The sequence below is a fragment of the Chrysemys picta genome, chromosome 3 (genome assembly GCF_011386835.1).
Source record: "Chrysemys picta bellii isolate R12L10 chromosome 3, ASM1138683v2, whole genome shotgun sequence".
Lineage (NCBI taxonomy): Eukaryota > Metazoa > Chordata > Testudines > Emydidae > Chrysemys > Chrysemys picta.
In genome coordinates, this window is record NC_088793.1 from 198531905 (window position 1) to 198676083 (window position 144179).

Sequence of the window (144179 nt, forward strand, 5' to 3'; positions counted from 1 at the left end):
ATTGAGCGATCGCTGCTGCTTTAATTCTGGAAGCCAAGTACTGGCAAGTGGTCTGCACTCTGGGAATAAAGCCCTGGCTGGGATGATTTAGCTGGGAATTGGTCCTGCTTTGAGCAGGGGGTTGGACTAGATGACCTCCTGAGGTCCCTTCCAACCCTGATATTCTATGATTCTATGAATAATGAGGCCAAGCACTTAGCAAGATTCAAAACAGGATTGGACATTTATATCCAGACTTGTAATAATGAATGTTAACATAAACTTTTGGGATGGATATTAAAGGCCACGTTTCAGGGTTTAAGCCCATTTTTAATTAGGAAGGATTAAGAAGAGAATTAGTATTGGGGGGTGGATTAACCCACATCAGCCTCATGAAAGGTTCTTGTACATTCTTCTGGTACTGGCCAATGTTGGAGACAGGATGCTGGTCTAGATGGTCTAATCCAGTCTGGCAGTTCCTGGGTTCCTAGTAATGTGCCCCTCATGTTCAGAAAGAGGCGGTCCAAAGTCTGCATGCACTTGAATACCCTACACGACACTCAATAAAGAGTCTTCTGAGCAAAGAATTCAACCAGGTTCGAATCGAGACATTTTTAAACCCCCTTTTAATGAGAGACTGTTCCTGATTTGATTACTTCCCCCTAATTTTTAATTAGGAGCAGCAATACAAGAGTGCCAAAGAGTTATGAGGTATGACTCTTCCACATGGCCACGAGGCATGGGGCCTACAGGTGCACAAATAGCCTTCAGACGTCTTGTGGAGGTGGGGGTACGATTGCTGGAGGCACTGAAAGTTGTGATTTATAAAGTAGGAAATTATACAGTACACTCTTGAAATGTAGTTTTAAGTGGTTGATACAGCTTTAGTTTGGCTGAACACGTACAGTAGATAGATTTAGTGTCTGGCTGATCTGTCTGGTCCTGAGTGTTCATCAGTCAATCTAACAAACAAGCTGAAACTCAATATTGTGGTCAGCAATTTCATATTCAGCCAAAAGTATAGGGTCTGCAGAGCACTCCGTTAAATCCAGAGACCACAGTGAATCTGTTTCATGCTTGAATAGCCCAACTGATGCGCCCCAGCTAGGAAAGGAAAAAGCTGCAGACCTGAGAAGTGAGTTGACATCTTGGATTTACTTTTCCCTTCATCACTTTTTAATGTCACCTTAAGTAACAACTGCTGAAACCCATTAACAAAATCATTTTATGGCGCCAAAAAACTCAATAGCTCATAAAATTGTGTTATGAAGCACATTAGATTCTGCATAAATCAAATGTGATTTAATGGCTCTGGTGTTTTCTATGTGCCTGGTGCTTTCCAGTCTGGAACACCCCATCGCTTTAATGTTGTTAAGACACAACTCATTAGGGTGAGGCGAGATAAAAAAAAAATGTAGCAATCGAGTCCAGATCCTCAGCTGGTGTAAATTGCTGTAGCTCTATTGTCTTTCTAGGAAAACACAGAAGGCCAGAGCCTTTCCGCTGGTGAAAATAAGGATAGCTCCATTGACTTGGAAGATTTAGCACCAGTAGTGACTTAATGGAGTCACGCCAGTTTACACCAGCCGAGGATCTGGCCTTCAGAGTTCACACAGACATGACAAATTACAGAAATAGGGGATCCTAGGTACAACGGTTTCCGAAAATGCCCTGGAGTTTCAGATGAAGAACTCTGCACAGGGCAAGCAGGTTTTGGAAATTTCTCCCCTCTCCCAAAAGGATCAATGAACTTAACGCCCCTTTTGCTGTTAATCCGTGCTGAGTTTCAAACAAGAATGTGGACGGACAAGACCTGAAAGGGTAATTTGCCATAAAAGAGGCAATGGACACGAAAGTAGATCCTGCTAATGAAAAACTTAAAATTCGATCACAATGATTTTAAATGAGAATGATCTCAGTCTAATCACATAATACTGTCTTTTGTGCTCTGGGTCACACAGTCACGCAGATGCAATATTCAGGAAGCACATTTCATTAGACTAAATAAAGCTTCAATCATGTGTAAAATTTCCAGCTTGAATAGGCAGCCATCATATCTGTCATCAGTCTCCATGTATTTAATGGGTGTAATTTCTTCCTCATATTTCTATGTGTTTATTGTTTCATTTTCATTATAGGAATTTGGGCACCTGATTAAGAGAGGCTTTTATGTTGTTGTTGTTGAGTCTGGGTGGAAGTAAATAATGCTTTATATTGTCGAAGAATAGAGCAGTCAGATTAAGAGTAAGGCAAACAAACAGACAAAAACAACAACAACAACAACCCTAGGAATGGGATGGTATTACACATGCATGTATGGCTTACTGTGAATTCCCTGTGCTTAAATAAGTTAAAAATAAATTGAGCAGTATTGTTCAAACATCTTTGTCCCCTTTCACTGCATACTTCGCTTCCACAGCGGAAAACGGGTGCCCTGTTTTTTGAAATATTCAATGTAAGCAGTTACAATACCTAAGAATATGACTAGTCCTCCCCCATTCTTCCACCCCAGCCCCCATTTTGAGTAGGTTGTCTCTCTGACCAGGAAAGTAGTACAATAAAAGCTCCTACCTTCCACATTTTCCAAAGCTTCATGAATGAGATGAACCAGCGACTTCAGGGAGATTTGAAAATTCATCAGAAAGACATTGTAGCATGCAGTGTATCCTACTGGCATGAAATCTTTGCCCTCTGGCTTAATTCTAAAACTCTAGAGATTTTCTTCTAACCCCCTAATCTATGGTTCTGAAGACGCTGGTAATCCTGCTTGTCACAAAATAGATATCTGTGTCTTTAAATATAATTCTGTCCTACTTCTACTTTCAGAACTTCTGCACAGTTAACAAGACTTAATGGTCTTTTCTGGCTAGGATATTTTCTTCTGTACTGTTAATTTTAAACTCTCTCTTTTTGTCTCTCTTCTCTCCCCCCCCCAAAAAAAACCCTTCTAAAGTTCTAAGCTTCATCCAGATATGGAACGGGAACATTCTTGAAATCTTGAAAAGTTTTTCAGGATGGTAAAATTGCTTCCTGATCGGTTCAATCCAGATTTAGGCACCCAAATAAATCTGACCTGATGTTCAGAAGTGCTGCCGTTGGCCTCAATGAAAACTCAGTGCTTTTGAAAATCTGGACACCTAACTTTAATCTAATCTCAGCTACAGTCTTCTCCAGCATTTAGTGGCTTTACAAGTCTTAGGCCAGTGGTTCTCAAACAGGGGTACATGTAGGTCTTCTAGGGGTAAATCAACTCATCTAGATAATTGCCTAGTTGTACAACAGGCTACATAAAATGCACTAGCGAAGATAGTACAAACTAAAATGTCATACAGGCAATGACTTGTTTATACTGCTCTATAGACTATACACTGAAATGTAAGTACAATATTTATATTCAAATTGATTTATTTTATAATTATATGGCTAAAAGGAGAAAGTCAGCAATTTTTCAGTAATAGTGTGCTGTGACACATGTATTTTTATGTCTGATTTTGTACGCAACTCATTTTTAAGTGAGGTGAAATGTGGTGGTACACGAGACAAATCAGACTCCTGAAAGGGGGACAGTAGTCTGGAAAGGTTGATAATCACTGTCTAAGGGCAGGTCTTCACTACAGGGAGGGGTCGATTTAAGATACACAAATTCAGCTACGCGAATAGCGTAGCTGAATTCGATGTATCACAGCCGACTTACCCCGCTGTAGGGACGGCGGCAAAATCGACCTCTGCGGCTTCCCGTCGACGGCGCTTACTCCCACCTCCGCTGGTGGAGTAAGAGCGTCGATTCAGGAATCGATTGTCGCGTCCCGACGAGACGCGATAAATCGATCCCCGAGAGGTCGATTTCTACCCGCCGATTCAGGAGGGTAGTGTAGACCTAGCCTTAGTCAGTCTCTGTTATAGTGCTACACACTAAAAATCCTGGACTCAATAGAGATACTGGATTTATGGTTCATTACAACAATCTGTAACCCACTAACCCTCCTTTGTCCTGCAACTGCAGAGGTGTTAACTGCCCACTTCACCTTGAATAGTCTCTTGCAACACATGTTAACTCCTTATGCTTAACAATCTGTTCCGCTTTGTATTTAGCTGTGACACTCTGAGTACCTTTCCCAGACCTGAAGAAGAGCTCTGTGTAAGCTCAAAAGCTTATCTCTTTCACCAACAAAGATATTACCTCACCCACCTTGTTTCTCATTGTTTTGAATAGGCAGCCTTTTGTCATCTCACCTACCTAACATATGGATTTTTTGCATATGTTCAGTTCAAGGAATTAGTGCTTTGCATGTAGATTTCATGTTGCATGCACAGTTCTAGCTGTCTCAATTAACTGTTCAATATGAATCTTTATAAGAAGTATTATATTGTAATTATGCTGAGATCTCCTGCTCACATAACTCGTATTCCCCTTTTTTACACTGCTGTAGTGCCCCTGGGAATCTGGCGCCATATCTTTTCAGGGGGTGAATTCTCACAGAGGTGTATTGACCACCTTTCCTTTCTTTGTGGCTAGGGGGGAGTGGTCGTGAATCTTTTTTTTTCTGTTGTAACTTGGGGTTTTGGTATGGAAAAGGTTAAGACCCCCTGTCTTAGAGCAATCGAGTATGAAATGGACTCATTTAAAATAAAATCTAGTGAGAAAGATTCACAGAATGAATGATCCATTTGCATCTCATAATGTTTACATTTGGAGAAAAATTGCAGAACTTCTGAAGTGTAAGGAATGTCCTACTCCTTCATCTCCATTATAGGATCATTCTTTTAAACTCACATTTGGAAGCATAGGGGGGAAATGATCTGGACATTCAAGCTCCAGGTCAATTCTGGCCAAGTCACATGTGTGTAGAACTCCTTGCATGGGAGAGCCCTAAGTCAACTTTTCTTTAGCTCCAATCTCAGCCCATATGAATTAGAGCTAGTACATTTCCCCGATTCCTCAACTATATTTAGGAACACAGACCTATCAGCAGGATTTCACCCAAAGAGACATGCTTCCTAATTCTCCTGCAATGGCAAATTACTGTTTTTATTTATATTATTTGCATGCCAGTAACATCTGTAAGCCTCAACCACAGTTGGACCTCTGCTCTGCTAGGTACCGTCCAAACACATAGTAAAATCTTACAATGTAAAAAGACAAGACAGAGAAGAGAAATTTTCCTCTCTTACTCCATCTGTCCAAAGTCAGACAGCTGGGACTAGAACATAGATCTACTAACTCCTAGCCTAGGGCCTGATCCATTGGCCTGCCCCCTCTCCCAACTCAATTGTAGCCTCACAGTGTGCCTGGCTGTATCCTTGAAGTCAATGAGAGCTTTAGCGTTACTCCAGTGGACACAAAATCAAGACCACTCACTTCCATGGACACTTTTCCCAAAATTTTCTAGCTGGACAGTGAATTTCGGCTCCCTGTGGCACGGAAATTAATGTGTTATCAGCTGAGTGGATCCTTACAGTTACAGTAAGGAGGTGCGCTGGTCCAGTCCTGTCAACTACCAAGTTCATCAGCCTTTGATATTGGCAACAGAAGAGCTAGAACATCTCACTGGGTATGAATAGAAAGAGTTAATGCAAGTGGAAAGTTGCTTCCAGTTAATAGCAATGGACAAATTGCAGAGAAGCTCACACCAATCTCTAACAATAAAAACAGTATCTTGTAAAGAGGCTTTTAAGGGCATATAGTTTTCACATTTTCCTTCAAGAAATGGAACACAATGCCAGTAATCCCAGCATTTTGGGATAAAGCTTTCAATAGCTTTACTGGTGCCCTGACAATAAGGAAGACAACGGCTGAAAATTATATCCCCAAAAATAATTCAGCCCATCCCTGTCCCCCATTCATTAATGTAATGGTGTGTCCATGTTTCTGACTGGCCCATTATACGATGAAAATACACAGGTGAGAGGTGCACTGTAGCATTAGAATCTAATGTCATTGCTGGGACAGATATTGGAACCCCATGCAGTATCTTTAAGGACCATTGTAATAAATTTATGAGTGGTTTATGTATGACTGTGTTCTATTCCATGGGGGAGCGTTACCACAACTCTTCCAGGAACTAAAAGCAGTGGCACCGGCGACTGTCGGAAGAAAGGGCAATGGGCTAGATGGACCATTGGTCTGACCCAGTATGGCCATTCTTATGTTCTTATGACTCCTGGGAATTGTAAACAACTCTAGAGAGGTACCACCCTGGAGTGCTTGCATATACTGGTTCACGCTCGGTTTTCCAGAGAGTCAAAGAAAGAAAGAGCTTTTGTGTTTGAACTGACATAGGGCCTTCTTTCTTATCCAGCAAATGGACAGCACCTTCTGTCCAAGGGATCCAACCCTTGTAGAAAGGTTTGAAAGACATTGGCCTAGTAGGACCCCCATAAGACTGATAGGTGACTCCTGGTATGTTTAGTGTGTGTTTAAATCCATTTATTGAGGGATTTCTTAAAATGTTTTCTCTGTATTGCTTTTCCTTTAAGAATAAATGTGCTTGCTCAGAAAAATAACTTGTAACTGCTGGCAACAGACTAGTCAAAGCCCTTAGTGAGACTTCAAATCACAGGCACTGTGCTTTAGGCAGACTGACTTGTTGGGCATATCCCAGTGCAAGGCCCAGGGCTGTGCAGCCTTTAAACCCCTGGTCAGAAGGGAGTGGGACAAGGGTCCCTACCCAGAGACAAGTGACGGCAGGAAACCTGAGACCTGACTGGGCACTCCTGGAGTGGAGCATGGAGGGGGAATACAGGTGGAATTACTCTGAAACTGTGATAATTGCTTTATAATCTCTGATGTCCGTTCTAAACATAAAGACCGAGATTTTCACAAATGGGTGCCTGAGAGTTAGACTACTACGTCCTGATCTAGCAGAGCACGTAAGTATGTGCTTAACTTTCAGCCTATGAATAGTTCCACTGGTGCCATTTAATGAATCCTAAAGCCATATTTAGGTACCTACGTAAGCCTCATGTTCTTTCAGAAAGGGCTGGGTACCCTCAACTCCCACTGGAGCCAATGGGAACTAAAAGTGCCCAGCAATTTTGAAAATCAGGTTACATTTACACAGGAGCCCAGCTTCGGGCATCCTTCCCAACTTGGCTTTAAGCTCCAGCATCAAAATGTTAATCTGTAAGAGTCTCAACCAACACCCACTGAAGACAGTTGAAGGACAGTCATTGACTTCCATAGGCACTGATCAGGTCTTAAAAATGTCTCTCATTTGCAAGAGGCATGGTGAGGTAGCTCACTGTGAGACCCAGGGAATGAAAGCAACGTTTGGTAGAGTCACATTAGACTAGAAACCAGCTGCATGGCTGCTTTGCACCAGTCACTTTTTTTCAACTTGAATTTGTTGAAGTGTGTTGGAGTCCAACAAGGTTATCAACATCCAATCCTCCCTTGAGTCCAATGTTTAGATGTCCTCACATGGTCAGAGAGACAGAAGAACATTCCGGCATGACAGTAGCCGTCACAGGTCTGCCAGACTGCCACTGTGATCATCGTAAGCACTATAATGCGTAAGTATTTGCTCTGGCTGTAAGCTCCGTCTCTCACTATGTGTTTGTACAGTGCCTGGCACAACAACGTCCTGATCTTGCTTGAGGTCTCTAGGTGCTACAATAAAAAAATAAAAATAATGCCTAAAATACAGTTTTGCTTTAAGGGGCAATCTAAAATTCCATATTTTGGCTATAATCTTGCAATGTTCACCTCTTTGCTTTTGTTTACATTTCTTGACGTGGTGAGATTATATGCATTTGCAATTATTCAGGCACCACATTGTTTATATGGTTGACAAAAGTAGCATGGAGTTGCTTGATTTGGATGGGTTAGAAGTAATTAGAAAACTGCAGATTTGTCTTGTTCCTATTGTTTGGTTTTTTTGTTGTGTTTTATATGTTTTGTTTATATGGCGTGGGTTGGCGGAAGCTAGTTTATGAAATATATCTAGGGTGGGCCCGTCTCTGAAATGAAAAATTCCCGCTGGTCTGACTTCAAGGCTAATGAAAAATAATTTATTGTTTCTTCTGTTTATCCTTCTAACCAGACTGCAAGCCCCATGGGCACAGTTAGTCCAACAGATTTAAGCCTGCGTATCCAATGTCCTACACAACTCCAATTCGGAGTCATCTTCCTGACAAGCAAATATAGTTTTGTTAAGTGGGCTTGTATTGCTTTAAATTCTTCACCTGCTCTTGGTCATGTTCCTATGGAGAGCACACAGTTGTGGTGAGGGACTTTATGCGATACAAACTTTGCCAGCTAATTCAAATGAAAGATGGTCCCAAACTTCCCTGAGCTATTGGAAAATTCAGATCCAGATCCTACCTTCATTACCCGTCCCTGCCTTTATCCTGGGGAAAATCAAAATCCCAGATACGAACAACCCACATTCAAGGAAAGTTCAGACATTGATCCAAACTTGGCAGACCGATTCCAACTCCAATAGTCTATATTGAGTTCCTAGGTTGAGAAAAATGAAAATACACCGCATATAAACAGAAAGAGAGCAGAATAAGGTATTAGACTAGATCTATGTATCCAGGCTTCAGTAATTTTGCCTAATGAATGGTGGCCCAATTAAAGAACATATTTCCACTGACACTGCTGAATTCTGGAGCTCCACCTCATTCATTCCATGTATGGGCATTGAAGCACAAAACATATAGTCTGTTGGGGAAATAAGAGCCACAGTTACGAGCAGCCTCCATCATGGGCCTGATTTTCAGCCATGCAAAGCACCCTATTAACAACAGAAGGTCAAGTACACCGCTTTTATGGCCAGCAGGGAGGCAATGTGACCTCGTCAACAGCGGACTGGTCCACAACTCAGGAACCTAGGTTCTAGTACCAGCTCTGCTGCTGGGGGACCTTAGGCAAGACACATCTCTCTGTGCCTCAGTTTCTCCACCTGTAAAATGGGAGTAATGACACTGACCTCCCTTCAAAAACCCTTTGAGTGCTACTGATTAGAAGAGCTACATATCATGTGTATTCAAAGCGTATGTACACAACCATATTTCCCCATGCCTGTTATCTGTGGAACTCAGCCAAGTGCATATTTAATTCGGGGTATGTATGAGAGGTCTCTGAGGGTGCATGCAAACTTTAAATTTACTTTTTTATAATTTGAAACATAATCAGAATAATAACGAGGTCATAGAGTGGTTATCAAAATAAATGAATTTGCAGAATAAAGAAAGCATCCTTCTCATGTCACCCTTCCTTACACCACGTAGTACCTTACTCCACAATTGCCTCGCTGATTTCACTGCAACGTCTGATGGACTAAAATAATACTCAGTGGGCTTGATGCAAAGTTCACTGAAATCACTGGCAGTCGTTCCGTTGACTTGAATAGGCTTTGGATCAGACCTGTGTAAATGAGGGTGGCAAAACGGCCCAGGGAAAATGAATTTCCTTTTACAACTAAGGAAAAATCTCCCCTCTGTATCCAATCCATCTGGTAATGTTGAAGTCTATCATCCTTTAATAGGCTAACTGAAATGCTGTTCCTAACCGTATTGCTATCTAGTCTGATTTTCATATTCCTTAAATCAACATAGGAATTGAGTGAAACACTAGAGGTTCAAGAACAACAAATGAATCAACTCTGTTCTCATTTAAAGAGTTTGGGTGAAATCCTGGCCCCATAGAAGTCAATGGGAGTTTTGCCATTGACTTCAATGAAGCTAGCGTTTCAGCCCTTGAGGAGAAATTTACAATCCCACTTTGAAAGCATGACATATAATGAAAACTGGCACTGGGTCATGATGGGAGCTGTACAACAAAAACATAAATAACCAAGTGAACAAAGTACACAAGGGATTGCAAAGGAGATTAGGAGCATTGTTTTGCCCGTGCGGCTTTCTTAGGGGTATGAGAACAAGCGCAGTAGTGAATTACAAATGGCGTTTGCATGCAGAAACTTCGAGGGAACTGGAAAAGAGAATCTAAAAGAAAATGTACTGAAAGAAAAATATGGCTCAGGCTAGGGAGAAAGTAACTGGGACCAATAATAATTTGGATTCCGCTTATTTTCTGTGGTAGATGCTCTGAAATCCATGCTGGATGGAGCAGACAGAGAGGCCATGGAAGTCAGAATTATTTTATGTGAAAGGAAGTGGAGAACAATGGGTTTAGAGAAGTAGTGACAACCAAAGGACTGGCAGTCTTCAGGCTGAAGGAATGTGTGGCTTTTATTGATGTGATTTTTCTAGACAGCTTAAATATTGTGTGCAATATCTGGGCAACTCAGAAGTGCCCTGATGATAGACCTGGATGAATTATTTGCTGTGGATAAATTACCAAATGCTCTGAGCACTTTCTTTCATTTGGGAATTTCCCCAAACTGATTCTGATCTCTGCTATTGTATTCACTACAGTCCTAGTCCAGTAAAGTGTTCTTAACTTTAACAGCCGGAGAAGTCCTATTAACTTTAGTGGGGCTACTTATGCTTAAATTTGAGAATGTGCTTACCTGCTTTGCTGGGCCAGGGTCTATTTACCCATGTTCACCAAAGAGCTTAGACAAACCAGTGTCAGCTGCAGCATGGTTCAATGGATAAGAGTCAAGGCTGGGAGCCAGAAGACTTGGGTTTCCATTCCCAGTTCAGCTTGGACATCTGTTTCCTTCCCACCTTTTGTCTGTTTTGATTATGAGCTCTTTGAGGGAAGGACTATCTCTCACTGTGTGTTTGTACAGCGCCTATCACCCTGGGGCCCTGATCTAGGTCAGGGCCAGCCCACAACATTTTGGCCCCTGAGGCAGGGAGCTCAAATGATGCCCCCATACCCCCTCGCTTGGGCCGAAACTTTGAAAGGTCTCAATTCTGCCTTCTTTCTGTTCTACTTCTCTCATGGTACTGCTCTGTTACCTACCCCAATAAATGAGAACTAACAACTTAAAATGCCTTGTTCAAAAATGTTAAGTAACACTTAACTTTCAAACGCCTGAATAGCAAATGTAACTTTTCTTGTCTGCATAGTAAACACTGGCATTTGTATCTGTTTGAATAATCAAAGTGGTGCTTTCCGTGCCTTCTTGGTTGCAAAGATTTGAACTGCTTCCTGCTGAAGGTCCACAGTCTGGGACAGCTCATGCTCTCTTGAGATGGTTGCAAGGCTGACCAGCCTCTCCTGTGTCATTGTGGAGCGTAGATGTGTTTTTATTAACTTCAGCTTGGAGAAGCTGCGTTCTCCACTGGCAACTGTTACAGGAAGTGTTAGAAGTATGCGCAGAGCAACAAAAGCATTTGGAAAGAGGGTGGTCATCTTATTTGTGCACATATATTCCAGAACAGCCTTTGGAGTTGATCCTGCTGAAATGTATCTTGAAAGGGCTTTCAGTTCATCACCTAAATCACTCGCATCAATATTGCATATGTCATCATGTGTCAACACTGTCTCTAGTGCCCTGCATTGCTGGTGTAGGTCTTCTTCAGGTATAGTGAGGAGTTTTGGAATATCATACAACATCCCAAATATACTGCTGTGTTCCTTGAGCTGCATGAAATGTTCTTCAACTGACTGTATTGCACAATCTAGCACCTAGTAAAAGAATTCAACTTTGAATTGTTGTTTAAGGTCTCTTATGAGATTATCCCGTGCCTCGTAATCAAAATGTCTTCTTCTTCGGTGACTCTTGTATTCATGAATGGGTGGGAAAATAGCTTTAGTGTGAAGTTCCTCTGCCAACTTCTGTGCACTCTTCAGAACGTTTTGAAATCCCTCATCTGACCAGTAAGACTGTAGATATGACTTTGCCTTGTCCAGTTGTTCCATTGCTCCAGATATATCAAGGTCAAGCCCTTGGAGTCTATTGCTTACAACATTTATTTCAAACAGTATGTCATGCCACAACACTAAGCCACACAGAAATTTGAAGTTAGGTATGTTTCTGGTGATTCCATTTCCCTCTGCCACTGTTCTCCCACGAACAGTTCCCGTCATAGCATTATCCTCCATAATGGCAACTATGGCATCATCTACCTTCCCAATTTGGTGTTTGATAGGCTTTATCACCTCCACTCGACTTTCCTAACGTGTGGCACTCAGTGGTTTCAGTGTCAGAGAGGATGTTCCCAGATGTTGCTTCAAAATTTACCATCGATGAGTTGATACAGAGAAAAATACATAGATGCTTTGAATTACATTAAAAAATTCAGCAGCATCACTAGAAGCTGATGTTGCATCACTGACCACCAAGTTCAATGAATGAGAACTGCATGGGACAAAAATAGCTTGAGGGTTTAACTCTTGGATCCGTGTCTGCACTCCTCTGTTCTTTCCTCTCATGTTGGCACCATTATCGTAGCCCTGACCTCTCGTATCAGCAATCGCAATTCTCGTATCTTCCAGCTTTTTAAGAAGCACATTTGTCATACCAGCTCCTGTAGTATCATCAATGTCAATAAATTCTAGAAAATGCTCTCTGACAGTCACCATTGCAGGGACATTTTCACTAGGTTTTGTTGTTGTTACAAAATGCACCATTAAAGTTTGTTCTCTATGGCTGATGTCAGGTGTGCAGCACAGAATAACAGTAATACCTTGCTGACTTCAGATCTGCCACAATCTTCTGTTTGACTTTTGTTGTCCGTAACTGTATAATCTCATTTTGAATTGTTTTTCCAAGGTAGTGGTGTGTGTACGTTCCTTGGGTGGTGACTCTTCTTAGATGCTCCTGGAATACAGCATCAAACTCAGCCATCAACTCCACAATTTTAAGGAAGTTTCCATTGTTTGGCATATACAGCTGATCTGAAGTGCCGCGCAGTTCTAGGTTTTGGGTAGCAAGCATTCTCACAATGGCAATGAGCCTTTTCAGATCATTTTGCCAGTAAAGAGACTCTGATGCAATCTTCTCTGGATGCTGCTCATCTATGGTGGCCTTTAACCTTAGTCTCATCTCAAGCTCTTTCCACCTATGGAATGCTCTCTGGTGATTTGCTGCCTTCTCGTGGCATGCCAGATTTCTAGCCAGATTTTTCCAGTCCTTTGTTCCTGTAGAACCCAATGTGGCTGGAACATTAGACTGGAAGAGTTTGCAACAAAAACAGTATGCAGCATTCTGGGTTTTTGAGTACATAAGCCATGGCCTCTCCACTTTGTCACCATTGCGGATTTCATGCCAGTAATGTGTGGATGGAAACTTCTACTTTCATTGTCTTTGGGGAACATGAAGTTTTTCACTTGCTGTGCCCCATGCAGTACAAGGAAGTTCCTCAGGCTACTGCTCAAGTTGGTCCGAAGTCCTGGATCATCTAGACTTAAGGAACTAAACTCAGCAGCAGCTGTTTCTTGTGCCTCCAGCACACTCTTCTCTGATCTACACTTTTCTTCAGGAATGTGCGTGGTTACATCCATTTGAGATGGAGATATGGATGCTGCAGTAGCTGCCAGGTCACCTGCACTCTGACGAACGGGAAGATCAGGCATCTCCTCACCAGTCACATCCTCACTGGGGCCGTGAACATTTGTGTCTATGTATCTCAGGAGAGCTCCTACCTGCTTAGATAGAAAAGCTTCCTTTGCTTTCTTTCTTTTTCTCAATGCTGTCCCAGAGGGACGTTTTCTTCTTTCACTCATGACTGCTGTTCTGTGCCAGCTATAGTGGCTCTCAACACTCAATTGAAGGGGACAAATAAGCAGGCTGGTAGCAGGGCCTGTGTGAGGGAAGATATCAGCATCTTAAGGGCCTAACTGGCTCCTACTACTTCAGTTGACTGCCTGTTCTCCTCAAGTGGGTTCAGGGAAGCAGCAGGAAACAGGAAGCTCCCTGGGAAGCTGGTGTGAATCAGTCCAGGCTCCTGGGGGTGCTCGAGAGGTACATAAGAGGCTCCTCCTCCTCTCTCTTCCTACAGCTCCTGCTGCTTTCTGTTATTCCCTCTCACCTTTTCTCCTGCCTGCCTGTTATGTCTCTTGTGCCCTTCTTCCTCCAGCACAGCACTCCACCATCTCTGTGCATCTAGAGCAGAGAGAATACATATACACCAGCAGCAGACACAATTTTCTACACTCTGGGTCCTAGTGACGCCCCCACATTGTCTGGCATCTGAGGCGGCCGCCTCAGTTAGCCTCATGGTAAGGCCAGCCCTGATCTTGGTTGCAACCTGGGGACAGTACCATTGTACAAATAATAATTAATAAATGGAGCTGTGCATTATTCTTTATTCGAGGGCCGTGACGTGTCATTTATGTCACATGGTATCATCTCAGCCTTCTTCCTGGATGATTGGTACTTTTAAATCAGGAGAATAAAGAGTAACAAGTGGTGAACAGTGAGTAAGGAACAGAGAACGGGGGCTAGTGACTGCTCTCTGTTGGAGCACGCAGACCTTTGTGCAAATATGGTAATTTGTATGAAGAATAACCATTCCTCCAATAGTTGTCTGAACAAAGCCCTTGGTACAAATTGTTACAACAGTGACCTAAAATGGGTACCGGCATGGTCAAACCAAACAACTGCTGAGAATGTCAGTGCTGTGTTTGGAATAAGGCCCAGCTCTTCAAAGGTATTTAGGTGCCACTGACATTTTCAGAACTGCCACTCAGCTGTCACTTAACCCTATAGTGTCTAAGTCCACTAAACACCTACGTTTCTTCTGGTCGGCATGTGCTGATGCTGCCCCACAGCTAACAAGCCACTTATGTGCTGATGCTGCCCCACAGCTAACAAGCTGCTGGGAACCCTGGCTCAAGCCAAAGCCTGGAAGCCCCGAAATAGGTTTTCCTATTTCCAAGCTAGGGAGGGGAGCGCCCATCTTACCAGCAGGGCCCAATTCTGTAGGTGTGCTCAGAGCATCCCTGAGACCTGATCCCTATCAGACCCCACAGCAGAAGGGCCGGAGGCAGGCCACCAGTAGGTGTTGGAGCAGCACAGCACCACACAAAGACAGCTGGGAGCACAGGGGCAACGTAGGAGAAGCATGAGAGAGACACCTAGTGTGAGCAGGAGACAGAGACCATTTTGGCTGCTAGGACATGGGGGACCTAAGTGTCTCAGATGCACACTCCTCTCCTTTCTCATCCCTCCCCTCGACATTTCCTACTAGCTAGTTCCCTACTCAGCATGCTGGCTTCTGTGAATCCCTTTCTTAGGTACCTAACTCCCCATGCACGGTATAGGGAGCCTGGGGGCCTAGCTCTGGGCTGAGGATTTCCCTAGGCACCTGGGAGAGCAGCCTACAATGCTCAGTGGTGTCACACCAAAGCCCCTCTGGGGATCTCATGCTAAATGACCATCTGGACTGATGAGAAAAGAGAGAATCGAGGAGGCAGGTGGCCCATCACCCTCTGTTTGCCCCAGAGCTGACATGGTAGGGGGAACAGCTCCCCACAGGTAGGTAATGCCATCCCACCTTCCTGCTTAGAGCAAACCCATTCACTCAGAAAAAGGAAATACAAATGAGGGAGGCTGAAGCTTTGCTTGACATTCCTATGAGTGGAGACGTTTTACTGTGGGAATCTGTGGGTGTGTAATTGACTGAGGTTTGAACTCAGGAACTGTGCATGTAATCTTGACATCCCAAACAAGTAATGTGCAGCAGGAGCCAACACACACCACAGACCACCGAATATCTGAAACCTCTTCATTGGAGCAATCGCCCACAACAGCTACTCTCCATCTGCGTTCCACTAACCATTGCAGATCTGTCTGGCTCACATACAGTCTACGGTCTATGGCCTATTCGGATCCCTTCTGTGCTGCCTGTAATTTTGGATGTATGATTAGCAATATTTTGTTGACCATTATTATTATTATTATTTTTTGGTCAGGAAATGCTAGCCCCACTGAGTCTCCCGTTGAAAATGAATGGGAAATTTGTAAATTCCCACAAACTTTCCCATGTTCTCCTGTTACTGGTCAGTGGACAGTGCTCTACAGTTCCAAGAAGGCTGTGCTGCTGAAGACAGCAATCAGCATGGCAAATCATACTGTGCTGGTCCCAGAGGTGAAGGCTGGTTTGGCCAGAAATGCCCACGTTACCTACAGTTGGGGAAACACCCCTTTATTTTTGGAGCATGCTGATATTGCAGAGTAATGTTGACATATTTAAAAAAAAACGCACACACAGAAATGTATAAGCAACGAGTAAGTGTGTGTTAAGCACGATTACCTCCTGCAGCTATTCTGCCTTTTGATGTAGTCTAGATGTCATAGATTTTAAAGCCAGAAAAGACCATTAGATTGTCTAGTCTAATAATAATAAACCAGGCCATACAATTTCATCCAGTTACTCCTGTACTGAGCCCAATAACTTGTGTATAATCAGTACTACATTGGGTCGGTACTTGCCTACAGGTTTTCCAGGGAACACCCTGCTATGGTTGGTAGGAGTCGCTTGGTGGTTCAGTAGGCACTCTTCGCCCAACAGGCCGTTCTAGGGTGCTGTACAACTGTGGCTGCCCACTTTTGGTTGAGACCTACCAGTGTTGTCCTGATGACTCCGGTCATTAAAGAGCCCTTGGCGTTGGTTTTCTTTGGTTAGCCCGAGTCTGTGCTGGCCGCATTCCATCTTAAGTGATGACACCCACCTCCCTAAATGTCGCCCCACCTGCTTCAAATGGATTCTGTCTTCATTCCTGGTCTAAATCTGTTGTGCGGCCATGCGTTAGGTTGTTACAAATGACTGCATTTCAGTGGGGATTAAGGGATCCCTATCTATATATTCCTAGTTTTAGATAGGGTCATGCTGTGATCAGCCATTGCACATGTGGACCCTTCCCACCTCTATCTTTTGCCCTTACATGGGCCAGTCCTTGCCTTCACCCTGACACATGCATCGAACAGGGCTAGCACTACTAGTCATATGGAGGAACTGGAACTATGTATATACCCCCTGGCCAGGAGTTTCCAAAGTGAGTAGTGTTTCTGGATACTTCATTTTTGGGGTGCACAGCCAGAGACACCAGAAAGGGACCCGACTTTCAAAGAGTGAGTGCTCAGAGCTCTGAAAATCAGCTCATCGGGTCCTTTTGAAAAGGTGTCTCAAACTGGGCACCCTAAACTGGGAATCAATGGTCACATTTGAAAATCTTGGTCATAAATCCAGGCTTCATCAATGTTGCTTTCCACCATAATTCCATGGGCTTGTAGATTTTAAGGCCAGAAGGGTCAGTATTATTGACTAATCTGGCCTCAAGCATAACACAGGCCATAGAATTTCACCTGGCGATTTCTGCATCATGTCTGTAACTTCTGGGTCAGCTAGACCATTGCTTTTACAGAGACAGCCAGTCTTGGTTTGAAGGAGAAACATCCACCACATCCTGGAAAGTGGATCTCATTAAGGGTGATTATCAAATATCTCACCGTAACAACTGAGCTAAGGGCAAATGGCAGCTGGACCAAGTGATCGTGGCTGGGATGTTCGAGGGGTCTGTGTGAGTTAGGCACCCCAATCCCATTGAAATTGAACGGCTGTTGGGCGCTAACTCCCTTTGACCCCTTTGGAAACCCCTGCTCATAAGGGTCCAAGAACGGGATGACCCCGGATGCTCTCACAGGCTAGTCTGCAGTTTAGCAGCCACCAGCATTGGAAGCAAATCAGGGGTTTTATTAGACACCAGCCAAAAAATAAACCCCAAAGACTTAGTTGCCGCTGCCAAAAACTACATTCTGAAGTCAGGAATGTTGATCGCACGGCTCCCTGGCTTCCCCTCGCCATTAACGGGCATTGTTTTATCCCGTAATCACCCAGGAGAAAGATGGTAACAAAGGGGCGCTGTAAGTGAATGAACATGCCCATGGTCTTCTTTTGGGAGGTGGGGCGGGGGGTTGCCAACATGTTGCTGTATTTAAAAATCAACGTGTTTAAAAGAAACAAAGCAGAACACAGAGTTCTTTGTTGAAACACATAACTTTACAGACAGTGAAATGATCAAAAAACTTCCTGCTCGGAAGTTTCTCATTCAGTTTGTATGAAGGCATATAAATGCTCATTGGGTACTTCAGGAAAAGGAGCAGAGTAAACAATGTGAAAACAAAAGGTCTTGCCTCTCTTTTTGTGATGCACGTTTATTATTTATTCTTATTATGAACGTGCCCGGAGGCACCAGCGGAGCGTAGAGTCACACTGTGTTAAGCACTGTACACGCTCATCTGAAGACAGCATTTCTGCCATAAGGAGCTTGCAGTCTAAATAGACAAGCCAAAGAGAAGCTGATCCACATTATACAACTGGAGAATGGCAGCACAAAGAGACTAAGTGGCTTCCCCAAGCTCACACCAGGGAAGTCAATGGCAGAGTGAGGGTCTGGACCCAGTTCTCCTGAGTCCCAGTCCAATGCTTTAACAACAAGAGCATCCTTCCTCTCTAAACACCCTGCCTGATATGTTCAAAGCAGCTACCGTAAGGCTCATTTGCAAAAGTGACTTAGGTGCCTGAGTCTTATTGAAAATAAATGGAACTTAGGCTGCTAAGGGCTAAAGCCAATATTGAAATACTCAATGGGAATTAGATATCTTGGCACTTTTGAAACTCCCACTATGATCTTTAGGCAGCTGAATCTTTAGACGTCTAAATACCTTTAAAAATCTGTCCTAACTTTAGGCACCCACCTTTGAAAATGTTGGCCATAGTACTTTAACAGCTAAGATATCTGTATATACACTTGTACAATAAATTAATCTCAGGAACCCAGCTTGGAAGACACTGGCTTATTGTCTTCTTTATATGCCATTCATGTGTACTCAGTCTCTATATTTAATGCATAAACTGTCCTTTTAGTTGTTAAAATCTATGCTGTTGAGTTTAATTCCCTTTCCTCCCCAAAACAGTGCTCTTATATCCCACTAGCATCTCAAAATACTTCATCCCACTCGCATCTTGACATACTATTCCAAAATGTTCAATCCAAACAATCCATGGAAAAGCTCTTTCTCTTCTTGATTAGAAATAATAAAGAATTAGTGACGTTGAAATGGGAAGAATATGAGAATAAATAACTAAACCAGATGCTTTCAATAAAGGGATAGGATTGATATGAGTTCTTATCTTCATTCTTTCAACACTGGCAAAGGTAATTTGCTATTATAAAAATAACGTAGCAGGTTATGGAGAGAGTTTGAAATAGGGCCGATAAATGAGAATAAATACATACGACTCAAGGGCCTAATCCAAAGCGCACTGACATCAGGGGCTTAGGTTCAGCCCTAATATAAAATCCCATAATTAGTCCCATAAGTCTGATATAGCAATTAACAGAGAAATTTTGGGAAGCACAAAGGGCATTAGGGACTCAACCCCCATTGAAATTCAATGGGATGTAAGCACCTAAATTCTCTTTATGTTTTTGACTCTCTCTCCCTCTATGTTACACAGGGTTTATGAAGAAAATCAGTATTAATATGATTTATTTATTCTTTATATCCAGTCAGTTTCTAGAGGCCAGGGCATCATTGTGCTAGGAGCTGTACAAACATATAACAAAGAGACAGTCCTTGCCCTGAAGAACTTGCCACCTAACTGTCATAAAAAAAACAAACAAAAAAACAGACAGAGGAGAAGCACAAGGAAACGGGAAGATGATATTGGCCAGCATGAAAGAGAGTGGTTACAGGAAACCAGCTTCCTAGCCATTGTCTAGCCTTCTGTAGGCATCCTGGCAATAGGTTCAGTAGAATCCATAGAATTTCTATGGCTCAGCCAGATTGTGAAACTTCCACCCCATTGCACCTGATACAAGCAAAGGATAGTTTGCCAAAAGCAAATCAGTCTATAAAACCTTTTAGTCTTTTTAACCTTTAAGCAAACTGGGCTTGTTTTCCCATTAGAACAATGACATTATTGTTTAGACTGAAGTACAGTACATGGCCAGCCATGTTAGGAAGTGAATGAATTGTTTTGTTGTCAACAGTTATTCCCCCCCCCCCACCTACTATATCTAGGAATTTCTTTCCATGTGTTGAACTTTAAAGAAAATATGCCACTTTGGAGATAGCCAATGACATCTTTCTAAATTAACCAGCTGCAGTGGTGTAGAACATAGCTCCCATTTAGACACTTCAAATGGCCAGTTTTTGAGACTTCACAGCAACCAGCAACTCTCACTGTGACGTTATTAAACGTACGAGCTGAGCAGTCTTGACTCTCCAGCCACTTATGTAGGTGCCTAAATGGTTTCTACATTCTTCTGAAATTCTGGCCAGGCTGTGGGGGTGCTTCACTTGTGATGATTGCATGAGAAAAAGAAGGGGAAGGTGACAGAACAAGTTCACTAAAACCAAAGCTTCTTGTTGATTGTGTTGCCACATTAAAATGATGCTACGCTCCATTACCCACCAAAACTAAATGATGAAGAAGCATGTCCATCATCAAAAATTGTGCCCACCCTGCAGGTCTGTCTTGTTTGCTACAAGCCTCATCTCAAATGTCTCATAGCTTATTCTAAAATGTCTAATACGGTTACGACAAAGACAAAGATAAAAGATAGATCATGTGTAGAGATAAAATCAAAGTATCCACCGGTATTCAATGATGCAGGGTAGATGCAAATCTGAATTGAGGAATAAAACGTAGAGAAGATGGCAGGAATGGGTTCTGTAAAGTCCCAATGAGCTCTTCCATGGAAAACACCAGAAGTCCTTCAAAAATTCAAGTTCTGTAAACAATTGCCCATGTTCATTCAGATCAGAAACTTCGGAGTCACTCAGAAGGCAAAGGTACTCACTAGACTTTCAGTTGAACCCTATGGACAAGTTGACATACAAAGAGCTCAATCTGAAAAAGCATTTTTCCGGGTTGTATCCATTTCTAATTGAAAGGCCAGACCCAGGCTGTATGAGTTTAAACAGGGCAGACAAAATGGGCCAACCTATTAATTAGACCCAGAGCAACAATGCTGATTGCAGTCCACATTGATCCATTTTAGCCCAATAAATAGCAGATACAAGCAACCCGAGAGATTCAGTGCACATAGACTTTATTATGTGCCATGTATGGTTTAATGCAGAAGTTTTAAAACATCAGAGTTTAAACACTGAAGCAGAGGAGCAGACCTACTAAACCGCTTATGAAGAGCAGTCCTCTTTCACTGCTTCCTGGGAAATGACCAAAAGTTCTCCTCTAATTCCTGTTCAGTGAGATATGCTTATGTACACAAGAACATTGAGCCAGGAAGGTACCTGTGCAGTCACTCTGGGGACAAATCTACTGGTCTAGCCATCCGTGCTTCCACCTCTCAGGGTTTTAATTAGACCTGGGCAGGAAACAGTTTTCCCATGCTGTGAAACTTTTTGAGGTTTCAAAAATTCTCCCGTCCAACATCAGGCTGAAACCAAGACCTTTTGAAGGTCCCCCGCCCCCCTTCTCCCCCCCCAAAAAACCCAGAGTGACAGAGAAACCAGCACTATGGCCCAGTGCTCAAGACAGTCACCTGGTATGCGAGAGACCCAGGCTTAAATCCCTGCTCCAATGAATATTTAATTATTGGAAAAACTGGAACCCCTTCAACAGAAGAGACTGTGCTGCAGAGACTGACTCTATGGCCCGGTGGTTAGGCCACTCACCTGGGATGTGGAAGAATGGCAGAGCAGGGACTTAAACCTTTCTTCCACATCCCACATGAATGCTCTGGCTGCCTGCCTAGTGGCTATTCCAGGTCTCTCTTGTTTTGACCATCCTGGACCTGAGAACCTTACCCAACTAAAGTTTTGTCAAAAAGGGTACATTCCGACAGAAAAAAAAAATCAGTTTAGACAAATCAACATTTTCTAATGAAATAACATTTAATCAAGAATTGCCCAACAAGCACTGGTTTCAATGAATGTTTAATCAGAGAGCTAGTAACGTTGCCCCCAGCTTTGAGATCTTAACTTGCAGAATTCAAAGGTTGCCTGAATCCAGTGAGACCTACTCTAGAAGTACAGAAAGTCTTCAGAATATTAACTGGGCTGAATACCTCTGTAAACTGGAGACAAGAAAGAGAAACAACCTAATGAGAAAAGCAAGAGCATCAACAAACAAGCAATCGCAAATGAAGATAAACCACAAAAGTATTCCTCATCTTCCCTCTCAGCCCTGTCAAGAATTGCGTGTTAAAGTGCTTTTCACTATAGATTTGTTGGTTTAAGTTGAAAGAAAGAAAGAAAGAAAGAAAGAAAGAAAGAAAGAAAGAAAGAAAGAAAGAAAGAAAGAAAGAAAGAAAGCTCTTCTGTATAATGCAATAGCTTCTGTGTAGTGAGTGTAAACTGGTGTTGCTTCATTGAAGTCAGTGGAGTCACAGTGATGCACAGATCTGAGGATGTGGTTCCATATGGGTAAGCATTTGGCATATTGCTGACATCACATGTCCATACAGACTAGTCTCTTGTATGTAAACACTGTTTTGCTCTCTAATAATCATATTTTTTACAAATGCTTTATAGTTCTGAGATCCTTGTCATGCAAAACAAATACTGGGCTTCCTGTGTTTACTTCCTGTGTTTGACTTGTAGATGTTTGTGTTTGTGGCAGGTTTTATTTAACCAAATTCCGCTTGGCCAAGGTTCCTCTCTTCTGGGAGGGCCTCCTCAAACGACAGCACCAGCAAAGAGTCACAGCATCCCTCGGGACGTTCACCACACCACTTTCAGTAGTTCTCGGCGTTGCATAAGGGCTCCACTGGGCCTTTAGAGAGAGAAAAGAACCGGTACTTTAGCTGCACCACAACTGGAACAAGCCTGGGAGGCACTGGGACTCAGAGACGCCCTTCGGAGTCATGGTTCCTCCCCTGCTTCCTTCTTGCGCCATGAGCGGCTGGTCTGGCGTGTGCTAGACCACAGTGATTCAGCTACCCTGGTCAGTCAAGAAGAGCAAGAAGCCAAAGCTTCACCCATGCCCTGGCCCTTCTCACCTGCCTGCCCTGGGGAGGGAGTAAAGCACGTATGTAGGGCCACTTATCTCCTACCTGGTCTGGGTACCCCTAGGGAGGTATAAAGAGGGATTCTTTCTCTAACTTCTTCCCCTGCCTGTGTGTGTTGTCCAAAATATAGTCTAGTCCTAAGATATTTGGCGGGGGGAAGGGAAACTACACTAAAAAGATACAGCCTCGTATTGTCTAGAACATGCATATTAAAATGTAGCAAGACTGTACGCCATGCAATGCTTTCATCACCAATTACTGTGCTGAAGTAGACAGAGGGTATGTCTACACAGCAAAAGCTGTTCTTCTAGCCTACCCAACCTAGCTTGAATGCCGCTAGCACTGGTAACAACAGCAGTGAAGACAATGCAGCATGAGCAATTCAAGCCCATCATGGACCTTGGATGCCTACTCAGCTCACTAGCCTGCTCTGAAACCCCCGCTGCGTTGTCTTCATTATTTTTGTTACCTGCACTAGCTGGACTCAAGCTAACGCATGTTGACTTGCCTGTGCAGCCCAGCTTTTGCTGTGAACTGCAGACATACCCTTTGAGACAACAAACAGCTCAGCAACACAATGGAATGGAAGGCTGACACCATCAACTTGAAAATCTGTCTCGGGTATTTTTACCTACTGTTGTCTCAAGGAGCACAAGAAGGAGATTTCTGTAACTGAAAGAGGTTAGGGAGAAAAATCAATGTCATTCCTAAATCAGCTCTGAGGGGGTGCTGTTGAACATCTGTGCACCCCCTCAGGACACACAACTGCCAAGTCTCGGCAGTAAGCATGCTTGGAATATTGCCATCTCAACATTTTTTTTCCAACATTGTGGACATTTTTCATTTTGGTCTAAATTTTGTGGCAACTGAAAACTGAACCATTTTGTTTGGCCAAAACTATTAACCAAATCCAACCCAAGTTTGGGAATAGTTTAGCTCAATTGGAAAATGCATTTTTCAGCAAACAAAATATTGGCTGGGGGAAAAAATTGATCAGCTTGTTTGTGAGCATGTGTGAAATCTTCATGGCTCCAAAATGCAAGGGAGAAGCAAACACACTCTCCGGCTTTCGTACTCTGTTAATTACAAATTGAGCATTTAACAGATGTATCATCACGCAGCGTTTTTAATCATGAAACATCAAGAATGGGGGAACCATCCTGCAATGTGATGAATGCATCCTGCCGGAAGCTGACCCTCCTCATCTCACTTATTTAAGCTCAGTCATATTTGTTATTCAAACGGCAGTATTTGTGGGGAAAAAAATATTATGATTTTTTCCTCTTTAGCTGTGTGCCAGATTTAACACATACTTCTAGAACAGACGGCTAACAGAGCCACATAAAATATTTGGGTGGAATTTATACCCATTAAAATACACTTCTGCAGTTGTCCAATAAAATGTAAGTACAACAACAACAAATTCACCTGATTTATGAAACCTTTACATCTCAATTTTGGACCAAAACCAAATATAATTAATAACTATAAAAACAGAGGGATGGAAACCACCATTACTTTGCCAAACTGTAGTTTGTTGACAATGGTTTTGATTTAATAAGAACTTGTGGCATATTGGGAAGAGTGGGGGTTTTTAGATCATAGCCAGGGATGGGTGAAATAGGTAATAATAACCAACATGAGGCTTTACCCAGAACTCAAACCAGCACAAACGCAAAGCTATTTTGATTGGAAATGGGGAAAGGAAGTAGTGTTTAGCTTCAGACGTGAATTAGGTTTAGGCAGTGGTTTGGGGTGTAGTATCAGTATCAAGGCCGAATCAGGGCTCGGGTACTGGTTCAGATTGTATGTGGTTTTGAAATCTCGCAACCTGTTCTCATGAGATTTTGGCTCCTCATGGCAGAATTCTTGTATTACAGATACTTGTGACAGGCCACTAGTTGACTGGCACCATTAAGGTCCATGTACCTACTGAGATAGAGTCTTGAAATTTGCTTCGCTCAGTCACTATTTGCCATGGAGTATAGAGAGAATCGCAGATTCAAAATCGGACCTTTCCATCAGATATCACCCCAAATTGTTCTTTTTATGGGATTTCATGCATTATGGCCCCAGTTCAGCAAAGCACTTTTAGCAGATTCTTTAGTCCATCTTTATATAGCAAAGCACTTAGGGCCAGACTTGTATCATTTAAATGGGTGTTAGGCATCTACATACCTTTTAAATCTGGCCCTTGTACTTCAGCGTGTATGCTTAACGTTAAGCTTCTTTTTAAGTACGGTTGAAGTTATTGGGAGTTATTATGTTGAGTGCCTGCTAAAGTGTTCTGCTCAGTCGTGGCCTACCTGCCTTAAGTATGCGTACTAGAGGCAAACTTTTACAAAACTGATATTAATTACTTCTTGGAGCCAGTCACGTTGGGCACAAGGCCTCCAATTTAGGCAAATGAATGCCATCAGAGCCGCGTTCTATTGATCAGATCTTAATCACGAACATTGCCATAACGAATGTCTGGATATAGCATATTCAACACAGCGAACTGACCTGTGGTCATGAACGGAGCTAGAAAATCAGGTTTCATACTCCACAAAGAAAATCATTTTACAGACTGGATCAGTCCCAAGATCCAACTAGTCCAGAATCTCTGACAACAGCCAGCACCAGCAGCTTCAGAAGGTACAAGAAACCCTACAGATATGAGATCACCTGCCTCCTGTAAAAACTCATCCTTAAACTGAATGGCTGGAGATTGGCTTAAATTCCGGAGCGCAAGGGTTTAACTCTTTACCCAAACTCTTCATTTGTCACTGTTTTCCTCTTCCCTGACCTCAGCTGCAGGTCTGTTTTAATAGTGCAGATTGGTATCAGTGGGAATTTTGCATTTAAAATGAGTGGGAAAATGTACAACAGAGCTCAGCAGCATGGGTGAATGAAGAGAATTTTGCTACATATTAGGAGATGCAGGACCAAATTCTGCCTTCAGAATGTGCTGCCTTCTGCCAATGTGCTACTCCCATTGGCTTCTACTATCATTATGTTCTCTCATGACCGGGCCCAGGTTATTCCAGGGATCTTTATTGCTGAGTGAGAATTACAAAGTTGTACCATCTTTGGGTCATTGAATCAAAATTAATCTATGAAAAAATGTGTCTAATGTACATTTCCCCCTGCCCTTGATGAAAAGATCCCCATTTGCAATGAATCCACTCCTTTCTCTTGTGTGTGCGCACAAACAATGCCTCTCCATATAAGGCGTGGCTAAATACAAACTGGTTTAAGTGGGAAGGGAAAAAGGCAGTTGAATTTTAATAGGCAAAACGCACAGATTATCAGACAAAATGAAAGACATTTTATAAAAGTGTCCCAAACCAAGACCATGTAAGGTATGTATCAACCCGTTCTAAAAAATGAGTCCCACTGGACTCATTCCAGCCTAAAACAATGAGTCATCGCCTAAGGAATCTTGTCCTCACATGAAAAGTATAAATCATCGTCCGTTCGGAAAAATGCCACAGATCGTTCAAACATATTTCTTTAAAATCTGCTAAAAACCAATACAACTTTGTGTGCAGTTAGCCCCGGATTCTAGACCGTTTGAAGTGAACGGGAGCTCTGCCCTGGAGTTTGAATGGTTTTCTCTCTCTTTCTCTTTTACAAGCTGAAGAGGAGGAAATGCTTGAGAGACAGAGTGGTCAGTTGTGGTGGAAAGAGTAAGAACATCAGATCTTTCTCACTAGAGTCCACTACTGGTCTTTAAGCTCATTGCACCAGACCTATATAGCACACACTCATCTCTATCATAGATGCTCAAGCCACACCAGCCAGTAATGGTTAGCAATATTCACACAGTAACACTATTTAAAAAAATAATTAAACCTATTCTAGAAATTCAGGCCTTGGGGCTGCAAACTGGTTTGCAATCCGGGGGCAAAGCACGTCTCTAAACTCTTTCTACAAAGTGAAGGATTTACCAGCATGAGTAATTGCAGTAGCAGATTGCCGGATGAGGCCCTTATGGTGTGCCCCCAAACTACAGGTTTCTCTTTTCAGTAACATGCTTCTCACCAACAGTTAGTTTAGAGAGGGCAGTTGAAGATATTAAAATAAAAAAGTGAATCTTCAAGTGCATTACGCAGTTGATACACTGTGAATTTTCAAACTGCTGTACTGCCTTTTATTCTTATTTCTTGTTTGTTTTTCAAAAACACGTAGTGACCTCAACCCAGATCAAGGCCGCATTGTGCTCAGTGCTGTGGGTATTCATAGTAAGAGACCGTCTCTGCTCTACAAAGATAAGACAGGCAAAGGCTAGGAGAAAGGAAGTATTATTCTACTCATGTTACAGATGGCATAGAGGGATTAAGTGATCTTCCCAAGGTCACCCAAGACATCTGTGGCAGAGGCAGGTATTGACTCCAGTGCCTTACCACAAATCTCTCTTTTCTCCACTGAGCAAAATCAGTCTCTCTTCCTTTTAAATTCCTGAACCCAAGAGGTCAAATATTGGGGGGAATTATCCACAAATACATTATTCACCAATTAGCAGGAACATAAATCTGAATAATTAATTTGACTGTCCTAGAGCTGTTCTGATAGTAGATATTTGCTAACAATTATTCAGTGAAAAATGGGAGACATCTGCAATTAATAATGTGCACAATGAATTATCCTACCAGCTCGGTTTCTCTGCACTGCTTGGTAACAGCTGTTCTTCCTTCTGCTGGGAAAATGCATTGGGCCTCTCTGAATGTCCACAGCTGAATGCTCCCTACATTTTGATATGCAACTTCCTTGATACAGAAAGGAGAGAATAGGCCAGTGTCTGGTTTGCCAATCAGCTGCTGGCCGCAGGAATTTAAATCTCGCCTGCCCTGGTGATGCTTGTGGGAGGGCAGCCATGGTTCTTCAGCCTGCCATCTCCCAGGGATAAAAACCTCCTCTGGCACAGCTGCCTTTGTGCAATGTGGGCCCTTCGGGCCCTCAGGGTGAGTCAAGCTGAGGCACTGGGTCTAGGACTTGTTTTCCAAGCAGTTGCTCTTAGCATGTGTTCATCACCTCTTGGAAGTCAAGGTAGCATCCTACGATCAAAGTGAAAACCAGAAGGGTACCCTAGGCTTGAAAATGGAGAGCCATGACACATTGCATTCCTAAAGCAAGCATCTTTAGACTTTCTTTCCTAGCCACCCGCGCCTAGAGGGGCCTCTGAACTGAATTGGGGCTATTCCAGTTGGGAAAATCCTGAGTGCTGCAATCCAGCCTTGAAGACTACAACTCCTATGAGTGAGATTTCTGCTTCCAGGGGAGGCAGAGAGAGCATGTGGTGGGCTCTCTCTTGTGTGTGAGGAACTGAGGTCCTGGTCAGGGAAGTGGAGATTGATTTGTGGAGCTCTGTCCAACCAGGGAGCTGTGGCTAAGCTACTGATGAGAGTCTGCTGGGGCTTTGACCAAGCAGGGGACCTCAGAGGCTGTTGGTGGCTTCACTGGAGCCAGGGCAGAGATGGCTGCTATGCCCAGGACTGACTGTGCTGGACCTGCAGTGCAGGCAGTGCGCGTAACCACCACCCTTGTTTGTTAGGGCCAGTGCTTGCCAGGGATGGGAGCTAGCAAAGAGATAGTAAGGGGGTGCCTCAGTCTGAGAAGAGATGAAGTGGTCTTTTTGTCTAACCAGGATCCAGGGTTACTGACCTCTGGTTATAACAACTCCCGTGTCCAGAGGGGTTGTGTCGATGGAATGAGCCTCGTTAGAATTGCTCTGCCCCTTGCTGCACCGTGTTACTGGACCAACAGCATGCTCTGCCCAGCATCAAGATCTTCAAGCGTGCCCACGCAAGCGTCTAGAACTCAGAAATTCAGAGGCGTGCACACTCAAGGGTGGGCTAAATAGCACCAGTATCAATGTCAATTGGTTACCTTTCATTTACTGCTGGAAGCGGCATCTATTCACTGATTTATCGAAGTGCCCCCTGCTGATTTAAAGCGGTTATGACATTTTAATTAATCTCAATCTGCTATATCACATTGCTCTAAATTGTTAAGTAAAGGTGTGTTAACACTAATCTAAGAGCACGTTGGGTGTACACTGTTTATAACTGGCACGTTTGAGTTAGAGCCATTGCACAGATTAGCTCAGGTGTATTCCTGGAGGATCCCAAGGCAGGCCAGCGAGGGTGTACAGGGCCCAGCCAGGTAGGGGCACCACCAACATTAAAAAGACTGCAGCAGAAGGGTGGATAGAGACTTCCTACCTATCCAGTGTCACCATTGGGATACTCAGGATCTCTTTTACTCTCGACAACATCAGGTTGAGTCAAACAGGTGAGTGTTGCCTGCTCCCGAGTAACCCAAGGAGGAAAGGGGGAAAAGGGGTTACACTTTTCTTATTGATTTTTCCCCTGAAAGATTTTAAAAAAAAACCCAAAAACACAACTGCATCTCAAATTGTATCCTGACAAGTGTTATCATATTTGCAAAGACTTTCCCACTTTCTCCTGCACCTCATACAGGTATTGTACATGAGCCATACCCAAAGCAGGTCTTTACTGCTACACAGGCCTCTAAAATATGACGAAGAGAGAAACCGGTTAATAAAAAGAAAAGAAACTTGAAAGCCAGATCTAGAATTTCACCCATAAATAATATTCCTTGGGGCAGGGCTACACTTAAAATGCTGCATCGGCGCCACTACAGCGCTTTAATGAAGATGCTCTAAGCCAGGGCTCTCAACCTTCATTGCACCACGGCCCCCTTCTGACAACAAAAATTACTACCCGACCCCACGAGGGGGGACTGCAACCTGAGCCCAGCCGAGCTGCAGCCAAAGCCTGAGCCCCCCCGCTCCAGGCAGGGGGGCCAAAGCTGAAGCCAAAAGGCTTCAGCCCCAGGCAGGGGGCCTGTAACCTGTGCCCCGCCGCCCAAGACTGAAGCCCTCGAGTATAGCCCCGGGTGGTGGGGCTTGGGATTTGGCCCCGGCAAATCTAAGCCAACCCTGGCAACCCCATTAAAATGGTGTCACAACCCACTTTGAGCTCCTGACCCACAGTTTGAGAACTGTTGCTCTAAGCCAACAGGAGAGAGTTCTCCCGTCGGCATAGTTAATCCAGTTCCCCGAGAGGTGGTAGGTATGTCTGTAGGAGAAGCTCTCCCACCAACATAGCGCTGTCTATGTGGGCGGGGGTCAGGTTGGTATAACTGCATAGCCCAGGGGTGTGGATTTTTCCCACTCCTGAACAGCATAGTTATACTGCTATAGGCCTGTAGTGTAGATCTGGCCTTAGTCACTGTTCTGGCCTGTTATTACTCAGTGCTTGGAAATGCAGAAGTCAAGGAACCAAAGAGGTGCTCCTCTCCCTTTCTATAGAAAGCAGTGGCAACTTCTGGTCCAGCGCCCCCTTTCTGAAATTTTGGTCCATAATGTTAAATGTACGTCCCACAAAATCACAAGGCAGCAGAGGAATCTTTTTCCTGTGAATACGTACAAACAAAAGACAAAAAAATAGCATGTTATCATGCAAAGATAGATGGAGAGAAGGTGGGTGAGATCGTATCTTTTATTGGACCAACTTCACTTGGTGGGAGAGACAGAAACAAGCTTTCCAGCTACAGAGAGTTCTTCAGGTCTGGGAAAAGTAATCAAAGGCCTTGACTACACTTGCAAGTTACAGCGCAATAAAGCAGCTGTAGGCACCCTAGCTCACTCCCCATAGAGCGCTTTGGCAAGGCACATAGAGCGCTCTGACTCCGTGGCTACAGAGCTGCTGGTACTCCACCTTGGCGATTTTTACCACAGTTCCTTAAATGGCTCTCTCAAGGATCAAACTCACAACGCTGGGTTTAGCAGGCCAATGCTCAAACCACTGAGCTATCCCTTCCTCCTTAAACCAGTATCCCTCCCCCCCTTAAACCAGTATCCCTCATGATTCCATGATTTGCAGTGTCTAGCAAAGTTAGCTAGCTAGACGTGCTGGAGCAAATACAGAATAAAACAGTATTTCTACCTCATTGCTTCCTTTCTAACTGCTCCAAACCAAGTACTTATTCTACAGCATAGCAGTGATATTATATAAATCATAGAAATTAGAGAAGGAAGAGACTTACTGATTAGCTCATCAAATATACCACTCCTCTCCAAGAACTTTCAGAGCTCCCCACAGTATATCCTAGAGTTCTTTCTTCCGCTGAGTTTTAAATAACTCGAGACACGGGGCTCCCACCACTTGCCCTGGGAGAATGTGCCACAGTCTAATAACTCTCACCATTCAGAACATTTCCTGATGTGCAGCCTAAGCATGCCGTGTTGCTCAATTTCTTCCCATGAATCCTAGTTATGCCCCTTTATATCATGCTCAGTATTTCCTCCCCTCTGTGGTATTTACACCCTTCTATTACTTGTAGACAGCTCTGCTTACCCACCACTTAGCAGGCATGTGGCCTTATTAGCATTTACATTATGGTTGTTCCTTGGCAATAATCTGTAGACACTATAAAGTTTAGTCAGACCGGCAAAAAGAGGAATTGTTCAGCCTTGGTGGAGTAACCGCATTGTAGACTTCAGTTAACAATGTAAATAGCACCAAAAGCATGATTACGTTCTGTAAAACAAGCAGTTTTACTTTCCACCCATTCAAAAAAAAAAAAAAAAACCTTTCTTCTTGCATTATAATCATATTCATGGCTCCATGGAGTATTTATTGTTGTGAAAACCACCATGACCTATTTATATACTACCTCCAAAGTAAAATACAGCCACAGAAAAAGTCAGAACCCAATTGCTTTTCAATTTAACCAAGGGATATCCCAATACAGATTTGTTAAATGCAGCAAAATCCCTAAGGGCTATTGCAACACAATTAGTCATCTGGGACACCTTCCAACATTTTCCTGAAGCATCTGTACTGTAGCTGTTTCTGTCGGAACTAACATGCTGTGTGCTATCATTTCGGTTTTGTAATGTTGCTTGTAGTAAATATGGGGTTACATGTCTCACTAAGCAAATTTAAAACTTAGCATCATGTATGCACAATGAAATACTGGGAAATACACTGGCACTGAAAGAAATCAAGGGCTAGATATCAGCTAATGCAGTGACTCTCGACCTTTCCAGATTACTGTACCCCTTTCAGGAGTCTGATTTGATTGTGTACTCCCAAGTTCCACCTCACTTAAAAGCTACTTGCTTACAAAAGCAGACATAAAGATACAAGAGACAAAGCACACTATTACTGAAAAATTGCTGACTGTCTCCTTTTTACCATATAATTATAAAATAAATCAGTTGGAATACAAATACTGTACTTACATTTCAGTGTATACTATATAGGGCAGTGTATGAAATTTTAGCTTGTACTTACCTCACTAGTGTTTTTTTATGTAGCCAGTTTTAAAACGTGGCAAATATCTAGATGCGTTGATGTACCCCCTGGCAGACCTCTGAGTACCCCCAGGGGTACACGTACCCCTGTCTGAGAACCACTGAGCCAACGTAATTCCGAAGGACTCCACTGAAATCATTGGCGCAAAGCCAATTTACACCAGCTGCAGATCTGGCCGCAAATCTTTTATTGCAAGAACAAAGTAATGGACATCACCAGCCTGCCCCTACTTGCAATACCGCCGCGATCATTCATGGCTGATGCACACCAGGATCAATAACTCAAAGTTTCATGCAAGGTACGTGAATGAAATAGGTCAGAAGCACTCCCAGTTTACAGCACTCTTGCCTTCTCTATGCATCGTTCAGACATGACCCTGGCAGTTTTGCTGCCGTGGTTTTGGATCTCGTCAGGGACTTTAGGGGAGACCTCCCAGGAAATCTCAAGGCACCATAAGAAGGTATCAGTAAGGAAGATGGTTCACAGAACAGCTAGCACTCCTCTCTGTAAGAAAGTATTGAACCAATGCCCCGGCATAGCGGGAGGGGTAAAACACTCACAACAAACCCCACTGATAATTAGCCGTGTTGGGAAAGGAAAGGGTGCATTAGTGACACATTCACAAAGCCAGAGTGCAGAGACCCCCTGCTCCTCCAGGTGACCACCCTCTCCAACTCTGGCCCCAGCTGATACTCTAGTCCTCGGGGAAGGCAGTATACTGCCAACGTCCATCAACGGTGTCACTTTCTCTAAAGCCTGGTGACTCACCCTGTCTTCTTCTGGGCACTTGTTTCCCACTGTAGTTTTAGTTGAACGTCTTGGTAACCCGCCTTTAAAGAACAGCTGCAGAGTGGTGGTGGTGAGGCATTTCTGCTGCTGTTCAGCCAAAAGGAAGTAGCATTTCAGGGATGGGGGAGTCATTTACAGTCTATGAAGCACATTGGAACCATTCTGGGTGCTATACCCAGGCCAGACTGTTTAGTGTTATCAGAACTCCCAGGATAGGAACAGCACCATCTCTGAGGCGCAGGCTGTGAGTGGCCTCTGTATAGGTGCATAAGGGCAAAGACAAGCCAATGCTCTCAATTTGCACCTGGGGGAAAGTGGCTAGCTTCAGCTGCCGCCCTTGTGCTCACCCAAGCACAAGGGCTATTCAAGGCTAGCCCGCAAGTCCATCCTTCCCAAGCAGGGACAGGGAGGAAGTAGGGTTTTGCCCTGCTGGCCAGCTGCCGAACTGGATACATGTGACACCTTCCTAATGGCTGGCATAGCCGCTGCTCTTCCTTGGGGCACTATGCCTGCCCGCTACAGCCTTCAGATGGTTGTGCCCTGCAGGCATGCCATTGTCCTAGGTAAGCAAATGTCCACTTAGCAGAGTGTATTCTACCTGTGTGTTTTCGGAATGAAGACTGGCCGGAAATGCCAGCACTGGAGTTAATGCAGACTGTGTCACCACTTGACACCAAAGCGATGAACCAAATTCTTCTTTGATTTCATTAGTCAGTGACAGTAAGGGCCAAATTTCTTAAAGGGGCCTCAACCTAGGCAGTTATTTTGCATCCTCAATCAACAGTGGGCATATAAGAGAGGGCAAAGTTGGCAGGCTTTAGCAATCTGTCTGATTAATGGGATGCCCATTGGTAAGAGGCCCAGATGCAATCATTTGCACCCGCAATTAACTGCAGGCACAAAACCACGACTCCAAGATTAGAGGCTGTTTTACAATATTTGGCCCGGCGCATGCTGTGTAAATGTACTCGCACAAAATTGGCAGCGGACTTAAGGATCAAAATGGCTGCGCCACCAGGGAATGCTGTCAAACTGCCAGCTGTTATTTTTAGAGTGAAGAAAGAGATTTTTCACAAGCATCCACCACTTATACCCAGGATAAAATGTCCCATATCCACCATCACATGAAGCTTTTGGTGGGAAAAAAATGTGACATTTCAACTTCTGGGCATAAACCTCAACTTTGTTTGACGGTTGTTAATATTTTCACACAGCTCAAGTCTCCAACTAACTTTATGCCTGATTCAGGGAAAATGCGTGTCCCAGCTGATATGGGGCTTTGATAACGGTTCTGACATTCATTAGACTTTTTGCTGCATAAACAGGGGGCCAAATTCTGCCCTCAGTTACATCCTAGCAAATACATTGACTTAAGATTTTCATTGACTTTAATGAGGTTGCATGGATGTGACTCAGAGCAGAATGTGCCACTGTGATTGCAATGTGTATCCAAGGAGTGTACAATCAAAAAACCCAGTTAAAAAGTGTGTTTGTGTGTGCCTTTTTCTAGTATATAACATGCAAACATTCACTTAAGCTTGGTCTTGTGATTAGGGCATTGGAGTGTCACTTAGGATATTTGGGTTCCATTTCTAGCTGTGCCACAGATTCCTTGTGTGACCTTGGGCAAGTCACTTAGGATCTGACCCAATGACCACTGAAATATTCCCATTGATTTCAATGGGCACTGTGCCTCAGTTTTCCATCCTTAAAATGGTAATAATATTTCCCTACCTTACAGATGTGCTGTGATCCATTAATATCTATGAGGTGCTCAAATACTACAGTAATGGGGTCCATATAAGTACCTGGATAGACAAATTGACAAAGAAATTAATAGACAGCTCTTACCTTAAAGCTATTAGGTATCAGCAGTAACTTCTCTGAAGTTACTGGGCCAAAATCTATCCTAAGGTGGACAGGGATGACTCACACTGACATAAAGAGGAGAGGCACATGTTTAGGTCTCATCTGACATCAGATCTTGGGTTCTGCACAAACTAAACTTTTCACATCTTCCCTCTCCTGTTCTTATTCTTTAAACTCACTTTTTTTCCTAACAAGAAACATTAGCAAAACATGGGAAGGAGGCGTCTGGGATAGAAAAGACAACTGGTGGGTGAGACACTGTGTTTTGGGAACAAAACCAAATCGAGATTTTGTCCGAATAGCCTCCTGATCCTTCCTTCTTGAATAGATTCCAGGGGCAACCTGGAGCCAAGTCCCTCTAGGGGCAGTCAGAAGAGGTTTTTCATTGTTCCGTACTAGAGCTGGTCAGAAAACAGAAGTTCCATCCTGTGGGAAATTCCGCTATTGTTTTTGTTCCAAATCAGAACAAAGTCAAAACCTGAAATTTCTCGTTGAATGGAAATTCTGAAAAAGATGTATGTGGAAGCATCAACTTGTTTCGTTTGGATAATTTTGAAACATTATAATATAATATCAAATATTATACAGATAATAGCAAGTATACTATATAAATACAACATACTATTAAAAATTATAGTATAACATAATATAAAAGTTGAAACAAAATGAGAGCATCAAAATGAAACACAAACGTTGAAACAATCATTTTCCCACCAAATATTTTGTCAAAGTGGACACATTCCCATGAAACATTTCGATGAAACTCTATTTTCCAACAGAAAACAGTTTCATCATATTTTTGATCACTTCTATTCATTATCAATTCACTTCACACATTATCTTTGCATCATTGCTTTGCATCTTTGCACCATGCTCCAGTGGGTCTTCTGTGACTGTGTGTCGGGGGACATGACGTGCAGTTAGTGAGCCTAACATGCACGAGATGGGTGATCCAAAACTCATGCATGTGCTATGTATATTTTACTAATTTGAATCTAATGCTAGCAGAGACTTAGAGTGGTTGAACCATATTGCTCTTAGATAACACTCAAAGCATTCTGGGATAGATCCTCAGCTGGTGGAAATCAGAATAACTATTTAGTCACCATCTGAGGACCTGTCCCTCTAGCTTTAAAAATGTATTAAACCTTGTTCCTTACATGCTAGATTTGTTTGCTTTCCAGTAGGGAAATTATCTTATCACTTTACTGATACTGTAGGCAAACAGTATTGTGTGAGTTTTGTTTTGTTATTTTGATGGGAAATATGTCCCACACCTATATTTAAACCCCACGCCTTATTCCAGCTAAGCTAAGCTATCGACAACGAGTTCTCTATGCAAGAAGCTTGCATAATCCCAAGTGTGGTCAAACCTACCTGCACAACTATAAAGCTATCAAAGTTGAGCAAGAACTAACTGGAGCTTTAGAAACTTAAACCCTTTCATAGACATTTGACTAATCTGATGATGTACTCATGGTGTTATGAGCACCAGAGCCGTGAACTTGCCTATACAAGCAGTAACCTTTTGCCTCTCAACAGGGCTTATCGAAAGAGAGTAACATCATCAGCTTTGCACAAGAGGGTTTCACGCAGCTGATAATCAGCTGCAATGGTATGTCCTGTGGGTGCCTGTAAGAAGAGACAGAGAGAGAGATGTGCAGACACAAAGGACCAGGTTGTTTTGTCTGAAGTAGGGAGAAGAAAAGGGACATTCGGAGCAAAATCCCTTTAAAAGCAGCCTGGCATGAACACAGCAGAACGAGAGAGCAGCAGGCTCCCTCATGGATGAGCGCTGAGCACCAGCCAAGCACAGCCATGGAAAAACAATTCTGGTGAATGGAAACTGAGGCACAGAAAAGGCGAAATTACCTGTGCCATGTTCCCCGATGCACAATCAATGGATGGACAAGAGCATGCAATTGAATGCTCCTCACCTGAGGTGCAAAGTGCTCCTTTAGACGTGTGCAGCAGGCTGAACTGCAAAGAGGATGTGTGTGACAGACAAGCAACATGGGCCTGATCCAAAGCCCTTTGACGTCAACAGAACGACTCCCAGTGAGTTCAATGGATTTTGTAAATATAAGCATTTCATATTGTGCTGACACAGGACAATGCCAACAACGTTGGCTGTCAGCCTGTCTGGGAATCAATGACTGTATTAGCAACTAGTATTGCTACCTGGCTTGCTTTCATGCATGTCCTTGCTGCTAGAGGAAGTTTGTTTTATGGTAGTCGTTCCCCCTGCACCTGTTTGACCTTCCCTCCCGGGGTCCTCTGTCACCTGTGATGATAGGTGATTGTCGCTGATTTCTCACATTGTGAAAAATGAATTTGATATTGTTGTTTGCAGCACTATGTAAATACTCCTTTTCGTGCCCTATGCAATGATTTTCAGCTTCCCTGTATTTGAAACACTACTTATCTGACAACAATGCTTATGAAGCAAGGATTATGCCTTGAAAACCATGAGTATGTCAAGACCTACATTGGTTTACTATTATTCTTACTTCCAGGGGTCTCAGCCAACGATTTCATTTGTGGCTCATACTTTACCAGCATGTTAGCAAATCGGCAGCTTATCACCCTTTGATCCCTGATGCATTTTGCCCACTGCTAGGCTGCAAAGAGTTTCCATTGTGGGCAGGTCATCCAACTGGTCTCCCCGCTTTGCCAGTGTTGAAATACTAGTTTGCCAGCCAAAAGGACATCACAGGCTCTTACATGCCGATCACAGATTTGGCCATGTTACTAGATGACAGCGTGTATTACTGCAAGAGCAGTAAGAAACATGTTTTTATGGCAGAGGCTGTATGTATTACTCATGCCCACAGCTGCCTCTCTATGGGGAAAGGTGCAATTTTCCTTGGGACAGGAAGATCGAAATTGCGATCCCTTATTTTGGTTCAATTTCCACATAAACATTCTCAGTGCAGGTTTTCCTGCCCCCGCTGGGCCCGAGAATTTAAATGAGCAATGTCTGCAGCCAGGAATCAAAGCTTCAGATTTCCAAAACAATAGAGTCAGGCATTTTAGGCTTAAGGTCAAAATTCTGCCATTAGTCATGTGCATGCAACTCCCAGAGTCTCTGGCCTATCCCATTCTCCGGCAGCGCAAAGGTTTGGAGTCCAGTACTAACTCTTTACTGGGAGTCCCCAGTGAGCAGACAACTGGCATAGCCGGCTGCTACACCACTGTTCTGGCAACTGCTTGTGCGGGGGATGTATCGGGTGTGGGGTGGGAATAATGCTGGGGATGAGAAGTAGGCGTGGCCAGAATGCATTAAGCTGTGGCTATGCGTAGTAGGTGGTCAGTCTCTTGGGGATTGCTGCCAGCTGGTGTTACCTAAAGCTAATCTAACCTGCACCAGAATTGGGGCAGAAAATAGGAAGCTCTCAATGGACCATCCCTCCTCCCCTCTGCTGCTCTCAGTGGAAGCCAAACACAGACAAGAATCCGGCTCAGTAACAGTAATGTGCCAATGGCAGAATTTGTCCTTAGATCCTGCAGTACTTCTGTAGGGCTAGAGGCAAGGACCAACATGTTACTCTACTAACGCCTCATAAAGGAAGAACAGAATGTTGACTTATAAAACAGGCCAACCGAGGTAAGGAGGAATCAAGCGGTTCATTTGCAAGATATTTATGGATGAAACCCAGTTTAGTTTTGGTTTTTACTGTGGGAAAATTCCTGTCGTAATGACAACTTCCATTTTTTACAAATCCCTTGTGTTTAACAAATTACAGATTATCTATACAGGGATCACTTCCCCCACCACGGAAATGGGGCCATCCCTGGAGTAAGACAAGATGTCTATGTTGCAGCACTACAAGGAAAGGAAGCAAAGAGCCTCCTTATCAAATGGACAAGCACAAGGGCTCATATCCTCAGCGGTGTTTAGGTACCTAACTTCCATTGAAATCAGGTAGCTGGGCCCCAACTACTATTGATTTCAGTGGGATTTAGCCTGCCTAAGCCCTTTTGAAAATCAAACTAGGTTCCTATCTGCAACTTCAGCTGCCTAAATACCTTTGAAACTCTGCCCCAAGTTGCATTTCACAATAAACAGACAGAATGTAATCAGCACACACACTGGAAATTGGCCAGGACTGTGGTGCTCAGACCTCTACTCTTGGGACTGGTGTCACTGGATCATTATTTTCCAAGCGGGATCAGTCCCTTTATCTTGCATCTTAACAGAAGGACAGAACTTCTACCGGCAACGTGTCCCCAGTACCATGCTGAGGTAGTGGTACTTTATCATTGCAGAAGGAACAGTGACATTTGTTAAGTTACTATCCTTTCCTGCCGTAACTTGTAGACCTCTCAGGCAAGCACTGTCCACTGTCCACCAGAGCTTTAACTTTTGAGAGCTGCAGGCTTCACACAGGTGACAAGAATTCTCAGCATGCACTGAATATATATTTTTTAATGGCCATTGCACTATCAAAGTTTAAGGTGTTGGTTTGGAATTTCAAAGACTGATGTGGCTTAGGAGCAGTGAATGTGAGAGCCTGGCTGTCCCCACCCCGCCATGCCACAGCAGAGATCCGCAGAGTTGCTCAAGCTAGAGCTCCATAGATGTAAACGAGAAGGGTCTGCTGGAAGGATGTTATTTGCCTGAGGAATCTGATTCTCTCCTTGGTTCAAAATCTGATGACCTTCAGGCCATGTTGGAAGGCATTTGAAAGCCGGTTGGGAGTGGGGAAGAGAAGGGCAGCGAACTGTTGGAGGAGTAACAGGATTTGAGTTTGCAAATTGTCTGGCTTATTCATGGTGGGTTAGATTAAATTGTGCCAGTATTGTTAACCTCAAATGTTCAAAAATCTTAATATTGTTTTTAAACCTCATGATCTTTAACCCAATCTATTTTTTTTAATTTCCTTCTGTTTTATGAGCCTTTTAGGTTTCAAGTTTCAAGCTTTCCTTGGCAGCCAGGATCGCTAGAAACTTATTTCTTCTTTAATGAAGGCTGGGATTCTCATGTAATCACATGACTCCAGGAGCTGGGGCTTTAAGAACAACATTAAATATTGCAAGACTCACCATAAAACTATGAAAGTTTACAACACTGTTGTACTGCAGCACTTAGGTTTTTATTTGGGAGGTATTTCTAAGATATCTCAAGGGTGCCTAAAGTGTATGGCTAAGTACCCTTTTTTAACATTTCTACAAATTTAAACAAATAAACCAGATAAGCATCAAATGATTGGAGCAAATTCCTTCCTAGCCTACACCCTGTGCAATTCTCTTGCATACAAGAATCACGGAGCACGTAATGAGCATTAATAGGACAGCATTAATTCTGCAAGTTGGCTGCGGTCTTAGGCTGCCTGAGTGACGTCAAGTGTAGGTGAGAATAGGGAATCAAATCTGTAACCTACTCAGGTTTGTACATTTCAATTGAAATGGCTCTGAAATAAGTTGTGATAAGAGATTATATCCCACCATACCTCACCCCCTGCAACAAAAGCAGAGTCAAGTGTTTCAATTTCCAAGAGAAACAGAGAACAGCCCCCATCCACCATCTCCACAGTGGAAAGAGAACCTCGGGCCCAGTCTTTCCTAGACAAGTCAATTGTTACATCAGCGTCCAGACAGGCCATTGACAGGGATGGAGGAATTCCTGAGACATGTCTCCCGGCATACATTAATGGAGCCTGCTGAGAAGGGAAAGAATCCAGCCAAATCAAACTGAAACTAAAGTCTTCCAACAGCCTCTAGTAAGTTCAGGAAGCCCAGTGCACTATTATCACGCATTCCATCACAGGAGAAGACAACCAGGGTTGGAAAATATATGAACTGTCTTGACATTCCAGAGTTTTCTTTATGGGAGAGGGACCTGTGTTGGAGAAAAGGCTGCAGACATCTGGCTGTCTGGGAAAAGGGTGGCTCAGCAAGAGGAAAAGACACAACAATTCTGGCTTTAGTGGGGTTCACTGGTTGTGTCAATGTTAACTCACATAACAGAAAGCACAGCCGTGATTCCATAGTCTTGTCTATGCACTCTCTTTCCCTAGGCAAACTGATTCATTTATATATTTGATACATTGATTCCACAGTCAGTTGGCTTCCATGTGCATTTCAAGTTCTTAAAGTGCTGTATTACACAAGTGATTCTAAAAATGACATAATGGAGTTGATTGCATCGTGCTGGTCCCAGGATATTAGAGAGACAAGGTGGGTGAGGCCATATCATTTATTGGACCAACTTCCAATGAAAGTTGGTCTAATAAAAGATATGACTTCACCTACCTTGTCTCTCTAATATCCTGGGACCAACGCAACTACAAGTCTGCAAACAGCAACGGAAGATAGCAAATTTTGTTGTATAAAACGGAAACTCCACAACATGAAGAGAAAGGAAGCAAAAGTAAACAGCGACATCTATTTCTTGAGCAAATACAAGAAACATGACATCATCCCCAGACAACTCACCATCCATAACCCTATGACCACTACATACAACTCCAAATATGCTAAATAGCTCTGCAGAAGGGCTTCAGAAAAACTGAGGAACCATCTCCTGCACCTCACATACTCCAGAAGGGGGCATCTGATACAAGAAATAATCACACTGGAAAGAAAAAAGAAGTTGGACCAATAAAAGATATTACCTCACTCACCTTGTCCCTGTAATGGAACTGAAAAATTCAAAAGTGTTTGGGGTCGGGTGAACCAAATCTATCAAAACCAACAGAATACATTTATTGAGACAATATAAGGGATCTGAATAACCATCCCATAAATGCTTCTATTTCAGAAACCCTGCGATAAACCGACTTTACCCTGCACTTACTCCACCTATACCTGTAACCATGTTTCCATAGTAAGTGAAGGAGGAAAAATCAGGAGACCAGGAAAGGCCTCAAAGGCAAGAGAATGAGATACTGCAAATATGAGGCACAAGGTAAATTTTTATTGCCACTTGTTTGGGAAAACCTGCATCACAGACTCTGCCTCTTGTGAACAATCTGCTCATCCTTAACACAGGATAATAAAAACTTTACCGCACCCTACACCAGTACATATCCCATATACGTGCATCCTCTTTCCCCCTACAATTCATGTTCTCGAATTTAGTGGTAACATAGCTCCATGCATCCCAGATTTAATTTATTACATATGGAATTTCTTCTGCAACCGTCTGAATACCACTTTTACTAAATCTTTACACATAATTTAGCTGGCATGAGTTTGTTAGTAATGTGGGCACATGAGATTAAAGTGACTTCTGCAGATTGGATTTTTCTACAGAGAAATCGAGCTCATTTGTAGTATTACTAATGACAAGGTGTGATTGCTACCAACAAGACCAACACGCTGGGGATTGCACTATGAACCTCCAGAGATAAAAGGATGAATCACTACAATTTGAGCTGCAGCCGAGCTCTGTAGCAGAGGACTGGTAGATGAAGTGGGTTACTATTGGGCCATAAGGGACACAACATATTTTAGAGACGTCTCTTCCCCACTGAGCTAAGGATGAGATTCTCAAACCTGCCTAATAATAATACTTGGCTCTTACATAGCACTTTTCATCAGTAGATCTCAAAGCTCTAAGCAAAGGAAGTCAGTATCATTTTCCCACTTTGGAGATGGGGAAACTGAGGCCCAGAGAGCTGTAAGTGATTTGCTCGGGGTCACTGTAGAGGTTCAGACTCACCCAGCGGTGCCTCCTACTGGTTGCTTCAGGGAATCAGCTCGTCCAGTGTTCGGAGCGCCCTCTGCAGGCCGGTGATCTGCCTCTCCTCTGGCCCCGTGCCCTTCCCAGGACCCGGTGCCCCTATTACTGGGATGCTGCCCCCTGGCAGTACCCCACAGATCTGGGTCTCCCCTCCCTGGGGAACCCCCACCCACTATCCCCACCTCGCCTCAGTACCAGGCCACTGCCAGTCACTATCAAGCCCGCGCTCCCTGGGGCAGACTGCAGTATCAGCCACTCATCGCTGGCAAGGGGGGTTTGGACCTGCTGTCTTGGCCTACCCAGGGCTGTCCCTTTGCAACCCCAGTACCTAGCTGGCCTTACTCTAAGCCTGCAGCCTGGGGTTTTTCCCAGGACAGAGCTCCCCAGCTCCTTTAGCCTTCCTCCAGCCCTGCTTCCCTCAGGTACCTCTCAGCTCCAGGCAGACAGGCCCTTCTCTCTATAAAACAGAGAGAGAACTGTCTGGGCGTCTGGCTGCCCTGGCCTTTATAGGACCATCTGAGCCTGACTTCCCACTCAGCCAGGGAGCTGCTTGCCCCAGCCACAGCCCACTCATGGGCTGTTTTTAGCTCCTGCAGGCACGAGCAGGGTAACTACCCCGCTACAGTCACCTAGCAGGCTGGTGGCAGATCCAGGAATAAAACCCAGGTCTTTGACATTCCAAACCGGTGAGCTACCCAGCAGGCCACACTGTTAGAGGATTTCGATGTTGGATTCCCATCCATTTCATCTGGGCATCCAAATCTCTTAATCAGCTTTGAAAATCTAATGCTTGCAGTCTGAAACACTAGTATTGGGAACACTATAGAGATGGGGCATGAGGGTGAAAACAGAGTTATATGTTACTTGGTCAGCAATGGAAAGCTTGATGAAAGAAGAGGGTTTTAAAGAAAGATTGAAGACAGAGAGAGGGAGAGGTTTGACATGCAGGCAGAAGGAGACAGCCCTTTCCAAAACCAGTACAATCTGAGGAGGGTCTGGGTGGCTCAGAACTATATTTATGAGACCCCCCTTAACCTTTCACAGCAGTGTCAGCGGTTCACATCTCAGGATCCAAGCTAAATACCTTTAACTCACTGGTTGTTATGGCAGTAATTCCACTGTAGTAAGTGTCTATAGGATTTGGCACCGTGTAGCTGATACAAAGCCAAAGAGAGTCTTTCTATTGACCTCAGTGTGCTTTGTATCAGGCCCTAAGTCAGTAATCGTTGAAGTCAATGGAATGACCGATGGCCTGTATAAAATGATTTTGTGGTCTCAGTGCTGTGCCTAACGAAACAGGGTCCACATGACACAGCACAGTTGTGTGATTCATCAGCCTTTTGGGCAGTCTTAAGAGAGAAGCCAAACACTGAATGGATTTGGAAACTGACAGTGTTGTTATAACGATGACAAAAGTGGTCCTTGCAGGTGTGGGAAGGCACATGAGTGAGGCCTAGGGTGACCAGACAGCAAGTGTGAAAAATCAGGACAGGGGGTGGGGGATAATACGAGCCTATATAAGAAAAAGCCTCAAATATCAGGACTGTCCCTACAAAATCGGGACATCTGGTCACCCTAGTGAGGCCATTCAGGAAGCTTGCACTGCCAGAGCTCGGGACGTACCTGTTCTGTGGACAGAGATGAACCTTCCCTCTGTAGTGTTGTCTGCCTAGCACTCGCCTGCCCTGTGCACTTCCTCTGGGACAGCCACATTTACCGATTGCAAGCCGAACTTGAACTCCAAGGGGCTAAGTATCAGAGGGGTAGCTGTGTTAGTCTGGATCTGTAAAAAGCAACAGAGAGTCCTGTGGCACCTTTAAGACTAAGAGATGTATTGGAGCATAAGCTTTCATGGGTGAATGCCATTACATGCATCCGACGAAGTGGGCATTTACCCACGAAACCTTATGCTCCAATACATCTGTTAGTCTTAAAGGTGCCACAGGACTCTCTGTTCCAAGGGGCTAGTCACTGATAAATCAAAGAAACAACGCACACTCAGATCAGCTCAATTAAACCAGGTTACAACAGGAGCTGGATTCGAGTGTATTTCAAAGTTTCATCAAATATTTAGTCTAGTCCCATCTCTCCAAAAAAAAATGTAAACCCTGATTCTCATTTACATTAAGGCCCACCTTACACCACTCTGACAATTATATACACCACTCTGACAATTATATTAACATCCACTTTAAGGCCCCTTTACTCTGTTAGTGTGGTGTAAAATGGCCTCTGTGTAGATGAGAATTAGGGTGAAATCTTGGCCATATGGAAGTCAATGGGAGTTTTCCCATAAACTGCTATTGGGGCCCAGAATTCACCCCAGGTCCTTAATACTAAGGGTATGTCTACACGACCCGCCGGATTGGTGGGCAGCGATCGATCCAGCGGGGATTGATTTATCATGTCTAGTCTAGACACGATAAATCGACCCCCGAGCGCTCTCCCGTCGACTCCTGTACTCCAGCGCCGCAAGAGGCGCAGGCAACGTCGACGGGGGAGCGGCAGCAGTCGACTCACCGCGGTGAAGACACCACGGTAAGTCGATCCAAGTACTTCGACTTCAGCTACATTAGTCACGTAGCTGAAGTTGTGTAACTTAGATCGATCCCCCTCCATCCCCCAGTGTAGACCAGGGCTTAGTTATCAATAAAGGTAAAGGATCTGATCTCATATCTGCTAAGTCCCTTTTTCACAGTTCTGGCAATGTACATGGTCCCCGAAGCGGGCACACATTACATATACTCTCACTTTAAAGCCCCTTTATACTGGCAGCACAATATAATAAGGCCTTATAGTGTGAATGGGAATCAAGCTCAAAAGTATTTGAATTACATGAAGTGATTTTTTTTGGAGGCACTTTTACACTATAAATGTAATTTCCATCCAGTTTAAGGCTCCTTACACTACCACAGTGGCGTAAAAGTGCTGTAGTGTAAATGAATCAAGCACCCATGTTTCTTACACTAATATATTGCCTATCTGCTTAAGAAAATAGTCCCTGTTCTAAGACTGGCAGTCCTCTTGCATTGCTTCAAAGGCTTATTCATCAAAGTTTCTCTGCTTACTTTTATTTGAAAATGAAAAAAAAACATGCGGTAAATATGCATGATCTATGTTTTTAATCTGTCTGAAGATCTAGAATCTGTGGGAAAATACGAGTTGAGTCAACACGAGACCAACAGGTAAGTTGTTTCAAATGTGAGTGTCTCGCTCTTTATTGCGTAGTTAGTGAAAAATGTAACATCAATGCCTGGTGGAAAGCAACAGATCTGTGGAACATTACAGCCTTGTAACACACATCTGAAGAGCTGGGATTGTAGTATAAAAGAAAGGCACATGCAAACTTCACTGGCAAAGCATGCATTTTAAATAAAGCTTCAGTACTAGAACACAGACAGTCTCCGTTCTCATTCTGAGTAATGTCTGCCTTCTATTCAGCAGAACAGCCCACGATGAAAGTAACAAAGACATGCCAGATGAAAAACATCACACGCAAAATCCTTGTATGCTGGAGAAAATCCTGTAATTGCTTACTGGAGCTATTTGCCTCTGAAAATATGTGGGGAAGGGGAAACTTCTTTAAAAAAAAAAAAGACAACCCCAAACAACAAACTTTATGTCTGGATGAGTCTCTTTCAAAGTTTTATTCTGATCAAAATCTGATTTCTGTGGTTTTGGCCGTGGAGCCTGAATAGGGCTTCCCCAGTTCAGCTTCTGTAGAGCTTAATCCAATTTCACACACCCAAAGTTGCTTGGCAGTGGTCCTGCTAAACTCAGACTAGGGGCCTTGCCAACATCCCCTGAGTAGGCGTAAAACTTGTCCACATGTCCTGGATGGAAGATGGCCCACGTGTTGATATCAGACTGATTCCAGCTCTCCATGCTCACACAGACTGGGGATGTTGGTTTGTAGAACTAGTTAAACAGCACACAGAGAGAGATGCAAATATATTGGTGAATGAGTTTGTGGAATTTACTCTGTTGTATTTGTGGGTCAAATCATTTCTGAGTTGTGAGTCTTTACAGGACTGATCCAAAGCCCACATAAGTCAACAGAGAGACTCCAATTGACTTCAATTCAGTTTAGATCAGGCCCCTAACTGAGCACCTTTTATTTATGACAATAGGTCTCAAGTGTTTCACAAACTGTAACACAAATAATTAATCGTCCTAAACTTCTTACTGAACTTAGAGGTGCATTCACTGTTCTTTACTCAATAGTCATCATTCATTTTTCTCCTTCATTCAGTAGTCATTGGTCATTTTCCATTTGCCCAATCAGAGAGGACTAACAATACCTGGTGACTTAGGGGACCAAGGGTACGTCTTCACTTACCGGAGGGTCTGGCGGTAAGTAATCGCTGTTCTGGGATCGATTTATCGCGTCTGGTTAAGACGCGATAAATCGATCCCGGATCGATCCCGGAAGTGCTCGCCGTCGACGCCGGTACTCCAGCTCGCCGAGAGGAGTACGCGGCATCGACAGGGGAGCCTTCCTGCCGCGTCTGGACCCGCGGTAAGTTCGGACTAAGGTACTTCGAATTCAGCTACGTTATTAACGTAGCTGAATTTGCGTACCTTAGTCCGAAGTGGGGGCTTAGTGGGGGCCAGGCCCAAGTCAACACTGCAAGTGGTCAAAGTGAAGGGCGTGCAAATAACCCATTCACTAAAATCTAGTCACAAACTATTCAGTGAATACTTAGGCATAACAAATATATTTGTAGAGATCAGGATTAGTTTATGAATGATTCACAAACAGAAGGAAAAAAAGGGAGGCAAAGCAACATGATTATTTATTTGCAACAAATAGTCTGACCAGTTCTATTAGCTAATAACAACAGCTCTGCAACCTTGCGTAGACAAAAACAGACAACACAGCCATAACCTCAAGAAGAGCTCTGTGTAAACTCAAAAGCTTCTCTCTCTCACCAACAGAAATTGGTCCAATAAAAAAAGATATTCCCTCACCTACCTGGTCTCTCTAATATCCAGGGACCGACATGGCTACAACAATACTGCATACCACACAGCCAGGAGACACACATTTTTAACAGTGAGGGTAATTAACTACTGGAACAGTTTACTTAGGGGGATTCTCCATCACCTGAGGTCTCCACATGAAGACTAGATGTCTTTCTAAAAGATCTGATGTAGCTCAACCAGAAGTTACAGGCTTGAGGCAGGAATCACTTGGTGAAATGCTATGGCCTATATTATCCAGAAGGTCAGACTATATGACCATAATGGTCCCTTCTGGCCTTAAAAATCTGTGATCAAAATGAACAATCAGCTATTTATTTCGCTTGATTGATGGTAAACCTCAATCCCAGACTCTAAGCACATATATAATGCAAAATTTAAAAAATACCTGTGGTACCTTGCTCTGCCATGCCTGTACTCAGTCCTGGTACCACATGTATCCTTAACTTGGTTATATCTCTTAAACCTTAGGAGACTGGATTGCACAGATTATCCTGGCTTTCAACCACACAGGTTCCATTGTGGAAACTACATGGGAAAATCCATAAAAACTAATGAAGATTGGGGAAATAACGGCATGTTAGTTAGAGTGATGGCAAATGGTAGCGCTCAGTGCCTATTTTGAATTGGTAGCCTTTGGGACCTCTCGGGCTACTTCTCTGGCCTTGAAGGCCCAAAGTGCACAAAATACCCTGAAACCTCAGAGGGCACAAGATCTGGTGCTTTCTTGACAACAATTGTGTTTTCAGACTCTATCAGATAGCTCTGTGGAAGGCTCCAACATGCCAGGTAGAGATCCTGCCAGCCGATGGTGAAGCCGTTTTGAGGATGGGCAAAAGTTTGTTTGGCCTTAATTTGACCAAACCACTTTAATCATCCCAAGGACTGACACATTTATTCGTGCACAACACAACACTCTAAGAGCTATTTTGTGAGTGAAAATAGCCGGAGGCCTATGATGCATCAATTGTGGTCACTGGGGGCATGACCGCAGCCAAGAACTTGCATAGATTCATTATTATTATTGTTTTTAATGTATATTGTGGTAGAACCTTAATGCACCATCTGAGATCAGGGACCTGTTGTACAAGGCACAGTACAGACACATGGTTCTTGCCCAGAAGCACTTGCAAACAAAGGTGGGAGGGGGGAAAGAGGCAGGAAAAAGTCACACAATAGGCCAGTGGCACAGGCAGGAATACCACCCAGAGTCCTGCATTCTCAGCCAGTGTCCTACCCATCAGACTACTTTGCCTCTCTATACACAATTGTCCATGCTGGACTTACCTACCTATACCTTTGTTGAGCCCTAAATCCAGCTCTAAAATGAATTCACTTTCAAGGATTAATGCTTAATAGCCAAAAGATGCAGAGGAGGACACGGTTCAGACAGACACATTCCTCTGGGCAGGATTCATTAAAGGATTATATCCTTTATATTTATTATATCCTAGTAAAGAGAAAATGATAGAAGTTGATAAAGTACAGGTCGGAAATGAAGAGAAAAAGCCAAATGAAAAAGAGCCCCATACAATTACATGACATGAAGGCAGACAACTAAATAGTGACAAATGTTAGAAGTGCTTGTATACAAATGCTAGAAGTCTAAATAATAATATGGGTGAACTTGAGTGCCTGGTATTAAATGAAGATACGGATCATCACAGAAACTTGGTGGAACGATGATAATCAATGGGACTTGGTAATGCCAGGGTACAAAATATACAGGAATGGCAGAGTAGGTCATGCTGGTGGGGGAGTGGCACTATACGTGAAAGAAAACATACAGCCAAATATAGCAAAAATCTTAAATGAATAGAACTGTACCATAGAATCTTGATGGATAGAAATTCCATGCTTGAGTATGGAATATACTACTGACCTCCTGACAAGGATGGGGATGGTGATTGTGAAATGCTCAGGGATATTATAGGCTACAAAAACAGAAAACTCAATAATAATGGGGGATTTTAATTATTGTCTGAGAATGTCACCTCAGGACGGGATACAGAGATTAACTAAGCTATTCCTGGAACCCATAAAGGAAGAGACAATTCTTGATTTAGTCCTAAGTGACTCACAGGATCTGGTCCAAGAGATGAATACAGCCGAACTGCTCCGTAATAGTGACCATAATGTAATTACATTTAACATTCTTGTAGGGAGAAAAATACCAAAGAAACCCACCAGAGTAGCATTTAACTTCAAAAAGGGGAACTACACAAAAATGTGGAAGCTAGTTAAATGGAAATTAAAAGAAACAGTCACCAAAGTGAAATGCCTGCGAGCTGCATAGAAACTTTTAAAAAATACCACAATAGAGGCTCAAACTATATGCATACCCCAAATTAAAAAAAAACAGTAAGAGGACCAAAAAAAATGCCACTATGGCTGAAAAACAGAGTGAAAGAGGTAGTTGGAGGCAAAAAGACATCTTTGAAAAATTGGATACCAGCTCCTACTGAGGAAAATAGAAAGGAGCATAAACCGTGGGATGTTGTGAAGGCCAAAAGTACAACTGGGTTCAAAAAAGAATTAGGTAAGTTCATAGAGGATAGGTCCTTCAATGGCTATTAGCCAAGATGGTCAGGGACGCAACACATTGCGCTGGGTGTCCCTATATCTCTGACTGCCAAAAACTGGGACTGGATGACGGGGATGGCTCGCTGAATAATTGCCCTATTCTGCCTCGTCTGGCACAGACCACTGTTGGAAGACAGGATAGTGGGCTACAAGGACTATTGGTCTCACCCAGTATGACCATTCTTATGTGATATGAAGTGGGTCTTGTGTTTACTAGGTGAGGTAAAGTAATGGGGGGGGGGGAAGAACAACTATATAAGGAAGTCTTCCTGTTAAATCTTTGTGAGAAATCTCCATAGAACAAGATCAATATTGTACATTTATTACCAATCGAGCCTTCAACTATTATTAATTATTATTATTTGTACTACAATAGCATTTAGGGGCCCCAATTATGGTCAGTGTCCCACTGTGCTAGGGGGCTGTACAGACACCAACAAAGAGATGTTTGCTGCCTCAGAACACTTGATATGAAAGGCAGCATAATATGAGGGATAATATTCTCATTTTAATACCTGAAGATTAAACTGCATTTAGCTGCAAATCAAGGACGCCTTCATGAGTGGATGAATTGTATGCTACAGATTATTTGTTCAACTCTATTATTTATAAGGTACCATCCTCCCTTCTCTAAGGCTATTGAGATGGGGGTGAGCTGAGGTGAACATATTTATGGGAAGGCTTTTGTTTATGTTGTGAGTTTTAATTTATCAGGCAGGCACGCAGAGCACAAGCCAGGTGTCTATGTCTATAGCTTTAGAAATGTTTTGAAGAGAGAAACTGCACACAGTGCTTTTAACGGGTAAAAATATAGCAGATAAAATCTCTGCCCTGAAGAGTTGACAGTCTAAAAAGGAGTAGATTATGCAACGATTTGAAGATAAAAATTGCCATACAGAGAGTACTAAACACTATTTTTCAAATATAAGCCATTTTGGGCAGGGACTATCTCTTAGTGGGTGTTTGTACTGTGCCAATTACAATGGGGACCTGATATTTGATTGGCATCTTTAGGCACTATTGCAATAAATAAAATAAAATACTCATCATTATAATAGATCAAATTATTGTCAGCATTTGAAACTTCCATAGCAAAATAAAAAAAACCAGGCCAAACTCCCCGGTTTCAAATCTCATTACGAATCTGATGGCAACGCTAAGTTTGCTTGAGATCTGCAAACCCATTTTTGGACCTTGGCCACATTTTAAGCAAACCAGGAGTGAGTTTTGAACACTAATTTATGGTTTCAGGTAGAAACCAGGCAACATTTTTTGTTTTTTCCTTGACTTTTGGGGTTCAATCAAAACAGAAGGTACAACAAAGGGCGTGCACCCCTTTGCATATCAGAACTATAGGGAGCTTACCATGAACCCCTAACTAAGCAAAACTGCTGAGATTAATATAACTATAGGTGTATACTCCTTCTAATGCACCTCACCCAAAGCCTGCTGAAAACAGTGGAAATACACCTATTGATTTCTGTGGGCTTTGAATTAGGCCCAGTGTGAACAGGGACCTGAAGCACCACCTCAGTTGATTTAATGCTGCCTTTTTGGACACGTGAATTAGCAAATTAACAACCATTTTATCACTGGCAGTGTCGCAAGCACTGTAAACACAAACAGATGTTGCGACGTGTCTCTGGAATTTGGCTGGAGGCAGAGCAAACTGAACATTTTCAGTTTTCATACAGTTAAGTTTCTATGCAGTTAAAGCGAACCAAATGATTTCTTCCACGGTGTTTTTATTCCATGCCACTACGCTGATGTTTACTATGTTACACATGCCATCAAGCCTGAGCAGATTGAACAATTAAGGAGAGAGGGAGCAAGGACCAGATTCACTTTTAACTCTCCCGCTTCTGCAAGCTGAGGTTGTTGTTTTTTTAAGATTTGCCCACCCATAAAACAAGACATATGATTTTTTGTTATACTTGGAGCCTGACTGTCAAAAATGCAGTCAATATGTTATGTGGTATTGGGCTGCTTCTACTGTGTATGATAGTCTTATGCGAAGTCATTTTAAAATGCACTTTGATATACTATACACATCAGCTAACGCACATATGTATTTTTGCACTGCAAGCTTTGGAATGAAAAGGACAAGCAGCAGTGTGGGAAAAAAACCGGCAAAACGTGTGTGTGGGGGGGTAGATCTCTATAATTCCCATAGCTCAATCGAGCATATTGTTAGGTTAATGCATAGGCCAGTGCCTCTCAGGACCCAATCACTGGTTGACAGAATTAGATTCTGATTCATGCTCTGTAACTCACTCTAGTGCCAGGCAAGGATGAGAACATTCCCTGGGAACATTTTCGCCGGTCCCCTCCTTATCAGCTCCAAACCAGCTGCCAGACCTTAAGGTTGTTTGATAGAGAATTTAATTCTCAAGATCGTACATTAATTTCTAAATTCTTTCTTATCCCTGTGCTGTGATTTAACACTGCATTTAATGCAGCCTGGCACAGGATAGCTTTTCCCATCCACACCCGTCCTTCCTGTCTGCAAACTTCCTTCCTATTGATTTACCCAGACATCTTTGTGCTGCATTAACCCTCTGCATTTCTTTGTCACCGTACTAACAGATGGGGGACCTGATTCTGGCCTAATTTACACCAGTTTAATCCAACCTTAGGGATCTATTAAATGGGTCTGTCTGTACACACAGTGTACTGTACTTATTTTTCCTTTACACACAAAATCATATAGTGTTTATCTCCAGGTTACAGCTAACCATTAAAATTCTGCTTTACAATAACATTTCTCCACCCCACAGGATGATGTAAGCCTTAACTCATTAATGTAAAATGATTTGAGATTGCTGGATGGAAGATGCTATTAATGAACAAAATGTTACCCTTTCATATAACCCTCTGCTTTTTTATTATTTTTTAAGCTGTTCCTGATGATGGTATAGATCACAGAAGAATAAATGTACTAAATCAATCAGCTGATGACTGCAAATGCTGGTAAGAAGGATTTGAGACTATGTTGCAGTGGAAAATAGAAATGTCACAGCTTAATGTGGCCAGAGCTCCTGGTTTGCTTAGGCTCCCTCCAGTTTCCACAATTGTTTCCGGGGTAGATGTAGAGGATATACACCCTGTAAAATGAACTGCACACACACGGGAGTGAGCCTGAATCTTCTGCTTCCACATTTTTTTGGTCTGTCTGCTAGAATGTAAGTCTTTGTAGGGGATTTCCCCCAATCCAGAAAGCTAGATAAACCTTAGGGTTTGTTCCTTCCCTGCTCCTAAGCATGACCCGTGATGGGCAATCAGAAAGATGAACTGAGATTAGACAGCCAGAGCAGTTTTATAATTTAATGCCATATAGTTTATGAAACCCAGATAATTAGCTTTGCCATGAACAATTTAAATGAAAGTCAAACCTGTATGCATGGCGGTTCCTGTAAGCAGAGAGTTATAGGAACACACATGTGTTTGTACAGTGCTTTGCACAATGGGGGAATGATCCAGGAATAGGGCACTATGGTTATACAAATAAACAAAAACATAGGAACCAGAGCCGACCAGTGTTCTACCTAGTGTAATAGCCAGCATCAGAGAATGGCCCGTACAGATGCTTTAGAGGAAGGTGCAAGAAACCCCAAACTGGACAATCATTAAATAAGCGGCTCGGATGGGTTTTTTTTCTTCCTAACCTGCCTAACCAGTAAATATTTGGCTGATGCCCTGAAGCGTATAGCTTTATATACCTCTGGATGTGTTTTATCCTGTCTTCCATAATCATGGATATTCTCATTATCTGTATAAATGTCTAATCCTTTTTTGAGTCCTCCTAAGCTCTTGGCATCAGTTGCATATCTTGTGGCAATGAGTTCCACATGCTAATTATTGTTGTCATTGTGTTGCCATTCAATTCCTTTAGGTGTCTCCTTGTTCTTGTACCGTGGAATAATGTAAATAAGTTGCTCCTGGTTTTCTCTGTCTGTACCATGAATTACTTGTTGTGAAAGGCAGTAAAGGATCAGAAAATAGATGGCATATCAGAGAGGGAAGAGGGGAAATTATGGTCAAAGGCACTGAAACAAACCCATATTCTTATGGGGTTTCATCCTTTGCTCACTGAAGTCAATGGTAAACCTCCCATTGACTTTAACGGTTCAGAATCAGAGCAATGAAGAGTATCATGAAAACTTCAATATCCAGGCTGAGCAGATAAGACTTCAGTTTTTTGACGTTTCAACTGCAAACCCCCAAAAGCTCACCCTGCATGGAAATCAGATCACCTACTCCGGAAGGCCAAAGAGCTGAGATAAACCTGATGTTGGGATGGTTAAGCCATCCCTTCCTATTCATCATTGTCCAGCATCCGGTTAACCATAGCACACGCCAGTCATCCGCACGCCAGTCATCCACAGAGGTAGCTCCAATAGATAGCGGATGGTGATATCACCGGTCCCTCCCTCCAGCTTCCGCCAAGAAACAGAAGCTTTATTTTATGGCTTTGCCAGCTGAGGCTCCTTTGGGAGACATGCTGTAGCAGTGAATCTCCTGGTCAGCCTGTTCACACCTCTCTCCATTTTGTGGGCTGCTCTTGCTAGCTCCTGGCCCCTGACAGAGTGTGCTGCTGCACCTCCGTGCAAGTAGGGTGACCAGATGTCCCGATTTTTTAGGGACAGTCCCAATTTTTGGGTCTTTTTCTTATATAGGCTCCTATTACCCTCCACCCCCTGTCCTGATTTTTCACCCTTGCTGTCTGGTCACCCTCCATGCAAGCCACTGGGGGTGCTATGCCTGGGCGCTGCAGGTTTGCACCAGTGCAATCTAAAGGGATAAAGTGGCCCAGGGAAAAAAAAGGTATTTTCTTACTTTAACTAAGAAACCCAAAGATGTGATTTAATCACAAGGTTTGAGCTGAAGCAAAGCCAGTTGCACTTAAGAGGAATGGCCTATGTTTGTGTCTTGCAATATTTCCCTTTTTCCCTATATAAGTGCAGTGCACATAACTACATTCTGAAGTAACGAAGGATTTATGATGTTCCATCCACACAAACTGTTTTGGAGCTAGTCAGCGCCAACTAAATACGCTTAGTAAAATCTGTGCCCGGGCTCAGAACTTGCAGGAGAAGCCGTTCCTTCTCGCCACCACTCCCAGCTATTTTTTTTTTTCCTCCTTCAGCAGGACAGCGGAAGTTCAGCATGCATTTTTGCCATACATTCTGTTTGCCCCATTTGAAATGTACAGGGAAGCAATAAAACAGAAGCTGACCAGCCCCCAAACTCTTCCTTACACAGTAATACATCAAAATAGGACGATGGCTTAATAATGAAATGTTGTTTGGGGATGTGGGGGGCTGTATTTAATTCATCCTTTTTAACAACTTCAAACTGATTACCATGGGCTTGTGTCTTATTTCCACTAAGGCCACCTTCCACTGCTCTGGCAATGTACTAGGGGCCATAAGGGGAGGTACATTACAATTGCATTCACTTTGGGCCTGTCGGGACTACAATCACTGGCTGGGATTGCAGCTTGAGTAGACATAACCAAGCTAGCTTTAATGTAGCTAACTTGCCCCAGAACCGTGAAGCCCTGCCAGTAATTACCCAGGATTCTGGGCAGCTTTGAATAGCCCGCTCTGTAGCTTGCACTGCCACTGCTTGACGGCTAGCTAAATTTAAGCTAACTGGGTACATCAGAGAGAGACAATCAGACCCTCAGATTTGAGCCTGCTTATTTCAAGTATGAACAGGACCTGAATACAATAGTGTGTTTCTCAGACCACACAGCTCCTCTGTATGAACCCATGGAACTGGCTTCTCCCTTTTGAATACACGATAGGACAAGCTCTCTTTCCCACACTAGGAGAGTTTCCCTGTTATCTGCCTCTGCTGCTGTTTCTTCCATTGAGGGCATGGGGCTCTGGGCTTAGCGGCATATTTCACAGTGATATACACCAGCTAGGGATGATGGTGTCTGAACGAGACTGGAGGCTGGAGCAGAAACGACACAGCTGAGGTTGTGAGAATGGCCACACATCGAGCCAACGATATGTGAGACAGAGAGTGCAAACAGAGGGTGGGAGTGAGTTTGCCATCCCGCCCCCAAGCAGGGCCTTGCTGTCCATAGTTATCAGAAAGTTTCTTGTAGTATTCCTCTAGCACTCGAGTCTTTCATGCAGTTCTTCAAGGCCTCATAAGGTATGTCTCCACAGGGATAAAAAAACCACAGCTGGCCTGGGTCAGCTGACTCAAGCTCATGGGGCTTGGGCTCCCAGGCTGAAAAAATCGCTGTGTAGATCTTTGAGCTCTGGGACCCTTTGAGGGTGGAAGGTCCCAGAACTCAGGCTCCAGCCTGAGTCCAAATGTCTACACAGCAATTCTTAGCCTCACAGCCCGAGCCCCGTGAACCCAAGTCAGCTGACCCAGGCCAGCCGGGCCAGCTGTCACAGGTCTTTTACCCCAGGATAGACATATACATATTCGCAGGCAGCAATATCCCCTTACCCAGTTGGCTTGTGTCCCCATACACCTGCAATTTGGAGACAACACTGGGCCACAGCTCGAGACATATGGCTAGATTTCTAGCTCAGCTACACCATATGAATGCAGAACAAGTCTGCTGCAGGTCACACCAGCGTAGCCCAAATCAGATCTGGCCCAAGAACACTAACTGACTAAAGAACTGTTTTTTTGTCAGACTCATTCTCTGCTATGCCCTGCCCTACACCTCTGCATCATCAGCACAAATTGGCATTACCCCTCCCACACTTTAGATACTAAGAACTTTCCCTCCCCTCCAATTGTCTAGGGGCTTTTAACCATAAAGCTATGGTACTTGGACCTCAGTAACGGTAGTGCAGAACAGCCACAGGTCTGATATATTTGTCCAGTGCAAATCACAGAAACACGCCATGTCTGTGGGGCTGAGGGGCGTGCGGATACATATCCCTTAATCCTTTACTAGTTCCCAGGACGTGGTGCTGCAAAAATGCTAAGCGTTTATCTTTCCACAAATAGATGCTACAGGGATATTTGTTTAAACCCTTGAGGTTGATAACCAGCCCTAGCACTTCCCAGACCCACAGCTGCTTGGGAACTGTCAAATATTGGAAACAGTCCTTGAACCATCTCACAAAGATTCTGTGTGTGGCTATGCCGAGAAGGGGAGTATAGAATCTCCAGGGCAGAATTGTCTGCTGATCCTTCCCAGAGAGTGGATGCATGATCCAAGGGATCATGCCCAAATTGTTTGGGGAAATCCATGTTTCGTGGATTTTGCCTCTTGCAAAATTTGAAAAAGCTGCCTGCAGTCAAGGGGAGATGTAAGTAGGTGGCAAAAGGCCACTCTGCTAAAAAAGGCCAATGCCGAGTGGTCTTAGGGGAAGGTCATTCTATTCCCCATGAGAGAACATGGGGTGCTGTCCATATAAAAGGTTGACTTCACCTTTAAGCCATTTCTCTCTAAGAAGTACTTATGTTGATTGGAAAACTCTGACATTTGAAATTATTTTGAGAAGTTTAGAATTCTTCCCAGAGGCAACTGGAGACAGAGGGGATTTTCGTGATGAGAGTGTCCCATAGGTAGCTTTTGCCATAAACAAATATGGCAGCTCGCCATGCTGGCAAAGCCACGGAATACTTGGCCATTTTTGTGCTGTCAAATGTCATGACTCAGAAATTCATGAGAAAATGCCTTGCAGTTCCCAGGAAGCGTAGAAGGAGGAACACCTCTATTAATACAAAAAAATTCAGGTCCACACATCTGCTCTTGGGCACATTGCCGCTGTCTGGGCCCAAAAGAAAAATGAGCTTATTAGGGAAAACAAGGAGGCATCACAGTGTTTAAAACGGGGAGGGGGAAACACTTTTTTTTTAAACACGTGTAATGCTGCAAAGTACGCTTTGCCTGTGGGACTCTCCCACAAATGATCACAGTGGCAAAGAGTGTAATCAGATTCAAAAGACATACAGAGTAGAGAGGGAGATCCTCAACTGCAGCTGAGCAATATTTGGCTGGAGGAAAGGTGCCAAAGTGCCCTTTCTGCTCCCTGATCCTGGGGCCTCTCATTGCAGACCAAGCCGGTGGCTCAGGTTAACTTCTAACTATTGCCTGCTGCCTATGGCACTAAGATGCTGCTTTGGCATCACTGGCATAGGGGTGCTACTCCTCCATCCAGTGATTTCCCCCAGGCAGCAAAGATTCAGGAGAGGCTGGATTCATCAGCTATAGGGCTGATTTGCATTAGAAGGGTTGGGCAAATGGCCAGCATCTGCAGTTGTATTATCGTAGATAAATATGTTGCAAGGTCCGTGTCGATCTTCATGCTTCAGGGCATAAACTGATCACCAGAGCAAACCAGGAAGTCATCCCTCTCCCACCCCCACAGAAAGCAGTGCTGGCCTGATGCATTATGTGTCTATATATGGAGATATCCCATCTCCTAGAACTGGAAGGGACCCTGAAAGGTCATTGAGTCCAGCCCCCTGCCTTCACTAGCAGGACCAAGTACTGATTTTGCCCTAGGTGGCCCCCTCAAGGATTGAACTCTCAACCCTGGGTTTAGTAGGCCAATGCTCAAACCACTGAGCTATCCCTCCCAGGGAAGGTAGAGTTATGCTGGAGGGGAGGGAATGAGGTCCACTCTCATCTGGAGCATGCAGTACATGTCCCCGACAGAGTCATGCTAGACTAGACTAAGCTTTACCAACACAGCAACTTCTCGAGTAGAGAAAACCCAGCAATCTTTCCTGGCTTCTAGAAGGTGGACACAAAGACCTCAGTTTGACGATTTACTGTAACCTGGATGGGTTCAGAGAGGATGTACAAAAGTTAGTTTTCTAAATGTGCCCAGAAATGCACTTCTTTGTGGGGAGAAATATATTTTCCATTTGCTTGGAAATTCACTATTTTGTCTCCTTTGCAACTGAATTTCTTAGAAATCTCCTAGTAATAAGAATATTAGCCTTCTGGGATGGATTAGTATTCATTCATTATGAACAGTTGAGACAAAGATATTTACCTTTTAATTGTCTTTTTCATTCTATTGAAATCAATTGCAAATTAAAGGTTTGTTTTTCAGGAAGGACTTTTAAATTGGATACGCCCAGATTACCTGATGTCCAGTCCAGCAGCAGAAAGGCTTGTCCTACCTGTGCATATTCAGAAAACAGTCTGTTCAATAAGTGAAAGAATTTATCATACGGAGCCCCAGAAACACACAACCGAAATATTGGACTGCGAATGATTTTTTGTCTAGCATAGCACAGAACTGCTAGCAGGACGAGTCTCAGCCAGGCATTGGGTCTCTTTAAATGAGATGTAAAACTGAGGTCCTGATTACTGTCTGGATCTGGTAAGAAACCCCCCTGAAATCAATAGCAAAACTCCTATTTACTTCAATAAGGCCAGTATTTTACACCTAGTCTTTATTTCCTGTGTCCAGTCACATGATCTGAGTGACACTGACACGGGTCACTACTGCTGTCACATCAGAGGGGCTAATGCCTATTGACTCCAGTGTCTACTGTTACACTGATTACTCATGGTCATTCAAAATCTTGTGGCACTTTTGGCAGGAGTAGGGAATCAGGCTATGTGCCCTGATCAAATTCCAAGCCAGATTTTTAAACTCTTTTTACCTAAATTCCCCTTGCAGTTTCCCTCTAGATTAACTATACAATTATATGCAACTCAGCTAAGCTAATATTTATTAAGAGAAGATTCAAGAGCTGAGTATTGTCTGATTAGGTCCCTTTCCCTTCTAAGATACCGTGTAGTGCTGTTGGAACAAAATGACTGCCTCCTTACACCACAGAAGTGCTGCATTGCAGATGGTGGCTGAAACAATATTTACACACACAGAACTGTTATATTAATTTCGAAGGGATAGGGGCCGAAAAAGGCAAAGATGTTAATATGCCTCTGTAACTGTCCAACATTAAACAAGGTATACAGGACCTCAGCCTGCTTAGTACCAGGGCAAACGCATTATTGAACATCTCTTTTAACCTTTGATTAAAGATAAAAGGGGATTGGGTACGTGGTGATAGCATTTGAAATGTAAAGTATGAAGACTCTCATTTTTCAACAACCCTTGTTCCCTTTAGCTGAAGAGAGTCTTTAAAAGTTAAAAATGCCTTGTTCGACAGTCTCCCAGGTGACAGTAACTTTTTTTTTTTTATGGGGGGGAAGTTAATTAAGAAGGGCTGGAGCTGTTGTTAACGTTCAGTCCCATTTCCTAGAAGACAAAACAAGACAGGCACACACAAATTGCATCAAGGGAGGTTTAAAAGGTTGGACATTAGGAAAAACTTCCTAAAAGTCAGGGTGGTTATGCAGTGGAATAAATTGCCTAGGGAGGTTGTGGAATCTCCATCATTGGAGATTTTTAAGAGCAGGTTAGACAAACACCTGTCAGGGATGGTCTAGATAATACTTAATGCTGCTGTGAGTGCAGGGGCCTGAACTAGACGCTCTCTCAAGGTCCCTTCCAGTCCCATGATTCTAAGAGGAGAAAGAAAAGAACAGCAAAGATAGAAACTGTAGCTCTATCTGATGTCCCCTCTCACTTGCAGTCTCATGGCTGGAGAAACACAAGCACAGCACTGGGTCTTATCAGCCATTGCAAGGTGTGGCAAACTTGCACCTGCATCATGCTATTTAGGAGGAATGACAAAGTCTCACATCCCAGATGGTGTTTGAGGTTTAGCCAAAGCCGGAGGAGGTGGCGATGTCATTTGAGTCCCTGCCTTTGGCCCAGTCTGGTCAAGATCTCTCTTGGGATTCAGACAATGAAGGCCCAGCAAGGTTATAGTGGAACCTGGGGACCCAGGAGACAGTGGGGAAAGCAGCCATGATGCTCCTTTCCTGTTCTCCCGTCAGTGGCTGCTGGCAGCCAGCTACTTCTTCTTGATTTTTTTTCCTTAAAAAGTCTTTTCTTGTAAGGACCCCAAAAGGGAGATGGGCAGACTAACCCATCCTCTCATTATTTTGTCCACCAATTAGGCTACACCAACACTAGAAGCGCGACAGCGATGAAACCGCAGCGTTGCAGCTGTGCTGTTGTAGCACTGCTGCTGAAGACGATCTAAGCCAATGGGAGAGCTCTCCCATCAGCTTCCTCACTCCACCTCCCATGAGAGGGGGTAACTATGGCGATGGGAGAAGCTTTCCCACCGACACAGCGCTGCCTACACCAGTGACTATAACATACATCACTCGGGGCTGTGGATTATTCACACCTGGAGTGATGAAAGCTCTACAGAAGTAAGTTCTAGTGTAGACAAGGTCTCTGGCCTAATTTCCCGCAAACCAATTTTGGTTCATTGATTTCCAGTTCCGCACTTCTCTTGATTACAGGCACAGTGCTTGAGTTATATCAGTAGCTTTTGGGTTTGTATTAATTCAGTCTGTCTCCCCGTTGCACCTTTTCCCCATGAACATTTATTAGTAGGTGAGTAAAGGAGTACACTCACATCAAGTGCGCCTCCTTGTGGCTGGGTCCGGGAATTAGCTTTTGCCCCATTTGGCATCCCCTTCCATCAGTTGCTCATGCTGCAGCCCCTCTCTCTCTCTCTCCATGACTTGGGGTGCTCTCTCTTTGTGACTTGGCCCTCCGGCCAGGTCCCTGTGTAGTCCCCCCTTGTGGGGTAACAAAGTCCCACAGGATAAGCTGTCCGTATGCCATCTCAGGCAGTCTTCTCTTCCAATTACAGGTCCTGTGCCCCTTTGCCAGTGGCTGGTAGTAGGGGAACCTGGGCCCACCTGCTACGTTGGGTTCCAACTCAGGGACCTTATGACGAACAGTTCAGGTCTGCTCAGTCTCAATCCCTGTGGCTGTTTCCCTGGACTCCTTCCTATCCACCTGTCTATCTCCTGGCCTATCCCCGCATTTACCACCAGAGCTTCCTCTGCTCCCCATGGCTACTTCACCCCTGTGAGCCTCTTGCCAGATGCCTTAGTCCAGGGCAGGATCCCAAAGCTTACCTACCTCCTGAATTTCCTTCCTGATGCTGGCCAACTCCCGTTCCCCCTGGCAAGTGACTTCAGACCTCATCCCTACAGCCCCTTCCGACTCTCACTTCCCGGATTTATACTCCTAGCCCAGCTGGGCTCACCAGCAATTAGTGCATAGCAATCCCTGGCTCCCCTTCTGGCCCTCATTAACCTGCTCAGGACTTGTGTGGGATGGACACCCCATCACACAGCGGTTGTGCCATTTTATGATCTTTCACTCACTTCTCACAATTAGGGTAAATTTGTAGGCCCACTTATGACAACAGAGCTTCCTCTGCCACATTTATGGGAACAATGTGGCCCCTGAACTCTAGCGCAAAGATCATCATTCACAATTTGAAACTACCGTAAAATGTATTACTGAGAACTGCCCTTCATGCTATATCTCTCACCGAAAAGGCATTGTCCGCTGACATTCTCAGTACAACACAGACAGTTCTGTGGACTTGATCTCTGAGCAGCCTATACAAATTACTACAATGAATGGCTCTAAAATATGAACTTGGCAATGATGTCTGTCTCATTCACCTTTGTGATTGTGTCGGTGGCTCAGGAAGCTGTTGCTGCTCTGTGAATTCCTGATTCATGAAGCCTCCGGAAAGCAGCTGACAAAACGTTCCAGGTTCAAATCTTCAGGGGACTCTTGGCCAATGAAGACCAATGGTTTATTCTTTGTTACATTTATCTAAGGTAGCATCAGATCTCTCTGTATTCGTAAACTCTGGGCCTGATTCCCCATTACCTTTTGCCTTGCGTAGTCACTTACACCTGGGCAAAGTGGACCGATCAGAATTCTTCTCTCCCATTGACACTGATGTTTTACATGGACTTTGCACAACTCTATGGCCCAGATCCTCAAATATATCTAGGCACCTAACTCCTATTGAAATCAGTGGGAGTTAGGTGCCTAAAGACCTTAAGGTGCAAGACGGTGGAGAATCAGATCAAATTATTTGTCCAAAAAACCATTTTGAATTGAAAAAATTTGTGCTCCCGAAAGGTGCCAGCCTATCTGATATCCTGGAAAGGTGGGTGGAGCCAACATAGAAATCAGAAACAATGGCAGATTGAGCACCCTGAAGACTGAAGTCCTTTGTTTAACCACAGAAGAGGTAAAGCACAGACAGCAGCCGTGCAAGTTCCCAGAATGAATGCACATCTTGTCCTGCAAATACGCTGAGTCCTGATTTGAGGCGTATTCAATCCCTGACTCAGGAAAACATCCCCGTTCAGGACAGCACTTAAGCACCTTCTTAAGTTAATGGGACTTAAGCAGCTGCTTAAAAGAGGCCTGAGGCCTCCTCCTCTGAGACTGGCACCAAGGACGCTAGCTGTGGTGAAGATTTTGTCTATTGGATCCCAAGTCATTTCACACAGTAGGACACCAAAGAGCTGCCGCACGGTTGTTACTTTTAATGGCTACCTACCTGGGCTCAGTTTGAGATGATGACCTACTTTAAAGGTGGAAAACTCTCTGAGGACCTGATCCATAGCCCAGTGAAGTCAATGTGAGTCTTTTCAGTGACTTTAATGGGCTCTGCATCCGGCTCTTTCTTGTTACTAATCTCCTGAGTCAACCAACCCTGTCACTGTTTTAAGTACGTTAGATGGACCATTAGTTAATCGATTTAGTAGAGACTAAAGAGTTGTCACAATGGTGTCAAACAGGTATGCTGAAGCTCTAAGCTTTCTAATTTTGAAATCTCTCTCCTAGTTCTTACATTGGTGCTCAGTTTAAGTTGAGATGCATCATGTCAAGAGAACTATTAGCAAGGAGACATTACTAAAAGCTAGTTTGAAAAGTTCCAGATTATAAAAATGAAATCATGCCAGGTGTAATTTCTTGTGATAAAAATTGGCTTGCTTCTTGTCTTTCCTCTGTAGAGACCTATTTAGGTTTAGAGGATTATGCGCCAATGTAGCTGGAAACTAGATTGGAGGTCTTTCTCATATATTGTAGAGTAACCACAAGCTACTGGGCTCCATGCCTGAGGAATTACTAGGTGAAATTCTGTGGCATTCAGGAAGTCAGACTACATGATCATAATGGTCCCTGTTGCCCATGAGATCTCTCATAGTGTATTGGCTTTCTTACTGTGGGTGATTCTGCAGCATAAGAAGCAATTTAATTGTCACTGCCCCGTTGTCGTGGTATTATTTATGCTCTTGCCAGTAGACTATAAGCAGATCCAACGTGTCGAGAAATGTGAAGCTGCTTTATCTGGTCTGACCCCAGCAACACATAAGGAGCAAAGTGAAATCAATAGTGTCAAGAACCTATCTACTTTATAGGAGAAATTAACAGGAACTGTAGCAAAAAGACCAATTTTAAATAATTTCAAAAGGATTTACAGGACATTTGATACCATCCAGAAACAACCAATATATTGTTTATAGGTATAATGCTTCCAACATGAGGTATAGGCCTTTTTAAAAATAGTAGGATAGCAGAAGGAATGTGACTTTTGTGGCCATTCATGCAATAAGGAAATCATACTGGACAACATATCCTATCAGGGCTTTCTGCCTCAACAAAGCACACTAGAGATTTTATAAAATGGTTTCACTGCTCTGAAAATAGAAAGCGCTCTTTAGTATCACTTACTATGTCTGTCAAGTATTATTTCAAGTATTTGGTCTGTACTACAAATATAGAGAAACTACTTATCACACTGACCTGTTTTCTTGTGCATCTCTGTCTGTTTGGTGCACTCAGCTGTTGTGTCTTGCCTTATACTGAGATGAAAAGCTCTTCAGGCCCGGGACCATCTCTGTTCTGTGTTTGTACCGGGCCTAGCACAATGGGGTCCAAATCCAAGACTGGGACTCCTAGGCTCTGCCATAGTAATTAGTATGGTCCCAACAAGGCATATTTGAACATACCCGTGTTTTGATCAGATCTGGACTTTGGGACTCAGGTCCATCTGTATTTAGAGAGTGTCTCTGGCGTGAGGGACGGTGCTTCTGCTCCTTCATGCTTCTGCAGACCTCCACTCCCCTATGCAATCCAGAAAGGAATCATTCTTGTAGAGCTCCTAAGCCCGACTGGAATTGATATCTGCTCTGCTGTGGCTTAGGGCCCCAGGTGGTAAAGATTTCCTTCTGCTTCTGCTACCTCCCATCAGCTTCTCCCAAGAGAAGGCTTGGACCCTGCTAACCCTGTTTTCCCCTCGGCTGGCCAGGTTAGAAGAAGTGCGGCCACCATGAAGAACTCCCCAGCCCCGTTAGCAATGCTGCATAATTCAGGGCATCACTGCTGGGCAAAGCAGAAGGCCTTGCTAAATCAGTTAGATCATGTGACCTTGCACAAATATAAGTCGCTTCAATAGTGGAGGAGTTAAGGACTTGCACCTACTGAAATCAATGGGTGTTTTGCCTTTGACTGCAGTATGAACTGGACTGAGCTGAAAGGGCCTGATTCAAAGCTCACTGAAGTCAATGGAAAGGTCAAAGTGAACATCTTCGTCCAAGTTCTCCAGACTCGCCACTCCCCCGCCCCCCAATATTTGCATATTCCCAATGGTGCCTCCCAACACGTATTTCCTGTTATGATGCTTGATACAATTCATACCTTTAGGGAAGTAAATGGGAGATGTGCCTCTGTCTGGATACAGGAGTTCATTATTTGTCCTATTCAGAATAACATAGTATAGAAGCACACCAGGCAGTAAGGTAAACGATTAATCGATTTCACTCTACTGAATGCAACAATTGCATGTTTTTCCCTGGAGCACACAAAATATGTGTAAAATGCCTCTTTTATTATCTACAGAGACCTCAGATTAGCCTGGGTAAGGGCTCTGCTTTAGCCAAGTATAAAAAGAGATGGTCAAAGCATTCATGTTCCGAGATTTTTGGGAAATGGAGGCACCATTGGGAATATGCAAATAGAACAGTCCAAATGATTTCAGCACGAGTGCCAAAAGAATCTGGACCCAAATCCCAACCATATAAGTATTCAAGTTCGTGTGGTAGATTTCCATCCAAGAAATAGGATCAAATATTTTCTATTATTTTTTTGGCTGGCTTTAGCGAGAGAGAGGAGCTCTGGAAAAGTCAAGCTAGTGCTTTTTACTTTTGAGATAAGAAAAAATAACCATAACAAGCATGCAGCAAAAACAGTTTAAGGCCCTGGTTAGACTCCTTCATATAATAAAACATTATTTTAAGGCTTAAGATGAACTTACCATAAGGTAAGGTAATTGCTCACACTATTAGTCAATAAAGAAAACACAAAATGTGTTATTCTTGCTAAAAATCCTGCTGATACCACACAGAAACCTTTGAGAAACATCCTATTTACAGCTAGCTCCGCTAGTATGTCATCATCGTTATATTCTTCTACCTACCTCTGGAGATATTAGCATGAAACTGGTGTAACAGACTGGCAATATTTGCCTGAAACATCCCGCCCTTTCAGCAAGAACTGCTACTGGTAAGAAAAGGTGAGGTGGGTCCTGCTGGCTCATCCTAGCACAATGGGTCCTGATCCATAACTGAGATATAATGAAGTGGCTCCACTAGGGAGAGAGAGGATTTAGGATGGGGGCTGAGTAGTCCTGAGGGAGGAGCTGAAAAGCCCTAGGAGCCTCTAAACCAGGAAGGAGGTTTGAACTGATCTTTTTGCTCTGTGCTTGCCAATAAAGTCAAATCCCAGGAAGGGGGTGAGTTTGGACTTTATAGACTGCGTGTTCTATGTCTGCAGAACAGGTTGGAAAAGTGCCATCCAGTTTACACGTGCACCTTTTGTTTTTAAAAGTATATTTACCCTGCACCTTATTCACAACGTAAAGTCATAATCTTCTGCTTGAGAGACAATAATTAGTTGCTGTGAAGCTTATTATTATGGCCCCAAACTGCAGATGATGATTATAAAAGAAATATCTTCTGCTGCTAACACAGAACATTTCATCACAAAGAATCACAATACTTCTAGATTCGTATCCTGCCGCTGAAGTTCATGGGAGTTCTGGCTGAGGTGCAGAATTTGGCACATATGACAGCACCAGTGACACGGAGCTAGCACTGCCATATAGAATCAGAAAAGACAACCCATATGTGCACAGCAAGCTACCGAATGTCAAAAGAAGGGGAACAACTGATGATCCAAGAAGAAACCCCTAGGAGAGAGAGAAAAAATATTCTTGCTCTTCTTTCTGGAAGGAAAGAAGTTAGGAAGAAAGGAGACATAGCAGCAGAAATTGTTTCTAAACAGAATAATTTTCTGTGTTCTGTGGTATGTTGGCTGTCCCTTACTGCTCACATCTGGAATACATGAAAGGAAAGGCTGCCTGAGCTAAAATGTGCAGAGGTGTTTGGAAATGTTCACTCATCCCAAATTGGCTTAGTGAGAAGGAGATTCCAACCTTTGAGGAGCTGAACCCAGTTGTCTTGGTGTGAAAGAGTGAAATGACTTTCTGATTCTTTATGGAGCTGGTTTCAAATGTACCTCAGACCTCCACTAATTTGTGAATAGAAAAATATAGTATCAATTCCCACATAATTTCCTAATAAGGAACATAATAAAGGAAATAAGTGATGAATTTGGCAAGCAGGAGTTGCTGCATCCTCCCATCCCGACATCAAACAGCCCTACCACATTGCATCAAGCTAAAGAAACAGGAAAGGACAGATCACACAGCTTGAGTTCTTTGGCTCCAATGAGTCAGGAGCTCTGCCTCTTCGGAGGATGGAAATCCTCTGCTCTTCCTGTGGGGCAGGAAGTACTCGTAAACATCTCAGAAATATTCTGCTGTAAAACATGGTCAACAAGGATACATCATATGCACACTATCAGGCCATGTAGGGGCAAGAAACAAGGCAACCTTGAATTCAACCTGGAGGAGGAGATGACAAGGGAACTGAGTCACAGCTAAAAAACAAAATTTAAAAATTACTTTGGGAAGGGACGTGAACTGAGATCATTAAGTGGGGTCATTTCTGAGGAAGGAAGGACACCTACTACCCATGGCAATAATATTTCGCACTTGTATAACTATAGCATCTGCCCTTGAAGGATCTGAAAGCACGGTATGCAGAGTCCCATTCTGATGTGCTAAAGAGGTATCGCTATCTCAGTTTTCCAGAGGCACAGAAAAATTGTGCGCTCAAGGTTTCACACACACAAAAAAAGTCCTTGGCAGAGCCAAGAATGAAGCCATCCCTGGTGCTTTAGCCTTGAGACCATCCTTCTCTTGTTCGGAGTACAAAGATGATCCAGAAGAACACGATCTGAGACTGTGGCTATCCAGCAGTTGGCCAAAGGTATTCCAAACAGTTCTGGAAGCAATGGAGCTGAGTGTCGGAAGCTGGTGCTGCAATGCCCTGCATGCTCAGACAGCCTGTAGCACCTAGTACAACAATGCTTCAGCATGTAAAGAAACATATCATGCATAGGCTTGCCACAAGCCCTTATGGAACAGTGCACTGTTGCGCTGCCCCAGGAAGCAGATAGTGACTCAAAGGAACAGTAACTGCCTCCGGGTTCTCCCATTGCTCCAGGGAGGGACGTGGCCTCTGCCAGGGTTCTACCTGGTGCAGAGTACATCCCCCAGGCTTTGACTCCTTTTTGTCAAACTGTCTGAAATGGGCTATCTTGATTATCCCTACAAAAGTTTTTTTCTCTTAATTAATTAGCCTCTTAGAGTTGGTAGGACAACTCCCACCTTTTCATGTTCTCTGTATGTGTTTGTATATATCTCCTTACTATATGTTCCATTCTATGCATCTGATGAAGTGGGCTGTAGCCCACAAAAGCTTATGTCAAATACATTTGTTAGTCTCTAAGGTGCCACAAGTATTCCAGTTCTTTTTGTGGATACAGACTAACACGGCTGCTGCTCTGAAGCCTATAGGATGGCACTTTGGCAAAATACTGGAGATGGGCCCAAACCAAAACCATCCCAAACACTGGGGAGATTTGAAATCAAACACTGGAGCTAGATAATAATTCTACAAATCTTCTCTCTGGATTCATGGTTCAATCCATTATAAAAACACCGCAGACTTTGAGAATTTAAAAAATCCCAATCTCAAGGCACTCCTCCCTCCAATATACACACACTAAGAGAGTTGCTAATTATTTTTCTATGTTTCACACTACCGGATACGGTAGTTTTTATGAAGCTATAGTTTTTTCCCGCTGAGCAAGGGGGAGAGGAAAGCATAAATGTTGATGCCTTCAGACGTAAGGGGGTGTTCCCGTTATCAAACTGGGTTCAGAGAGATGAGGAAACAGTGTTATTATTATCCTAATAAATTACATACCTAGACACTTGTGTGGAAATATACTGGTCTCTGGACATTGTATCAAGAAAAGAGCGCATGGGTAGAAACCCACTATACAATCATTTAAAATACACGGCACCATGATTTGTGTGTGCCACTAAACAACCATCTGAAGTCTGCAGATACCATTTGAGCCACGGATTCACTGCAGTACTGACAAGCCTAGCATTCAAGTCACAGGGGTCATAAAATGCCTAGAAAGAGAGAATATTCTTTAAAGACATGAGGCCATTTGACACTGCTTTGGCAGAGCAAATTAGTGCTGGAGTGATTTAAAAGGGCCTTTAGTGTAACTCAGGGCATGTCTTCACTACAGAGTTATCCCACGTGATTGGCACCCAGGTCTGAGCACCTGGTTTTGCCCCTAGCTCACGTGTGAGCAGCCACACTACAAAGCCCTATCCGAATGACTGTGTGCTCTCTGGTGCAGCGTTCCCCCAAATGTCTGTAGGACTACTGGGGGGACATCCCATGATTCTTTGTGCTGCAGTAAGCTAAGACATTCTATGATTCTTTCCCAGTGAATTGTGGGAGAACTTGCCTGGGCACCCAGGGGGGAATTGTGGGAGGCACTAGAGGGCTATCAGCACTTGTGTGGTTTAGCCGGCGTCCTCACTGCAAAGTTGGCAGGTTATCAGTCCGAGTGAAAGCAGAACCTGGGCTCTAACCCACACCCGCAGCTGTGTCAGCTAGCCTGGATTAAAAGCACCGCCACACTCGGGTGGGAAAGTTTTGTGTGTGAACTGGAGGGTGGTTTCGGGAAATTCCTGGCTAAAAGCCAAGGTTAACTCTGCAATGAAGATATACCCTGAGAATCGAGGCCATCTATAACCACTATCAAAATTCCCAGGTCCCATGTTTTACTCAGTGTGTGGATGGGATGATGAACTACAGCCTTTCGCAAAGAAAACTAAGCTTACATTTAATCAGAGACACATGACGTGTTAACGGATGACTTCAGACTTATTGAAACCATTGCTAACAAGAAATTATGGGCGTAGAAAGTAATATCATCCAAAGGGTTTAGAACTATTTGTGATGATTAAGCATCAAAGTCCCTAAGTAATGTAGCATGTACTGAATATTCAGATCTTTGGATAAGTAGCTTGATAGACACTTCAGAAAAGTCCGAACTGCAGGGGAACTCAGTTGAGCTGAGCAGACAGGCAATCAGCTTGGAGACCATGCCACTGTGGATTTGTTGCCATGCGAAAAATGAAAGGATAACTCTATTCTGATAATCCTCTGCACAAGAAGAAACTGAAATAAATACCTCAAAAGCCAGAGGGGTGATTAAAAGAAGGAGATTTTTTTTTCATGTTATATGCATTCGAGACAGCAATTTGCACCAGATGACTTATAAAATGTAGGGGGAGGGGATCCCTTCCACTACATACACACATAAAATACAGTAGTGAGAGCAAAAACACAAGCTTTCAAAATCATGTATATTCTAAACACATCTTTAGCTGACTGTACAGAAAAGAATTGTACACAAGAAAAAAGAAATGTTTCTGTGTATGTTCCTGTATGGACCACAACAACCGAGCCAGTTCTTCCATTAAATCATCTAATCTAGCTAGGCACCCATCCCTGCTAATTCCTGGGTTGCGCTACCCTACTCACAAGGCCGAATATCCAAAGTTAAAACACAAGTCTGTGGCGAGTTGCAGGCACAGGGCTCAGTTTTCATATGTCCTATGTGCCCGCACAGGGGCATAAAGAGAGTAAGATCTCCCTTATTCATCCACATGAACTACCTGGAGCTTGGGTCTCTGTATGCCATGGTAAAACGGTGCACTCTCCTTTCTCCCACCATATCAGGTTGGTATGGAGGGGTGGGGTGAAGCGTGGAGGCTTGGTTCCACCCGACAAACACCTTCAAGCACAGCTAAGTGGGCAAGGGAATGTCAGACTGTGCTGCTGCTGTAGGCCACCAGCAAAACACCACCACCCTGGTGCGGCCAGATGCCTCTCAGAGGCACAACGCCTTCTCTGCACTCCTGCTCGGGTGGTGCAGCTAGATATGAGACAAAGCCACAGTCTAGCCCCAAGAGGTTTAAAATGAAGTGACCCCCTTACAAACTGTCTGAGTCAAAAGCACAAGAGAGAAGCCCATTTGCTCCTGGTCCACATGGGAAGTCACAGTCTCTAACCAGGAGCTGCAAACGGGTGGGAGGACCTAGATTTGCCGTCAAAGGGCTATTTTCCGAATCCAATAGTTCACGCCGAGAGCTTTTAGCGCTGTTATTATTCCTGGTGCATTCATGCCAAGGCACCAAAGGGAAAGCACCAGACTTTGTTCCACACCTTTGTGAATGGGATCTTTTATTAAGCCTGATCTGAAAAATGCGTGTTGTGATACAAGAGCCGCTGCTCCTTGCACCTCTATGAGGAAAAGGGGTAAAAGATCAAAAGGGAGGTAGAAGGAGTTGCCTCCCTGCCAAGGCATGTTGGCAGCCCTTTAAGTTGGCATCTATAGACACCATGTAACTACTCTTTAATTACTGGGGATTTTATCCAGCCCCAAACTGCCTACACAGCTGCTGCTCTGTAAGCCTCCAGGACTACCAGTGCTTTAGATTGCAATTAGGGCTAGCTGAAAATGTTCCAGCTACACTTTTTTTGATGGAAAATTGGGTTTTTGACAAAACAAACAAATTTGCAGCATTTTTCCTCCAAAACAAGTTTGATTTTTCATTGGAAAATGGAGACATGTTTCAGTTTGGGGCTGATTTTTTTGTTTTTGTTTATTAGCTTTGTTGAAAGGTGTTTTCAGCCAAATGTTTGGGATTTTGGCACTTTTCCCCTGGAAATTTTTGGGTTGCTGAAAGTTCTTCTGATTTTGTTTTGTTATTGCCAGTGAAAATGACTGACTTTCTCCTCTCCCCCCTCCCCCGTTTTTGTTGATTTGGGCAGGAAAAGCCTGAGAATGGTTCTTCATGTCCATAGCTACGTGCTGGCTTCCTGCGCCTCCACCTTGCTTGTTGGAGCGGATGGCTGTGCAGGTTCTCTCTACACCCACTGTACACCCAGTGTCTTTTAAACAGGCTGTGCACTGACGAGGACTGGGGGTGAAGGGATCAAGAGAAAAAGACTCTGCCCTTCTCCAATAGCCCCTGTGCAGCAGCTGCTGTGCCACTCCCCTGACTTTACAAAGGATATGAAATGGTTGGGTGGATCCACATAATCAGGGATCCATCCACCTCAACGCTTCCCCACCTGGGCCCCCTAAGGGTGCAGGGTCCCCTGTGCACCTAGCAGTTCTTCAGTGGCTAGGACTTGCAGTCCCTCTAGAGAGGCTTCCAAAATACTGTTATTTGTGCAGTGGGGCTGCAGTGGTTCTGCTGCCTATTGGGTTTTCAAATAGGGAATGATGGCAGCACTCAAACTGAGGAGCCAAATCTCACAGGGCAGCAAATTGTGCCACCTTTACTCACAGTGAGTAGTACCGTAGGCTGGGCCATATTGTGTAGCTCTCACGTATCCTGATAAGCCTTTACTCATACAGGCAATCGCATTGAAGCCAGTGGGACTGCTCCAGTCCATGGCTGCTCACCAATGGGAGTAAGAGGTTTCACAATCTGCAACCAGTGAGATTGCTTGCACACTAATGTGCAACTAACAGTGGTGGAATCTGTCCCTATAGTCTCTAGCATTAACTATGCCTCTCAGAATTGACAATGAATCCAGGAGGCTTAATAAAATGCATGCGTCACTTGCTGCTGGAGCGATATAGTGAAAGGAAAATTAACATTAGAATCACATGTGAGTCACTGGTGATTGAAATGAACTCGTTGTTAAAAAGGTTATGGATGGGTCATTTGTATAGCATCACGGGCAAAGCATGACTCCTGGGCATTTGACGTTCTAAATCCCCTTGCAGTGGCCTAAGAGGCTGGATCTCTCTCTCAACCTTATTCCTATGTGGAGTCCAATGTGATGTTCCTACATATTCCTTTGTTCCAATGGGATACAGTCATCTTGTCTCTCTGGCTGTACTCCTCCTTCTAGTCGAAAGCCACCGAACTAAAATGAATGGCTCAGACCCAAACTCAACAAGCTACTTAAGCACATGTCTAACTTTAAGCACGTGAGTAGTCCCATTAAATGCATGGAACTATTTGCATGCTTAAATGGACACGTGCATTGCTGAATGGAGGTATGCATGCTTTTATGGCATATGAGCACATACATACACTCACCCATTACTTAATTACCCCTTTGGTTTAATTTTTCAATCTGCCCACCCAGTTTTCCATTGAAAACAACTCCTAGGCAGCCATGTTGTAGCGCTCTGCATTCCCCATTCATTTTTGCTCAGTGAAAAGCTTGCATACAGATTTACATCATTTTTCAAATTAATATGAACATTCAATCCTACACATGACTGCCTACCCATCTGCATGTGTATTGCCCGTTTTCTGCAGGACATATAACATTGAAGATTTATCCCTAATTGTTGCATATGATCTCAAAGTAAGATACATCAGGTATTAGGCAGCTATGGCTAGTTTCCTGAGTCCATTGCTGTAGTTTTGCCCTACAGCTGGTGCGACTGGCCACTGGAGTTTCCCCCGTATATGAATCCTATAACACCCATGCCAACAACACAGTAGTTGTGGCTGAGTGAAAAGGGGTGTGACTAGGTGTGGCAGGGCGACAACTCACTAGCACGGTGCCTCCTGCTGGTCTTCCTTAGCTCTTCCAGCCCAGAGCCCCCTCTGCAGGCCAGTGTCTCACCTGCCGCTGGACCCGTGCCCCTCCCAGACCCCAGTGCCCTTTGCCCAGGGGTTCTGTCCACCACCGTACCCCCTCACTCTGGGTGTCCCCTCCCAGGGGAACTCCCAACCCCCTATCCCCACCTTGCCTCAGTGGCTACTGCCAGTCATCAGCTAGCCCCCGCTCCCTGGGGCGGACTGCAGTCTGTAAACCACTCATCATCGGCAAGGGGTGTTGGACCTGCTGCCTCTGCCTATCTCTGGGCTGCCCCTCTGCAGCCCCAGTACATTTTTTGGGCCTTTAACTAGGCCTACAGCGTGGTGCTTTGCTAGGCTGGAGCTCTCAGCTCCCTCTGCCCTTCCCCAGTGCTGCTCAACCCTAGGTACCCTTGTCAGCTTCCCAAGCAGCCAGGTCCTTCCCTCTCAGGTACTAGAGAGAGAATGTTCTTCCCAGTCTCTGGCCCTAAGCCCTCTTATAAAGCCAGCTGCAGTCTGATTGGGGTATGGCCTCACCTGTGGCTGCTTCCCCAATCAGCCTTTCTTTTCCCACCTGCAGCCCTCTCAAGGGCTGTTTTAACCCCTCTGGGCAGGAGTGGGGTGACCACCCCGCAACACTAGGACAGCCTTGCGTCTCAGAAGTCTTTGGGGAATGTTGGCAGTGAGAGTGCTTTAGAACAGCCTTTAGGCTGCTGTAATCTGTACCATCCTGGCTCTGAGGCAGCTGAAAATCAAAGTGCTGATCAAAGAGCCATGTGGTCTCCTCAAAAACTGCTCAGGAGCAGAACCCTAGATACTGAACTTGCTCAGAAAATGGAAGAAACATTAATTTAATTTATGGAGATATCTTATCTCCTAGAACTGGAAGGGACCTTGAAAGGTCATCAAGTCCAGCCCCCTGCCTTCACTAGCAGGACCAAGTACTGATTTTGACCCAGATCCCTAAGTGGCCCCCTCAAGAATTGAACTCACAACTCTGGGTTTAGCAGGCCAATGCTCAAACCACTGAGCTATAAGTAACATTCTCTTTGTAATCAGTTTCCCAGATAAAGTCTTGGGCTGTGGTTAGACCAAAAAGCATGACTGAATTGTTTTTCTGGTTGAAAGTGAAAATAAAAGAAATATACCTTAAGATAGGAACATGACTGATGTGATTTGAAACAGGAGAGATAAGGAGAGTCTACAAATACTTAGTTCACCTCTTCAGTAGTTTATGAAAACAAATTTAAGAATATAAAATATTACCATTTGTGGACATGAAACAAAGTCAGTAAATTACATGTATGCCCACTTAAAGGCCCCTTTCCATTCCCAAGTAGGGCAAAGGGGTCTTAGTGTGAATGAGATCAAAGAGATAAGAACATAAGAATGACCATTTTGTGTCAGACCAATGGTCCATCCAGTCCAGTATCCTGTCTTCCAACAATAGCCAGTGCCAGATGCTTCAGAGGCAATGAACCGAATAGGGCAATTTTGAGTGATCCATCCCCTGTCATCGAGTCCCACCTTCTGGCAGTTAGAGGATTAGGGATACCCAATACATGGGGTTGCATCCCTGTCCATCTGAGACAATGGCCATCAATGGCCATATCCTCCACGAATTTAACTATTTATTTTTTTAGCTCAATTATATTTTTGGCCTCCACAATACCCCCTGGCAATGAGTTCCACAGTTTGACTATGCATTCTGCGAAGTACTTCCTTTTTCATTGTTTTATACTTGCTGCCTATTGATTTCATTGGGTATCACCTAGCTCTTGTGTTATATGAAGGATAAATAACACTTCCCTCTTCACTTTCTCCACACCAACCATGATTTAATAGATGGCTATCATATCCCCCCCATTAATTCTCCTTTTCAAAGCTGAACAGTCCCAGTCTTTTTAATCTCTCCTTATATGGCAGCTTTTCCATACTCCCTAATCATTTTTGTTGCCCTTCTGTGTACCTTTTCCAGCTTTAATCTATCTTTTTTGAGAAGGCCCGCAGTGTCATTACTTTCTTACCATGTACCTTAACAAAATACAGGAAAATGGGCCAATCTTTATGACTTGGGCTTTGTTTTCAAAATAAGCTCTGAGACAGGGGAAAAAAGGAAGACTAATTTTTAGGGTGCTAAGACTCTCTCTCTCCCTCTCTCTCTCTCTGCATGTGCTTTGTTCAAATTGGAGAGAAAAGCCCTAGTTTAAAAGTATTCTACAATTTTGCAGGAGTGTATTAACAACATACTTTTCTAGGAACTACTGTAATCCGTCCAAATTTCATACGTTAAGAAGGCAAAATGTCTAAGAAGTCCAAAGATTGGGCAGAAATCTCACATTTAATTTACACACTGCACTCTGTTTGGTAAATAGGGGCTATTGTTTAGAACAAAATGCAGTCAGCATTCATTATATTTTGACTATACATTCTTCATATGGAATACAGGAAGTGGTTCAGACTAAAATATTCCCTTATGTTATTTGACCTGTAAAAACTTGGCTACTGGCCAGATTCTGTAGTCCTTAAACAGACAACACTCCCATTGACTGTGGGCTGGACCCAAAGGTTGAATGGCCTATTCCATTATACTGCCTAATATTGTGCAGGGCTGAGTATCCACTGAATGGGCACTGAGTGTGCTCAGTGCAGTGGATGCAGCAATGTTGCATTGATGACATTTTGATTTGTATTGTACCTTTGCATAGCTGCCTGGAGGGACAGCTGAACCAGGAGGCTTTCTGTCTTCAGAAAGGAGGAGGGATAGCTCAGTGGTTTGAGCATTGGTCTACTACCCCCAGAGTTGTGAGTTCAATCCTTGAGGGGGCCACTTTAGTGATCTGGGGCAAAATCAGTACTTGGTCCTCCTAGTAAAGGCAGGGGGCTGGACTCCATGACCTTTTAAGGTCCCTTCCAGTTCTAGGAAATAGGATATCTCCATTAATTTATCCTCAAAGGTACTGAGGTGCTCATTTAAATCAATGGAATTTGGCAGCCTTAATACCTTTGAGGATCTGGGCCCCAGTGCCTTACAGGATTGGGTCTTTAAATGTTAGCTAGCCAAGGGTGAAATTGTGGCCCCACTGAAGTCAATGAAAGTTTTGCCCACAACATCTATGCAGCCCTGGGATTTCATCCCAAAATACTTGGCAATTGAGGGAAACTGGCTCAACCCTTCACAAACAGCATTATTATGTAGTCATATTTTGGCTGATCTCAGCCCCCTATCTACCCCCCTTGTACATTCTGTTTGCACTCAGAATAGGAATAAAGGTGCAAAGGAATTTTGGCTTGGTTTGCATGGACACATGTGCACGCATGCTGCACCCCATGGGCACACTCTGACATGCCCCTCCATGTCTCCTCTCTTGGAGCAACTGCAGTCTGCAGGACTTTGCATAAGCCAGAATAATTGCAGGGGGGAGTTTTGTGTGTTCTTTAGGGCATGTGCTTACAACTGACCTGACTATGAAACCCTTATGTTGATGGATAGTTCCACCAGACAACCTGTATGAATAAATCTTCACCAACATGAGTGAGGGTTCTGTGAGCTGGCCTGCATGGGCATGCTGTGTATCCTATGGAGAGGAATTAAATGTAGCGTCTGCATGAATGTACTCCATGGGTTGGACTTGAGGAGCAGAAGTCCCATGCTAAGTCAAGTTCCACTGTGCTCCTACATCATGTAGGTGCTTTCGAAAATCCCACCCTATGGGGTCAAAAAATAAACAAACAGATCAAATGGACATTTAGTTCAGGTGCAGCACAGACATTTTTAGTTCAATATGTACAGCCGATATTAATATTTAACATTTATCACTTACCCATTACTCACTCCCAGATAGGAAATGCTAAGTATGGCATAGGTGAAATGATTACCTAGCACTAGCTCACTAATTACATTTCCACATACTTTCAAATATATTTAGTTTGTCATTTATTTGACTTGATACTCTTTCAAGGCAGGTTAATCTATTAAGCTTTCTGCACCATTCTTCTATATGCAGCCAGGTAAGGGATTTCCAGTTCTTGTAGGATTCTTTCCTTGGCAACCAATGTTGTGCATACTATGAATTTCTTTGTGTCTTATCCAATTCAGGGCTTGCCTTATGCTGTACTATGAGTTGAAACACATTCCTTTACTGGGAAAATGGAATTCCCTTCTTTGGTGTTGACAGAGAGTTTGGCAAGATGTAGGCTGGGGTTTTTCCATTTCTTTATATTCAGTTCTCAATGATCCTGCTGAATGCTGTAAAGAATTTATTGGATATTTTATAGAGTGCATTTAATATCTAATAGTCTTTTTGGAAGTGTGGTCATTTTTGTTAAGTTTATCTTGCCCCACAGGTTTAGCTATAACTGCTTCCATCTGCCAAAATCTATGTGGAGTTTGTTAATTATTGAGTCCTTATTTAGGCCTTGCTCTTTCTTTAGGTTTTATTGTTAATCATTAGACTCAGGTAAAATAAACTTGTTTGAAATGATCAGCAATGGTTCCCAGAACTCACAGCATGGTTCTCGATGTCCTACATTGCTGTCACCTTTTCTAAAAAACTTCAGCAACCAGATAGGGAATCATTGTAAGTAGCGCTGGTCAAAAATTTTCCATCAAAATTGTTTTTCTTTAGAAAATTGGTTTTCAACCTGCATGATGATATATTTATGGAAAGTTTCTGCTTTCCGTGGAAAATGTAGAGTTTTCGTCCAAAACTTTTAAGCCAAAACCAGAAAAGTTTTCGTTTTTCAATGAAAAATCAAAATGTATTTGAAACAAACCAAAAAAACCCCCAAAAAACAACGAACATTTCTTCCAGTGCTAGTTATAAGGAAGATTTTATGTTTCTCCTGGCCATACAATTTGTGACCTAACCCCCTTTTCATAACGAATCATCGTTTTATAACCTATTGAGCACACATCTTCCTTTTTTTTTTTTTAAATGTGACTCTATGTAGATCTACTGTAATGCAGCAGAGGGGAGTAACCTGGGCTTTTAATGGTTTTTAATTACTGGTTCATTATTATGAAACAGTTTTTTAATAACTGTGATAGCAAAATAAGGGATAAATAATGGATCCCAGGTTACCTTTTTCCCCCTTACAAACTTGTGACTTCTGTGTTTTTTTCCTGTGACACATCCATGGAAATAGCTAGTCTTAGATCCCAATCCTGATTTGCTGTCAGGTGCTTATGAGTGGACCCCATTGCATAGGTGCTGGAACTAGGGGTGCAGGGGGTACTGCTGCACCCCCTGGCTTGAAGTGGTTTGTATCATATACAGGATTTACAGTTTGGTTCAATGGCTCTCAGTATCCCCACTATACAAATTGTTCCAGCACCCCGGCCCCATTCTGCCCCTCACTGAAATAAAGAATCCACCCATGCAGATCTAATTGCGGGATTGTAGCCTTTGATATAAATTATACGGCATAAAGCACTGGCAGTCTCATTTCCTACAGTACATTCAAGTGTCTCTTAGACCTAAAGGATGACTAGATGAAATCTACTGCCATTAACTTCAGTCAGGCTAGGAATTCATCCAGTATTGTATCTTTAGAGGCCACCAATTAATATGTCTGAGGAAAAAAAACTTTCTTTTTTAAGATTAAATGTTTAAAACATTAAAAAAGTGGAAGATCATATGTGACCACATTAATAAAACCAACTAATTACATATCAACAAATGTGTTGCAATAAAAAGTGGGGTAATTTGAAATCATTGTCCTTATTTCTTAGGTCATAGGTGAGACAATTGTCCACAGGGGCTGGGAAAACAAATTTGTAACAAGTATCAGAGGGGTAGCCGTGTTAGTCTGAATCTGTAAAAAGCAACAGAGGGTCCTGTGGCACCTTTGAGACTAACAGAAGTATTGGGAGCATAAGCTTTTGTGAGTAAGAACCTCACTTCTTCAGATGCAAGTCATCTTACCCACGAAAGCTTATGCTCCCAATACTTCCGTTAGTCTCAAAGGTGCCACAGGACCCTCTGTTGCTTTTTACAAATTTGTAACAAGAACACTACAAAGGAAAAAAAAAGAAATTATAGTGGACAGAAATATTTGAAAATTATCAATAATAGGATCTTCCTTCTCTGCTCATAGTAACTGGAAAGAGGCCATCTGAATATTTAGAAACCTCTCAGTATCACAATGTAACAGCATCATCACTGAAATATTTATTGATTTCCACTATAAAATGCATAGAGCATGTCGGGATTAACATAGATACTGTGCACCATTGCTTATAAACTCTTCTTTAACCAACTTGTGTTATGGGCCAGCTTTTTTAACACACATAGGACCGACAAATTGGGAACAGAGTCTCAAAAGCACTAGGCTCTATGGTTGGTGGAAGTTGTTAAATTTCAAATTAACAATGAATTTTTTTCACTGACAATTCAAATTCCAAATTTTCAGCAATTTTTTTTTTTCACTTTTTCCAGCATTTGTATTGTTGGCCAAAAAATTGGGATTTTTGAGTTTCATCACATTTTTTACCAGTTATTCAACCAGCTTGAGAATAATGGGAACTCTTGGATGATGAGCACTTTTGAAAATCTGGCTTTTGCCAAGTCAAGAAATGCCATCTTCACTTTCTTTTAGTTTGGCTTCCATCTGATATTAATGTGAATGCAAAATATTAAAGGAAGCACTAGACCAAACACTGTATCAAAGGGCATTTCACTAGCATGGAGTCATGAGAAATCTTCTGTGTGCAAATGGTTTCAAGGACAAATGACGGAAAAAGCACACTATCAGAACCAGAGTGTAGGAACCGAGTGGGAACATGAACATAGATCCGATTTCAAGAGGTGTGAAGAATGTAATGAATGGTGAACGTTAACATGGAATAAATGACAAATGTCTACATTCAGCCCTCAGGCTAACAGATAACCAATGTTACTGCCTGAGAATGAGAAGATATGTGCTAAAATCCAGTCAAGAGGCGCACTCCTCTGCAGGCGTGCCAGCAACTCACGAGGCACTACTGCTGCAATCTTACAGACATCTACCAATCCCTAATTACTGCACCTACCAAATATTCTGCAGCACCGTGAGGCTCCAGTCGTCATTGTGGAACATTGAACTCAGCACTCAACTCTTCTCTTCGTATCCCTCACTGGTGCAACCCAGACAACTCCTATCTCCAGTCTTCCCTGGCATTTGCTCCCTCAGCACTTGCTGTCCCAGGGATTAGTCATGAAGGCAGGGCCCTGCATGCATTACTACATGCAGCCAACTGCCAAGACAGCTTATGTCACAATTTCATCTCAAAGCCACATTAAAAACACCAGTTGCAGTCAAGACGACCCTTTTCTGAAGTACTTGAGCCTCTCACGCAGTACACCCGACACCACCTGTCTAAGACACAGTGGCAACAAGTGGTGTGGGACTATGTTTTGGATTGATGGCGCATGTCTTAGCAGATAGACAGCTCAGATCTGTATCCCCTAGTCACCTCAGATCAAGTGTTGCATGCCCCTCAGATCAATTATATGAATACAAAGATCCTTCTTCATTACAACAGGACACATTGTGGTCAAGAACAGTGTGTCATCTGGTTATGAACTGCCCTCTTTATCATCTTGAGAATGGACTGATGCGCTTGATGTCTCTGAAAGATGCTGCCATGATTGAGTGACTACATCACTTACCCAACATCTAATTCATTGTTTGTGCCATCAGAAGCCATACACCAGAAAAATGGCATAACAGAAGCACAAAAGGTATCTCAAATGAGTCTGCTTCTATTTTATTATATTTAATAATGGCCGAGTTAATGAATTACAAGTTTACAAAGTGTTCCGTAGTCTGAGATCTTACACGCTAAGGCGCAGCCTGAAGAAAGCTTTCACTCCCAAGGTATAAACTCAGTTTTTCTTCTCTCATCTGGCTTATATATTATACAGAAATTGAATAAAGGCTTGTTTAAACTGTGCACAGCTATTTGGGCTGTACCCTTATCAGGTAAAGTGTAGGTGTTATCCTATAGTCACATAGGAAAATGATTGTAAAATACACCCTGACCTGAATCCTTCTCAAATGTCATCTTTGGACTACATCTCTCATATGGTGTAAAGGCAAGACACCAGACTGCGTGTGTGTACATACCCCAAGATCTTCAGAGGAGATCAAAATAGGAAATAGGGTCTCAAAATACTTCTAAAGACGTTTATTTCTGCTCTTTTTTTAAAATTTTATTTAGTATATTCAATTAAAGTTTTCAGCTGATATCTTGAAAAGGACTGAAAGGAGTAAGGTGATTTTCAATGGGAATTTAAATGGAAGTTGTGTGCCTAACTCCACTAGGTATCTTTGAAAATCCCTCCCTTTTTGCTAAGTGGTCTTTTACAGCCGGTTTTCCGTCTTCATTCACTATATCACAGCTGTGGGAGGCGGATAAAAGGGATGTGGCAGGGGGGGCTGAATAATTTATCATAAATAATTTTTGAGTGGGGAAGGAGCACCCTTCAGGCTTACCCTCAGGCCTACCCTGAAGACACAACCAAGGGAGCACCCAAGGGGGAAGGCAAACCCTGCTTGAGTGGGGCTGATTACCCCAGACCCACCATCGCCAGAGGGGGGGGGAACGCTAAGGCTGGCGAGAGAAAAGAGGTGCCTGGCTATACCACCTAAAGGGATTTGGACCCAAAATTCTCCAGTTCCCCGGACAGCTTTGAAAATCATAACCTACAGTTTTCATTTTCCAGCTGGAGTGGGTTCCAGGGGCTGATTCCACTTTCAAGCAGGAAAGGTGAGCTGAGCTGTTCATTCTGATCGGCCCAGCCTGCTCCTTGTTGTCAGGAGGGTTATCAGAAGTCAGTTTGTCTGCAGACATACTTCCTTCTGCAAGAGGGTGAAAAAAGTAGGCCCTGCTCCTGCTATGAGATCCATTTGAGCAGACTTCATGTGCTTGCAGAATCCTTTTGATGTCAATGGGGCTCCATACTCATTCAGGGCTCCACGAACATGGAGTCCATTATAGAATTAGTTTAAATTATTTTATTTGGAAGCCAAACAGCCATGTATCCTGATAACAGGGACAAATCATACCTGATGCATATTTTCAGTATATTAATATTGTTTTTCTTCTCTACACACCATAGTTTTCCATGGAACTGGGTGCGTTCCTCCCTGGAGGTTTGTTCCAAGTCATGACAGCTTTGTCAAGTCTGTTTTCCCACTGGGTTTACAATCGGGATTCAGTGCTCCAGGGACAGCTGCGCACAATGAGTTCCTTCAAAGGTTCTCTGTAAGGCTTGTTGTCACTGACTCACCAGCTATTGGCCTGATCTTGCTCCCGTTGATTTTCATGGGAACAGGATTGGGCCCCGAATGAGGTAGTGTCTCTGACTTCTGAGTCAGACGTTGCCACTAAAACTCATGTTAATAAAATGCATATTCTTGCACACGATCCCCAAGACTTTTCAATAGCAGCAATAATAGATATAGATATAAAATAAAGCTCAAGCAAACTTTTTATTTGTCTAATGTTGGGAAGAATCCATGAGAATTCTGCAGGGACTTTCTTCTCTTCTTCCCTATGATTATTTTTATTTTAAAATATAATTGAAAGGAAAAACAGAAGCTGACATCAGCTACCAGCTGGGGAAAAGTCAAGGAGAAAATGACAAAAGACTGAGAAACAGAAAGACATTCTAGTGGAACAGGCGCTGTTCTGGGACTCCGGAGCTTGGGTCAATTCCTGGCTCAAACACAGACTTCATGTGTGACTTGGGCAAGACACAACGTGTACTATATGCCTCTGCGGCCCTTTACTACCTGGTGTGAGGGTAAAACTCAATTAGTGAGGCACGCAGGGAGACACTACAGTGATGAAGCGTGAATAAATAGCTAGATATGCAATGAACATGATGAAGGGAAGGTTTACTTCGAAACAAGCGTACAAGTGAGTTACTCCTGTAGAAACGAAAGAAAATGCAGAGAACTCTGCCTGGGAATCAGGGCTCATCTGCACTATATTTTAAGGGTCTCCTATATGGAAGAGTGCCCTTCAGTTACTGGGAAATTCCACTTTCTTTTATTCTGAAGGGACGTATTAAATACAAACCTGACCTATTTTCAGTGGCTTAAGAAAAATGGGTCATGCGGGACTGTGTGAACGTACCAGCAGGATTGGATTTTTCCCACTCTCTGAGTTTGAGACACCTGACATTTTCTCTTTTAAAAAAAAAAGGAGAGAGGGAAATGAAAACAAACTGGCTACCTCTAATCACTAGTGACTTATTTAAAAAGCTGAAATGACAGGCTATAGCCAATCTGTTTGAACTGCCAAACCTTATCAGCAGGGTGTGATTACAGACTAGACCACCTTATAGGGCCTTCTCCCCACCCATTGTGCATTCACTGCAACTGACAGTCAATTCTGTGATTTCAAGGAAACTTTTGCTTCCCTTATGTTGATTGGAGTTGAATCCCTATCCTAGAGTTTGACAGGACCAGTCATTAGTGCATTATATAACTCAAGTCTGGATATGATTTTTGATAGAACACAGCTTCCCTCTTGGATGGGGACTGCTGAAAAACTGGTATACAAGCTGCCCTAAAGGCAAGGGAAATCCCGGTATGTGACCCAGAATTTTCTGTTTTTAGTTTACAGAAATTCTTCCTTTGTTTCAAAAATGAGACTGTAAGAAAGCAGGGCCCCCAAGAGCACATTTTACACAACTTCCTTCAGCTCAGAGCAAGTTCCCATAAAATATTTTTGAATGAATAAACCATCTTGCTCCCTACATTAAAATTCCTCCACCTATGGTAAATGGGGCTGTGCTTTTCAGGCTAAGCAGAGTGACAATTAACCAAGGGCACAGAGGGCCTAATAAACCATTATAAAAACATATATACCTGGAGGATTTGGAGAAGGCAACTTTTTTTTTCCTGTAGGCATCTGAACAGAAAACTTTTAAAGAGCCGCAAAATATTTTAAAAAGAAAATGAAAGCAAAATTTTTTTAAAATGCAGAGCGTACACAATCCTCAAGATCTGGAACCTTAAATGCCATCCTATTCGACATGGCTCTGATTCTGATCTTACACTGCTCCAATTCCATGAACTTCAATGGAGTTACTCCTGGGTAAGTGACATTAGAATCAGGCCCTAGATATAGGCAATGTGGAACTGTACTGCTAATAAATTGATCTATGTATTAGTTTAATGCACTGATCATTTGATCCTGCACTCCATATTCTGGCAAAAACTCCCATTGATATCATGGGGTGTTTTGCCTGAAGAAGGAGCACAGGATGGAGCCCTTTAATAGTGGCCTCGTTTTGGCTAATTGCATTGACCATCAGGAGCTCTCCAAGATTCCAGTCAATAGAAGCTGGCATGGCAAACAGAGGCCTGGCTCAAACTCTCCTGAAGAAACAGCCATGGGAGTGGGAGGAGGGGAGTAAATCTCCCTGAGGACCTCTTCGCAGGGCCCAACCCCCAAGTCATTCTGGGGGCAGAGGTTACCCCTCCCACAAGATGGAATGAGAGCTGGTTCCATCCCTACATGTGAACCATAAGACTCTCTATTCCAGGTGCTATCTACCGTTTCCCCACACAAGTCAGACTCTGCAGGGAACCCTATGGCACCTAACCTTGTGGCACCTTAATAAGAGCCAGATTTGTATAATGCTCAACAACCCAGCAGCTCCTTTTGAGATACTTACGGCCAGATACAGTTCCACATCCAACCTACTGAGCTTGTTTGAAACGCCGGTCCCTTATTTTGGTTCCTTGACAACTTGGCCCTTAGTCTCTATATAAGAATCACGCTGCCTGCCGCAGGCATATTTCTGAAAGAGAAGTCTTTCCCACTGTGCCGCGACCAGCAGTAAGAAAGCGAACATACTGCTACCCACTCACAGACTAGTTTGTTCTCTAAGAATAACTTCACATTTCTTTTCCAAGACGGCTGCACTGTAAGGTCAAGGTTGTGTTATTCGAATCCCATGTATTATTAGGAAGCCATAACTTTAAAATTCCAGGCATAAAAGGTAGGATATGGAGGGGGGGGGGATACAAATACCATGGCTCAAAAATTCCCAGGCATAAATCGCACAATTGAAGTCTCTTAAATCTGTGAGTCAGGCCACACTTTACGCTTACAGCTGTTGTTCTGTGTGGGGAAATCACCTGGCCTGTGATGGAACAGCACCCTAGTTCTTTGGTCCTGCCTAAAATATATTATCCATGGAGCATGGCTTTTCCTCCCATAAGAATACTCAGATGGAGAGATCTGCATTCCATGCACCTATCTCGCCTGGATTAACAAAGAAAACACTTAACGGTTAAGCAGTGAAAAACTATGCTCATAATGATGAAAAGGAAACTCTTCCATTGAATGTGCTAATTAAATGGATCATGCTAATCTTCCCTGTTTGTTAAAAAATAAACCACAATGAGAATAAAATTATATTTGAATAATCCAAAACAGCAAGGGGAAACGACAACATATCCTATGACTTTATGTGTTTTCTTCCCCGCTTTTTTTTTTTTTTTTTTTGGGTCCATAATGAACAGCTGTTGATTGTTTAAAATAGCACCTCCTTTTTAAATCTTTTTCATGTCAAAAGGAAGCCATCTTATCCGTCCAGTTTTCTAACATTAGAGAGGAGTAAACATTCATTTCCTAGCTATAGCCTTTATAAATTTCAGAGCTATGAACCTTGGCATCTGATGACCAGATTGACCTTACATGTTTTTTTTTCCCTCCCCGCCCCCCCGCTTTAAATACCATAGTAGTCTGGAATTCACCTTTTCTGTAAGTTCATTTTACGAACCCTTCCTTGTTTTCATTCTCCCATGTCTGACTAAGCCAGAGCTGCTGATGTAAAGGGTGGAGATGGCAGTTATTTTATGATTACCTTATCAGTGGGCTGATACCAATGTCTCAAAAGAAACTTTTTAATGGCAGGGAGATTTTTGCAACTTTCTCATGTTACCAGCATTTCACATTAGCTGTTACTCTAACATGGCCCAAGTATCTGCCAACGTTTTTTATTTTTACCCCCTTAAAGCTACATCATAGTCCTCGGAGAATGGTTTATGATTGCCAGTCCTCAAGCTGCTTTATCTGTGGCAGCATGATACATTGCCACTGTTTCACCAGTCTGGGCTATAGGAAAAATCACTCTTTCAAAATCACTCTGTAATCTTTTTTATTTTTATTTCTTTAACCGAGGTTTTCAAACCTGTCAACTTTGAAACCCAAATGGTCCACTTGGTCTCAAGCCAAGCCCCTTTCTAGATAAAGCAGAACAGGGAGACCTCTGTCAAAGTGGAAGCATGCTAAAAAGAATTTAGCAACCGCACTTTGTGATAATGGAGGCTTGATGCGTACTCACTGATTCAGCCTCCTGAACGAGACCATTTTCACCTATTCAAAAACTCAGCCTTGATCTTTTTCAGGATTTAATTACAAAGACAAAATGCAATATGAAGAGTATTGGTCAGATTCTATGCCTAATGACATCAGTTTCAATACAAGGTCACTCTATTGAAATGAATCTATTTACCCCAGATTTACACTGGTGCTAGTGAGAAGAAAAGGAAGTCCCCAAACCACTCAGACAAATGCAATGCACAGACAAAAACCAGGTACTTAACTTAGTATGGGCCCAATACTGTAAAACCCTTACTTCCACAAGTACTCCTTCCCCTGTGAGTGCTTCCATTGACTTCAAGGGGACCATTCATACTAGCATTAGTTATCATGGTCCCAAGCCAGATAATCTCACCTACACTGAATAGCTGCTTACTCAACGAGTGGTCCATCAACATCAATGGGATCACTTGGAGCATATGAGGATACTTGGGCTACATGCATCCAGCCCCAGGTGAATACTTTTTGCAGAATCAGACCCCGCGAATGCCATTTCCAGACTCTTTGAGCCTGAATCTCAGTTACACCTAGGCCCTTTATACCACTCTGGATGGTGGATGCAAATTGCAAATCCTTTTGCATTGCCAGCGCCCCCTGGCATTGCCAGAGCTATGTAAAGTGACCTGTACAAGAGAATCAGACCTGCAGAGTCACAGTCTGCCTCCTGGTGTACTCCTGGCCTGGGCAAGGCAATGTGTTGGCCCAGCCTCAGAGTTTGGGACTCAGGGCAAAATTACAAATTAGCTGCCAGATAATTTGCCTCCCTATTGTTCTCATGAATCAAAGCTGTCTGAAGATCATAGTACTGAGTGGCCAAGACCACACAAACTCTTGGAAAATGTAGAGATATAGACTCTTATAGTTCATCCTTTACGATAGGGCTGTGCAATTTTAACCATTTTTGCCATTTGATTTCATGCAATAACACACATCCTAAATATCATTTCATGCAACATTTCCAATGAAATGCCTAGGTTGTCATCATACGTTTTTGATGCAAAGCTGTTTTTCTTGATAAACAGACCTCTTTCCTTTTCTTTTACCCAAAGAGGGTCAATTTTCACTTGACACTTCCTAACCTGAAAAGTCCATGTAGTCAAGCAAAAAAAATGTTCATGGCAATGGTCCTATCTTCTAGCTGGTAATGGAATTAACTTGCATGACCATTCGTTTTCCCTATCATTAAAAAACAAAATGCTGTCTTTTGTTCAACATACACAAAATAAGTCTTCTCACTCCTCGAATGTATCAATTTTATTTTAAATCTCTAGACACTCAGAGGGGTCCTGCCCAAAAGAGGACGGAGGATGAGACTACCTACAGTATTTTCTGTCCCATATTTTTTATTTTGAAATCTTAACTAAACTGGGTGCTGGGAAAATAGCCTACCACAAGCATCTTTAATTTGCCCAGCCAACCCCTTAGTCAGCAAATCACTCTAGGTTTCACTGACCTTGGCAATATTATGCGGGTCATATTTTCCCATGGATGAGCTGTTCTTGAACAATTTCTCCAGTGTGTTAGGCACAAATTGGCTTTTCTTCGTCATCAGGCATGCGTGTCTTCTTTCCTCTTTTTTTCTTTTAAACAAACATATTTATTGTGGTCATCACCAGGGAAATCCCATTCTCCATGAATGTTTGAGTTTCCCATATGCCCCTCTCAGTGTGATGTATATCAGGGAAATTATTAACTTTCTGTATTGAGGTCTATTTTTCTTGGAGGAATCCCCTCCTCCCCTTTCAAGAGTCCAATGAAACAGGGGAACTGGTGAAGTTTATTTCTCTCTTCAAACAGAAGTCCAGTATCTTGGGGGTAGGTGGGTTGGAGGAGGGTTACTGATTCTAATATCAGCATGATATCCAGGGTGAAATACATCCCTTATTTCTTCTCCCCAAAAGTGTGCCCAGGTAGCAGCAGAAAAGTCAGACAGCAGTTTTGGCTGGGCACGAGAAGTTGCAGGATCACAAAGATCAGAATGCCTAGAGGATGAAATCCTGGCCTTACCAACGTCATTGGCAAAGGGAAAACTCCCACTGATTTCAGTGGAGCTGGGATTTCACCCAGAAATAAGTCCTGAAGTGGGTCTAAATATTATAATAATTCTCTGCATTTCTTTGGGGGCCTTCCAGAGAACTTCACAAACATTAGTTCATTGCTCTTCTCTTTGGTGGTAAAGCAGGGTAATATTAGGCCCATTTTTTTAGAAAGCTACAAAAAGGAGTAAGCGATTTGTCCGGGGTCATACAGTGAATTACTGCCAAATCTGGGAGGAGTTGTAGCTCTCAGTCATGTGCATTAAAACATCCTTCTCTTGTGTAATGATGAGAAAGACAATCCATGTGGCGATAGCAGAAATCTGTCTTTGTAGACTTAATGGATCAAATCGTCCCCAGCGGTCAAAGTTTGGGCACTATCTTCAGAGTACTTTTGGCATTATGCTATCCAAGTATCTAACCTTGGAATGTGGCCATATTTTCAAAACGGGAGTCCCGGTGACCACCTACAATTGTATGCCTTCATTTCCATGCATATATTCCAGCAGTGTAGGTGCGTATCAAGTGCTTGCATGCTAATACTGCTAGTTAGATATGCAAATGACCATTTATTGTGCAAATATCTCAATTGCACTTGCAAATTTAGTGGGGCAATTGCCTGCACATTTTTGCTCAGAGTCCACGGACTCTTCTTTCAGAACATTTGGCTCAGTGGGTTAGATCCTTTATGGATCATTGAAATCAACAGAGCTAACCCAATTTACACCAATGTTCCTAAAAGAAGGAAGAGTAATAAAAAAATAAAATAAAATAAAAAAGCCCTGAGAGGAACAGTCTGAAGGAGAGCTTCCGTCTTTCAAGCAGATAATGCGGATTACTGGATGCGTGGCACTATGGAGCACTAAACTAAAAAATATCCTTATTATGGGTATGAGAATTCATTCTTGCAAGGGAAAGATCATTACATCATCTAGTGTGCTCTCCTGAATATCACAGGCCATTACATTTCACCCAGCTACCCCTGTACTGAACCCAGTAACATGTATTTGACTAAAGCATAACTGGTAATTTTGCTCTGCTCAGGTTTAGAGATTTCAAATCATTTTTAAAATCATCCCTCCCCTCTCCAGTAGGTTTCCTCAGCAGCAGTTTCATTAGCAAGCACAAACGATTACGTTCCTAAATCCTGCCTGGCTGCACATTTTAACACTAGGTATGAGAAGGAAGCAAACATGAAATTCCCATTGACTAAAAAAAGAAAAGCATGTATGAACACCAATGAGTAAGAGACTTGCTGACTCACTCTGGAAGGTCAGCGTGGAATGAATTATCCTTGCTCCTTCCCAGCAGTCAGAAATACTTCCTTTGCTGCAGTGTTTTTCACTATTTCAGATACCTAGGAAGTAGAAATGGATCCAACTGCAACCTATATCAAACACCAGCCGGCACCGGGGGAGATTGCAACCAGAGACAAACTTTGCAGATGGAGCGCCTCTCCTCAATGAGCCAAAATGGGGTTGGGGAAGCCCTGATTTATCTCTGCAGAGATACAGCAGCCCAAAGACTGTGGCCCCAATGTGCCCTCATTGCACGTGTATGGGAAAGGATAGGGATTCTGTACAGCAGCAACACCTGCTCTAATTCCCACAGAGCTCTCTGTGTCTCCCTCCCAGTCCAATCTTCCACTTTGCACAGCAAAACTACAACTGTTCCACTGTCAAAGGGACCTTTACAGAGGCCAGGGTTCAATCTGTCTCATAGCATGGGTAGGTATGAAAGGAAGATGATGTATCTGAAACAGGGAGGAAAATCTTTGGCCCTGAGCCTGCAGTTTCCTGCTCAGGCAAACCTCCCGTCGGTTTCATGATGGGCCTGAATGGGAGCCATAGTTATGAACAAACACTGAATCACGTGTTTAATCCCATTAACCTCAGCGGCACTGCTCACGTTCATCCTGACATACATGCATTATTATTATTATTATTATTATTATTGGTCTAATTGTCAGGCCTACCTTATCATCTTGGAATAAATACTCATCACAAGCCTCCCTATCGATTAGACTGGGGTTGCTCATTTTCTTTAAAGCTGAACCTTTATTTCCCACCCAGAAACCCTCTTGTCCGGCAAGCATGAGAGGATAGGACCTAGAAGGCTGTATTGTCTAGACAGCAGACATCTGGGGAGTCAGAAAGCCCTGAGTTCTAATCCCAGATGAGCTACTGCCTCACCATGTAAACTTGGTCAAGTCACTAGCAGGGCCGGCTCTAGCTTTTTTGCCGCCCCAAGCCAAAAAAAAAAAAAAAAAAGGGGTGCCGGACTGCCGAAGCAAAAAAACCAACCAACCAAACAAACAAACAAAAAACGGCAGCTGCAGGGAGCGCATGGAGGGCGGCCAAGGCGGCTCGCAGGGGGGTGAAGGGCGGCGCCCGCCTGCTTCCTCCGCTCATGGGCAGCCAGGTGCTGCAGCCCACTCACAGCCGGGCAAGAAGGGTTCCCCCCTCCCGCCTTGGGGTGTCTCTCCCGGCCGGGCAGGCAGAGCCCCCGGGGGCTGCAGGAGGTGCTGGCTCAGCCCTCCTTTAAAGGCGGCTCGGATGGGCCAGGCACAGAGCGGCGGGGGATCGGAGGCCGGTGCAGGGGGCGGGGAGTGGCGCATCCCAGGGAGCCCGGAGGCATGGTGAGCAGCGGGGATTGCTACTTCCTGCTCCCCCGGGCCGGGGTCTGTGCCCCTGCAGGGCTGGGCTGAGAGCAGAGCCGTGGGGAGCCGGCTGGAAGTCCGGGGGGGCTGCCAAAGCAAAAAAAAAAAAAAAATCCACGGCAGGGCGGCCAGAATGTGCCACCCCGAGATTGGCTGGAATGCCGCCCCTTACAATGTGCCGCCCCAGGCACGTGCTTTCTCGTCTGGTGCCTGGAGCCAGCCCTGGTCACTAGACCTCAGTCAGCCCAGCAGGCCATCACTAACAACTGCATCTGAGCCAAACTTTCTCAGGCAAATAAATTACAAAGGAAAATGCAGCTTTGAAAAGAACAATTAGTGCCACAAGCTAATCCCTTTCATTTTAAGATTAATATGTTCAAGCCTGTTGCCTTATCACGCCCCCACACCAACACACATATATTATCAGTGGATCTAATCAATAAGCGGCCCAACGCTGCTCTCAAATGACTCTCCTGCTGTGATTTCTGCATCTGCTTCCCCAAACACAGCAGTCTGCTGAAATGATCCCAGTCATGACTCACTTCACTTTCCCAGGCTTGTCCAAAGCAAATGCCAGAGACACATGACCAGAGGGAAGCAGAGAATTTCATAATGGAGAAAGATATGTTTTGAGAAAACTCAAAACGGTTTAGTGACAGTTCATGACATCCCCTTCAAGCTACAGCTGCTTTTACCTCACCAAATCCCCCTGCTAGGCTCAAGCCTTGGAAAAACAAACAAAACCAACCATCTAAGATACCTCCTTTGCACCTCTCCAATTATACAGTTTAAGTCCTTCTCCAGCCTAATTGCCTATTATTATTATTATTAGTGAGCTGATTATAAGTCACCCTGGAAGCTTTATAAACTACATACTGAACAAAGCAACAATGCACAATCTCAGATTGAAAATAGCTTAAGAAGCTTCTAAAATCTGGCTTTGTGAATATTAGAAGAATCATTCAAATGGAAGGGCCCTCTGGCAGGTCTCAGCCGTATCAGCCAGAGCCTTATAACAGGAAACTGAACCATATTATTTATTTATACTTACTTATGTCATAGATTTTTAAGGCCAGAAAGGACTTTTGTGATCATCTTGTCTGACCTCCTGCACCAGACAGACCATTAATTCCTGCATCAAGCCCATAACTTGTGGTTAGACAAGGGTATATCTTTCAAACAGGCCCTCCAATCTTATTCACATTGTATACATTTGCATCTACCATATTCTCCACAGGTCTGATCCAAAGCCCAATGAAATCCTTGGAGAGAGACTAGCTGCAACAGCTCATGAAAGGTCATGCAACCTGGACCAAGGTGGAAAACGAATTTCTAAGTCAGTAATACCCCGTCACCAGTCACCTCCTGCCAGTATTAGGAGAGGCCTTTTATCTCAAGCGCCTCAGATAACTGCAATTGTTGCAACAACATCCCAGTTTGGTCTCTTAGATAGGTGCAATCCAAATCCATACAGTACAAGTGACAATGTCCATAAGCTATTGTTCCAGTTTAGCATACACCTGCTGCTTTTCCATTATCACTTCCGTTATCACAAGTTCCATCACTGCATGTTCCAAGAGCTTTCCAAGTCCAGGAACTGTCTTCTAAAGCGATTTCAATACTGAAAAACAACCAGCCCGGGGAAAAAAAACATACATAACATGTAATACATGCATCCATAGTATATAACTCATACTGCTTGGTCTCAGGTCATATATCTTCATTCATGATGAGGAGAGATGGAATAATTCACTTATGGCTGTGCAGTATCTTTTGTGGTTATCCTGCTTCTTCCCACAATGTCATATCCCAGCTCAGCTATCATATATTACAATTTGTGTGTGAATTTACATATACACCACACACACAGTTATATGGTTACAGACCTTCAGCTGATGTAAATCAGCAGAGCTGTATGGAAGTCAGCGGAGTTAACATCTGTCTACACCTAGCTGAGGATCTAACCTCGTATTTTCAGCGCACCCCAGCAAACCTCTATGATCCTTTGCCCTTTCTTGAGCATAAGCACCAAGGCCCTTGTCAGCGACGCATGAGGAGGCCAGTGGTTCTTTTTTGTTGTGGTAGTGAAAGAAAGGTTATGTTTTCCAGTTGGCATATCTCCAAGCTTCTGGTATTTAGCTGCGAGCAAATAACATTTTCACTATATAAAAAGAGTTTGATGAGGCAACATAAAGTATTCTAACGGCACCCACTACATTCTCCCAAGTCAATAATATGCCTTTTAAAGTGTTCCAAAATAGTAAATAAGCTTTTCACACAATAAATTATAATTGTTCTTAAAAAACCCCTCCTCAGCTATAGCGTTACTATTAAAATCCTCAATATTTTTTTAAAATCCCAGAGATATTTCTTTTCATAAATAAGTAGATTCATAGCAGAGTCGAATGGACAATTCTCCTACTCTTCCCGTGGCTTCTTTGTGAATAACATTGAGAGACTATAAATCAAAGACAACTCAGCCATCACAAGATAGCCGTCCCCATGTTGAAGAGTCAGATGTCATCCTGCATGTAGGTCGCTGGCATAGATCAGGCAACTGCAGGACACAGAGGGTAGTTCCACTGCTGTTAGTCCCCATCATGCCAATAGATGAATTGAGGATTTCCCTAAGGCCCTGACTACACCAGACTACTCCATCAATACGGATACTGGGACCAACCCCTAATGTAAACACACTCCACTCATTTAAAAGCAGAGAGTCTCAAGGCTCCAGAAGCTGGGGCTTGAAGAAAAACACCACATATCAAGGAATCTGCAATAAACTCATGAGAGCTGGCAACGCTGCCCAAGTGTCAGAGCCAGGGTTAGAACTCAGGAGGAGAGCTGGGTGAATTTTTTTCAACAAACAGATTTGTCATTGAACAATGCACTTTTAGGTTGTCCTAGGGTGACCAGACAGCAAATGTGAAAAATCGGGATGGGGGGGAGGGGTGTAATAGGAGCCTATATAAGAAAAAGACCCAAAAATCGGGACTGTCCCTTTAAAATCGGGACATCTGGTCACCCTAGGTTGTCTGAAATGATTTGCAAATTCGAGGTTGAATTAGACGATTGGTTTCTGCTGAGAAAAGAACTTAGACCCAATTGAGGGGGTAGTGATTTTTTTTCACATTAAAACAGATGTGTAGTGTTAGTGTAACCCACCATTTTCTAAATAAAAATAGTACAGTACATACTTGATAGCCCAAACCCCTATTATTTACAATTCCCCAGGATACAGATCAGCATCAAACTCCTCAAAATGCATTGAAATGCATCCACTTCAATGAACACCGTTGCAATACAATGAAACATATTCCGTGTCAGATTTCTTGCTCCCCAACATACACAGAAAGTTTCTTTGATTAACCCAAATCCCAGTTCTCTACAACATTCAGGTAGTCAAGGTTGAATTTTATACTATTCCCATATATAGTATATTTTTAATTTTATTACCATATCCAAATCTATGTAAATTACCATAAAAACATGCCTATATGTATACATGTATGTACATATTTTGTATGCCTTATGGTCAAGGTATTCTTTCTAGAAAAGTAATTCACTCAAAGTATATAACAAGCTGTAATTTTAAATAAGTGGAATATCCCTGTATAGTACGGGAAGAATGGGATACTAGTCTTCAAATTGCTCTAGCCTTTTAACCATGAAACACACACCACAAAATATTGCTTGTGGTGGACTAAAAAAGAATTCCTTTAATAAAATTTAATGAGTATAATGTTTCTACTTTTTATAGGGCATAGGGTGTGAAAAACAGCTCTGTTTTAGCCCTGATGACATTTTCATATAGGTGGAAGTAAAAATACAGAGAGATTTGACATCTTGAAGTAAAAAGGGCAAAGTATTATGTTGCAAGTGTGCTATGTACAAGTTTGGAGTGAAAGCATAACATATGATTCTAGTTCTGAGCACACATGGCTACATGAGGAGAAATCTGGGCTTGTTTCCCCTCTTCACAGCTAGCAGACGATACAATGATTTTAACATGTTCAGGGCTCTGGGCTGGAATTCCAGGTTGGGAGAATGTAAACTATCCTAAAAATATGAATATTATAAAATCATTTTACATAACGCTGGATGCTACCAGTCTAGAATCATTGGGCCTGATTCATCATTGTGTTACTACTGTTTGATGCCAGTGCTTCTCTGTCATAAATAGTCATAGGGTACGTCTTCACTACCCGCCGTATCGGTGGATAGCAATCAATTTATCCGGGATCGATATATCGCGTCTCATTAAGACGCGATATATCAATCCCTGAACGCGCTCACCGTCGACTCCGGAAATCCACCAGAGCGAGCTGCGGTAGCGCAGTCGATGGGGGAGCCGCGGCCGTTGATCCCGCGCTGTCTGGACCCCAGGTAATTCGATCTAAGATACTTCGACTTCAGCTATGCTATTCGCATAGCTGAAGTTGCGTATCTTAGATCAATCCCCCCCCAGTGTAGACCAGCCCATAATCAATGAGGATACATCTGAATAACACTGGAGTAGAGTTGATTGCAAAGTGGAATTTCTGTTCTGTAGGAAAATCCAACTGTGGCAGATACTGCAATTGCATGCAATATCTCTGGGGACCATGTGCTATTAAATCTATGAATGGTTTATGCATGATATTGTTCTACTCCAGGGGTGAGGGTTGCCGCAGCTCCTACAAGAACTGAAACCTATTGGAAGTGATTAAGGTGAATCACTGAGACTAAACAACTCTTGAGAGGTACCAGTCCCTGGAGTGGTTTGCATATACTGATTCAAACTGGGTTTTCCCGAGACTAGGAAACAAAGAAAGGACTTTTGGTACAAAAAGGGTGAACTTGAACTGACACAAGCCTTTCTTTATGACCCAGCAAATGGACAGGACCTTCTGTCCAAAGCAGGCCCAACCCCTTGCAAAAGGGTTGAAAGGATGTTGACCTCCTGGGGTCTCATAATTCTGATGGGTGACCTCTGGTAAGCTTTTACCATGTGTATAGGAACTTTTATTGTTTTTATATGTTTTTGCTCTAATGCGTTTACATTAAGAATAAATGTGCTTGCTTCTAAAGAGCTCCATAGTAACTTGTAACTGCTGATAATAGCCCTCAGAGAGAAAGCAAAGTACAGGCGCTGGCCTTCAGGCAGACTGGTTAGCTTGGGATATCACAGTGTAACACAGGGATCTGTACAACCTTAATCCTCTCGTCCCCACCCCAATCAGAAGGCAGCATGACAAGGGTCCCTACTTAGAGACAGGTGACGACTGAAGATGTGAGACCTGACTGGGAACTCCTGGAGTGGACCCCAGAGGAGGGGGTATAGGTGCAGTTACCCTGCAATGGTGACACCAATATATCAAAATTTGTTTTTGTTCTAAATTAGAATAAAAAGCTAAAATTTTCATGTGCTTCAGAGCAGCAAAATTCTGAAAAATTTTAGTTAGGAAATATCAAAACATTTCATTTCGATATCATCAAAACAATACCATGTAATATAATTATAGTCAATCTATAATAATGTTCTATTTAATATTTTATATTATAATATGCAAGTCAAAACAAATTGAATTAAAATGATGAGGTACAAATATTTCATTGAGACTGTATTGAAAAGAAACTATTCATTTTGAAAATTCCCTGTCAAAAATTTCATGGAAATCAACATGTTCCTGCAAAAACATTTTGATTTGGATGAAACTGCATTTTTCAATAGAAAAGTGGTGCATTGAAAAAATGTTGACTCCCCCCCACCCTCCCAGCAATGGAATAATCCAAGGCCCAGTGATTTTGCACCTTATTTGCACTTCCCTGTATCCAACTGAGGCCCCAATTCAACAAAGCAATGAAGCCTGTGTTTGACTTTAAGTAGCTGACTAATCCTATCCCTATTTGTCAAAGCATCTCAGCACATGCTTAAAGTAAAGTACGTGCTTGCTTGTTGTCCTTAACTGAGGTTTAGATTATCTTGATGTAGCATGTTACAGGACTCAAACTTGTAGTGCTTTCTCAGACAAAATTTCCCAGGGAAGTTAATGAGAGTTTTGCCTGAATGAAGGCTGAAGAACTGGGACCAGATGATGCGCTCCAAATTTTCAATGTTAGTTTAGAATTGGACCTGGAAAATTCCTGGCCCCGTCGGAATCAATGGCAAAACTCTTGTTGACTTCAGTGGGGGCAGGGTTTCACCTACAGTTTCTTCCAATGTGTCCTGTTACTTATGAAGGCACATAATAAGGAATCTATAGTGTCAACAGATAGTTATCTTTCATTCTGCTGAATTCTCTCTCCCCACCCTGGATTCCACTAAATTCTTTTTGCCACATTCCACCCCCACCTTCTGCAGTGTGTCATGGAATCTTTCAGGCTATGCTGATACTACAGATGAACATCTATGCATCTATGACTCCCTTGAGCTCTGGATGAGATAGTTAAATGTGGCAGCCATCTTTGGTTGTTCTTGTTGAAGTACTTATTTGTCGTGCCAGAGGGCATTTTTTTTCAGCCACTGTAGGGCTCAGTGTCTTGTATGGGCAAAAATATAAAACATCAATATCTCTCACGGCTGAAAGACAAGGCAGTTTCTGATATTAGACAAGAACAGATATAAATCCTAGCATGATGACTACTGGCATATCTCAAGATTGTATAGTTCTCTCTGTCTGGCGTCAAGGACAGAGCTGTCACTCTTCCAGAAAAGAACTCCAAGCGCTTTAGATCAGACTCTTGATCTCTAAAATATATACTGGCTTTAGGCTTAGCTGGCAGGCAAGGGAGGCTCACAGAGCTTCAGCCGGCCAGCAGCCACAGAACGTTTTATTTTCATAACCAAACCATAAAACCTGAATTACAGCTGCGATCAAAGCAGCCTGACATGGAAGTGGAGGGCACGAGGCTTACTCTGGAGGTGGAAGAAGGTGTGCGTGTGTGGCAGAGAATTAAGTTGTTGTAATATTTAATTACACCATAAATATAGCAGCACTTACATTTGCCATGGTCTTCACAAATCCTGCAGTTTTTTGAAAAAAGAAATCAAAAGTTCTGTAAAATGGTTTTCTTCCCCTTGTCCCATCAGCTGCGGTCATGTTGTTGTGCAAACATCTGCCATCTTTGACATTAAGGTCCAGCTGCTTATCATCTTCTTTGATGCAATACATCTATTGCTTCCTCAGGTTTCCTCATGGTTTCTTTCCTACCGCTATCTTCGCTCATGTTATCTATATCATGTCCTCTTTATTCATCTTCTGCATGTGTTCAACCAAGCGAAGTCACTCTTCCTGGATTTTGTCAGCCACGTCCAGGACTTTGATTTCCATCCTAATGCTTTCATTTCAAAACCTGTCTCTTGGTGTAACTCTTTTTATTGTGCGTAGACATCTCATCTCGAACACCTACTGTCTCTTTACCACCCAAGCTTCTGCACTGTACAGCATTGCTGGGCACACCATTGTTCTATACAGTTGGGCTTTCACTCTCAGCAGCATTCGTTCATCCTACACAATCCCTACACAGTTATTCCATACTCTTCAATCACTCCCCAGTCTGGACTGTATTTTCCACAAGCCATCTGCCAAGGTACTTGAACTGGTCAACCTGATTTAGTCATATTCCTTTAATCTCTATACAGTTTCTCTGTGGCACCTCTACTGACCCACATGACCTCCATCTTAGTCATGTTCATTTTCATCCCATACAGGCTTAGCTGGTCATACCACTGGTTCACTATTTCCCCTAGATCTTCTTTTGAGAACGTAGCTCTTATTGATATGTCGTCTGCATGAAGTTCTGTAAAAATGATCCACCAGCAACAACAACAAAAATCTTTAACAAGTAAAATTAACTGACTATTGGTGGCAGGTAGAGGTGGTTGGAAAATGGGAGAAAACATCTGAAGAAAAAGTTGTGGCATCCCCCCACTATAATTTTTAATCAAAATGTATGACATTTTCCAACAAGCTACAGTAGTAGGGCAGTTGTAAGAAGATACTCCAGCAACTATGTGAGCTAACACTGTTTTTATAGCATCTCTTAAAGCAGAAGGTAAACAGCACAGGAGGGGGGCCATTTTGCAGTCACGCAACATTTGCTGCCATATCTTTGGACTTGAATCATAAAGCTTTATTATCAACATTTTCCTTAGATTGGGGGAATGCAGAGCATCAGATATTGACCCTGCTTGGATTTTGCAATGTCTGCATTTTTTCCATCCATGATTAAAACTTTACATGTCATTAGTCGCGGTCAAATCCTAGATACATTTTATTTGTTACACCATACTTGGAAATGAAGAATTTTAAAAGACTAAATTAACTATTTGCTACTTCTGCACTTTAGAAAGATTATTCTATTTTGTTTTGCATAGGATTTTTTTACTGCCCTCAGCACCATAGTATCTGCGCATCTTCCAGTACTGCATTAAACAATGTGGCTAATATCTGTCACATGTGGTTTGTTCTCTCTTCATCCTCTCCCCTGGGAGAAGTGTGTATGCAGCAGAGTGTTTTGTTTTGGTACAGTTTGGGGCGTTCTTTTGGTGGTTTTTTTTAAAAATGTACACACTGCTATGAGTTTATGTTAGAAAAGGCAGATTAAAGAAGTGCACATTGCACTTGGAGAAGAAGTTCATGTGGGAATTTGTTCAAAGATAATTATATTTATGTCCCTGATGACCTATGTATCTAGTCCCTTATATGGCTCTGTCACAAGCTGGGCTGTCCCTTTAAGAGCAGGGAGTTCTCTGTTCTTAGTAGCGCATATGGCAGTAATGCGTTTTCTTTTTCACACACTAGTGTACATAATTTTTTTCATTTCTATAAACATACCTAAAAACAGAGAGCTTGAGCCAATGCTGGAGACAGTGAAACAGTTCAAGTATTTGGGGGCAATCATCACTGGTGAAGGATCAAAGACAGAAATTCTGGCAAGAACTGCGCAAACAGCAGCAGCAGTGGCAAAGCTAAAGCCAATTTGGAGGAATAAGAACATCTCCCTGGAATCCAAACTGAAACTGCTGCACGCATTGGTCATCTCCATTTTTCTGTATGCGTGCGAGACATGGACCCTTACAGCAGAACTTGAACGGAAAACACAGGTAGTAGATATGAGATACTTCCGTAAAATCCTGGGCATCTCCTACTTCGACCACGTCACTAATGAGGAGGTCCGCAACATCATCACCCAATGCATATGAAGACCTCCTGACAACCGTGAAGAAGCGCAAGCTGAAGTGGTATGGCCATGTAACAAGATCATCTGGCCTACCCAAGATCATCTTCCAAGGAACAGAACAGGGGAAGAGAAGAAGAGGTAGACGGAAGAAGAGATGGATTGACAACGTAAGAGTGGAAAGGAATGGACTTCGCGGAGACTCAAGCACTGACACATAATCGTCAGGGGTGGAGACAATTGGTTGATTGCTCATCCTAAACCTGGTGCCCCAACGACCAATGCAGTTATGAGAGTGATGATGATTATCATGATCCTATGCCCATGGAAGTCAATGGCAAACTCCTATTGACTCCGGTGGCACAGAATTAGGCACAGGTGGCTTATAAATAGAGCTAAACCTGGATTCTAATTTTCCCAATACTTCCTTGGAAGTGTTCAGACTGGCCAATTATTAAGTTGATCTATTTTCAAAATCAAGCATCAGGACGTATTTATGGTCATGAAATCCTGATAAGATAGACACAATCTCATCTCGAACACCTGCATTCCAGCTCCTTCCTTCAATCAGTCTTGCCTCGTCTAGAGCAGAATAGCTGTTCAAAGAAACATAGCGCTTCCCCTCTTCCCTTTGTGTCCTTCTCTCTCTCACTTCTGGCAACCATAGAGAGGAGAGAGAAGGAAGGGATACAGGCGTCTCCAGCTACTCACCCCGCTCCTTCCTGGTGCCTTTCCTTCCCACTGACTAAATTAGATCATCAGCTGTATTGGATTGTCATCACCTAACATGACAAGATTTGGCCTTGAACAATGGTTGGCACAAAACACATTGCTACATGATGAGAGTTTTATGCAGGACTGCATAAAACATTTTATAACAGGGCACCAATACATTAGGAACAACATTTGTAGCTATGAAAAAAATGGGATTTGACTGATAACATGAAGAACCAGAAAACGTTAAATGACCTGCAAGCAGCTCTCTGGCAACAAGGATATCATATGAAAAAAATGGGACTGTCCCCATAAAACTGGGAAGTATAGTCTCAATATTATTTATAGAGAGATACCCAAGTCCTGAAGTTTGGATCCAGGTCTTGATGTGTATCTCAGTTTCTCCAATGTTTGAGTTAAGTGAAGATTTCTTGTTCTGGTTTTAGGCCCTCCCTAATTAAAAAGTCAGGAAGGTTGGATGACTCCTGCACTCCTATTTTGTTCTTTCTTACCTACAGCACAATTTCCTATTTTTTAGGGATGATCAAAAATGTCCATCACATTTTTTTGTGGATGGAAAATTGAGGTTGTGATTGAACAAGAATTTTCATGGAAAGGGTTTGATTTGATTTTTTTGTCAAATAGCCCAAAACCAAAAATCTATACAGTCAGAGGGAAAAAAGACATTTTCCATCCAGTTTTAATATTCTATGAGGCCAGTCCTATGCTATAATGAGGGATGAAGAGGGAGAGGAAGGATTGTCCAGTGGCTAGAGCACTACCCTAGGACTTGGGATATTGGGTTCAATTTTCTGCTGCACTACCAACTTCCAGTGTGACCTTGGGCAAATCACTTAGGCCCACATCGTGAAAGGTATTTAAATCCAATAAGAATCCCACATCTGTATAATGGGGATTACAGCACTTCTCCACATCACAGGGATGTTGTGAGGTGCTCATATACTAGAGAAATGGGAATCATATAAGTACATAAGATGGATAAAGATTGTAGGCATATCAATCAATATGAGCTATGAAAAGGAGCAAGTTCAACCGCTATTGTCCCAGACTAATCCTAGCTGATATTTAAAACAACAGGTATTCCCCATGCAATTGTTCTAGCCTCTTTCAGGTTTATTCTTTGTTTTCATTACACTTTGTTGTGTTTGGCTTTGGGTCATTGTTATTGCACCCTGAGACATACAGAAGAGGTTCTATAAATCAATTAGAAGCAGGAGGGATAATACAGATGTTATCATTCCATCAGGGTTGTGATGGAGCTGGTGATAAATACGTAAATATCTTAAAAGGAGATTCATCTTCATCATGTTTAGATGCTTAATATTTGTTCCTGGTAATCACCTTTTGTCATATTGGCTCCTGCTCAATGATAACTTCCATTAGAAAGCATTTAAGTTTATTCCTAAAGTGGGTAAATACTTCAGCTCATTCGTGACTCAGAAGTTCCTGGAGTTACAGTATATTTAATTTGTCTGAAAAAAGAAGACGTAACACGAGCATTACAAGAAAAATAAAATCACATTAATTAAAGGGAGTCTCCTGAAGGTGTCGATGAAAAAAGCAGCCAGCACTTATTAAAAATCCTTTCCCTGGATCTGTTCTCGTATGACCATCATTTCCCACGTGTTTGGAAAACGTTCCAGACTCCCCAACATGCTGAAGTACTTCTCTGCTGAGCGCGTGGCAAGCTGTGCTGTTCTCAGAATGCTGGGAAGTTCACAGGGTGATTGATGATGAACATAAGTTGTTTCACTCCTCATGGAACATTGGTTGGGAAATTTCTTAAAGGGGCATTCTCTCTCTCTCTTTTTTTTTAATTAAAAAAATAAAATACCCCCTTTGTATTTATTACACATGCTTCATACAAAAATGTTAGCAACCAGTGCATAATTACTATCATGTGTTATCTCTTGTATTAGAATAGTCCAGAGTAACGGCTATAATTAAGTGTCAGAACCACAGAATTTTGTTACATGCTTCTTCAAAGATGATCACTGATATCAAGTGAAGTCTCACCTAAGGAGGGGTCTAGTTCTCACATCCAAGTAATAGAACTGAACAACTCTGGAATTGACGGGTCAACATTCATATCATATTAGTGCTCCTCTGAGATGCAGATTACATCCTCATTCCTTCCTTTGCTTCATGTTAATGGCAGAACATTGACTCTCTCACTTATACAATGCATTATACACAGTGAGGCCGGGTCCTTCAGTGGGGACAAAGATGGTAATTCAGTCTGGAACGGCTGCTGCTGTCATAAACGTTTATGACGACATCACTGAGCCCCGAGCTGTTGAATCGTAGCTTTGTATTCTATCTGCTATCACATACGAGTACAGATGTTCAAACTGTATCTAGGAAGGAGTAATTAACCCTGTATTTTCCCAAATGTATCTAGTGGAAAACTGCCAGTGGAAGTGATGGTGAGGAGGAACCAAACCAGTGTACAGTTCCCATCAGGATAATTTTAAAACCCCTCTGATTATCAGATATCATGGAAGTTTCGATGTTCCAGTGATTTAAGTACTGTCCCATCATCAGCTACAACAAGAGAGTCCACAGGGATATCATAGAACTGGTTGATCACTCCCTGCTGGCCATCCACCAGACTGCTGTGAGGGGAATCCAAGCCTCTGGGTGTTTTAAACCTTCAAAGCCTGAACAGAGTCCAGCCACTGGCCCACTCTTATGATCCTTAGGCACACTCGGGGCACAAAGAGCTCCATCATGAGAACTGGCACCAGCTGTCCAGCTGCCTAGCCCCTCTGAGCACAGTGCTGACCCTTCAGTCCCCCTTCCCATGTTCAAACACACCCAGAGTCCCACCAAAAATGTGAGCTGTCTGGTCTATAGTTTCACAAGGCTTGGAGTAGTTGTGAAGCAAACAACATACTCTGCCATACTTTGCCCAGAGTCTAACGCAATTGTTTTTTACTTAATCATATAAAGCACAACAGAGTACACAGACCATTTAGAAAACAACATACATTGTAAACACAATGCTCCTTATTTGCTCACCCTTTTCTTTGAGAGTCCCTGAGGACTGTCTGAGCTCAAGAAAACTGGCAGGGCCCCTGGCTTCATAGCTGGGGTGCTTCTTTCTTCTCTTGAGCTGGAGACAAAGGCTGAAGACCCCAGATAGATTAGCTCCTCGCTTTTTATAACTTGCAGCCCTCTCTGCCCGATGGTGTCCTGCTCAGCTTCCCCAGAAGACCACTTGCCAAGGTGACCTCTCCTCTGGAAAACCAGTTTTCCTGGTTGGCAGCCAGTCTATTGTCTAGAGTGATTACGTTTCAATGATCAAGCCTTTAAGTTAAATGTTTGAGACACAAGGTAGGTGGGTAATAGCTTTTATTGTACCAACTTCTGTTGGTGAAAGAGATATGCTTTTGAGCTTACACAGAATTCTTCTCACAGCTAAATAGAAGGTGAAAGAGTTTGTTTAGCATAAGTGGTTACCACATATTGTCAAAGACTACTCAAGGTGAGGTGTGCATTTAACACCTCTGCAGTCATTGGACAAAAGAGGAGGTTAATGGGTCACAGATTGTTGTAATAAACCATAAATCCAGTGTTTCTGTTCAGTCCATGTATTTTAGTGCCTAGCAAAGTTATGAATTTAAGCTCCTAGGCTCATGTTTTGAAGGTGTTGTGCAGGTTTCCTTTGAGGATGAGGATTGAGGTCAGATATGGAGTGATCACTTTATGAAAAGTGTTCACCCACAGGTAATGTGGACTTTTATCATTTTTCTGTATGAGTTCATTTGAGAACGTAGTGATTGTCTCATTTCACACGCATAGTTGTTATTGGGGCATTTAATGCACTGGATGAGGTACATCACATGTTGTGATAGACTTGTATAGGACCAGTGGACATTGGAAAATGTGTTCGGGGGGGTGATCATTGTAGCAGTGGAGTTATGCCTACAGGTTTTGCCAGAAGTGGTGCCATTTTTGAATTGGTGTGTCTGTGGGGAACTTGCTTCTGATGAGCCGCTTGGTGAGGTTGGGGGATCATTTGTTTATTTGAAGGACAGAAGACAGGGTTCACAAAAACTTTCTTTGACTATGAATTGTAATTTTTTAATGATACGCCAAATGGTATTCAGTGTGGGATGGTAGATGACGGCCAAGGGTGTGCGGTCAGATGAGGTTTCTTTCCTGTAATGAAGTAGGTTCTCTTGGTATATGTGGGTGGCCCATTTTCTGATGCCATCTACTTCTCTGGTGGAGCAGCCTTGTTTGGTAAAGGTGGTTTTAAGTGTGTTAAGGTGTGTCGCCTGGACTTTCTCCTCGGAGCATATTGTGTGGTATCTGAGTGCCTGGTTGTACAAAACAGGTTTCTTGATCTGTTCGAGATGGTTTTTGGATCTATGAAGGTAAATATTCTGATCCGTGGATTTCTTGTATATAGTTATCTGTAGGGTTCCATTGTTGAAGCTGATTGTGATGTCCATGAAGATGATGCTAGTGTGGGAGTTCTAGAGATAGTTTGATGGATGGGTAGTTGTTGAAGTTGTGGTGTAAATCTATCAGGGAGTTTAGGTCTTCTGTCCAGAGTATGAAATTATCATCAATGTATTTCAAGTAAATCATTGTTTCATGATGCATTTGTCCAGAAATTCTTTCTCAAGGTGGCCCATGAAGGGGTTAGCATACTGGGGACCCATCCTAGTACCTATGGCTATTCTCAAGGTTTGGACAAAGTGTTTGTTGAATGCAAAGAAGCTATGGACAAGGCTGAAATGTTAGGCCTCTGTCCTTACACCCGTTGAAATTTTTTTCCAACATGGAATTGAAAGGACAACTAGCCCCTCATTGAAAATGGAGTTTGTGGTCTGACATTTTATGAAAAATGTTTTGTTTTGGTCGAAGTTTTACATTTTCTGGATGAAAAAAAGTGTGAACTGAAAATTGTTGCTTCGTTTTAAAATTTGTTTAGTTTTTTATTTTTTAAGGTTTTTGGTGAGGAGGAAAATAACACTCACACTTAGTTTTTACTTTTTTCCTGTGGGAAAAAGTTAAGAAATGAGAGAAAGTGGGGCAAACCCCACCCTCCAAAATATCTTAAAAACAGGACCAAAAAACCCCCCAAAATGAAATGTTTCCATTCAAAGTGAAACTAAATAAGTTTTTGTCTTAGTTTTGAATTTTTCACCAAAAAAATCATGAAAATTTTCAAATGAAACAAAAGGAAAAAAGGCTTTTCTTTAAAAAAATTTCCCAACAATTGAATTCTATATTTCAACCAGTCCTAAATATGGACTAAACCCCATGATTTCATCTAAATGTAATGAGGTCAGAATATACTCAACCATGGGCTTGTCTACATGGTGCAGCAATGTGTACTAGTGGGGTGTGAACTGAAAGGCACACTAATGTGTTCCGCACTAACTGGTCCGTGTAGACCCAGCTCACGCACACCCAAAGTTCCCTTTAACATGCACTAGGAACTTTTAGTATATGCCAGCAGAGTCTACATGGGCCAGTTAGTATGCAACAGTTCAGTGAGCTTTAGAATTCACTCCCCTCTAATGCTCATTGCCACACTCTGTAGACAAAGTCCCAAAGTTCAAATCCACCTCACCTGACCCCAGAAACGCACAGTCTATATTGACAGGCCTCAACAAAGCAGACATGATTGAAGCTTGTGCTGTTGTAGCTGTTTAGTGAATAAACAGAGTGCTTCAGCCCCTAAGGCTGTCAAATCTTGGGCTTTTTTACAAGCACTTAATATTTGTTTTATAACTGAAAACGTAGACAAGATTCAGGTTCTGCATGTTCAGATTTTCCCAGACTCCGACTGGCCTGCATAATTCGAACCAGGTTCCTCCAGATCTGTTCATCTTATCAAAGATCTGGAGCACCAAGTCCGGTTTAGGCTGGGATGGGGTTTTTGTCATTAAATCTGGGCCAATAATTTGTAATGAAAAATTGTGACATATTGTGATACTGTTGTTAGCAAGTAAATTGTGATTTTCTCCAATGTAATCATCATTCAAATTTGTTGGCTCAATGGTTTCTACAAATAGTGTATGGTCTGAAGATTGTGTCTGAGCAGTTCATTGCAAATATTCAATATCTGACATTCCGTCTCTGTTGGTTAGCGTCTGTTGGACACAGAGGCCAGATGCAGTATTTCTGTTCCCTGACTGTGGGGGAATAATTCTTAGGATCAGACTGCTTGTGCAAATACTCATGGTAACACATTCACAATTACCTTTTTTTGTGCATATTACCAGATAGTCACCCCAAATTAGGGTGACCAGATGTCCCGTTTTTAAAGGGACAGTCCCGTTTTTTGGGACTTTTTCTTACATAGGCACTTATTACCCCCTGTCCCGTTTTTTCACAGTTGCTATCTGGTAACCCTACCCCAAATCCTCTTTTTCTGTGTCCATTTAGGCCAGTCAGCTCACTTAATACAGTATTCACAGAAGGGATCCCCAAAAAGCGAAATGCACTCGCTTCAAAATTGGAATTCATCTTAATGAAAAATATTTTGCATGGAAAATATATTTGCTCAGCTCTATTCAGCATTAAGGTCCTATTCCTTTCCTGAGCCTCCTTAACCCTAGCTGCAGCTAGTCAGATTGAAGACACTCACAATTGAACCCTAACATCTGGGGCTACGTTTGGAGAGGTGGGGGGCAAATAAAAGCTGAGCATCACAACAGTATTATTTTCTTTACAGTGTGTTCCAGTGGTAAATTCTGCATCCCAGACTCTAGTGAGGATGACTCTAAAAGCAGCAGTGGTCTCTGAAGTACGCCATGAGTATCCTATTGCAGAACTGAAAGTGCCTACTAAGTGAATGCAGTTGCCGTATTTGTTAAAGGTGGTGCCAAAAATATTAATAGATTTCAGACTCATTCCCTGGATGGTGGTAGAAAATTCTTTTTCAAATCCATCCAACAAAGCAGTTAGACACAGGAATGTCCGCTTTTATATTTCCACGCTAGTGTTCCTTTGCTTTCACCCGTTGCCTAGCTAGATATATAATATATATTTGTGTAGACCAGACACAAATGTGTGTGTACTGTGGGCATGTTTAAAAACCATACAGTCTGATGAGTATTGTACACTAACTACTACTGCATTGTCTGTCATCAGGCACCTAAAATTGATACGAGTAATTTACTGTTGCAAAGCTTCCAACAGCTAATATCTAAATGGTCAAGACATGAAAGTAGAAGGGGTGAGAATGATTAAGTCTAAGAGAAACTGCTTGAAAATCCCTGAGAACTAAGGCAGAGCAACATAGCAACAAAGAAGTGACTTTCTCTGAACGAGAATGGGAATCATCTGTAGTGCTGTGAGCCGAATTAATACAATGCCAATATGGGTAGCACGTTAGCCTGGAAGAGACTTCAATCTCTTCCCCACAGCTTCAGGAATGTGCTCCTTATTCTCCTCAGAAATACCTTGCTCTTTGAAGCATTCACCTACTTCTTTCTCCTGGCTCCAAGAGGTTGGTTAACCAACCCCCTGTTTTCTCCTCTGATGTTTGCTTGTTTCTTAACCATTCTGCCTGTGGAAGGCAGGCAAAACAATCGGAGCATTTAACATATTAAACTCATGCCATGTGCTATTAATAATACTCAGAACTGTTACAACAGGTCCAAAGCACTTCAGATTTTCTTCCATTGGAAGCCACAAGATAATAAGAGGAGGCTCCAGGAGAGGTGTGGATTGCCCGCAAGAGGTCTGAACAGCAACATGTATTTTTACTGGAAGTCTGCTAACTAGCCAAAACCTTTGGAAAGTCATGACACCAATTTGGCAAAGCACTATCTCTGTCTGCTATATTGAAAACATCTTAGACAGCATAATAAATAAAATGCACTTCATTTTCATGGTTTTAAGCTTGTCAGCTTTAAGCTGGTCTTTCTGTTGGCCTGCAGTCTGTCAAAGAGCAAAGATTAGGAAACTCGATGGAGCTGAACCAATTCAAATTGACAAAATATAACAGAGAGAGAGAGGGAAAAAAGAAATCTACCCAGAGGTCTGGGGAGGGATTTTATTCTCCAGTGATGTAGTATTGCCCTGAGGACCTGATCCAAAGTCAAAAGAAGTCAGTGAGAGTCTTTCTGTTGACTTCAATGAGGTCAGGTCCTAAAAGAACACCCCAAACCTTTGAATCTGTAATACATGTTTTCTGGGGCTCTAATAGGAATAATTGTCATGGTCACCAAATAGGAAGCACCACTGAGGACCTCAAATTTTGGTTGTTGGGATGGTGACTAAAACAAATCTAGTAGTGCCCCAAAGGGTATAGCTTACAGTTAGTGGGCCAAAGTTTGGTGCCTGTTCAGATGTTCACAGGATAGTCCCAATCTTGACAGAGCTCTTCTATCCCAAAAGCCAGAATTATCTCCAGTGGCAACAGAATGCTACAATGTGGTTTTATGCTGCAATGGGACAGGATATCTTGGCATCAGAGTGACAATGTCTTACTTAAGTGTCTTATTATAAACATCTTTCTCTCATGACCCAGTAGCCAAGGACAATGTGTAATAAGGCTGCTCAAACGAGATGTTCAGGACAGCACATTGCCTGATTTCCAAAGCCATCGCCCTCCAAGGGAGTAAAAGAGAGGAGGCAAATGCGAAAAGACTTGCGGTAAATAGTCAAAATGGAAAACCGAATGAGAGGAAACGATGTAGATTTGCAGACCTTTGGAGCCATCAGGACTAAGAGCACTAAATAAAGAACAGATAGCTGAATATCCCAGTGTGGGTGCTAACAGAAAGGCACGTCAATAAGTGTCCTGATTCTCAATGATCTTCAGCAACAGCAGCTTTCCCTGGTCTTCAACACCTCTGTGGATCAGGCCTCATGTATGGATTTAGGTGGCTAACTGTGGGCACATGCGTTTGAAAATTTCGGCCTGGGTCCTTAAGGAGGCAGGTTCTGACAGAAGGAAATGTGCCCATTGTAGGACATCGTTATGTATCAGGATCCCTCAGTTTCACATCAGGTGGCAAGTATCTTCTTGGGTAGCTACCTTATATACCCCCAAAAGGTGACAAGTTTTCTCCAGAAAATGATCAACGCTTTTACCCTCATATGTCAGGGATCAGAAACATATTGAGCCGTATTGTAAAACCCCTTCACCTACCATTGAAATGTCACCACCTCGGCTTTGAGATACAGCGTAGCTGTTTTACAGTTCCCAGAAAGCCTACAAAAAGCCTTAGAATGCTTTAGAAGAATAGTGTATTCAGATGAAAACATGGGGGAAATTTAAGTAGGGACAAGGGGCCAGACTGTTAAACGCTGATTTACACCATCTGAGGATCTGCCTCAAAGTATTTAACCAGTCAGCACAGGATATGTGAAATCAGGCATCTTACAGATTGTGGCGGGGCGCGGTGCCTCCTGCTGGTCGTCTCGGGAATTAGCTCTTTCCAGCCCAGAGCGCCCTCTGCAGGCTGGTGGCTCGCCCGCCGCTGGCCCCCGTGTCCCTCCCAGACCCCGGTGCCCCTCTACTTCAGGGTTATGCCCCCAGCTGCAACCCACAGTCTCTGTCTGAGTCTCCCCTCCAAGGGGAACCCCAAACTCTTTAAACCCACCTTGCCTCAGTGGCTACTGCCAGTCATCATCTAGCCCCTGCTCCCTGGGGCCGACTGCAGTCTGTAAACCACTCATCATCATTGCCGAGCTCTGAGCTGTCCCCCTGCAGCCCCAGTACCTATTTGTAGGCCTTTAACTAGGCCTGCAGCCTGGAGTTTTGCTAGGCTGGAGCTCCCCAGCTCCCTCTGCCCTTCCCCAGTACTGCTCCACCCTAGGTACCCTTCCCAGCTCCCAGGCAGCCAGATCCTTCTCTCTCTGAAGTGAGAGAGAGAGTGTCCTCCAGTCTCTGGCCCTCAGCCCTCTTATAGGGCCAGCGGGGGCCTGACTGGGGCATGGCCCCAGCTGTGGCTGCTTCCCCCAATCAGCCCAGCTTTTCCCCCACCCCAGGCCTCTCCCAGGGCTGTTTCAAGCCCTTCAGGGCATGAGCAGGGTGACCACCCCGCTACACAGATCAATAACCCAAGAATGAAGCAGCTACAGGGACTGACCGAGTGCATTTGGCCTCAGTGAGCCCTGGCGGTATAAGCAAGTCTGCTGTCTGGTGTGATTAGGTCCATAGTTAAAGCTCTTATCAGTTTGACTAATGAGGATATAATAGGGATATGAGCAGATGAGCAGGAAAAAAAGAAAAATGTGTTTGCTCTGCTGACAGACTTACAAGTCAATTTGTGGTTATCTCATGCAGCAAGAATTTGCGGTTTTGTTTAAACATTAAGGTATGGTTTTAACTAAGGTCACTATCAGTCAGATAGTGACTGGTTCAGGCGAGTGGCTGCGTCTCCAACCAGTTATTACTATCGGTCAACAAACCATTTTGTATTAAGAAAAACAAGATTTTCAGCCATTCCTTCGAACCAGACCAGAACCATTTCTGAGGGTTGAAATTATTAGACTTTTAAAACATAATTTTCACATCCCTCCATATTTCCTAATTGCAGCTCATCCACTTCAAAAAAGGCTGTTCTTATGGACTCAGTTGGAAATACATAGGTCAGCTTCTCAGCTGATATGAAAGACCCAGATGAGGACTGAGTCTGAACCAGAAAGCCCTGTTTTTGCTAGACTTCTAGCCCAATTTCCCCCTATATGTATTCACCAGCCTATCATTTTAGGGAAGAAGCACTAGAGTGGTGTCTTGTTCTGCGCAGTCATCGTAGAGACCTGTGTTAAATGAGCAAGTCTCTTTATTCTTATCTTCACATCCACCACAAACCAAACCATTTCTTAACTGCAGCAAGCAGCTCTCTGACCTGAACAGCCTTCAGAGCTCTGCCTGCTTATGGGAAGAGTGACCCTCTAAATTCTCCAGCCATACCTCATACATTAACAATAGCAGCTGCCCAGGGTCCTAAGGATGGTCCTTGTGTTGCACTGCCAGGGTTATCAGAGTTACCTTTAGGTAATCTGAGAAGAAGACAGGTAGCTGGAGCCCCAATGTGAAAGAGAAGACAAAAGGCAATAATTTCATTTCAAAACTAGTGAGAGGGTTTTGATGCAGAACAACTGCAGTGTCAAAGAGAGACTGCTGAGCTTCAGTTCATTTGCAAATTTGACACCATCAGATCAGGATTAAACAAAGACTGTGAATGGCTAGCCAACTACAGAAGCAGTTTCTCCTCCCTTGGTGTTCACACCTCAACTGCTAGCAGAGCACCTCACCCTCCCTGATTGAACTAACCTCATTATCTCTAGACTGATTCTTGCTTGCATATTTATACCTGCCTCTGGAAATTTCCACTACATTCATCTGACGAAGTGGGTATTCACCCACGAAAGCTTATGCTCCAATACGTCTGTTAGTCTATAAGGTGCCACAGGACTCTTTGTTGCTTTTTACAGATCCAGACTCACACAGCTACCCCTCTGATACTTGCAGTGTCAACAATTACTGGAGGGTCTAGCTGGCACAGAATGTATAAAACCTGCAATCCGCAACCTATCAAAAAGGAAGTTTAATTCAGTGGATATCTCACACTCTATTGTACAGTCATTACATTTGACCACCAAGGGAGAAACAGAGAACTTTGCATGGCCACTAGAGTTAGTCAAAAATTGGGGAAACAATTTAATGGAATACTTCAGAATTTCTGAGGTGTTTCAATTTTGTTTCAAAATGGATCAATTGTCCATTTATTGGTGAAATTTTTACCAAAACATGTAGTGAAAGTTTACTTGAAAATTTTCTTACTCAACATTGGATTTTTGGTGAATGAAATATGCCTCTAATGATTTTGAAAATTATTTCAAGAACACTTTTGATGAAAAGTTGATAAAAATGTCTCCGAAAATTGTAAAAATAATGAAAAATTGTTACCCTCAACAAGGTTTAAAGGAACATTTTGTTTTGTAAAAAAGTCAATTTTTCTGTGAAAAACTGGAACATAAGAACATAAGAACGGCCACAGTGGGTCAGACCAAAGGTTCATCCAGCCCAGTATCTTCTGACAGTGGCCAATGCCAGGTGCCCCAGAGTGAATGAACAGAACAGGTAATCATCAAGTGATCCATGCCCTGTCACCCATTCCCAGCTTGTGGCAAACAAAGGCTAGGGACACCATCCCTGCCCATCTTGGCTAATAGCCATTGATGGACCTATCCTCCATTAATTTATCTAGTTATATTTGAACGCTTTTATAGTCTTGGCCTTCACAACATCCTCTGGCAAGGAGTTCCACAGGTTGACTGTGCATTGTGTGAAGAAATACTTCCTTTTGTTTGTTTTAAACCTGCTGCCTATTAAATGTCAACTACTCTGGTGGTCACTTTAACGGACATAGACATTCACCATTACAATAATGGGTGCAGTATAGAAACCTAAACTAACAGACAGAAATATGTGGAGAGATCTATACTGATTTTTCCAATTCAGTAAGAGTGTAACTTATATACCTGTGATTTATGTACCAGTATACTATAGTGTTTTCTCTATACTGTGAATTTCAAAATCTGATACAAAATATATATTTTAATAATGTATGTGTGCACTCACTAAATTAACATGTTGCATTATAGCAGCGGTCATCAGAAATGTGCAAATTTAGAACATTTAATATTTTGTTTACATTTACTATTAGCTTTTGCTTTCATCAAACTGCAGTGGGGGAGAGGGAAAGGAAACAGAGACCCTTTCAGAAGTCTGTTTCTTGCTTGCAACAGATCCAGGATTCTTTTAAACACTGCACCACTATCTGATTAAAATGAGAATGTCAGCTGATGGACTCCATCTGGAGACAAGATTGAGACAATCAAGAATTATTAAATGGTGGTACTTTGTTTATTTTACTTAATTTTAAGCACACTTATTGGTGCATTATATGTCAGGCTTCTGGAAGAAATACAGTCCAAAAGCAAAGTGATTCAGGTAGGAAACAGGAAAGATACACTCTTTGCAAAAATTAAATGTAGCCTTTGGAAATTAAGGGTGAGGCTTGACATTGAAGGAATTCTGGAATAAGGACAGAGTTCACTAAAGGTTAATTGATTTAGGGGTATGTTCTCACCTAGAGCCTGATCCAAAGCCCATTGAAGTCAATAGGAGATTTTTTTCCATTGATTTCAGGGGACTCTGGCTGAGACTCCGAAGGGACATTTCAAATCTCCACCATGCCTTGTAGGAGAGAAGGATACCTCTTATCTAGGTCTTGTTGGTATGATGCCTTTACTAGATCTTCTGCTTTGCAAAATCTGGATGCTCTGTTTGTCGCATCAGTGCACAGCCACTGTTGTGAATCCTGCGCATTTTAGCTTGGCATTCAAGGTTTACGAACTTGATGGGACTAATTCATACCCCTTTGCAGAAATTTAAAGGACTGTATGGTAATGGAGAGCAATTGTTCTCCATGTGAGTGGTAATGGCTTAGTGTGATTAATCTGCATTAAAGACATAGATGAGGCATGACTGGAAAGAGATCAAAAACCTGTTTCTTCCTGGTCACCAGTCATGACCTGCTGTGGTGAACACAGCTGGAAAGAAGGGAAATGGAAAGTTGAGAGGCTTCCTGCGGCTTCTTTGGCAGCTGGGCCACGAGGCATAAGGATATTTTGTATGGCCTGTCTCAACATGGTTCACTCCAAAGGTGACGTCTCAGACCTTGGCTTGGAAATCTTTAATCTGGATCTCCAGGTCTCCCTGGAGTGCTGGTTGGAAGATAAATGGATTATCATCACATGGAATGCAGAGGTCCAATAACAATCAGGGCCTTGTGGCAGGGCAGGTGGGCCTCTCTCCCCCCCTCCTGTATAGGTTCACCACCGTGTGCTTTATTTTCAATGTGCTATACAACTCCTTGTCTTCCCTTCCCTGCTCCCCGCTGTTACCTTCTCCCTAGGCACAGGGTGGGAGAGGGAAACTGTCACCTCCTTCATATCCTAGGCTTCTCTGGCCTTTTCTCCCCTGTCTCTCCTTTAACTGTCCTCGGCTTACGAGCTGACTCACCTTGTTAATTGGTTAATTACCTGGCGCTTTACCAATTATTTCCTCAATGTGGTCCATATGGAGATGTTTGCTAAGCGCACCGAGTGAGGAGTCAGCCCTACTCACATAGGCCCCATTGAGTAGGAAACAGTGCTACCACTATCAAAAAATGGGTAGGTGTCGTTTGCAGTCCCATAGCAGCTGGGAAATAGGGGGAATGTTCCTTTCCATACAACAGATATCCTCCAAGCCATTAGCTCAGCTGAGGGGCCTATGGTGAGTTCCAGAAAGGCAATGGGTTCCATTCCAATTATTGTTATTGGCACTGGTAAGCAGTCAGTGCATGGCAGACAATGAGTGATGTCCATACAGGCTTTCACCACACCAGGAGACCAGTCATCTCTCCAGAAAGCATTTTATCAGTGCAAGAAAGTAAAGGCCACTCAAGCATTCCCCCCTTACAGCTGCCAGGACTTCCAGCCCCAGAGTTCAGATAAGTTTATTTGGGTTGTAATGCAATAAATTTACAGTTGTTTCCCAGCCATTTCAAACAATGAGTCAGGGTCATGATTCAGGCACGTGTGTCCTCAACAGCAAGATCTTTATGGTGTAAACTGAGGTCAGCCTTAATAACGATAAAAAATATAATGCCCAGCACGTCTATAATAATTCTTTGCTCTTTTACAGCACTTTGCATCCACAGATCTCAAAGGCCATTACAAAGATGGGACAACATTTTTAACTCTGTTTTTGCAGATGGGTGAGTTGAGCTAGGTGCCCAGTCAACTGGATGGCACTTGTTTGCATATTTTAGAGCAAAAAACCCAAAATACCCCAAAATGGAAAGAGGAAAGCATAAACCAAAGTTGGTTGGGCAATGAAGTACACAAATATAGTCCCATCCTAATCATGTCCTTTACAAAATGGCAACCCCACCTGAAAAACGGACAGCATACACCACAAAAATTACCAAGTACGCTGGAAACCAGAATCACAAAGTGAGGCAGATAATATGAGGAACAAAGAGCCAGAGATATCAAGACAGAACACAAAACTCAAAACACATTCGAAGAAAAGAGAGGGCATTTTTGATCATACAAATAGGTTTTCTAAACCTACCCACCCCCCAAATGGTGAACTGGGTAATTAAAGATGATGGCGAAGGAGCAGAGTAGTTATAGCCATTTATTGTGTTGGTTTTACTACATGATGATGGGAAAATTCCTATTCTATGAGCACTTTTCTTGGGAAATCAGAGAGCTGCCTGTGCAAAGACTGAAATCATATGTAAGAAATTCTGGGGCATCTTAAGAGTCTCAAGTGCATTAGGGCTGGGAGATGTTCCACTGAGGGTTTGCAAAACAGTGGCAAATGAGAACATGCAAAGTGGCCTTAAATAGAGCATCTAATACTGAAGACTGAGAAGTCCCTAACCTAGGGCCTACCTTTAAAAATGGAACCAAGTGAGACCTCAGGAACTTCATTATAGGTGAAGCTAGTCAGAAGCCTAATTAAGGGCAAAGTAGTATGATGTCTAACCTAATAAGGCCAGCGTGGCTTCTGTAAGGAAACATTGTGCCTCTCTAATGTATTAGGAGTTCTTTGGAAAAGTTAATAAGATAGTAGATAAAGGTGACCTGGTGATCATAACTTACTTGGATTTTCAAACAGCTTTGATAAGGTCCCTCATAAGAATCCATTGAGGAAAATAAATAACCAAAGGGTAAAGGGGCAGAGTCTTGTCACTGATTTTAGAAAAAAGAGAGGTCAAGCCACAGGAGAACAGTTGTGGGGGACAGCTGCTCTTCAGAGTGGAGAAAAGTTGACTGGGAGGTAGTGCGGGAGTCAGTTTTGGATGGAGGGGGGCCAACTTTTTTTTTTTTTTTGTCTAATTTTGTAATCCTGTCAATGTTCAAAAGTTCAACTTGAACATAACTGGGCTTGCATTCTGAGTCCGAGAGGCTGAGCTAAATCAGGAAAAACTAGAGAAGAGTGAAAAGAAAGTGTAAAAAGAGGAGCAGGGGAGGAGAGAGCGAGCGAGTGATAATGAAAAAATTAATTGTGGTTGAGTGCACACGCACACACGCGTGTGTCTGTGCATGAGCGTGTGTACTATACATTTCCAGGCTAACATCCGTGGATGCTTTTCTATCCCTAACACATAGCGCAGGCTAGAAAACCATGCTTTTGTTTATAAATTGAATCACCTTAGAGAAAAAAAATAATCTTGGGTTTAAGTTATAGGAAACATAAGGTCTGTGACCTCAAACTAGCTTTACAGCCCCAACAAACAGTTCAAGTCATGCAGAAAACCTCAAGATCCACAAGGTTTGCCCATCCCATTGGATATATTTAGAGCCAGACTGCTCTGCTGGTGTGTGTGTGGGGGGGGATTGGAGGTTCTCCAAACCTCTCCATCTCAGTGTCCTCTGCACAGTGCTGCCTGGAAACAGTCGCAGACCCCGCACTCTCCCAAGTATAGTGACTGTTTCCTACTAGTGCCCCCATGGAGGCTAGTCACTGGTGTGAGTCAGAGCCACTTCTCTCCTGCCTGGCAGGCAATGGGGCACATGCTGCTCTCACTGGAGGGGTGTAGCAGTGGGTCCTGCTTCTCTGTTTGCTTGGGAGCTCAGGAGGGATTGTGCCTTTTGGAAGCAAATTGCTTCCTAGAGATCTCCTGGGATAGTGTGACTGCACAGCCATCCACTACGGACCAATGCTTATCAAGCATAATCCAGCCCTTGCTGTATTCATGGTTCGGAGGTGGGAATGATTAGCAGATTAATAACATTTATGGCACTTACTGTCATCAGCATTTTCAACAGTGGCCTCCACAGCTGCACCTAGGACTTGTCACACCTTCACTTCTGGACATGTACACATCCACACGACTTGGAAGTCCCAATATGAAGGTGTGTGAGAAAGGGTAGGTCTATACTACCAACCGGATCGGCGGGTAGTGTTCGATGTATCGGAGATCGATTTATCACGTCTCGTCTAGATGTGATAAATCGATCCCCGAATCGACGCCCGTACTCCACCTCGGCAGGAGGAGTAAGCGGAGTCGACGGGGGAGCTGTGGTGGTCGACTCGCCGCCGTGAGGACGTCCAGGTAAGTCAAACTAAGATACTTCGACTTCAGCTACGCGAATAGAGTAGCTGAAGTTGCATATCTTAGTTCGATCCCCCCCACTAGTGTAGCCCAGACCAAAGGCTAGTGTAGCCCAGATCAAACGATCAGGGATTATAAAAGATTTGTTATGGAAAAGTGAGGAGGGAAAATCTTAAGAGAAAGGAGGGAAACCACAGACAGCATCAAACTATGTAGCTACCTGCCACTGCATTGGGAATGGACACTAATGACAAATAGGGAATAAAACTCCAAATGCAGAATGAAGCCCTGTCCTGGACAGATAGTACTTACTATGCATATCCCATTGAATGATACCCCAGGAGTCGGTCTCTTCTACACTTTGATAGTTTGCCACACCAGTAAAGTATGATTAAATTGAACTAGCAGGGCACTTGGGATGAGGTAAAGTTACGAAGTGTAAGAGTCAGAAACTTCTTTGTGCACCATCTAGCCCAGCAGGGCTCTGGTCCAATTCCGGGGCATCTTCGGTGCTACCATAATACATGTTATTTATTATATGTCTTCTTCTACCTTCTTATTTGCAGAGCCAGATCTTCAGCTGCTGTAGCCACTGACTTCAATGGAACTAAACCGATTTATACCAGTTCAGGCGCTGGCCTGTAATGTGTATTCGTTTTGCACTGCACATTAGGACTACAGGAATGCTTGGAGTTTGACAGGTGACTGGGCAGTGTGAGCCACCATTATTTTTTGCATATTTCCTTATATTTAAGAGGAAGAAAGCTGGCGGGGAGAGGGATTTCTATTTGATTTTTTATCTGGAGAGAGGGGAGGAATAAATATATGATTCTCCAGTTTTCCTTCAGCCCTTAATTTCCCCTTAATCCATTTGATGAGGAAGCCTGGGGGATGTTTATTAGCTGCGATCTACTTTAGCTCTTATTGCATTCACGGTGGGAGAGTTTCTTTTTGCATGAAGTACTTTTCCTGTTGTTGGGAGATTTTTATACTTCCAGAGCCTTGGCCACTTTTCTTTTCTTATGGATGTTTGACCTCCTTATCTCCAGTTTTACCTGGCTTGTTAACTGCATTTTTAGTTTAAGGATCCTGTTTATGGCTCTTTATTTGTGTATTTCTTCTTCAGGATGGATGGGCTGCTGATGTGTTATTGTGAGTTTCTATCACTGGTGTACAGGAGGATAATGGTTATACTTGCAGAGGAGAAAGGTTTGTCATGGAGAAGATGTTTACTTTCCAGCTCATTGCTCAAAATGGCAGGGACGAAGGCCTTGTGATCAGGGTAAGGCACATTCGGTCAGATAGTATAAGAACCTTAGTGGAAATCTCAAACCAAATCTAAATCTTTTTTCAGGTGTCAGAAGTTTAGCCACTGTTAAATTCAGTTAATTTTATTGACGTCAAACAAAAAGAGGAACAGTTACCTAGGAATCAGATAGTACTGAAAGTTATAGGATAACAGAAGCAAAAGGAAAAACCTGTATTATTTTAAAAGGTATTCAGTACACATGAATGCTTAGTTTTGCCTTCAGTTCATAGCCTGTCTGGTTCTATTGATAACCTTCATTTTCATTTTGGCTGTGCATCAGAAAGAAGTTATTGTTTCATTTCATTTTCATGTGTTCTAGGCCATTTCCTCAGAGGAGGGAATTCAAAGGGCAGCTCAGATGTGAGATAGTTCTTGTGTGCGCCTTTGAAACCCCCTACACATTACTCCTTGGGTTCATAGCACCCTTCAAGTAAGAGCACTGAGCCATTGAATTCTGCCGCCTTACAATATATTTTCACAGCCTCACATGAGAGATTGCCTTGGAATTTTCTTCTCTGGACACAGAAGCATATCAGAATTACAAGAGTGTTGCTTGTCTATCTACCTGAGGTATTTACATGGGCCTCCAACACCAAAGCATTTGGGCACTTCGTGGTCTTTAATTAATTTACCCTCACAGCACCTCTATGATATAGAAAAGTACTATTATCCCCATTTTACAGATGGGGAACTGAGGCACAGAGAGACCAAGGGACTTGTACATGCCCACGGTCACACAGGAAGTCAATGGCAAAGCAGAGACTTGAACCTCAGTCTCCCATGCTCCAAGGAGGCTTTAAGCAGGTCTCCCAAATCTCTGCTTACCATATCTCTTCTAAAATATCTACTAAGAATTTGGGGGCCAAATTCAGCTCGTAGATACCGCTGTGTAAATCCAGGGTAACTCTACTGACCTTCTTTGAGTTACTATGGACACATCAGTGTAACTGGGAGCAGCATTTGGCCTTGAGTGTGTTAAAAATAACAGACGGTTAGCATTATATTTATTGCTTTGTTCACACTTAAAAGAGGGAAAGCACAATTTTAACAAACATATGCTATTTCATAAAAGCTGCAGTTTATCTTCACCAAACAGCTGCCAAAATGTTTAGCAGCCTCCTGATCTAAATCTCAAAGATCCAGAATTCAGTCTGATCTCTCCTTTATTGGGCTCATAATCTTTTGAAATTGACACTCCATTAAGTGCATATTTTTAATATAAACTGTGCTCATAAATATGGAATTGGCTTTATAACAAGGAAAAGATTTTGCACTAATAGAAAACACTGGCATAACGATGACAAAGAAAAGACTAGTACATCACCTTGATACTCACATGGGGGGCAGGTTATGACTTTGACCATGTGCCCATGCCCCTTACTTCTCACTTGGAGCCAGTGAATAGGGAGTAAGTGAGCCGGCAAAGGATGGAATATAGAAATTCACAGATTGGGTCAGGCCCTGAGATCCATCTAGTTCAGTTTACTGTCTCTAATAGTGGCTAGTCAACCAGATGCTTCAGAGGAAGTACAAGGAACCTCTCAATCCCAATCAGTTAGAGATTTGCTTACGACATTAAGCATGAGGTTTAATATTATTTCTAACATTTATGTTAGCATTAAGGCTGGTTGAGGATTTTTTAACACAACATCTTTTGGTTGGAAAAATGTAGATTAATTTAAACCAAAACTATTTGCAGGAAGAGGTCAATTATGATATATTTCCCATTTTGAAAAAAAGTTTCAGAATTGTCAGTCCACCCGATTTTGACATTTTATGAATGAAAGAGGTCCCTTTTTTTTTTTTTTTTTTCCAAAATGACTTTTTGTTTCAAAATGTAAGATAACGTGAGGTAAAAATGCAAAAAACAAGAGGTTAAAGTTGAAACCAAACATTTCAAAATTATTGAAATGAAACATTTTGGTGGATCTGATCTGCGTTTGTGTTTATTAGTTTTTTCGCTCATGAAAATTTTCAAGAGTGATTTTCATCCTGAATTAGGACGGGAAAATTTTTTAAAATCTTGAAAATTCTCACAGGATGGAAAAATTGTTTCCCACCCAGCTCTATTTGGTATTAACTATTATAACTCTGGATATTCTTGTTATCCATTTAAATGTCCAGTCCCTTTGTGAATCTTGCTAGGCTTTTGATCCCAATGACATCCTGTGGCAATGAGTTCCACAGTCTAAATTTATGTTGTATGAAAAAGTATTTCCTTTCCAGTTTTGAATTTGAATTGAACGTCTCCTTGCTCTTGAGTTAAGAGACAGGGAGACTGGGATAGGAGTTTGGAGAATGGCCAGTAGTGAATTACTACCCACCCAAGCCCCAGAGCAAGAGAGAAGCAGTGAGGGAATTGCACTTCATAGTGCTGAGTGTGTATCTTTTGGGTGCCCAACTTAAGAACACCTTAAAAGGGCTTGATGCTCAGAGGGCAGGTGCTCTACAAAACCAGGCCTCTCCAAGATGAGACACTTGTGACAAGTTGCGTACCTAAAAACTGAGGCACCCAAATTCACTAGTCACTTTTGATAGTCTTGGCTCAGCTCCTCTTCAGGCTAGTGCCTAAAGGCAAAATAAATCCCTAGATTTGATATACCAAGAGGGTAGGAACTCACACATCAGTTATCCTTGTAAACAATGCTACTGAATGAAAAATGAATAGCCGACATGGACAGAGTAGACAGACAGACTAGACAGGCAAACAGAATGGAATAAGCACTGATGCCTCAGTCAGAGATATGTTGCCACCTCAGTGTGTCTGAGTGACTTAAATAAACCTCGATGAACAGAGACGGGAATATGCAGCTTAGTGATGGGGGAAAAATGGTTGTGACCGAGAATCACTCTTTCAAAACAAATAAGATACAACTTACCTCATATATAAAAATAAAAAGGCAAGGCTTTTTGACAGAAGTGGTAATTTGGTTAATTTTCCTTTTCACTTTTTACCTGAATCTTGACCTCTGTCCAGCTCCCTCACTAGGTTTTCCTATTTCCACTTGGCCTTGACAAAAAACAGACCTATCCTTAAATGTGTTATACAAACTAATCATTTATACTAGGAGAGCTAAATGGATGGTACAGAACCCTTTTGAACCTGTGTTACATTTTAACTACTTTAAACACATCCAGCTGTGCAAAGTTCAATCATTCACTTCAGCAGGTAAATCCAGTGTGCGATAACATGTGCGTTTCTTTGCAGATCACCCAAGAAAGGGAAAAATACCAGAGTGCTTGGAAGACAGTTGATCAAATATTTGTAATTTCTCAGATAAACTGTCTTACTACATTCATGTCATCATATTTTAGCTAAAACTATATCACTGTCTCTGTAAATAATGTGGCCTAAACTTTCAAAAGTGACTAGTGATTTTGAATGCTTCGGTTCTTGGGTACTCAACTTGAAACACCTTAAAGAGGCCTGATTTTAGGTTACCACTCATATAATCATTAGTCACATCTGAAAATTTAGGCTCTGGGTATGTCATTTTAGCTGATTTTCTATAATGCTTTCTATTGTGGAACAAAGGGGATGTTAGAACATATTAGGTGCCATTTTTCCTGAGAAATTTTGAACGAAAAATGTTTTTCTTTCAATCTCCTGTTTTCAAACATGAAAAAGGGGAAAATGTGTACTCAAAGCCAAACCACGAACTGATTTTGTTTTCCCAAAGCCCCAGCATTTCTACTGAGAAGATTTCCCCGAGAATTTCAATTTGTTTTTCACTGAAAAAGAAAACAGAACATTTGAGCCAAAGTGAAACTTTTATGCAAAAATGTTCCTTTTTGTTCAAAAAGCTATTTTTCATCAAAAATGTTTTAATGAAAAAAATGTTGGCCCACACCAGCAATAGGGGACTTGATCCTGTGACATGTGGCCCAACTGTCAGACCACCCACAAGTAATTTAAGATTTGGTGCCTAAAAAGAATGGGGCTGTTATATGGTACAAATTGTGTCACTTATGATTAATAATGTAGCAGTTATAATGGACAGAATATTAGAAAATTAGTACTTAGTGTTACATTAATCAACAAGCTTTGCCACTTGAACTTGGTTCTACTTTGATCCTGCAATGTGCTCCTGAAGCCTACGGGTTTGCATTAAAGGATGGCACGGTCAGATAACTGCCCTAGTGTGGTGTTTAGATGCTGCTTGGGATTATTAGAACTGGGAGCACTGGTTGTTGGGAATCTGAAAGGACAGGAAACAGGAAGGAGGCGGGAGGAGTTGAGGAGGTTGAGTGAGAGTTACAGAGGGTGCAGCAGCAGCTTGGTAAAGAGGTTTCCGCTGTAAAAATAAAGTCCTGTTGAAGTTTGTTAGTACCTTGCCTGGTTGATACAACACCTAGTTACGATGACATTCACAGCATTGTGTTTTAATGCAAACCAAGTGAGCTTTCAAAAGGTTAGTGTACAGTTCTGTCTAAGGGAAGGGGCATCATGATATTTTTTTCTTTTTTCTTTTTTTTTTTGGCCTATGAAACTGCCTGGATTTCTGAGTCTGGGAGTGAAGGGATGGAGCTTTAATTAACACTCCAAGAGGATGAAAAAGGGGGGTTGCATGACTTACAGGGTCTGTTTGGTGTAAGTGGTGCAAATAACTGAATCATAGAAATTAGGGATGGAAAAAACCTATCCGGTCATGTAGTCTTCTTGACAGCGCAGAGTTGTTCTCTACGGTATAGTTTCTAGTGCTTTGTGGAGAAGACTTGAATTCTCCAGGGCTGAAGTCTACCGCGGAGCATTATGTTTGAAAGGTGCCTACAAAATGGTGAAAAGCCTCTCACCAGCTGGACATGCCCACGAGTTGGGACTTGAGAGTCCCCAACAGGGGGAGCTATTTCAATGATGTAATGCCTAAAGCACATGCTAAAGTCAGCCGCTGATGGTCTAAGTAGGCTAGAAAGGTGTGAACTTATGAAAGCTAGATAGGTAGGGGGCCCAATTGCCTGTCTCTTCTGTTGCATGAGAAAGGAGGCAGTGTCTGATCAAAGCAGATACAGGCTCTGAAGGAAGGGTGTCACAAGGGCTCTGTTACTCATGCACGCTGGGTGGTAAAGCCGTCAGCTCCTCAGAAACAGATGCTGAGTATGATCTCTAGGCAAAAATAATAAGAGCTATTGAGCCAAATTCTGCCGGGAGATTTGTACATACAATTTCCATTGGGTGGGGTGGGAGCCACACACATACGCCCCTGAGGGCAGAGTTTAATCCATCCAGTTTATCTTTCTGAGTAACAAAAGCCTTCTACTAGCATGAACAACATCTGCAAGATAGCTCTGCTAATGTTGGGAAAAGTACAGCTTGGCCATGTCTATGTCTGTCACTGGCCAAATGAGTGTCTTAAGGACCTTGCTAGAGAACGATCCAAGTGGCACTCAATCTGCAAGACAGCAAAGTCCCTTTGGGATTTGCCTTCGTGAAAATGAATGATGGTGTTCTCTTCACTCCAAATCCTGATTATTACATTTAACACTCCTTTCACTAGATTGCTCCTGGTAAACACAGAGCCAACTCTACCCAGAGTAGCAAGATGGCTTGCACAACTATTTTGTAGTTATTAAAAAAAAAAAAGTTTCCGCTAAAGAAACTGGGACATTTCAGGTGTTCCCAGAACTCCAAGACATGATATGAAAACCTGTGACCACTTCAGTAAAATCAGGATAGAAGGTTGCTTGGTTCTGGATTTGGTGTGCAAGCAAGCAGCACATTTTTATCTCTGTGTACCTGGACCCAAGTTCTAGGTAGATACCACAGGAGAGTAAGGAGAGTTCTTGCTCTCCCTGACTCCGTGCAGGTATATAGTCCAAGTCACACTCTAGCCCTAAACGAGCAAAAGTACAATCATTAGACAATTTAAATCATTCCACTGAAAAAGGAATCATTTCTTTCCTTCTTTGCCTTTCTCCTCTCTATAATGTTTTTGCTGGAGAAGAGCGGCGTCCCACCATGGCACGTGCAGTTTTTTCATAGGACTACGAAGAAGAGTGTCGCCAGCAAACAAAATATACTTTACCTTTCCATTCGGTGTCGTTTTTAAAGATATCTGTACCAGAAATCCCATTAACAAGGAAGAGCATGTACAGCAAGGTGATACTGACACCTTTTTCATCCCATAAAATGTTTTATTAACCCCCTGCCAGCCCTTTAAGCCTGGAGCCTGGTTCAGAAAAGGAGTTGCTGAAAGAACTAGCCTGTGCCACAACTAAGTAAAGGCTTCTTTCCTCTTCCCGCTGCTGTTTGTCACCACTAACAACCCTGCTTCTGAAAGTTTGCTGTAGCTTTGTGGGCAGCTTGCATAGCTAGACAATGCAAAGCACACAAAGGGAGCCAGAATCCCCCAGTGTTGTGGTATTCTATCCACTGGCTAAATGCTTGCAAACTGAAGGAGGATGAAGACTAGCAGTTACATTTATTGGACAAACGCTGCTTGGTTGGCTCATTGCCAGAAAAAATAACCCATTACAATCAAAACCCAGTTAAGTCAAACAGTCCCTGCTTAATTAAGCCCCCTCCAAGAGCTTTCTGTTCAACAAAGCTGATATTTTCAGCAGGTGAGACTGAAGCTGTCCAGCCCATAGTACCCAATCTAAACCCTTAAACGTGGGTGTCCGTGTCGTGTGTGACGATAACTCTGAAAGGGGGACTCAGCTGAATCCCAGAATTACAGTCTTCGCAATATAAACGTAAGCTAAAAAGCTCCCCCAGCCCCGACATCATTCACAAAATGGAATGATTTGCTTTCACTTTAACGTCAGGGCCCAGTCTGGTGAGGTGACTTCACTGGGCCTGAATCCAACGCTCATTCACGTCAACGGGATTCTTTCCACTGACTGAGAAGCAGACCCCTTGTGCCTCATCCTGCACTCCAAAAGGCACGTGGGAATCCATAAGAGTGATGCACCTAGGGTGTGATCCTGCAGCCAATGACATCAGCTCAACTTCAGTGCTGCAGAATTTAGCGTAGTCTAACTCCCATTCAAAGTCAGTGGCAGCTGACTTAAAGCAGTGAACAGGAGGGCAGATTTTAGCCATTATAACCACGAAGATGGAGATATTACAGGTCAGTCCCATACCATAGAAAGATAAAACAGAGAGGAGAGCATCTGTAGCATGTGAATAGACATTTTTCAATGTCGCCTGTCGGTAAAGATGGACACGGGTAAACAAACAGTGACTTCCTTTAAAAGGTTCTTTTTCTTTTCAGACAGAGGTGAGCAGGCCAGGCCCTGACTTGTTTGGGACTAGGGTGTTTCATTGTGGTTTGGAGATGCATCCAGGATTTTTTATTACTCAGAAACTTTGGTTCTGCGTGTGTTTTTTAAGGAGTCTGAGAATGAAATATGATTCATATTTGCATCTGTTAGCATGTTGGGAAGAAAAAAGGATGAGCAAATTGCTGCTGAAAGACAAATAAAAAAAGCTGATTCCATTTCCCACAACACTTTCTAGGTTTGGGCTGCATCTGTTTATGTTACCAGAAACTTTGTAATAGAATTAAAAGTGGTGGACAATGGCAAAGTCAGCAACGGTTACGGCTGAGCATCTGGTCTTCTTGAAATGTTGATTTGGATGGAATATAAAAAGTCACTGCTGTAAATTAGTTCCATGACATTTTGTTTTTAAAGAAGTCCTTCGGGCTTTTGAAAATAACAGTTTAGTTCCATGATGTAATCTACTCTGACTGACCAGATCTCATCCCTGTAGAAAGAATACATTGTAATGTCTGTGTGAATGATGAGTGTACATACCCATACAAATAAGATGTTATGCATAGTACTTACCACATAAATCTGTGCTATCATAATAATAGTTGAAGTATAATGGAGGAAAAATGTCATGTATTGTAAAGAATTTTTTCCCTACATTAACCTCCATAAATGCCTTAAGGACACAGAGGGTACATCTTATGAAAGGACCTTTATGAGGCTGCATAACATGACATTCCATTCATAAAACCAGAAAAAGGCAACATGGTGTATCGGCACAATTCTGTTAAACAGCAAAACGTTAGGATCTTCATGAAAAACACTGACATCATTTGCTGCAACTTCTCACCCAGACGGAACATGTTTCGAATTTGTAAATGCTAAATATGAAAGATAATGTTGTGCAAGAGTTCAGATTAAAACCAAGCTTTCCTCCAGAAAAAATATTGTCCTTGAACCGCCAAAATATATTATTGGTGGCACAATAGATAACTAGAATTCCAAACCAATACCAAGGCCAAGTGGCGCTAGGCGCTGTGCATATACATAGAAAGAGAGAGTGCCTGTTATTCTATAGCGCTTACAGCCTAAATAGACAAGACACAGCGAGGGAGAAAAGAAATATTATCCCCATTCTTACAGATGGAGAACTGCAGCACAGACATTTTACATGACTGACCCAAGGTCAAAGAGGAAGCTTGTGGTAGATCCAGGAACTGGCCCCAGATCTCCTGAGTCTCAGGTCTTTAACCGCAAGGCCAACCTTCCTCAATTTTGTGTCAGCAATTCAGATTTCGTTAAGAATGCTTAGCACACCCACAGAATGTAATACTAGGAACTGAAATGGCCAATCCTTCTGTGGGTGCAGTTACATTGCCTTCAGGAGGAAGCATTTGTAGGCATGTGGCTTTATTTTGCATAACACCATTCTGATAAACTGTATCTAAAAAATGCTTTAGAGAGTGAAATAATACAGTAAAAGGAGAAATATAGCACAGGAAAGGAAGGGTTGTAGGCAAGACAGAATGGGAAATGGCTTTCAGATGAGATTTGAAAGGCAATGGAAAGTAAATGAGGAAAGCGATAGAGGAAGGACTGTTCCCAGTGGCAAGAGAAAGCCATGTTACCAGCTGTGACAAGACTGTGTGGAAGGATATAGGGAACAGAAGCACAAATGTCTCAGATAAGCAGAATCCAAATAGACTGTCTGCTTTCCTGTTCACTGTGTAGGGCAGAAGGAAGAAAACAACGTGGAAGCAAAATGATTATTATTAATATGATAGTAGTTCCCAGAGGCTCCAACCGAGATCAAGGCCCCATTGTACTAGACACTGGTTAGACACATCACGAGAACAGACCCAGCCTCGCCATCTAAACAGACATGGATAATAAAGGCAAAGAGAGCAGAGCATAGCAGGTCAGCGACAGACCTGGGCAGTCCAGTGCAGAATGCACTGGGCCCCCTCTATACCCCAAATTGTTCATTCCCTCAAAATGAAGGTGGGGGAGAAAATTCTTCATGTAACAAAAATCCAGCGAGGGAATGATATAGAAGCGGGGCCAGAATCCTAAGAACATGCAGGAGTGCTGCAGACCAGATGGTACGTAGACAATTTGTCTATTAGCCGGTGCTATGGGAGGAATGTACAAAAGGAGAAAAAAATACCTTACGCTGCTTGTGCAAACTCATCCAAATGCTTGCTGAAAGTTGCAAACCTTTTGTTAATTTGGTTAATTCTTTGAGGGGGGCAACGCAGAGAATAAGTGATACCAGAGCACCGACTCCCTGGAAGAATCTACTATCCCACCAACGGGGGGTCCCCACAATTGTTACACTAACAACAAGCCTGTGAGGCAGCATGAAAACTCTTTGAGAGTATCAGAGATGGAAAACACATGCTGGCGTACCCACTAGAATGATATGATCCAATGTGCATAGACCACCGACTGACTACATGTGCATAAGCGCTCCCTGGAGAGGGGGGGTCTTTGACTTTCTAGCCCCCAAACAAGTGACAGAAAGATTCACACCCTCTGGGAAAAGGCTCTGACACTCCGCATGTGCAGGTTTGGAAAAAGAAATAATCCCACGCTGCAGTGAACATGTTGGAGAAGTCGCATGACAAGATCAAGTGGCTAACCCGTTGGTTTCTCTCCCTGGGTTTATTGTGTCTGATAATGAAGCCAGTCTGGGGCGTGCTGCTGAGAATGAGGGATTTGGTCATGTGTCATGTTTTGCAAACGGCCTTAATTAAATTGTTCATGATTTTTCCCCCCTAAAGCAAACAAAAGGCATATGAAACAAATACCGGCCTTTGCCTGTAATAGAGACATTCTACAGGGGGTCTAGGATGGGTACATGACATGGGAAGAATACCACTCCTGCCAAATGGGCATCTCAATCTGATTTCCACATGCAGAGAACCCTTTGGAGGCTTTTTACTGCCTTTTATTTTCTGTCCCTCCCCTGCACCCTGTTTCCTTGAACTACAATAGGGATTTTCCCGTTTCATTCCGACTCCTTTCCCCCATCCTAGATATCGTCCTTTTTCACCTCCACAGTCGTGCATTCCCACAGAGGAAGTGACTGTGACTCACCAGCCAGCATGCCCCTTTGTGGCGGGGCATGGCGTAGCAGGCTTTCCTCCTTTTGCACCCCCTGTTGCACAGCTCCTTCAGCCCTCTGGTAATCTGCATCTTCTTTGAGACTCAACTCTCTGGCCAGATCACATATGGTCCCACACTTTCCTGGGTAAACCAATGGTCTCACTACAGACTTACTAGTTCTTACCCCTGGTATCAAAGGTTGCAAAATCTTTCTCCCTTGTCAGGGTTTTTTGGCTCCACTTTCATCAGTGGTCCAGTAGGGGAACCCAGCCATCCCTCCCCTCTGGGTTCTGGTCCAGGCCGCCTTTAAATAAGCAGTCAAGATCTGGCCATGCTGACTTCCTGGACCACTTCCTACCTGCCTTACGCCTTTCCCACAGCTTCTTCCCAGGCTCACAGTACATCAGTAGGTCTCTCTAAGCCTCTTCTAGAGACTCACTACCGAGCTTATAGTACTTTCTGCCACCTTACTGGTTCTGGCTGCAAGAGAGGTCATCTACTCCCCCGGCAGGTCAGTCTCTGCCCCAGCAGGAGTTTTTCTGCTCCGCACAGTCCCCTCCACCAGCACAGAGAATCCTGGAAGACTCACTTCCCCCAGCTATCCCTCCCAACTGCCTTGGGCTGTCTGACATAGGCCTATCTTCCCTCAGAGAGGATCTGTCAGCCACAGGGTGGCCAACTTTCTAATCGCACAAAACCGAACATCCAGCCCCGCCTCTTCCCGGAGGCCACACCCCCTGCTCACTACATTCCCCCTCCTTCAGTAGCTCATTCTCTCCAACCCTCACTCACTTTCACTGGGCTGGGGAAGAGGGTTGGGATGCAGGAGGGAATGAGGGCTCTAACTGGGGGTGCGGGCTCCAGGGTGGGGCCAGAAAAGAGGGGTTCAGGGTATGAGAGGGAGTTCTGGGCTGAGCCAGGGGATTAGGGTGCAGCGGGGTGAGGGATCTGTCTGCGGGTTCAGGCTCTGGGGTGGGGCTGGAGATGAAGGATTTGGGGTGCAGGAGGGGGCTCCAGGCTGGGGGGTGGGGCAGAGGGGTTCAGGATGTGGGAGAGGTCTCTGGGCTGGGGCAGGGGATTGGGGTTCAGGGGGGTGAGGGCTCAGTCTGGGGCTACAGGCTCTGGGGTGGGGCTGGGGATGAGGGATTTGGGGGTGTAGGAGGGTTTGGGGGGGGCTCAGGGTTGGGGCAAGGGGTTGGGGCTCGGAGTTGGGATGCAGGCTTACCTCCGGCGACTCCCAGTCAGGGGCCCAGCTCAGGGGTTAAGGCAGGCTTCCTGCCTGTCCTAACTCCACGCTGCATCCCGGAAGTGGCCAGCAGGTCTGGCTCCTAGACGGAGGCACGGCAGGTGTCTCTGTGCGCAGCTCTCGCCTGCAGGCACCACCCCCACAGCTCCCATTGGCCGTGGTTCCTGGCCAATGGGAGCGTGGAGCCAGTGCTCAGGGCGGGGGCAGCGTGCTAAGTCCCCTGGCCCCCCGCCTAGGAGCTGGACCTGCTGGCCATTTCTGGGGTGCCAGGACAGGTAGAGACTAGCCTGCCTTAGCTCTGGAGCACCACTGACTGGACTTTTAATGGCCCGGTCAGCGATGCTGACCGGAGCTGCCAGGGTCCCTTTTTGACTGGGTGTTCCGGTCAAAAACCGGACACCTGGTCACCCTAGTCAGTCAGCAGGCCAATTTAGCCCCCTTGACTTCTGCTCTCCTTCCTGGTCAACCCCCACCTGAGCCAGGTTCAGCCCTCCTCCCTCCAAGCTTTACACCTACTGCAGGTGTAGCAGGGCACCACGGACTGAGCCCACAGGCTCTCATCAACCCCTTCTGCCCCCATGTCGGCCTTTATACTATAGTACTTTGAGACATTGTGTTGTGTGCAGTGTGTCACAGATGGAGCTGCAAGTGATACCTTTCATTAAGGTTGCCTAACATTTTGCATTATAAGACCCTGATTTTGGTTACTTAAAAATATGACACACTTTAACTTTTTGGTTAGCATAGAGTATATACTGGAGGAAGGATGGTGTAGTAGTTAGTTAAGATTCTGGCCTGGGAATGCCAAAATTTAGGCTCAATTTCTGGCTCTGCCACAGATTGTCTGTGTGACCTTGGGCCAGTCATTTAATCCCTTCATGCCTCAAGTCCCCATCTGTAGATAAGAATACTCCCCTGCTTCACAAAAGGTGTCATGCAGATAAATCCAAAAATAGTTGAGAGGCACTCAGGTTCTGCGGCAATAGAGTAATGGTTTAGATCATTGCAGTAACATTCCTGCCTTCTGTGGTGATTTTCAACCATCCCTCCAGAACGCTGTCATATTTCTTTCATACAAGGGCCCCAGGTCTGAGTTCTATCTACGTCACTACTTATGCCAGTGAGATCCGGGAAGCAATAAGCTGTATATAAATATTTGATCTGCACCAGCAACTGCGTTAGCACACAGAGCAGTAAAACATTTCAGGAGGCCAAGTAGTAAGGCTCCGAATTTGGATTTCTGCAAAAGCTGGACTGAGCTCAAATAACCCAGTAGACCCACTATTCCAAAACCTCCCAAACAAATTCAAATATTTTAATCTGCATATCTGTTTCTTTCTGCTTCGTTTTTTCCCCCAAACGTACATCAGAGAGTCATTTCTTAGGCTGCAATGGCGAGAGATACAGTGTTAGCCTCTGATCCCCAAAGCACTTGAGCAGAGCCTTCATTTTAAGCACATGACTTCAATGGGCATATTCACTTGCTTACATTTAAGTCTGTGTTTAAATTTATTCCTGAACTGGGGCCTGACTGCAGTATTTCAACCAATGAGAAGATAAGCTCTCTGACTGTTTTCCCTTCACAAATGGCTTCTTGAAGCATTACAATAGCCTGTGGGGAATAAACGGAAATACAGATGCAGCTAAAGATCAGCGCAAGAAACAGAAATATTATCTCCTGTGGGCTCTTTTACCCCAAAAAAGGGAGCTTTGCATTTATAGTGAAGCTGGTAAAACTGGACTTAGGGGGAGATGAGGGAGAATAAGTGTTTCCCTATGTATCAAAACTAAACAGGAAGTGGTGTGACAGTAAGTTTGATTTCTTTTTATATATTTGACATCTTCAGATCTAGGTTAGCTTTATAACAAAGTGTGTCAATTTGGTGCTTAGTTAAAGATTCAGGCTCTGATCCAACAACGCACTTAAGCATGTGGATAAATCACTCTAAGCTGGGTGAGTCAGTCCCACTTAGCCAAATTCCCAGCTGATGTAAATCAGCATAGCTCCACTAAAGCCAATGGTGTTACACCAATGTACACCACTAAGGATCAGTCTAATTGACTTCAACAGGACTAAGTTACTGCTTAAAGTTATGCATGATTCTATGATTTGCATAAGAGCTTTACTGGATCAAGACCTAAGAGTGTGGGCCATACCATCAAGAATACGTCACCTACAACCTCTCCGGCATTCAAGTTCTAGCCCTCTCTTGTGCTAGATTAATTAGCTGGTGTGGGGACAGGGAATGGAGCTTGGGGTGTGGAACGATGTCCCTCTGAGGCTCGGATGAGACAAACTGACTCACTCATTGTGACTCAAATCAGTCTCAGGTCTCAGAGATGAAAGGCTATTGCACTAAACCACTGTACAGTAGTATCTCTTTGTAGTTCTCTTTCGACTATAGAAAAATGTAATGCTGAGAACATGAAAAACAGCCCGTTTTTGTCCTTAGAACTGAAGTGAAAATGAGCTCGTTTTAAACTGCCCCACTCAAACGGCTTCCTTTTTAGCGTGTTGATTATACATTCATAACAATTCAAGCAATTACTGTGGCAGTAAATGCAACATAATAGTTGTTGGGATATTACTTAGTAATTGCTCTACAATTTGAAAGGTTTTATATAACCGCTGCCGAACTCCGATTATAATTAAAATATATATATAAATATAGAGAGCTGATTATGTAATAGCCATGTAGTGTATACACAATGTCGTACTTGGAAATGAAACAAATGTTAAATCTCCCCCCGGGTTAAAAAAAAAGGCAACAAATTGTGGCACTGGGTTGATGAGTGGATAAAGTGTCAACATTTAGGTTTTGCCACTGTGGATCAACTCCAGCCTGAGCTTAATTTAGAATTATAAAAGATCTGGTGGTCTCACTTTGGCAGGCAGTAGGTTCTAGTGAATGCATGTGCACATACAGACCATCACCAGCTGAACAGCACAGCTGTGGCAGTGGGGATAGATTCAAGGATCTTTTGCTTCAAAACCAAATGACTGAAGCTAAATCTATTGGCTAAAATGTCTATTACAGCTGGTCAAATTTGTTGAATGCAATGTGTGGGGGGGTTGTCAATGCAATTTTTCTGTGTGCGGGTGGGAAACTATCGACATTGTCAAAGTTTTCCTTTATTTCTTTTTTTTTGCAAAATAAATTCTGAACATCCAACTGAATTTCAACCAACATTGTTATCACCATTATGGTTGAAAACGTTATTGAAACAGTTATCAATAGTTTTTTTGTCTACTAAAAACCTGGCGTTCAGTAAGCAAATGTTTCAGGTATTGAAAAGTTGGGTTTTGGAAAACCAAAAAATGTCAGTAACTATTTTACTTACATTTTCAATTAAAAAAACACAAAACGCATCATAAAAATGAACAACATCCATATTTGGAGCCATTTTAACTCCTTTGTAATAAAAAACAACTTCAACCTTTTGAATTTTTTCTCTAATTTTTTCAACAAGCTCTGGCTCTCATTAGTAGCATCAGGATATACCGTCTCTTTGTACTTGAGCCCCACTTGAGATCAACATCACAAACACTTGACTTTCTCCAGCTGGGGACAGTACTAGACATAGACACCAACCAAAAGCTTATAAGGGCCTATATAGGACAGAACATACAAATAACCGTCACCTAGAAAGGCTAAGGATCTTGTCCTGCATCACTGAAATCAATGGGAGCTTTGTCATTGGTTTGAACAGGTACCAGATAACACCATAAGAGGAGAGACCTATGGGTTAATATGTCCTTCATTTCTATAAAGGAAATGGTCCTCTCTGTTGGTCACATAGTGGGAAAGAAGCTGCAAAGGAATTCAATAGCCTGTGAAGAAAAGTCTGGTCCTACTGTTTCCATTCCCCCAAGTCCTTCCTAACATAGCAATTCATTCATGCCTAAATGCTAGAGCTCAGAACAGCCCTCTGTTCTCATGGTGGAACTCCCTAATGTTTCTGCATTACAGAAGGTTGTCTCGATTTTGTGTGCTTGTCTTATTTTTCAGTTCATGCCTGTTTTTTCTCCATTACTGAAGTTCAGTTTTTCTTCTCTCTTTCCATCTAGCACTCAAATTCCTTTCCAGATCATCCTCCAGCACTTTATGTCTCTGGAGCCCCAAATAAGGGGGACCAAATTGGGAAATCAGCTGCACCCTCAACCCGCCATCCACTCCACTCGCATCAGGTTGTGCAGATGTTTAAGTTACACTTTGTAGGCTCTCTTGTGCTCTAACGGGCTTAGCTTCCCCTCATTCTGGGGAAAATTTACAGCGGTAAGGAACATTCTCCTGGCAATCTATTTATTGGTATTTCAAACTGCCAATATGTTGTTTGAGAGGATTTTGTTTTGTTTTTTACATTGTATGTTTTTGTTTACCACAGACAAAGAATTCCTGCAATATATTCAAAACTAAAAGGAAAAATATAAGATAAAGATTAGGCACCAGATTCTCAGCTGGTGTCATTCAGTCTAATTCCACTGAAGTCAATGAATGTATGCCACTTTCCACCAGCTGGCCCTAGCACTATGTGGAAATATGCTTTTTTCCACTCTACAATCTGGGGGCCAAATTTGTTGTTCGTGTAACTGGGCTAAACTCCATCAATGTCAATGGAGCTGTGTCCATTTACAGCAGCATTGAAATTGGCCCTTGGTCATTATGACATGCTCTGTACATAGAAAGGAGGTCCTCTGACATTGTGTGAATATTTTATTCTTATGTCAAGCAAAGGAAAAATATTCACTGCTTTGAGTGAGTCTTGATTGCCTAGAAACATAGCACGGGAAAAGACTTGAGAAAAGTCTTGTGTTTCTTGTGTTGCAGAAATACCCCAGATACTCAAACTCCATTTTTTTTTTTATAGGAAAGTCCATGAGAAAGAAGTTTGACTGCCAGCACTTGTGTTATCAGAGTGATTTAACATTGAGTTACGCTAGCAGAGCCTATAAATCTTTACTAACAGCTTAACATGTGAAGCATTTGATGTGTCTGGGAACCTGCTGTATGAAAGAAATTAGCTGTAAAAAAAGAAGTGAAATGCCTATTCCCCTGGGAAGAGTCTGTAAGGCTGCTAATAGATCATCTGTTCATTCGAAAGACACTTGTTCCTCTAGTAAAACAGCAACTAATATTTTTGCTTTCCACTGCTTGGACAGGAAATATGGTGCTAAGGGCCAATAGACAGAGCAAATTATCATATTAATTACACGGTCAGTAAACATTTGCTGTCCCACGTTTCCTAAAGTCTGAATACTTCCTGGTTGGATTTCACCAGTGGAACCAGCCTCTGTTAGCTGTTTCACTCTGATGTGAATGTCTGAGAAGATGGGTTACATTGTAGGGGATAGACAGGTTAAACGCACTCACCATAATGGTAGGGAAGCGTCAGTCACCCGGGAAGGCAGAAAAACTTCAGTGCTACCAGCTTTTAGGCCACAATTTTTAAATGTGGGCCTCTAAAATTAGGCACCTAAGTAGTGCACTGATCCTGCAAAGAGAAGCACACAGGGAAACCTCTGCGCTCTCACAGAGCTGCATTGATTTCTACACACTCTTCATAAGTTATAGGATCAGGACCTATGTGGCCTGATTTCTAGAGGTGTTGCGCGTCCACAGCACCCATGCTGGGCCAGATGTTCACCTCCACTGTCTTTATACCAGCTGCGGATGTGCCCATGATAGGCTGAGCAGGGTGAGTCCTGAATGCAAGCTGGATAAGGACTGTAGGATTTGGCCCTGTGGCAGGACTTATTGGTATCCAAAGGAGAATCTATCGCATTTCGAGCACAAATGTCAGGGTCAGAGTGCAATCTACCTCATTTCATCTTCACCAAAGCAAGACACCCCTATGCAGTACTTCAATTTCCTAACTGCCACTCTTCCGTTTGGGATGTGCAAGTCATTAGGCTCAGTCAGGTCAACTTCAAAGGGAAAAAACAAACAGTAAAGTGTTTTGAAAATGCTACGGTGGAATTCTATGTCTTGGGCAGGGCTTCAGCCTCAACATTTTGGGCTAAAATAACTCCCAGATTTTATCCTGAACAGGACAACTGCAAAGAGAATCTTTTGATTTTTTGGACATCTTTCAGTACGTGCCACAGATCATTTGCATGAAGATACATTGTGGCCTTTAATTCTAATACTAAGGCACACTAAACATAAAGAAGAGGTGTAAATAGTTGGTGTGAACTGACAGAGCACCGTCTGCATCAGTTGGAGCTATGTCAATTTACATTAACAGAGGAACTGGTCCTATATGTTTATTTTATAGATACTCAAAATAATTACAGCTATGCATTAAATCTCATGGTTTCAAAGTGGCCGCTGATTTGCGATGGCTCAAGTTCTGGGCGCTCCATCTGAGATAACAACTCAGGGCATCATTTTCAGAAGTGCTGAGCTCCCAACCTATCAAATTGAAGTCCAGGGGAGCTGCGGGCACTCAGAACCTCTCAAAATCAGGCTCTGAAGTTGGGAACCAAAAATGGAGACATTCCAAAATCAGTGGGCACCAGAAAATGCAGCTGCGAATACAAAGGGCTAAATTCAACCGCTGCCAATTGAACTCAGTGGGGGTTGATAACATCAGGTTCAAATTTGGCCCCTACACTCTTTGCACTGAATGATGATCAGGGTGCCTACAGGGTCTCTTTGCTACTTATCACAGACTTTTATTCAAAGCAGAATTCGAGGGACGTAGAGGAGTGAATATAAGGGGACTACATTTAATACTTTTTCTATTCAGCTGAGGACCCCTGCAATTATTTTTAAGTGATATTTTTAGCCAATTTGTGACACTAGGGATTAGGAGCACTTTTCCCATAGTGGCAGGTTGTTTTATTGGTCTTTCACCAAACATACTTTAATGGTTTTATTTTCACCTCCATTAATGCTTAAATGCTTCCATGAGGCATTGTAGTCAGTTATTCTCCACTGAAATTGAAAAATAACACGAATGACAGTGCATTTATAAACACAGAGAAAGTACCAGCGTTTTCTCCATTACTCTGTCATCAAAGATATCAGCTCTAGGTTGTGCTCAGAGCATTAGCCCATGTAGCCTGATATGAGTTCATGAGGCTGGAATTCAAAACACTAACCAGCTGTGGGAACCCGGGAAGAAGCCTGTCACACTAAATGGTATCCAGATTAGAGCTGTGAGAATTTGGGAAAGCCCGTCTAGCAAGCAAGCTCCTTTAGGAAAAAAACAATGGTTCCCAAGTAGCTACATTTATAAGTCTAGAGGAAGAAAGGCCTAAATTAGATATAGAAGTAACTAGGCCTGACTGAAACTAAATCTATATCAGAGGGAAAGTTGTCAAGGGAAGGGAAACAAGTTGAGCAAGTTGTTTCTTAATTATGATGTGGACTTTCTCTTGGATAAATCTCTCTCTCAAATGCAACCTCAGGGCCATATCCTGCTTTCAGGTGCATGTGTGTGCATGTACATCTTTTGGCAGAATTCAACCCTAAGAAAAGATGACAACTTGTATCATGCTCTGAATGTTAGATCCACTATGCTACTGTATGCACAGAGCTGTTCATGTCTGGCATGCAGGTGCTTGATTTTGAAACTCCAGCTAACTAGACAGAAATGTCTAGGGGGACCACCCACAGTGTCCTACAGAAGAGAAGGAGAGAGGATGGGATTGATACTGCATCCGCCCCACAGCGGATTTCATGCTTGGGGCAAAGCAATTACTCTCTTTCTCTCCTTCCAATCCTGAGCCACTATCGGATTTCCTACACTTCTCCACTACTGGAGAACACACCGCCTGCTGAAACGTATTTATGGCTGATCCTGCTACATGCAGCATGTTTGAGGACTGGGGCCGTATCTCTTCTTTTGATTTACAGCATCCTTTAAAATGGTCTTAAAACAGTTCTTTGGAAGGGATGGTGTCTCTTTAGCTTTGTTCAATACCATCCCAGTCACTTGGCACAGGTTTGGCAACACTAGCCCACTGCAGTGAATGTGCTGGTTTCAGAAAGCTCATAAGGATGTGCCAGCATGAGGTTCAAGCCTGGAAAAACTCAGTACTTTGTTACTAATGTAGCAAATTGCCTTGGGTATATCCATCAGTGTCAATACTGGATAAGTGCCGCACATCAGGTGTTGGCTGTTTGAGGTTTTTGGCATGAGGTGGAAGAGGGTCGCCCAAAGGCAGAAATACTTCAGGAAGTGATCTTTTTCTGCATACTTAGTTAGTGACCCTGAACACAGCAACCACACAGATGGTGTCAGGTCCCTCAGAGGTTCCAAGGACATGGGCAACGATCTGATTGATGTTACACCTGTTAAGACTCGTGGGAGTAACTAATGACATGTGTCTAATGAAATTCTCACTTGTGATTTCCCCTCTTTCATTACATCTAAGTCTTTTTAGGCACTAAACTTCGCTCCTGACTCAGAAGAAAATCACAAGCCATTCTCTGTCCACACACTAATTGGTCTGATTATGAAACAAAATACATCTTCAAGACAAAAAGAAAGAACACTTTCAAATGCTATTTCCATTTGTCTTAAACTGGCTCAGAAAGGTCTGTCACTCTCCCTCACACATATAACAACAAGAAAACAACCTTTTTGGGTGGGGGAACACTCACAGGAGGTGATTTTGGGAAGGCTGGTAGGAAGACCTTAAAAAGGGCTATTTTAGTTCTTATCTCCCTACTTTCTATGTATTTAACAATTTAAAAAAAAGAATAAAGCTGGTCAATAATTTTTGAATGAAATATTTTGTCAAAAATGACTTTTTTAATGAAAAAAATGTCTTTTTTCTTCAAAATTGTCCTTTTTTTGGATGAAACATGGAAGTGGAAAAATTTGGACTATCGGTTTTCCTTCCCCCTCCCATCCCACTCTCTTTTCAATGGCCAAATGTTAAAAGACTAAAAAGGAGAGAAAGGAGGAGTAATGAACCTTCTGGAGAATGAATCCTAAATTGTTGCTCTAACTGCTCAGAAAGTTCATCACTTAATAGTTAATGAAATAACATAACTGAGTGTGCATGCTTCCCTCCAGGTCATGACACAGAGGAATGCCTGCACCCACTGGAGGGGAGAACTCCACCTAGGTCATTCTCATCTTTTCCTCCAATTCTGCAGCAGCCTCTGTGGCAGTGAGATAAATGTGAAGGCCAGAGCCCCCAAAACACTGATCAGCCAAAAATCAATCAAGACATAACGTCTTACCAAGCACCTTCTCCTGTATTTATAATTGTGTAGCAAGACTCCTCAAAAACCTCACTTGTCTGTCTTATGCATCTTTTGGAGTTAAGTCTACTCAATTGTCTCTCAGATTTGAATTCATATCTGATATCATTTTAGCCCCCTTAAAACTATTATAATTTATAGTTTGCAGTACAGTAGCTTCTAGAGGTCCCAGTCAAGATCAGGATCCTGTCATGCTAAGCACTGCACAAACACATAGCAGGAGACAGTCCCAGCTTCAAATGCCTGACAATCTAAACAGAAAAGATAGAGAAAGGGTGGGAAGGAAAACACATCAGCAAATAGCCACCCATTTCATGACACTTACATATGCACAGATACGTCCATATAGGGCATCTCTCCAGATGGTCTGAAGTTTAAATAAAAGCTATAGGCCAGACCCTTAACTGGTACAAATTGGTGTGACTCCACTGAGGATCTGGCCCAACATTTGGATTTACCCAGTTTATCAGTGTCACCAGGCCCAACTTTCTCTCTTCTTTATTCTTGTGCTAAATCATTTCCCCCTCTTTGTTAGTCCCACCCACTCTTCTCTGTTCTACCAGTCGTTCTCTCTCTCGGGTCAGATCCCTGTTTGCTGCGAAGGCCTTTTTCTTTCTCTCCATTGCCAGGCCTTATCTTCTCTGTTTCCACCTTCCTCCCCTTCATACCTCTGTCACTCACTCACGATCAACTGTCAATCCCACCTCTCTCTCTCTGCCTGTGCTTGCCAGCTTCCTTCCCTCCTAAAGGCTCTACTCTTCCCTCAAGGGCTCCGACTCTGAGGTAGTTTTTCTTCCAGCCCTGCCCCCTAGTTTCTGACATACTCCACTGGTTTCAACCTCTAGCAGTGAGAGTCCTGAGGGAGGAAATTAGTGCAACGACTAATGGATAGGCTTTTCAAGTGGCAGGGCTGCTGCTTATGAATGTGAAGGATTTTGGTTCAAGTCCCAGTTAGGGCAGGTCCCTCATACCCAGTGATACCACTACTGACTACTGCCACCAGCACATAACCACTGCTCTTGATACAACAGCTTCTCCTCTGATACGTTCTTATCACAACAATGCTTGGCTTGCAAGCTACCATCTGACAGCGTGTTCATATGGGTTAGCTGAACTGTCACTAAAACATCCTCGCTTAGACAGCTTTAAAAAGGCCATAGTTCCAATGGAACTACAATCTTAATTCCCAAATATTTGAAAGGACCCATCTTTTCTCTGCAGCATATTTATCCCATCCTGGCTCTGAACATCATTTTTATTGCAATCCAGGCCTCAGAGAAAATCGACATGGTTTTCTAACAAAGGATGATGCCTCCTTCTGAAGATATTTACATACACAAAAGGAAGGCCTGCCCCTTGTTTAAACAATAAGTGTCTTGGAGTTTTAGCAACGGTTACACAAGTTTTTCTAATTGCATTTCGGCATTTGATAGTTATTTTTTTATGAGTGAATAATTTTCATCTGCTAAACATTTACAGCCTATATTAGAAACTTCAAAGGCCTCAGTACTTTTATGACATTAATCCCCATCAGTGCATACCAAGTCACAAGAAAGAAAAGTCTAAACTGAAGGTATTCAAAGAGAGCCACAATGGAACACTGAAATATAGATAGCTTCAAGCAATTATAAATAAAGAGTAAACATTGCTCTCTTCGGCTACCTCATACTAAGAGATACCCATCACTCAGTCAAGACAAGGCTAATTCATTCCAACCCTTTCCCTTCCTTACAGCAACTTTGTCACTGCTGTTATAGCTTAAGGACCATAATTCTAACCTCAGATGTGTGTACATGGCAGCTGTGATGTTGATATGAACAAGATTTGATGCTAGATGCAATATCTTACTATGGGAAAAGAACCTTGAATATCAATGTGTGAGCTGCAGTTGTAATTACTACAAAGAATTTTTTCTATTATAAAACCCATTACTTCATTTGTTAGTGGACGGTGTTATTCAAGGAACAGCCTACTCCTAGAACTGGTGATAAAATGAGGGAGAAAAATTCACAACATTGAAATTTCAGTGATATTTGTAATCTTTTTTTTTTTGGACAAGTTCTAGTGCCTATGTTAAGAAAACCCACATTATCATGCCATCTAAGTTAAATGTGATATCAGAGAACTGGAAATACTCTGAATTATTGTGAATGCAGACTCTTCCCAACCAGAGAATGTCCCCAGAATAAATAACCAAAATCAACAGTCTATTCTCACACAAAACCATATTCTTTATCAACACTGTAGGTGCATTTCTAGAATCCTTTTGGGTGGGGCTTGAAGGCTGCCTCTGGAGTTCCCCTTGTGACTACTACAAGTGGAATGCATTAGCTAACAAGTCTGCACCTATGTCAGACAGGCAAAGGACTTTCTTTGTTTACTTGGAATAATTCTGTTCTTTGGTAACCGTCTCATAAATTCGAGAATGGAGTTTTCTGTGCTGTCCCACAATCCCCCTTCTTAGCCATGCAACAGTTTGGCCATTCCACTACCCTGCAAATCCTACAGCTTTTCACCATCTGTGCCTTTTAAGTTCCTCCAGGAGAAGGGGAATGTTGAACAGTCTTTCATTTACATGCCCAGTTTAGAACTTGGAACTTTTATTCAAATATAAAGCCTGGGGACTACAAGGCAAGCAACAAGCTAACAGAGAGCACTGCATGAACATTATGAGATTATTAGTAGTAATAAGTACTTGTATGACTGAACCATTTAGCAGCCCCACTCATGGACCGGGACCCCATTGTGCTAGGCACTGCACAAACACAGAATGGCTTAGAGCCATAGTACAGTAGAGAAGATAAAAGAATTTGGGGTTACAGGATTGACTGTTACATCTGAGCGATAAGGCCAGCTTCTGAGCCGGTGGGGTTGACATATAGTGATTTACCACAGCTGGAAATCTGGCCCCTAATCTGTAATGGATGGAGATATGGCTACAGTGGCAAACCTGTTGTGTTC